The 140,453-nt window shown below is 43.1% G+C and overlaps 11 protein-coding genes across 16 annotated transcripts in view; 4 read left to right on the top strand and 7 right to left on the bottom strand.

Annotated features, from left to right (window-relative positions):
* Window positions 1-25,510: 25,510 nt before the first annotated feature.
* sema3fa (sema domain, immunoglobulin domain (Ig), short basic domain, secreted, (semaphorin) 3Fa) lies at window positions 25,511-75,313 on the top strand. Of its 4 annotated transcripts, none has more exons than XM_030092735.1 (19): window positions 25,511-25,848; window positions 27,337-27,453; window positions 53,685-53,845; window positions 53,934-53,996; window positions 57,384-57,503; window positions 58,863-58,952; window positions 59,701-59,794; window positions 61,261-61,380; window positions 63,197-63,336; window positions 64,564-64,678; window positions 69,714-69,783; window positions 70,529-70,673; window positions 70,785-71,007; window positions 71,279-71,367; window positions 71,507-71,548; window positions 72,155-72,312; window positions 72,432-72,514; window positions 72,611-72,744; window positions 72,909-75,313. In XM_030092735.1, the coding sequence occupies exons 2-19, from the start codon at window positions 27,342-27,344 to the stop codon at window positions 73,341-73,343; spliced, it is 2,394 nt and encodes a 797-aa protein (XP_029948595.1). In that variant the 5' UTR covers window positions 25,511-25,848; window positions 27,337-27,341; the 3' UTR covers window positions 73,344-75,313. The 4 variants fall into 4 exon arrangements, with proteins under 4 accessions (XP_029948595.1, XP_029948594.1, XP_029948596.1 ...); XM_030092734.1 differs by having other exon boundaries at window positions 27,300-27,453; XM_030092733.1 differs by having other exon boundaries at window positions 25,512-25,848; window positions 27,335-27,453; window positions 72,447-72,514; window positions 72,909-73,343.
* Window positions 75,314-76,309: 996 nt separating this feature from the next.
* Window positions 76,310-85,305, top strand: gnat1 (guanine nucleotide binding protein (G protein), alpha transducing activity polypeptide 1). The gene is made up of 9 exons (XM_030092738.1): window positions 76,310-76,573; window positions 77,531-77,573; window positions 77,655-77,796; window positions 77,883-78,040; window positions 78,145-78,273; window positions 78,386-78,515; window positions 78,623-78,776; window positions 78,855-79,058; window positions 85,273-85,305. Exons 1-8 carry the CDS (start codon window positions 76,468-76,470, stop codon window positions 79,043-79,045), a joined length of 1,053 nt encoding a protein of 350 aa, XP_029948598.1. The 5' UTR covers window positions 76,310-76,467; the 3' UTR covers window positions 79,046-79,058; window positions 85,273-85,305.
* Window positions 81,461-88,468, bottom strand: edem1 (ER degradation enhancer, mannosidase alpha-like 1). Its single transcript, XM_030092737.1, has 12 exons — window positions 87,700-88,468; window positions 86,061-86,133; window positions 85,847-85,950; window positions 85,361-85,532; window positions 85,078-85,261; window positions 84,830-85,004; window positions 84,295-84,415; window positions 84,035-84,205; window positions 83,880-83,953; window positions 83,685-83,781; window positions 82,661-82,846; window positions 81,461-82,575 (listed from the first exon to the last, which is right to left on the bottom strand). Exons 1-12 carry the CDS (start codon window positions 88,167-88,169, stop codon window positions 82,486-82,488), a joined length of 1,917 nt encoding a protein of 638 aa, XP_029948597.1. The 5' UTR covers window positions 88,170-88,468; the 3' UTR covers window positions 81,461-82,485.
* Window positions 88,469-89,698: 1,230 nt separating this feature from the next.
* On the bottom strand, window positions 89,699-94,286 carry arl8ba (ADP-ribosylation factor-like 8Ba). The gene is made up of 7 exons (XM_030092739.1): window positions 94,102-94,286; window positions 91,585-91,665; window positions 91,408-91,481; window positions 91,229-91,322; window positions 91,058-91,125; window positions 90,674-90,744; window positions 89,699-90,445 (listed from the first exon to the last, which is right to left on the bottom strand). Exons 1-7 carry the CDS (start codon window positions 94,222-94,224, stop codon window positions 90,396-90,398), a joined length of 561 nt encoding a protein of 186 aa, XP_029948599.1. The 5' UTR covers window positions 94,225-94,286; the 3' UTR covers window positions 89,699-90,395.
* Window positions 94,287-96,386: 2,100 nt separating this feature from the next.
* LOC115388056 (transcription factor HES-5-like) lies at window positions 96,387-97,148 on the bottom strand. Its single transcript, XM_030090992.1, has 2 exons — window positions 97,062-97,148; window positions 96,387-96,954 (listed from the first exon to the last, which is right to left on the bottom strand). Exons 1-2 carry the CDS (start codon window positions 97,122-97,124, stop codon window positions 96,622-96,624), a joined length of 396 nt encoding a protein of 131 aa, XP_029946852.1. The 5' UTR covers window positions 97,125-97,148; the 3' UTR covers window positions 96,387-96,621.
* A 2,701-nt stretch (window positions 97,149-99,849) lies between these two features.
* Window positions 99,850-104,273, bottom strand: tnfrsf18 (tumor necrosis factor receptor superfamily, member 18). Its single transcript, XM_030090978.1, has 7 exons — window positions 104,118-104,273; window positions 103,837-103,962; window positions 103,612-103,743; window positions 103,150-103,258; window positions 102,984-103,054; window positions 102,768-102,893; window positions 99,850-102,414 (listed from the first exon to the last, which is right to left on the bottom strand). Exons 1-7 carry the CDS (start codon window positions 104,251-104,253, stop codon window positions 102,287-102,289), a joined length of 828 nt encoding a protein of 275 aa, XP_029946838.1. The 5' UTR covers window positions 104,254-104,273; the 3' UTR covers window positions 99,850-102,286.
* A 1,753-nt stretch (window positions 104,274-106,026) lies between these two features.
* On the bottom strand, window positions 106,027-109,793 carry LOC115388037 (tumor necrosis factor receptor superfamily member 4). Its single transcript, XM_030090968.1, has 6 exons — window positions 109,367-109,793; window positions 109,097-109,216; window positions 108,794-109,013; window positions 108,442-108,698; window positions 108,243-108,356; window positions 106,027-107,603 (listed from the first exon to the last, which is right to left on the bottom strand). Exons 1-6 carry the CDS (start codon window positions 109,527-109,529, stop codon window positions 107,518-107,520), a joined length of 960 nt encoding a protein of 319 aa, XP_029946828.1. The 5' UTR covers window positions 109,530-109,793; the 3' UTR covers window positions 106,027-107,517.
* Window positions 109,794-117,044: 7,251 nt separating this feature from the next.
* Window positions 117,045-127,952, top strand: ddi2 (DNA-damage inducible protein 2). Of its 2 annotated transcripts, XM_030090923.1 has the most exons (10): window positions 117,274-117,411; window positions 119,847-119,976; window positions 120,079-120,378; window positions 120,469-120,595; window positions 120,747-120,874; window positions 121,834-121,962; window positions 123,399-123,502; window positions 123,619-123,811; window positions 125,111-125,159; window positions 125,467-125,552. In XM_030090923.1, the coding sequence occupies exons 1-9, from the start codon at window positions 117,274-117,276 to the stop codon at window positions 125,119-125,121; spliced, it is 1,260 nt and encodes a 419-aa protein (XP_029946783.1). In that variant the 3' UTR covers window positions 125,122-125,159; window positions 125,467-125,552. The 2 variants fall into 2 exon arrangements, with proteins under 2 accessions (XP_029946782.1, XP_029946783.1); XM_030090922.1 differs by lacking the exon at window positions 125,111-125,159 and having other exon boundaries at window positions 117,045-117,411; window positions 125,467-127,952.
* Window positions 127,953-131,001: 3,049 nt separating this feature from the next.
* LOC115388046 (rho guanine nucleotide exchange factor 19) lies at window positions 131,002-132,740 on the top strand. Its single transcript, XM_030090979.1, has 8 exons — window positions 131,002-131,104; window positions 131,174-131,326; window positions 131,409-131,538; window positions 131,612-131,686; window positions 131,879-131,971; window positions 132,068-132,216; window positions 132,309-132,473; window positions 132,572-132,740. The coding sequence occupies exons 1-8, from the start codon at window positions 131,088-131,090 to the stop codon at window positions 132,615-132,617; spliced, it is 828 nt and encodes a 275-aa protein (XP_029946839.1). The 5' UTR covers window positions 131,002-131,087; the 3' UTR covers window positions 132,618-132,740.
* Window positions 132,741-132,926: 186 nt separating this feature from the next.
* On the bottom strand, window positions 132,927-136,161 carry cplane2 (ciliogenesis and planar polarity effector 2). 2 transcript variants are annotated; one of them, XM_030090980.1, is made up of 5 exons: window positions 135,845-136,161; window positions 134,163-134,315; window positions 133,873-133,997; window positions 133,650-133,786; window positions 132,927-133,495 (listed from the first exon to the last, which is right to left on the bottom strand). In XM_030090980.1, exons 1-5 carry the CDS (start codon window positions 135,954-135,956, stop codon window positions 133,276-133,278), a joined length of 747 nt encoding a protein of 248 aa, XP_029946840.1. In that variant the 5' UTR covers window positions 135,957-136,161; the 3' UTR covers window positions 132,927-133,275. The 2 variants fall into 2 exon arrangements, with proteins under 2 accessions (XP_029946840.1, XP_029946841.1); XM_030090981.1 differs by lacking the exon at window positions 134,163-134,315.
* A 3,742-nt stretch (window positions 136,162-139,903) lies between these two features.
* Window positions 139,904-140,453, bottom strand: part of epha2a (eph receptor A2 a) — a 12,688-nt gene continuing 12,138 nt past the window's right edge. Inside the window, exon 17 of the mRNA XM_030090920.1 lies at window positions 139,904-140,453. This exon is cut by the window's right edge and continues 266 nt beyond it. The gene's annotated coding sequence lies outside the window, so the exon portion shown is untranslated.

Below are 140,453 nucleotides of genomic sequence, written 5' to 3'. Positions count from 1 at the left end.
CCGAGAGCCAACACTGTGATAGTCTCATTCCAGCCCTGATTTAGTGACTCTGACACTACATAATTACCTCGTAAGCGCAGATAATCACAATCTGTATCAATGAGCAATTAGTGTAGACACGGGCTGAAGGCTCTCCTGGGGGAGCCAAGTCGGGAGCCTGGAAGGAGGCTGGAGAGGCTCCGATCTCAACGTCTGAGCAGAACACCACGAGTGGACAACTGTGTTTACGATACATTTGTGACTGTGTCTTGTGTTTATGACACTCGGCCGTATGTTTTATTACAGACATCCATTATTGACCAACAGTAAATGTGAGGTTGTGTCGTCCCGGACGGTCACTCTGGGTGCGAAATGTCATCCATTCCCCCGTGTTTATATTGCATTCAGCCAGCTGTGCAGTCCAAACAAAGGTGCATTTGGCCAGTTTTCTTGAAGGCCAGTGAACTGCTGTTGAATGTGTTTCTGCAAACAAAAAGCCTCTTCGCTGCCTGAGTCGGGTCTGTTTGCTTAAAGGCGGCCGTGTCGATGAGCGGAGCAGGGAAGAGCTGAGAGGAAAACGGTTCGCTCCAAGTACAACATTCAGAATGTCAAACAAAAATTACAACATTTTATTTCTATCATGCATTATCTAGTTTTGTAGACGTCTTTATCAGGATCTTGCTGATGAACATAGAAGATTTAAGCTCATTTTTTTAAAGGAAAAAAACTAATGGATAATTTTTTTTTTAAACTTAATTCTATTTCAACTGGTTATCTTTTGATATAACATATATTAAAAAATTCACGACTTTCATTAAATTATCATTTGACTTTGTGGTGAATCTGTCATCTATTATTTCTCTATATTTTTCTAAAATTCTCAAATAAAATCTCAGGAGGAGGAAAGCAAGCCTTCTTCAACCAGGATGTCTCGCCGCCTTGCCCTCTAATTCCTGACCTTCTTGCTGTCTTGTCAGTAGCATATGCAGACTCCAAGACCCCTTCAGTTGCAAACACAAGCCAATAAGACTGTTTACTGCCGCGGTCAAAGGTCAAGCCTTTTGAAAGACAAGTACACACACATGATCTGCTTCTGCTGTGGAAACTGGAGATGTTATGTGATTTGTACATGTGAGGAAAACACGAACGGAACCAATGAGGCGGTTTCAAATATTAGGATGCGCTGCAAAATACTTTTATCATGTCAAAACAAATTTTCCTGAGAAACATTATTTGTGTTTTATTCACTCAATTAAATTCTTGTTAGGAACTGAGACCGCAGTGATAATTCTCCACATGAAGAGAGTTTTTTAATAACCCAATATAATTGTTTTAATTTTAAAAGGGTCTCTTTTATGAACTGATTTCACAATGGCTTCAACCTGCTAAAATGTTTTAAACATGCATTTAACTGAAGCAACACCCGTCCATTTCTATTAAACTGACATTTAATGTAGATGATCCTGAGGCGAGATTTGATTCCTGCAGCCTTTTAAGGCAGCTTAATTTAATAGTTAAAAGCCTGCACCATGATAACCGTTGGCTTTATTGTTCTAATCTAATTGCCTTAATTCTATTTTCTGAGGGGAAACAGTGTCAGGCTTCCACCGGGGCTTTTCCTCTCACGTCCAGCGCTGTGATCTGACGACGCCCCGCCAGAGTCCTGCTCCGAGCCCAGCTCCGGATTAGGTTCCAGTTTATTGTTACGAGCACTCTCGGTTTGGTCTCATGCCTTCCCAGACCCGAGCCCAAGAGTCAGAGAGGCAGCTCCGAGAGCGGCTCTCTCTCCCGAGGTTTAAGGTTCCCTCACTTCATCCTCGCTCCGCAGCAGGGTGTCCCACAATAAGTGGAGGCCTGTTAAAACCGGGGACCTTATGTAATCATACTCCAAGCAGGGCAAAAACAATCATAACTCAGCACAGCACAGGGTCAAAGTTCAACAAAGACATGTTATTCATTTTGAAAGGATACTCCAGGGTTTTTTGCGAATTCTGTTGGATTGACTTTCAGGTCAGAGGAAAAAAAAAAAAAGGAATGCCTGACCCCATGTCACCGATGCTCTGATCTGTTCGAGCGCCCATGTTTTTCCACCTGACTCTCCCAGAAAGAGGTTACATCTCCGCCCAACACGCTCCACGTCTCAGTGACGGAGCCTCAAAAATATTCATGACAGACTGTTGTTGTTTTAGGGGTTTTTTTAGTTTTATAAATCAAACTAAAAGACAAATCTGACGATGTTCAATATTTTCCCCACAAATCTCAGTGAGATGACTGTGATTTTTGCTGAAGCTGATCTTTCCCAGCAGCTCAGATCTCCACTTCTAAAACATGTTGTTTTGTCTAAATGATTTCGAGTGCACAAATCATATACACGTCTTCAAAAATAACAAAGAGATTAATGTTTGAGTGCCACAAAAAGGGTTGGAAAATCAATATCATTAATTTTGTATGACTTGATAAGCAAAATAACGCTGAGCCTGTCTTTCCACTTCCAGATTTGAAAGTCACTAATGTCACACAACTGAATTATCTTGTCACTGTTGCCACTCTGTTACTTTGTTATAATGGAGCAGGTATATAGAACCACATGTGAGGAAAAACCACTTGCAGAAATATGACATTCCTGTGTAATGACTGAACATCTCTGTCCAAAACCACACGCATTAATAAACTGATTCACGAGCTCCAATTCTTCTGGGAAGGCGGGCGAAATCTGACAAGATTTATCCTGGTTTTAACCACCGTTTGATCGAGTACACACATTCAGAGATAAGACCCGCTGCACCCATTTGTCTTCAAGGTGTAGGATGCTGTTGGGACCAGACATTTGCGGAGAACAATAAGCATTTTAATACTGAAAAAGGAAAGCATTGTACATGCAGTAGTGGAATTCTAGAGAGAGAGATGCATATTTTTGCTCTTCTCAACAAACATTTTATATATGACCTTTACCTTATGTTTGTCAAATAAAGTCTAATTCTTTTATTTTTAATATCTGAATAACATGTATTTGACATTTTCATGTAAGCATGAACTAAGCCGTATTTGACCTTTGACCTCCTGCTGCTGGACGAATCTCTGATGACACTGCAACAGCTGTGGCTGCTATTCTGTCAGGCCGGAGCCTGTGTGAATGGAGCGTGGCGTTTGAAGCGTGAGGGGTGAGCGCGGACAGTATGTGAAGGACTCGGTAACCGGAGCCGCTCGGTGTGTGCGCAGGGGGAGAAGTCAGTAACGCTGTAAACACTTCCGATGAAGATCCCGCTCCTTTAGACTCCTGCCAGTGCATTAAAATTGCTTCAGTAAACATTACAGCTCTCTGGGAGACCTGCGTCTCCAGACGCCTCCAAGAAACTTCTCAGCTGTGTGTCGCAGTCCGAGCAGTTTTCTCCTCTTTTTTTCTGTTTTTTCTGTGTCAGCCTGAAATGAGTCTCATCCGCAAGAAGCCCCATCAGCGCTGAATGAAACGGTATTTGTTTAAATTTCGTCCATGTGCAGATTTATGTCTGTGGTTTTCTCGGCCTGTGTCACAAAGGTTGATTAATTCTGACACAGGTTGACGGTCCTCCTGCAGCGGTGATATATTTCACCACACATGTGCCGGGGGTTGGAAAGCATTTAAACTGCTCACCTTTCCCCCGTGAAAGTATCTTTTTAGCCTGATAGCTGCGGAGCAGCCCTGTCTCTCCTGATCTGTGTGAAGAGGACTGAAGCGGATTGTGTTATTTAGGTGAGTTAGGATCTAGAATAACAAACTAAACAGAGAACAGGCTCGCCGGTCCTCCTATAGCTCCAAAGCATTATTCATTGTACACAGCTATAACCAGCTGATAAAAATGACCCCCCTTTTACACGGAACTGTCAAAGTGTGCAGAGGTGAAGGAGGCAGGGAGTGAATTACTCCCCCGGGCTTTCTCTTTCTTTTCTTTTCTTCTTCTTTACAAACACGACTATGCTCAATTTTTGTTTTTTATCTTGACAGGAGCACGTCTGAGTATAAAAATTGCCTGAAAGTGCACACAGTTATATTTATATGGACTTGCAAAAAGCACACAAACTGTGCAGAGAGAGCAGGGCTGCAGTTTGTTTGAGAGTCATTTTTCAGAGCCAACAGTCTGGCTTGTTTTACCAATACTAAACAAAAAGATGTCCAAGAAAACCGCAGAGAATTATTCCTTTTATTTATTTATTTGTTTGTTTTATTTTGGAGGGAGGCATAACGGTAACCTTTTTTTTTTCTTTCTTTAGCTTAGAAAGATTAAAAATTTGATCGTTTGAATGCGTCACATGTTGTGGGCTTATGAATACTGCATCGAAACAAAAACATTACTCTCTCGTATCATGTGCTTTAGTTTTAACTAATCAAGTTTTGAGTAATTGAACAAAGGCTCCCACACCAGTATTAATGGAGAAGCCCCCAGTAATCATTTAACATCTCTGCTAAATCTGTAATTATCAGAAAAGGTGAGAGAAACTAATCTGAGCAGCTCCCAAAGGCAGCGGCGCGGCCAGAAAAATGTCTCCAATAATCTTTTGCAGCGTGTTATTTGAAACTCGCCCTCAGTGTGGGACATTGCCATAAGCACTGAGTCTGATTGTTCTGCACCGCAGCAGACGTCCACAGCGTGTTTCCTGCCTCTCTGCAAATGTTTACAAGAATCAGACCTCCAGGTGGGGTTGGTGCGTGCGGGCCATTTCGCTGTCAGATACACGGGGGAATACAGACCTCCAGATAATCCCATTAATCCTTTGTTCAGTGACATCTAGACCCAGGAGGGTAAACAGAGAAACAATGTCACAATGATCTCCTTAAACGCATGAGGCAGCTCATCACACTTTGATTTATTATGTTTCTCTCTGTGGGGCAGAGTCAGGAAAAGGGAGCAGATCCACTCTGACAGTTTCCTGAATTAGTCACTAAACTCACATCTCAACATGCGAATGGGAAAAAAAAAATCCCATTAATTCCAGTTTGGATTTCAGACCATGGATATGAGAAACTTCAGTATATTTTGACTGTATGTCCTTTTGCATGCATCCTTTATTCATGTGAATAAGAAAAAAACAAAACAATTTTTTTCTTTAGAAGCACTTTGTTTCATCTGTTTTCTTCAGATTTGTTGTTTTTCCAAAAAGCCTTAAATTTGTTGTTTTTTTTAGCTTTTATGAAAAATTGAATTTAACTCGGGCGCTCCTGACAGCGCTGAAGTTACCGTCACTAAACACAGTTCAGAAAGAAAATAAACAAGAGAAAATCAATGTAATTCTCCGGCGTGTCAGCTGAAGCTTACCGCTACTTTCCTCCTCCGCCCGGCTGTGTGCTGAAGGATCCGCGGGGATTATGAGATGCTACCAACACCAAATAATATGCCATCATGTTGACAGACACGTTGAGCTGTCTACATCTGTAGCTGGAGCTGGGCATAAGTATCACATGAACGAGTGATTGCTCACACTTGTTCCGTGCAGACTGCTGTGAAATAAACAGCAGATATTCAGCATCTGAACACATAAACTGGCGTGAAATGCCGTAATGTATAAAACTATCTTGACCTGTTTAACAGCTGCAGCTGTTAAGAAAAGGTAATCGAAGAAGGAAAAGCGTTTACTGATAATGTTTTAATATTGCCAACAACATGAAACTCAGGGGATGATTTTGTATTATTTTTCAAACAAAATAAAACCCAGAGTAGCAGAGTAATCCAGCAGATGTGGATGAGGTCAATCATTTTTCACAGGTTTAGCTTATTCCCCCCAGAAGTCTCCTGACCTTTATCTGAAGCTTTTTGTTGCAGTGTTTGAGACATCCATTACAGCCAATGCTAAACACGTCGACCAGCCTGAGTGGATCTGGAAAGGAAGAACGTGCCGTTTAGGAAGTGGAAATCTCCACGCAGTCATCAGTGGTGAACCGTCGGCTGGAGCACGCATCCCTCATGCTGCCTGGAGGCGGCTCAACACTCTCCAGAGCAGATGGACTTCCTTCAGGGTGCAAAGGCCACGCGGTTTATTGAGCAAAAAAAATCCTCTGCGTGGCTGTCCGTCTGAACGGGGGGAAGTTCGCACGCTGCACTGAGCCAAAACGACACCGTTTTTCCCAAACAGAGGAGACGTGGCTTTCAGTCGTGTGGCCGCCGCACCTGGAGTCTGATGGTCCAGCCGAGAAGAGGGCTGGAGCGTGGGCTGTGTGCTCTGGGCTTCTGGTTGCTTGAGAAAAGGTGTACAATGTGGAAAACAGATTTCTGACATTGTCCAGAACAAAAAAAAAAAAAAAAAAAAAAGAAGAAGAAGAAAACGCTTGGCTAAAAAACTGCACCTGTGAGCAGGATTGATGGCTGGAGTGGGTAGTTTACAGTAACCCTACCTTTCACTCAAACACTTTCTTCACCAACACACATTTCACTGTGCAGATTCACTTGTATGCATCGTGCTTGTTCATGCTGTGTGGGAAACTGGGTCATTGATCTAACACTTCATCACATGCACTGTTCCCTCCGTGCTCGATGGAGGCCATTATACTAACATGCGTCGCTGTATTCCATTGATCCGTTCTCCTAATCCACTCCCACATGTCATTGTCAGCACCTCCAGGTCACAAACACAGACCCGATGTGAGAGCAGGAACGTATAGGAACAGTTCCCTCTGAGGGACCTGCATGACCAGGCACAGTTTGCTTTCGAGGGATATTCATTTAGTATTACTGCAATCATCACTTATATGATTTCTAAATAAATAATAGCAACATTTTCTCCTTATTGTCTGACATTTGGTATAGAACATTTTACATTTTTATTTATAGCTGTGTCTTGTGACCAGTGAAATGTTTGAAGTGCTTTCTTGCCGACAAGGAAAGCACGCCCTCAAGGTTATGGGACTCAGTGAAAATCCCATTTTAGCAGCCAAATGAGCCATCTGCCTCGTCTCCACTGCTAATTGGCTGCAGGTTCACATGTCTGTTCTGTTTCCACCCCCTTTCTCATCTATTTGGAAATACTGTTGTGTGGTACATCGGCTCTCACTTACACTTACATTTTTTTTTTAAATGAATGTCTGACAAATTCAGCAAAGTAAGCAATATTCATGCCAATGTTTTGTCTTGTTATTTTCAGTGTAAGTGCGGGTTTGGTCAGTCTGCGAGTGATGGGAGCTCTGGCATCCACACCGAAAACAGCCATAATGACCCAAGAAGCTCCATCCTGTCACCTGCCCCTTCCTAATGATACCTGGCCCCAGTACGTAAACACACACACACACACACACACACACACACACACACACACACACACACACACATTCACACACACACAAAAACACCCACTCCAGCTCATTAGTGAGCTTGGTCTCCATGGAAACACCTAACAGGTGACACTGTTCCAGGGGGGAAAGGTTTAAGGAACTGACGAGCTACCATCTATCATCACGCGCGCGTGTGTGTGTGTGTGTGTGTGTGTGTGTCTGTCTGTGTGTGTGTTATTTCCTGGGCTGGCTGTGAAGCACAGTGAAGCATCGGGGCTTAGCCGTGTCTGGAACGGCAGGAGAGTGTCGGGTCTCGGTGACGGGAGACGTCAGCTGTCTCCGTCCAGTGACGTCCTCACATTTCAGACTCATGCCCGCTCAGCCCTTCAGAACAAAACAATATCTCCACACACACCTCTGAATTATTCAACACCTCCAACCACCGAAGTCCAGTGACGAGCACAGCTCAAGCCAAAGAGATTCCTGTGAAGAAGGTGAGATTATTCATGTTCGATCAGGTTTTAGGATTTATTCTTTCTTCTACTTTCTACTTTCTACCATTTTACTTCCTTCACCATTAAAATTGTCAAGTTAACAAAGGAATAATTGCTGACCAAAGCCTCTACAGAACAAAGTGCCTCTTTATATTCTGATACACATTTTTTTTTTTAAATAACACAAAAAACTGTATTTCAGTTGTAATAAAAGTGATGTTGGTTTAACAAATTTTGGTGACTGATGCCGTCCCTGCAACGCGAGGACTCAACCCAGTTCCCCCACGCTAATAGAAGTATGAAACAACTTAACTTAATTGTGAGCCTGATATAATCTGGTGTATATAGTCAAGATCTGACATTAAGAAAAACCTTCTAGAATGTTTTAAAGCTACTATAAGGACAGAAATTGAGAATCTAATCAGCAATACAAACAGTGATAACATAAAGTGTATAATATTTTAAAGTGCATAAATAGTCATGACTGGAATACATGAAGATAAAAACATATAGATCTGAGAGAACTCCTGCTTCTCAGTCCATCATTATTCAGTTTTTAGCAGACAGAGATGCCGGATTATGCAGACTCAAGGCTGTAATTAGATCAAATTACAACAAGAACATCACAAACTAACACCAGACTTGCTTGCACGCATCCCAGCGGCAGGCTGGTGACGCCAGCCACTGCCAGAGGGTGAAAGTCAAAGTGGCCAGAGCTCCGGGTTGGATGAATCAGCCAGGAAGACACTCAGGAGGAGCTGGCTGGATGCGATGGCATGACCAGACAGTGAAAAGGGTCCTGAGGCATTTTCCCTTTATGCCGTAACAGTCTGAATGAATCCGCCGTGGATTAGCCGACCTCTTTGTAAACAGCCTTGTTACTACAACAAACAGGGCTGTTTACGCACCGGAGGAGAACCAACCGGAGGGTGGTCCGGCGGAGTGGGTGCAGGGATAACCTCGATTCAGAGCGTGACCAGTTTAATATGTAGGGCAACCTTTATGTCATGCCCGCGGGTCGATTGTAAAAACGACATGGCGTGCCTTTAGACTTCATGTGGGGGTGCAGGTTCAGAGTTCATCATGCTTGTTAGGCTGAAGAAAAACTTCACTTGTTGCAAAACTCTTCCAAAGACACCAAGTCTCTGCAGAGGGCAAATTCAGACCCATCCGCTGGGAAAAAGAGAGACAATGGATTCAAAATTAACTGCACTTCTTTATGTTACAAAAAAAAAAAAAAAACCCGTAGGTGTTTGGACATTGTGGAACATCAAGATGTGAAAAATAATTGCTGGAGTTGTTAGTCTTCAAAGGAAAAGATGGTTCATTTAACACAAAAGATCTCTATTTTCAATAAAATAATGTTTTCTTAACCTGTTACTACCGCAGTGAAAGGCTTCTTTATTGCTCAGGGATTTCCAAAAGATGTCGTATTTGAATAACTCTGTGACAGTAGGTAAGGTTAGAAATATCTTACTGCTGTTGTTTTGTCACCATTTGTGTTTTTGATCACCTCACTCTGGCGAATTCCAGTATTGTGCAGGCTATCAAAAATGTGAAAAATCACAAGTGAATTCCTTACACGGTCCTGGAGTTACTTTATTAGTTATTAAACAAAAGAAGAAAAAGAAAAAAATACTTGGAAAAGCAACACGCTGCACACACATCTATGAATGGTGAATTAAGGACAACTTATTTTCAAGAGAAAGAGAGAAACATCAACACCTGAGACTAACTGCCAAAATGTGCACAGCAGCGGAAGGAGCCTGTAAATGTGAATTACCAATAAAGTAAATGAAGAATACATCACAGGTCTGTGGAGGACAAGTGAAATCTATCAACTGGCTCCGAACACAAAGGAGTTCCACTGCTGTGTTTATAATGATCAACAAGCTCACAAAAACTTATGCAAATATAACTGTGTGACAATAAAAGCGATGTTTACAGGCAAATTACTGCTGAAAGTAGTGGTGTAAGAAGTTATATCAATGAACTTATGAAAAATATCTTAGAATTGTGTGTGTCACAGGAAACCATTGTCAACCACAAAACATGCAAACTTCACATAGAAGGTTGTCCGATTAGGAATTAGACCTGCAGAGAGCAAACCACTGCTCCACCGTAGGCAGAGGCCAGTCTGACTGTGACTAATTCATTCATTCATTCATTCATTCATTCATTCATTGCGCTACTGTAAATTCAGATGACATTAGATCACGCGGGGCTCGGTCGGTGGTGTGAGTCATCTCTCGACCCTGACGGCAGCGGTTCGATCCCCGTCTCACCCTGTCCATGTGACGGAAAGTTTCCTTGGGTCAGGCGCTGAACACTGGTTTTATATATGAAAAGGGTGAATAGACCGATCATGTAAAGCACGTCGAGAATCCTGAGGCGTAGCATGTGCTTCATGACTCCATTTGCTCTTTTTTCATCATCTGTTATGGAGAAGTCGCTCCCTGCAAACATAAAAGTAATTGTGATACTTCTAGTGCTCCTCCGAGACACATTCTAGCCTACAGTTTTTGCATTTACCCCAGTGCATCCCCTAGCGCTGTATAGAAAAATATTCACAGCGTGCGCTTCGGAGTCAAACAGCTTCCGCAACAAAATGACAAGAATTGCTTAATATGCATGTATGTATGTGCGTCTCCCCCTAAAGCCCATGCATCTGCGCAGCCCTGCTGTGCCTGTAGACATGCTGCAGAAGACGCGTCCCATCGAGTGTTGTACAGTTTATGTCACCATGGTAACCCGACTCAGCTGGGACTGAAAGGAGAAAATAATAATCAGACATGTACACCAGATACAGGTGAGCACACACCCCGCCTCAGCGTGCACGGCTCTCAGCTGACACTCTGAAGCCAGCAGTGTGTGTCAGCGGCTCTGTCAGACATGACTGAGGTCTCCTTCCCTTCCTCCCGCCCAGCGCTGCACCGCAGGTGAGTGTCAGGCTAAAGCTTCATTAATATTAAAAATTGAACCCGCCAGCAGGCAGCCAGCACAGCTGTGCCTCGGAGCTCGTCGTGGGTTTCGGCGGAGAACTCTTCCAGCTGTGCGAACGGTGACGAAGATCTGTCGCAGACTGTGAAAAGAGGGAACGGCAGGAGAGCTGACGGAGAATTATCTTTTCCAGAGCTCAAAGTGAAGAGGAAATCATCCAGTAGCCGAGCAGCCAGAGGCTCCAAATATCAAACATGCACATGCTCCGTAGGCTCATTAAGAAACGCAGTGCCACACTAGCATGTCCATTTCGGAAGTGGAGAAAGTCACTCAGAGGTTTGGTCAGGTCCCTGAACATGTGGCCTCCTCTCCTACCTGAGTCTCAGTGTTAATGAGAAGTGACACTAAAGATGTGACTGATTTCCTACATGGCCCTGGAAGTCGCTTTGAATTAGCAGGGATGACAGATGATTAAACGGGGAGGCAGAGAGTGGTATCTTGCTGAGTGACAGTCAAATGAGAGAAACGCAAGTAAGGCAACAACCTGTGAGAAGCAGGAGCCTGATTACTTGATTGCTCCCTCTCTGTGGCTGCTGTGAACACATGGAGGCTCCCCAGCAATGTTTAATGAGAAAAAGATGCAGATGCAGATAATCAAGCTGAGCATCTATTAGCAGCAGAGAGAAAAAAAAAATGTAGAGGGAATTTCGATACCAACATACTGTTTAATTTATTACTATACCTAAAATGTGCTTTTTTTTTTTTTAATTAAGGCAACACCATTTCAAAGGATGATACAACCAAACCAAAAGAGTGTTGTGGTTTCTTCTGTTACTCTTAAGTATTTGAACTAATCTTTTTCCAGAATTAAGCTGTAAATCTTTATCATTAAAGTTTATGATTTTTATTGTTTTGTTGAGGCTTTAGCTGAACAATATGTGGATAAATACCTTGGCTGCTCTCAACAGCAGTTCTTTTTCATATGTTTAACTTCTTGAGTCTCGACTGGTGGTGGAAAACATGCTGCCATGACCAGCTATGAAGAACAAAATGACCTCAAATAGAAGCCATTCCTTTTCCTCGTCCTCTGAAGGAGACAATACTGAGACCCAGAACTCAACAATAAAACTAAACAATGTCTGTGGTGATGCAGCAATGCGAGTCGCTGGAGAAACAATAGTTTGATTAAAAACAGCGTGATTCAATTTTAGATTGTGAAGAATTTTCACTGGTTCCTCCAAAAAGGATTTTTTAAATAGGAACAAAAATGTACCCCAAATTTGTTGCTGTCAGACTAAAGGAAACACTCTGGGTTGGTGTTATCATCTTTTTACTGCTCCAGCCCTGCTGAGAGTAACGTAAGTTGTTCATAGAGTTCGACGTCCCGTTTCAGCACCGTGACCCTGGACTGAAAACACGGCCTGAATAATGTGAGGTTGGTTAATGTGGTGTCATTCGAATTGCATCCCGCATTCATCCTTCACCCCATCAAACAGCAGCGACGTGACATTTAAATGTCTGGGATTGTTTGAATAATAAAGGTTTTCCACCCCCCCCCCCCCCCCCCCCCCCAGACGTCACTACTGGATGTTAGTCCAGAGGGGACCAAAGAAATATTCCTGCTGAGGGTCTTTATGCCCTGGGGTGAGCTCCATATGGGGGGGAGACTTCCCCCCTACTGATTTCAGGAAGGGATTAGTCAGTTTATTGTGTTTGCTGCTGCATTGTGTGGACCCTCTCCTCATCATCTTCATCACATAGAAAACACCAGTCTTCAGCTCCTGAGGCGTCTTAGCCCCATCTGAACTGAACCCACGTTACACAAATACATTTAAACAAAAATAATTAGCATGTTTGACTCGTACTATCAGTCTCATTTCAAAGAAAAACAACGAAATGTATGAACCACTTAACATTTCCCATACACAGCAGTGACTAGGTCAGTAAGCACCGGCGGGTGAAGGGTCGTGTCAAAGCCCAGTGGCCCGGGTCTTGAATGTCTCAGGAGGAAAGTCTCAGCATGGTGTTCTGGAGTAGCTCATGTTCCAACAACGTCTAAAAGTCAGAATCCCTCAGGAGAAAAAGCTAATATCACATCCACTGCTGAGCTGCTCTGACCCCGCCGTCAATGTGACGAAAACTTCAAGGCTGTTATTTGCCCTCAGAGACCTCCTTATAAATACCAACAGATTTTCAGTTTACTTTGCGCGAAACGTGTTTCCTACAGTTACATTTGTGTTTTAAAATTACGACATAGTATCAGTTCATCCGTGGTACTTTACTTATTTTGAACTCTGTAAATCTTATTTAAATGCTGGTGCCGAGGAGTTTAGCTGTTGTTTTCCCTGCTGAAAGCCACATGTGGGCTTTATACTGAACAAACCTTTTGTGGCTGCGTTGCAAGAGCAGAGCCAAAAATTTAAATGGGAATGTTTGTCATTGACAGAGTGAGCGAGTGACTGTGTGACTAAAATTACACCACGTCAGCCTCAGGCAACAAAGCTCTCTGATGAAGTTACACCGCTGCTCAGGCTAATGCCGTACGTTTCTATATCTGCATTAAACTTCAGGTGTATCAAAGTTCACATTACAGATCAAAACACTGCTTTAAAAGTTATCAATCTGCTGTATTGAGCGACCAAGGACCAGAATTTGGTTATGGATGGTTTGGTAGTGTACAGTTAAACAGAGATAATTGCTTTTTGTTACATTAAAATGAACCTTTAATTTCTACAACAGTTCCTGTTCCCTGACAGATAAAGCAGGACGGCTCATCGACACTTGGCTGTTATACCACCGTATTTCCAGTGTATCCAAAAGTGACCATATAGAATTTCAAGGCTATTGTTGGTTGTTTAACATGCTGTGAAGCAATGGGGGATTCAGAGGGCTGCAATATGTAATCCCATTACCAGATTCCACTCAGTCGTACGAAGTGGCCCCATGAGGTATGAAGAATATAGAGCATGCTAACATGAAGTTCTGGGATCTGATAAAGGACTGACTGGCCTTCTTTCATATTAAACTGCAGGTCGCAAATGGTTTGGTGAAGATGAAAATGTACGGGCAACAGAGTCTTATCGGCACAGAGTAACCGGTGTGTCTCTGGCGAATGAACATTGAGTGTAAACACCTCCAAGCTCTGTGTTCAGAGCAGTCGTGTGACATGAAGAGGAAATGTTGAAGTCAGCATGTCTGCTGGAGAGCTGGCATCAGCACCGGCTGAACGGAGTCCGTACAGGCATCTAAACGCTGAACGATCTCACCAGTGAGCACTCAGAGCCACATGGGAAATACGGAGTGAGCCAGTCGCCACAGGAAATGCTGAACACAAGCAGGTTTTAGTAAATTTGCCATGCTGCTTGAATCTATTGGATTGCTCTCTTGATTTGCTGAAACCTATAGCTTATCTATATAAAAACAAAGGCGACAGGAAAATATTACAAAGAGAAAGGGCACAAGAGAATCAGACAATCACTTTTAGTACATTCAGATTTTCTGTGCTTTGGTTTTACCCTAAAGAGCATGAGGGGTGAAGACGACAACCACTCATATCTACATCGACCACCTTTGACCTTTATCGCTGAGGATGAATGAAGCGTGACACACCCCGCGCTGATCAGACTCCAGCAAGGATTATATGTGGAATACTTCATGCATCTGCACGAGACGTCACAAACCAAAAGCCTGGGGTGGGTCATGAGACACCAGGCCATTCCTCAAGCCCATCCTCACTTCCTGAAATAACCTGAATGATTTTCATCTTTTGCCAATGCTTTTTATTAATTTTACCAGGCTAAGACTTAGACGTAATGCAAATGGCCTTTATATTACGTCAGCCAGCATGTCAGAGATTGCTGGGAATCCGTGGCTGCTTGGAGGGAAGCTAGCACAGCCTTGACTAGCATGCTCATCAAAGTGAGCCATCCGTGCCCCTGTCCTGGGCATCGTGCCACAGGTCTATTGCTGGAGACATGAACTCTTGGGAATGCCGGGATAAACAGTAGGTCACTGTACGATTACAGCATATGTCCCTTCGTTTCTGTCAGATAACAGCTCCAAAAGAAGAATGGACTCCAGGACAAGACCAGCTCATGCTAACAACTTCTAAATGATTGTATTTGGATTGATTTTATTTTGCCAACAAGAATAAATTAGCTATTTTTTTTCCAAGAAAAAAGAAAAAAAATCATTCCAGTTTCAGTTTATGGTGGGAATGCAGTTGTCCTGCTTAAATATTCAATCAATCTACCGGTAATCTCCACAGATGTGCTGCAGGAGGCTTTAGGCCAAAGCTTCACTGCCATGAATCTGCTGAAGCTGTCATGGCTCTGTTACTCACAGCTCCACCATTTCAACAGTTAAACAAATTAGTCTTCTTTATTCTCTTCGATAAAATTCAATGTGAAAATAGATGTCAGATCAGTTTGGTAAATGTACTGCTGCACAACTGGGGATTGAAGAAACAGGAAGGATTTTCCGTTCCAGTGAAACATTGTACCTGGCGCCAGGTCCCACATCAGCTCAATCACTGATTGTTGAATTAACTGATTTGCTTGGTGGGATTATGTCATATTTCCTGGAATATTTTAGAATAATAATGTTATGGGGTGTTGTCAATAGCCTGCTGCCAGGCAGTAAACAGAGTTCAGCAAGTTTCTCTTCCCAGTCAAAAAGTAGCTGTTAATAAAAATGAAAATAGGCTCTTTTTAAGTTTTTCCCTTACAAAATACAACATGACTCAGAGTTTGAACAGCACTAAATGATATGCTGTGAACAAACAACATCCAGGTCTGAACTCTGTTAAAGAGTTCTTTTGAAGCTCTCTGAAGCACATGGACTATAAAGTTCTTGGCCAAAATCAGAAATGGGATCGGGTTTTCTCACTGAACTGATTGGCCGTAGAAGAAAAGACATGTTGCATTGTGTGTGTGTGTGTGTGTGTGTGTGTGTGTGTGTGTGTGTGTGATGATAATGTTAGAGACAAAGTTTCCACCTCGCCCTGTTGTGTCTCCTGGCAGTTACAAAAGCCATGTTCACATCCTCCTTTCCACAGAGTTCATAGAACGACACTTTACACATTTGTGTTGAGTCACGAAAACATTTCAGTATTGAGTTAGGTAATAGAAACCAAGTGTGGAGCTTGTCCTGTGGAAACAAGTCTGTATTTACAATTTCCAATGTGATCTAAAATGTCTCATGACAATGTTTTTTTTTTTTTTTCCAGCAGAATATTTAGCTTGTTCAGTCTCTCTTTTTTTTTTAAAAATAAATGTTATTACAGGGCAGCGGCACATGGATGAGATGAGAAAAGATCCTCACACACAAGGGAAAAAGGTAGGGAAGGAAACGTCCGCTACCACCTGCCTTTTAACTCAGCAGGTGTTTTTCTCCCCTGAATTCGCTCGTTTGTTCCTGTGATTGGCAAGGCGGAGGTGAGGGGTGTGGCGGCGGCGGCGGCGGCGGCGGCGGCGGCGGCGGCGGGCCAGACGTTGGAGTCTGCTCGGACCCACTTGGTATGCTGCGGGCTCTCGGGAGGGGGGGCAGAGAGAAAGGACGGGGGGTTCCAGTCTCAGCTAATCTCGTTGGCAGATGACTGACGTCCTCCCGTCCATCAAAGTGTGACCTGGGGCATACTTTTAATGAGATCCATTCCACATGACAGGCGCCACCTCTCCCTGGGCTGTCTGTCTGATCGCCTCCTCTGTTCCAATCAGATAGCTGTCTACATGTGTTGCTGCTTTATGTACCGTCAGTGTGTCTACGAGTGTGTGTGTGTGTGTGTGTGTGTGTGTGTTGGTGTGTGTTGGCGGTACACTGTTGTCAAAGTATGTCAAAGTAAAGAAAGGGAAGTGGAGACCTACAACAAAAACTGAATTAACTTGTCAAAGTCAACATCAGCCTGTCAGCGGTTTCTGTTCACATTTCAATTCAATGCTGATTTCAGCAGCGGCGTGCTTGTGTTCGGAAATGTTCTCGTCAGCTCTGCAGAGCCGTGCGTGCGCTCGTCATCCCAGACTCTTCCTCCGAGGAGAGATTTGAGCAGTTTACATTGTGCTGCTAAAAACGTGCCCTATGCTTTTGGGGAGACAAGTGCTTATTTTGCAGTTGAATCTGTCAGCTTTGCTTTGGAGACCGTGTGCTAACGTGGAATTTACGTGCGCGGGCCAGCATCCATCATTCGCTCAGAGTGAAACGACCGGAGCGTGCTCATTGGCCGCGCTCTGCCTGTTGGTTTGCATCAGAAACACATCAAGCTGTGAGGTTGTGCAACCTCTGCCACACATCCTGAGAAAAGTTCTCAGCTTCAGAGAGACGGAGTGGGAAAACAATGAGAGAGAACATATCTGCACAAGAGGAGAAACACATGGGGCCTGGGAGTTTGGCTCGTCCAGCGTTGCTCAATCTATTCCCTCGCAATTATGCAGCTCACAAGCTGGTATCCATGTGGTCTGAAATAATGGAATAAATGTGTCTGTTCTGTGTGAAGCTACGAGCAACAAAGGGATGAGACCTCCTCGCCCGCTGACGACACAAACTGCACGCAAATGCAGACTCAGCTCGTTTCTGTACGGCTGACGACGGCAGCTGCTCCGAACACAAAAAAGACGAATTGAGTGGCTGACATCTTAACACACAGAGGGCAGTGAGGTCTGCTTGCTTTGGCTCTCAACTGCTGGAATAACCTGGCTGGCCGCGGGCTCTGCTTACCCAGACGTGCCCGTTACTGGCAACCGTGTGAGGCTGAACACTGTCCCCAGCGACTGACCATAAAGCTGTCAACATGTCCTATCCCAGAGCAACAATCACAAAGATCCTGACAAAATATCCATGTAGCTTAGCTGAAATTAAGTTAAGTCTTATTTTCAGCAGTAAATATAAGAAACACAGTTGACTATTGTGTTTCTGGTTTGTGTCTCAAACCGATGAGAGCATATAAGAAAGATAAAACCAGAGCTTTCGCATCAGCTTTGCAGAACAGAATGTTTGGTGAAACATGTAAGACAGAGGAGTAACTTGAGTGTTTGGGGGAGTGAGCAGCACTGGGACAGCAGACAGCGATAAGACTAAGTGACTTTCTTCTGGGATTGAGTGGGGAGCCACTGACAGTTGTGACATCCTTCCAACAACATTTCCACAGCTAATTTAATTGCGGACTAAGCCACAGAGAAAGACACGGTTTGGAATATGCTCTTGATCTGCCACACTGTCTCCAGACGACATACGACGGGATCCTTTTCATCACAACTGGTGCTAGAAATTCGAGTAACAGATGTCCAGACAGATTTTCTCTTTTTCAGCAGAGCTGGGAAAGCTTGAGTCTGGTTCACTGTTCATTGTTCAAACATATTTTTTTTTATGTTTGCACTTACAAAAAAAAAGCTCTTATCATTACAAAATAGTGTCATTTGAAGGACACAGTTGTGAATGTTTCTCTCCTTCACTGCTTCCAGCTCTTCTTTTTGCATACTTTAGAGCCCGTGATTTGTATCAAGATGGATTTAATTTGGTTTGATTTAATTTAGGCATGTTGTAAACAGGCTGGCTGTCGGGGCGCTGAGCAAAAAGTAGCATTGTGTTTGCTATTGTGTTTATTTGGCCTCTCACTTTCCTCGTCTGTCTTTCATGAACGTAGACATGCATGCAGAAAAAAAAAAAAGCGCTCTCTGTCTCGCTCTGGCTCCCTCACACACAACTGTTTGGTCTCCATCTCTCCTATGTCATTTTGAATTCTTGTGCCACCTGTTTCACGGCCTCATCAGGGCGAGTGATGACAGGAGGATGAGAAGGGGAGGGCCGGGCGAGGGAAGGGGTGAAGGACGGGGGACTCGCCGCGGTCCAGCCAGATAAAATAAAGACAGGCATCGTAAATATATATTTAAAACGCGACGTGCGACCCTGCCTGGGCGCTCGCTCTGCTGTTAGCCCACCATTTAAACGAGCAAAGGAGTCAACAGCCCTGCTAACTGCTGGATATACTAGCTGTAGGACAAATATTGTTTTTGACATGTTCACACACACAAAGCAATAAAACTTGATGAAGATTTTCACCTTGATCTTTTTTAGTTTATGATTCTAAAACTGTCGATTAGATACTTGAAAAGCGTTTTCTGTGCTTATATCCTTTAGAGTCGCAGAGTCAAAGACGGTTTGTGGATCTATGACTGCATTTTTACAAAACATTACAGTGAAACTGTAAGAATTAAGGCCGTATCCAGTAGGAAAATAAGTGCCTTCCTCATCATATGACAGATAACTTCCAACATGACCACCATTTGACCATTTTTCCTGGTTTTGTAAACACTGATTATGAAATCTGGAAAAAAAAAGTTTTGGATCTGAATCCTTTTTCTTCTTTACCTCAGACAGTCATATACTGACCGACCAGATGCCTTCTGGAAAAATGGTCGTTGGGTTTAGAATGCACGATTTTGGTCTCTCTGTGACGAAACATTCATGATTATATCTTTTGTCACGGCTTGAAAACAGTGCTCCATATCATATACTGAGAGGGGGTGTTCAGATGGTCATTGTCTTTTTCCTTCAACCAAAGGAAGCTTTAAATCTTCCTCTGATGGTTTTAGACATTTGACAAATCCCATCTTGGTAAATCTGACTGCTGCACACTGGATTGAAATATCGTCACTATGAGGTGAGAATTCTAACCACGACACCGTCACACAGCGCCCCGAGGCATCTCAGTAACAGAGATTTTCATTACCTATCAACAGGAACTCTGCTGATGCTGTAGTTACTCGCCATTTTAAAGGGGGAAAACCGGCACTGTGTGATGCCTGAATGTTTTTTTTTTAATCCCTGGTAGAGTTGTAGCCAATAAGCATAAAGCTGAGCAGCCTATTCAGTTTTTTAATACTGTAAATGCGAACCACGGGTTCAGTCACCACTGCGTTAGATTATTCAGTAAAACATTTAATCACATTAATTGAAGCTGAAGTTTTCAAGTTTATCAGTTTAAGTAATTAAAAGACGGTTAAGGGGAAAAAAAGTTTCGTATGCTCCCCTTCAAGACCGCAGTCTATAGTAGACTGACTTTAACTATCAAGTTCAGCCACTGTGACCACAGCGGAGTGTAAAACAAAAAGCACAGTCATTTCCTCTGCCCAGAAACCTGTGGCTGGGTGCCAATGAAGAATGACACTGACAGAGCAGACCCTCAGGACGCCGACCCCAACGGCGCTACATGGGAAAACCATTACGCTGCGCCCCGGCGACTAACCGCAGGTGGAACGACTGGGGCACCTCCATACATAAAGTCATGCTAAATATAAAACTGCTGTTATTGTTTGCAGTAGATTTTTTTTTTTGAAAAGCGGAAAAGAGCAAAAAGGAAAAGCCATCCGCGCTCTGGTAAGGTTGATAGCGGTGAAGAGACTCCATCAGGGGTCCCTGTGGACCCCGTGGAGCCTGTTAGGAAACAGCTTCAATTCATAGCAAATCATCCCACCACAGCTGCCCTCCTCCCTCTGTTCTGCAGCACAAGACATGTGAGCCGGATACAATGAGACAAACTTGCGTCGTTTAAAAAAAAGGCAGCTGTCCCATTTTTAGCCCGACAAAGCTCCAGCTGAGTCATAGTCAGCTTCACTGACAAAAGACTGAGGAACGAATAAGAGCAGGAAAATGACAATCAGCCAAACACAGCGAGATGTGCATGGGAACGATGTGCAGGGAGAAAAAAGGGCCATCAATTTTGAGTACAGCTCAAAAAGCATGTCATATCTGAGTTATCGAAGGGAGAAAAGTTGCATTTTAGACAGAACTTACATTACAACACAAGCATCTAATTACAGATTCACCAGCAAACCACAACATTATTCTCTATTTTTACCAGATCTACACCAAGACCATTGTTTCAACATTCCTGACTCTTTAAACGCTTAGGTCAACATTTCAGGCGTCATGCCACACCAACTAAAATAGCTCAAATTGAAGTTATTTTTCTAGTTTCAGGTTCCGGTTTCTAGTTTAAGATTCACAAACACGATGTGGTTTGAATGGGAGTCTCGAAAAAGAGGCTGTCTCACCAGTAGGCATCGTTGTACAATAAGGATAACAAACAGTTACAGTTGTCTTCATCAGGAGAGAGAAAGAGAGAGAGAAAGAGAGAGAGAGAGCTCAAAACGTCTGAGGCTGCTCCAGAAAAGCCATTTTTAATTTGGTTAAGTACATAAATAGAAAAAAAATGAGCTCTAATTGCCAGAAAATTGCTTTTCCACTGAAGTGAAACTGAGACTTTTTACACACCCCTGTTAGTGGCTCATTCACACATTACTGTCACATTATATAAATGTAGTTTTCTTAAGAAGGGTTGGGCTTTAATAATAACAAAATAATCCAGAGTGTTTCTGCAAATAATATGTACATGATTCACTGCTGAGAAATAATGGGGGAAAATGTGCTGCTAATTCCAAAAATATGCAGATCTGTTAAAGTGTCGCAGTTTGATGCATCCATATGAAAACAAAACAGTCCAGCTCTCTTATTGATTTAGTAGAAAGACCATTTCTATTCAAACCACAGCTGAATTTATCCTTCGTAATGCAGAAGTGCAGAAATAACAAAATGCAAATACTCTATTTCAAACTTGGCTAAAGTGATTATTTTGTTGAAGACTTTTCTTCTTTATGTCCATATCTGTACTTTTTACTTGTACATTCTCAAAACCGCCTCGCTACAACCTCTAACAGAACAACATGAAGTCAGTGAACAACACAAAACAGGAAAGTCAGCAGCCGACAGAAGGCATCAAGCGTCTGACACAGAAATAACACTGAACTTCAGCTGTATGACTTTAAAAACATAACATTGTGATTTAAACTGGACAGTCTCGATGCATTCATGGCAGCTGTTTGTTTTCACTTTGGAAGTATCAGCAGTTCTACATTGTTTCCCCTTGGTGTCGTCTTACTTGCTACACTTTTTTAATCCCACGGCTTCAACTATTCTTTAATTCATCTATCATATTGTGTTTTACTCAACACTCTCATTTATAATGTTAAAAGTTCATCCATTCTGTTATCACTCAACTCCACAGACAGTTTTACAAACATTATGTGTATTCTGTATTACATTACAAAACACACACTTATTACAGTAAAGAAAATAAAGAAACATTTTATTTTTTATTAGTTCATTCCAGAACCAGTTCTTTCTTATTTTTATTTAAGTAAAATAAGTCCAAACAGTAATTATCATAGAGTGTTTTTTACACTATAGGATCAGTACTTGATGCTTAAGTAAAACAATGTGTGGACATTGTCTGTAATCTCTGTACACATCTAACAAAACATGAACAACAGTTTACGGCTGTTTTCCTCTAAAGGCTGGCATATTGTTTTTGTTTCCACCAAAATCAGGTCAAAATTCACACTAATATTTCTTAACATATGCAATAAAAACTGAAGAAAAAAAAACCCATCAGTCAATGTTGCTCCGTCCTGGATGTTTATGAACAGACCAAGTTTTCCGGGTCTCACTGAAGTTGTTCTTCTGTCTGCCAACTTCGTGATGGAGGGTTAACTCCACACACTCTGTCTCAGTGTTACCGTTTTCCCATTTAAATGCTAATGAGCGTGCTGCCATCGCAGTCATAGTGCTGCAGAAACACTGTGAATTTTTAATATCTTATCACACCAAAAGGTAACAGCTCTCCCGGTGAGCTGGAGGGATGAGTACATGTTCCCTCATTAAATTCTACACAATCGGCGTGTCCCTCGGAGAGCGCCGAGGGCCACGCTGTGTGTCGCCGCGTTCCCGGCTGCAGGTGTGTGTTTGCGTGAGGAGCGCGCGCGGTCAGTCGTGTGACGTTGTGCGCACCTTCACATCTGTCCGTGGCATTCGGATGTGTGCACGCATGCAGATGTGCTCTGCAGTGTGTTTCCTCACCTCATCAGTAATGAACAGCTGTTAATTGCCTCCCCGTCATGTGGCGAAGCCAAGGAGGGACAGAGGTTAAGGTTGTCGCCGCCTGTTAATAATTACTTTGCATCTATAATCGGGTCGTTGGTGGCAAAAGGTTGGTGGGAAAAAAAATGGCTGAATGTAATAAAAGTCATATTAGAGAATGACCTTTGCCCTCGTACTGTCTGGATTTGAATTCCCTACTGGCACCTGTTTCCATTAAAGCCATGGGGATACATGTTAATGTACTTGCAAGTGATTTTCTCTTTCTTAATGTAGAACTGTAGCGATGAAACAACACTAATTTATTCTTTGAACGATCCTCAGAGACCCTCAGTAAAAGTGATGAGACTAATCTAAACTAAGCTGTGTTGCCTTCATGTCCAAGAAAACATTTTTGAATAGAAATGTTTCAACGGGAGTCAGACTCGCGTTTCAAATGCAGGATGACTGCGCCGATGAAATCATGCAAAGTGAAATGATTTAATAACAGTCTCAAAGCTTCTCAGGGACAGAGAGAACAAAGATTCCCACCAACAGTGTTCAAATCCAGATTCATAAACCTGGTTCCCCTTCCACAGAACAAAAGGCCTTAAGATCAGGTCTTCACAGAATCTCTCCAACAGTTTTCCCTCTGTGGTCTGGCACCCAGCGGTGATCTTTGGTTTCAACATTATCTTCCACGCTCTCTTCCTCCGATGGCTGCTGCAGCGAGCGAGTGGAAAAACTGGAAAGCGTGAGGGACTTTTATGAAGGCGTGCGCTCCTCAAAGCCAGGATTCAATAATTGCTTTCCTCTTGTCTCACGCAAGTGACAGATGGTGAGGCCACCGGAGGCCCGAAGATGGGAATAATATTGTTGATTAAAAAGAAATATAGGAAACAACATGCAGCTGTTGGCTACGAGGCAGAGCAGGGAGAGAGAGAAAGAGAAAATAAGAATAGATGTAGCTGGGAAACAGAGAGAGAAGCAGTAATGACACAATTAAAGTTGGCAGGTTCAAACAACTGCTGATGGGTGAAGATCTGGGAAAGAAATGATTTCACTGATTTATTACTCGTAAGTCCAGTGGGATTTAGAGTTGTGTTCCAGATATTTATGAGAGATGTTATTTGTTTGGATGAGGACCGTCTGCTGCACAGACGTGAAAGCCCACCTACATGTGCCACACCGGGTTTCCTCCTGGTTTCGGCACCATCAGAGACGCAGGAAACAGTTGATCTGTCCTGTATGTGTGGGCCGGCTCAGTTTCTCAAAGCCCATTCACCTCGAAGAAGGAAAACTGACCGTGGAACGTAAAGCTTTTTAGTAATGAATTTGACTTCTTCCTTTCACCATAAATGAGATACGACACCCTCATGGGAATTTTTCAGAGTTCGGTGAAATTATCACCAGCTTTACGATCCGCCACTGTGCCAGTGTTTTAACATCGAGTATCACCTTCAAAACAGCAAATCAACATACTATCCAGGATTAAATGGCAATCCTTCTGTCTTTCAATTTGTTGTCTAATTTTATACAACTGTAAGGCAATTGTAAACCTCACAAAGTCCACATGAAACCTGAGCTACTGTATTTATCATTTATGGAATAATAAGCATGCACATGGGGCGTCAGCTGCGTTGTGCGTTGACTGGGTAAGAAGCAAAATAAGCCAGTGTGATTGGGGAGGGGATCAAGTGAGATTAAAAGATTTAAGGCTCCATTTGCCCATGAATATCTGATGCCTATCTGTGGCGAAAGCCAGTGATCCTCTATCAGGTCACTGAGGTGTCGGAGGAAATCTAGCTCATCTCAATATGGCCATTTCTCTACTGTTTCCTGTGTGAATGTACATATTCATCCTCTGTCTTCATTGTCTGTGTCAAAATATAGAGAATGATTCATGTGCCACTCAAAACGTTCGCAAGGTGAGATTTGCCAAGATAAGCAAAAACTGAACAATTGTCTGGCTCCAAATGGACAAACGAAACCTTCTCAGCATCATTTTATACTGACTCAACTAACTGGGTGTCGTATGGGAATTAAGTTGCCAAGTTTTCTCAGTCTAGATTCTTGCGAAACCATCTAGTAAAAAAATGAAGGAAATAAAAAAAGAGAAAATCATCCTTTTGGAAAATGACAAGAATCACATCAACCATGGATAATATGTTGAGCCTTGTGTCTGTTAATGAATTTCCATCATTCATCTTCCATTTTTATCCAGTGGGATGTAGAGCTCCCAATCCCACCAGTCAACACCAAACAGAGAGACACATGTACGTCCATCCAGCACACAGTCAAACACAAATATGTGTTTTATAACTGTGTGAGGAAAGAGTACCCTGAGAAAAATGCTTGCACGGACAGAACTTGCAAACCCTGCACAGAAAGGTAGAGAATCGAACCAGAGACACCCAAACTCTGAGGAAAGCGAGCACTCCACTTCAACACTGTGCCATAGTGCAAAATGCTATCCAGCTCTGGATCCAGTTGGATAACAGTGACAGCAGCTGTGTTTTGATAGGACTGTAAACAGTGAAGCACATATCTCCACAGTATGAAATATGTCAGGTGTGATATGATGATCAGTGTAAATACAAACAAAACCACCAGCCCAGCTGCTCGAACAGCGTCCACTTTTAAAACTGTTGAAGTTGGAACAGGTTTCATGAATTTTCTGTGTGAATGAGAAGAAGACATCCCGACATCCCCTCCTGCTGCTCGCATGTCGCGTGCAGTCCCCCCCCCCCCCCCCCCCCCCCCCCCCCCCCCCCCCCTCTTGTTATACAAGTTTTAACTTCTGAAGCCCCCCGGAGAGAATGAAGATGCACATCAGAACGGCATTGTGTTGAAATCTCGGGGAGGGACCGCACGCACACAGATGCAAAGGTAGGTTCCCTCCCCCATGGGTGTGTCCAGCGCCGGAGACCTCAGCCTATCCACCTGCAGGAGCGCAGCCGCTTCCCCGCACTCCTCACTTGAGCGCCGCCGCGCACGGCGCACACAGCCTCCGCTCCGCTCCGCCGCTCGCCTCCAGGAACAACTCTTTTGTTTGTCGCCTCCTTTCTGTGGGAAATACAGAATCCGTTGGTGCGTGTTTAGAGATCACTCCAAGTTAAAGCGGCTGCGTTCAAGTTGATGTAAATCCGAGCGTGGTTTGGTTCTGGGATAACCGTGCGGGATCTGCGGCGGATACACTGACACTCCAGCCCGCGGACAGAGTCTCAGCAATCAGTGGATGGTTTTTTTTAATGTTCACCTGCTAAATCTGTGTTTGCTGGACCCAACTGGAAGGTAGGCCACAATGCAGATGATTTATTACTGTTGTTTTATATTTGTTGCTGTGACAGATGCGCTCATAAATCCATAGAAAGCCACATTTAGAGGCGAGCAATAATATTATCTGCGCTGCGCGTGCACGATTGAAACTGTAAGAAATAAGGAAAATGGAATAAAGTTAAATGTTTTTGCCTCAGATGGTGGATTTTGTTGATTTCCAGTAAGTTTGCTGATGATTTTTTAAGGAGATTTTCAGTGCGTCTTTTACGCGCGCAAGATGTTCGGGTTTTCTTCACTCTCTCACACCGGAGGAACCAGGATTAATATGTGTTTTTGAGACACGGAAAGTTCTTCCATGTGATGCTGCATCTTCTCATCAGACGTCTGTCAAGTCCTCCGCTGAGACTTTAAACAGTTTTAAATCCTACACGCTCTTATAAATGACACGTGGTTCATGTTCGCGTCCTCATAACTCAAAGCCCGGTCCGGCTTTATTTTGGTTTACAGGCTCCTTTGGAGTTCTGCCTTCGGGGCTCAATGTGGAACTTGATCTTAAACCCCGACTGACAGTTTGACCTCAAACTCCGATCCACGTTTACAAGCGAGCTAGATCAGTGACATGCATGGATAATCGCAGCAATGCGCCCTGGCTAAAACTGTTTTATTGTTTCCAAACCTGGTTACTTCAAACGCCATTTATCATAGTCTTTTTTTTTTTCTTTTTCCCTGTAAAGCTGGCATTACTTGCGGTTATGCCACCTATTCTCCACGCTGATAACTTGGAGCGTGTTCAGATCCCTTTTTTATGAGGATATTATCTCCAGCCCTCTTTGTGGCGGATAACCGCATGCTGATGCGCCCTGTGATTTCAGTCTGAGAGCTGCAAGTGTGACCAGGTTTATAAGAAGCAACTCCTCCTATTGCCGATGAAATCCGGCTCAGACTGTAAGATATTAGTAAGATTTCTTAAACTTATCATGCTTTTCCATCCTGAATGATTGATCTTATTGTGAGTGTCTGAGCTGGAAGGAGACTGTCCATCCACACTGTTCCCTTTATAACAGGCAGCAGCAGCAAACAGCAGCAAGAACAATTGTGGGCGTTCACAACAAGCACTTCAAATGGGGGGGAAAAAAATCATTTGAATATCCAAGATGAAAACACTTTTCTGCATCATCAGACTTTATTTTCTTGGTCCTTGTTGTTACATCCATTAGATCCTTTGGATTTTGTGAGCCGGCTGAACAGATTTGATTCCTCTGCAGATGTCAGAACTGTGTGCACACCGGATCGGCTTTCTGTGTTTTCAGCTTCCACAAACAAAAAGGCAAATATTGCACAACGTGTGTGAAGAAACACACCAATCTATTGTAGTGTTTTGGTAGCAGAGTGCTGGTTGCTGCAGTTGGTTTGTGAACTGAAAGGGCTTGGTTACTGTTTCATGCTGGTCCCTGTGTGTCTCGCAGCTCCTGGATTCTCTTTCTTCTCTATTAACAAACAGAGGGACAATGTTGAGGGACAAGCTGTGCTGGCTCCTGGCCCTGCTGGCCTTATCGTCTGGGGGGCTGCCCCCGTCTAACGAGCCCCTGTCTGCTCCCAGGATCTTCTTGTCCTTTAAGGGTAAGTTACTGAACGTAATCCTGTTTCTTTTATCCGTGTTGTGTGGTTTTGTGTTTCTCTTCAGACATGCAGATTTGCTTACAGGTGCAGGACTCACTCCTGTTCTCACTCACAGCGTCTTGGTCTTGTATGATAACGGGTTGACTATTAGTACCAGCTGAATACAGGTCCTGGCAGGCCTGGCGTTTGTCCCCTTGCTGCTCGACAGGGACGTTAATTGTGTGATTGTGTTTGTGAGGCCTGATGAGAGGGACGACGAGATGTGTCACCGATTGTCCCGAGTATGCGGCGCTTGGAAATGTGTCTTCATGTAAAGGCCTGCCTGCTATTAGTTTTCCAAACAGGCCTTTGTGTGACCTCGGCTCCCTTCTGAAATCAAGTCAGATTTAACACTTGGCTGGGCGCGCACTCAGGGTGCACATCCAGCATGTTATGAATGTTAGCCGGTGCCACATGAGACCCTGTGTGTGTGTTGAAGAGTCCTGTTAAAATAGGTCTCAGTGGTGCAGGCTCGAGTGTTTTGTCACTTCACTGTTGGCACGGCCATTGTGCCCACGACTGTTGGTGACGCTTTCCCCTACCTGTAACTGAAAAAAGCATGTTGGTAAGACTCTTGTGCTTTTTGGATTCATGGTTTTTAATGAGATCGCCTCATGTCAGATCAAGTTAAGTCCAGTGTTAACATGCCTGAATGCTAAATGGGTTTTTGTTTTTTTTGTTATTTGAAGGATCTTATTGAGAAATAATCTTTCTACAACTGTGGAAAAGTTGACTTTTTTTGATGTCTGTCTTCATGGTCTTTTTAAACGCAAAACATGATTTATAAACAAAATGCTGAAAGACAGGAAATGCAATGTTTGCTTGAGTTTAACTCATGTTGCACCCTTCATGCCCCACTTGAAACTGAAAATTGTTGCTGAAGACAGTTTTATCTTCTTCCTTCTTGGATCTTTAGTGTTTTGCTTATCTGTTTGTTTTCTGCCGTCCTCCCTCCAATCCCATCTCCTCTCCTTTCTCCCTAATGGAGCTGGATTTCACACACTAATGATCTCACATTTACTTGGTAGAAACCAGTTCATTTATTTTTCTACTTATTTCTAATTGAATTCCTTTTTGTTTTTAATTAGTTTTGGGGGTTACTCTATGCCTCACAGAGCAACTTCAGATAGGTTCAGACTGCAAATGCGCATAAGCTGTGCATTCCCTAATTGTATTGGTTTTGCAGCGTACCACTGGGAACATTATTGTAATGTGCATTTAGTTATTTATTTAAATTACCAAAGAACATGGACACAGGTGCCGTGTCTGTACAGCGCTGCATACAAATATCTTTTGCTGTAAGAAAACGTCATATATATATATATATATATATATATATATATATATATATATATATATATATATATATATAAAAAACCAATATTTATTAAGTATTTCATTACGGATAACACCAAAAGTGGAGGAGGAACGACAAATAAAGCTTCTCAACTGTAGGAGCTTCTGCATTCAGCTGGTTTTGCACTTTGCTGTTGAGTGTGCCGTCTTTGACCCAGCCCCATGTTTATCCATAAAGGTCTCACCACATCAGTTCCCACAGATTATTAGCATTTTGTAGCTGGTAGAGAAGAGTTTGCTACATCTGGCTGGGATCCAGGTTTTTGCTATGAGAGAACCCCCCAGTTTGTCTTTGCCCTCCAAACATTTGCTCGGTATCGAAACAGCAGACTATGGGTCATATGCTCATGTCTCTGCAAAGAAAAATAAACCTGATATCGTACATATACTGCGCTGTAGATGTATACAGTGATAGGATCGCATTATTGGTTTATTCTATATCAGTACTTGCCTTCATAAAAACCAACATTTCTTCAACTCTTGCTCCCTTCAGTAAAACAGGAGCTCTCCGGTGACTCCTTCAGCAGCACATGACCAGTGCTTGTGTTGTAATGTCCTCTGGTCTTTAAACTTTACTCTTAAACGACCGAACACATATTTGGTCTCCTGAGTTGTTTTTTTTAAGTAACTCTAGTAAGATTAATATTGCCAAACCGTTACAGGAGAGCTCATGTTTTATGTTGGAGTAATCATGTTACCTCTGCAGATTACACATGCATCATAAACTCCCATTTCATGTCGTGAACTTGTGTTCAGTTTTCTTCCCTTTGTTTTCTTGTGTAACATTAGCAGCAGCATTATGGGTGAAGGTGGCGTGTTTGATCCGTTCACCCACATCGGACTGTATTTAGTCACTTTTTATGCTCACCAGGCTTCCTCATTTGCTCCTGCCATGATGACTGTGGCCACTAGAGGTCACGACTACAGGCAAATGTTTAGTTGTAATAAAGTACGCATTCAAGCTCTCAGTGCCAGATTTTATAGAGAAGAGTGTAAAGTGTTTACATCTCCAGCAACCTGAGCTCATCATTTCACCTGAAGCGGCTACCGAGCACGTTGTGCAGGCTGATTTATGAACTGTGATAAAGACGATAAGGACCAAGTGAGCAAACAGAGGCTAAGACCAAAGGAATGTCTTCTCAAAGCACATCCATCGTCTCCAGTTTTTCAGTTTCAAAGAAGCTTAAAAACTGCACACACACACATAGTTAAAAACCACCGCACAGCAATGCGTCCTTTTTCTAAAAAAGTAGAACTGAGGCTCATGCATTGTCCAATATTCTGCGCTGTAGCCGTTTTTGTTATTAGTGTCTTTGATTTAGAAGTGCAGTCAAAGTCATGAAAAATAAAGTCGGCAGAAGATTTAAACAATGATCTGATGCAGTTCTGTGGCTGTTTTTTTTCCCATGAAGACTGAACAGCACAGACTTGGATCAGCTGCTCACAGCTCCTATATTTACTTTCAAACAAGGTCTATAATCACATGCTATTTTAGTGCGCAGGGCTCTGTAAGGTTGTGACCCTTCAAACAGAAGCTAGTTACACCCGAGGTTAACTGCCCTCAAACTGTGGGAGAATGGCCCCATATTAACAAGTAATAGCTTGTTAAGCTAATCCTCGGGCACATTTGAAAGTGGTTAACTTTGTTTTTCTCCAGGATCTGTCGTACACGGCGTAACACCTGGGTACAAGGTTAATGCTGGGAAGAAAGCCCGGAGAGGAAAGACAAAGTCTGGCCGTCCTGTAATTGGACCGTTTCTCAGGGACAATCTTCTGGGTGCTCGGGCCTTTGCTCCCTCCCTCTTTTCGTCCCGTTTCGTGGGTCGACGCTCGTCACAGCTGAACAAAGACTTTGTTGTCTGCCGATCTCACCTGGCAGTTTTCAGGGTTCAGATCGGAAATGGCGACACGCACTTCCTCTCTATATTCTTTGCATAATTAGGAGCTGCTACTGAGTTTGAACTTTTCTGCTTGTTCTATTTCTGAATCTACAACAATAGACACCCTCCGCAGATTATGTTCTATAGACAGATTTATAGTACATGAGAGGAGGCTTTTGTATTCTACACATTATATGAGTGTGACGTCCCTCTGTGTAGGTGGTCCTGTGCTCTTGGCAGTCTTTTGACTTCTAATGTGAAAGAGAAAGCTTCGTAGTAATAACCACCAATGATATATCACACCTTTTCCCTGGATTATTAAACACTCCTCGCCCAACCTGCTCACTTCTTATGTAATTTTGACACTATAGAAAGAGCTAGGAGCCTCAGCCAAGCCTTGCTTGCAAGCTTGCGCGAGATCCTCGGACACTCGGGGTGGATCTTCAGTCTGTCCAGGCAAGTCCTGACAAAACAGACAAACAGGGTTCTTCAGCACATCCTAAAAGCCACGCAGACTTCCACCACTCGCAGCCGGCTCCTTCAATTATCCAGATGCGTCTCCTTCAGCCCAAGCGAAGAGGCAGCATGAGACTAACGTGTTCGATTGGTTAATCCCCAGGGCGACCGCAAATGAATTCAGTCAGCAAGTGTGTAATTTTCATAACCCAGAAACCTTCTTGCTGTTCAGCTGCAAAGCTAATGCCACTAATTAGTGTCTTCATCAGATCATATTACACATCACAGTGGATATTATTTTGTTACATGCATCATTAGATATGTTCAATATGAAGCAACATGCAGAGAGAAACACATTCTGGAAATTGCGCTTTTGTTTTTTTGTTTTTTTATAACTGCTAATAGATTTCATTTCACTTTCAGCTGTTACACACAAACACACACACACACAAACACACACACACTCAACCTCCATTGGGAATAATTTAGGGGTCAGTGTCATGCTCAGGATCACATTGACATATGGTACGGGTTGGGTGGGATTTGAACCGGCACCCCTGTGATTGAAAGACTTTGTCACCTCATTTAAATTGACTTCTAGTATTCTTTTGAGTGATTAATGTTTTACTTTGACATCTTTTATTTTTGATTCATTGGAAGAATAAATACTTTGCTAATTCACCTTCACAATCCTCTCCTTTTGCATGGTTTTTTTCAGCCCCGTTTTCTTTAAAATAATCTAAAGCATGCGCCCTTTATGTTGTAAATCATCATTTTAAACAAGCAGATCTCTGAAAAGCTGTCAGAAATCTTTCTAGATTGTTGTTGATAACAGCAGCAGTACCAGCACTGTGGGAAAAAAATGAATGCTTTTGGAACTGAATGGCATGCAGCAAAGAGAGATTTTCTTCTGCGAAATAGAAAAAAAAAAAAAAAAAAACTCAACGTGTTTATTTTGAGAGACAAGCAGACGCTCAATTCTGCTAGTTTTTCCAAAGAGGCAAATAATCATTTTTTTTCTGGGTCTAAAGTTTGCCGTTGCTCATATACAAGCTTATCTACTGTATATCCTCCTGCTTGCACATCTGTTTACTTCTTTCCCAGCAGGTAAATATCATCGGGACATGAGGTTAACAAGTTTGTCGCAGCCCTTGACTGCCCTGACCGACGTGAAAATCAAATCAAAAGAGATCTTTCAGGGTGCAGTGCTTTGAAAATGTCCTTTGGTGGAGTTCAGGCAGTTTGTCTCTCCATTCGCACCACTTGCGTGCATAAAGCTACATGTGTGCATCGACCATGCAACATTGTACCTGGTGGCAGTTTGTAATCCCAAAATATCTCATTTTGCAATCACCCCCCTTCAGAGGATGCCACGGCTCTGAAAATGTTTCCACAAACTAATGAGCGCGTGGTGACAGTCGCATGCAAGCCCCCAGCAGTTTGCACAACAGTTTGTTGCTTTCTCTGCCGACGACGTGCCGATGGAGGAGGGGCGGGGTGGCGCGCAGCGGCAACCTATGCTCTGCAGGATGCATTCTGTCAAACCAGGATTATTCAGGAGAGAGAAACAGAAGGCGACAGCTCCTGTGCTAAATATAGTGTCCTTCCTGGCTGTTTCTCTTTTTATCTTCGTCTTCCCCCTGCCTCATCATCCTCCTCCTCCTCCTCCTCTGCCTCTCTGTGCTCACACCCTCTCTGTTTAGGGGTGCACTCTTCCAGCACATGCAGGATACAAGAGGAATGATTGCTTTAAAAGTGTTTAAACTTCAATCTAGAAGAAGGAAAACCAGTGACAAGAGAGTGTGAGAGGCACATTTCTGATGTGCTGAACAAAAACATAAAACCAAGACTTTTGTTTTTGGTTTTTCATGAGCTGATCTTAAGATTTTTTGTAAGTAAAATAGATATGTAGATACTGTATTAATCCAGAGGGAAATTCTCTCAAATATTGTTCACAGATATATCTGAATCTGTGTTAATTATCTCTTCTCCTGGGCCAACATGGTCCATCCACCCCACAGGTGTGACGGATCAGGATGCTGATTAGACAGCAGCATAGTCACCAGACATGTTACCCACTGAATGTTTGGGTGTTTTGGAAATGACTACATGTTTCAGTTCTTGCAAAATATCCAGCAACCATTGAAGAGAAGTGGATCATCATTCCACAATCAACAACCTGATCAGTTCAATGTGAAGGAGATGCGTTGCACTATTCAGTTTTCACACCAAATACTGACGTGCTTTCTGACAAACTTTACTCATTTCCAGTCCTTATATTACTTGGTCTCCACTCTTAAATGTCGTCACTGTGAGAAAAGCACATGTACATTTCTGCTACTAATAACAGGAACAAGATTGGAAATGCATTTATTTAATTTCAGTCCTTCCTCTGAGCTGGAATGCAGAGCATATAGGAACTTATTAACGCTGGAATCACCCCCCATGGTGATAAAAATGCACAACATCCAAATGAAAATGTAATCACTCGGCTATTTATTATTCCTGCTATTAGGCATTTTAATCAAAGATTTAATTATTTGCGTGGGGGAGGATCACATTTTCTCATCATGTTTCATCAGAATGAGACCATCTTCTCGAATAAGTTCAGATGCAGCAAACCCCAGACGAGCAAACCACGACGAAGCAACCGACCTGCATATTTATGGGCTGAGAATTTACCAAGGTAGTTCTGAACAAGCAGCAACGTCTGATTACAGCATTTTGAGTCCAATCTGCCTCAGTTTTACTGCGTTCTCGCTCTACTTCTTCCCAAGTGACTGCTCACGCTTAAGCCTCAGTCTAAGTCAGTTTTTGTGGTAATCTTTTTCACACTGAGATTTTGTTTGGGGGCCGTTGTGCCTTTATTACTCCCCGTCGGCCGTGTGAAAGGCAGCGGAGCAGAATGGCAGAACAATTCGTTCCACCGCTGATACACCTCTGTGTCAGCCTCAGTCGCAGTATCGGAAGCGAGAAGGTGCCTGTGTGAGCGGGCGGGCGGCGCTGCGGGGGTACACACACACACACACACACACAAACACGTGCACACCAATGTGTTACACACTCTTTTGCGGGAAGCGTCAGGCTGTTAAAAACCACACTGGTCAATCTTTGCTTCACTTTGTGTGAATCTGCAGAACTCAGTGACATTAAGGAAACTCTACGTAGCAGTTACAGCATCTTTAAGTGAAGGAGGCAAGTGACACCTTTAATATATGACAAAACAACTAATTCCTGCTTTTATGTGCAGACCACCCCTCAGAATTTTTTCAAAGCAGAAAAATCTTCTAATTTAGGATGTTTAATCACAGTTTCTGTGATCAGTTCGCTGTAACAATGCTGTCACTGTTTCTCAATCCATTTTGTGAATCGATGTAAAACAGAACAAAACAAAAAAAAAACTGTAAATGGTCACAGTGATTGATGTGTCCCTGTTTGAGCCCAGTTTGGGCCTGGGGGGACATTCTACATGGAGTATTCCATGGTTAATGGGTAACTGAATTTCCTGTAGGTGCTGATGTGAATATGTGTTTTTCTGTCTCTCTGTGTTTATCCTGACCACCTGTTCACTGCCGATTCTCAGTGTTTGACACTGGTTTCAAGATACATACTGTATAAATTAGCTGAGTTTGCATGTTCTCCCTGAGCGTGAGTGAGTTTCTTCCAGTTAGTCGGATTTCCCCACAGACCAAAAACAGGCCCGCGAGGTTGATGGTGACCCTCGATTCTCTCTAAGTGTGAATGTGAGTGTGTGTGGAGCAGCGGCCTGTCAGGGTGTATCCTGCCCTCATCTATGGTCACCCTGGATCGGCTCCAGCACCTCGTGGCCCTGTGTGCATTTTTATTTCGCTCTCTCAGGACTTTCAGCAGATTGCACATGGGCTGAATTTTTTTCACACTGATCAAGAGACCCAAAGTTAACCAATCTGAAGTTTTCAACACTACCTTTTACTCACCGTGTCTTTTGCATACCATCAAAACTTTGCAATTTAAGCTAAAGCGCTCTCTTTGAGTCGTCCTTGTTCTCTGTAGGGGCTGCTTTGACAGGTTCAATAAGCAGTCCTGTCAGCTCTCTGTCTGCTTTGTAAAGGGGGGCAACACTCAGCAGGGGCTGTGATGGATGTGGGTGCGTGAGTGCCGTTAAGTGAGAGACCGTGTGTGTGTGTGCGTGTGTGCTCGTCCTGGTGTGTGTTTGCGTCTCTTGGTCCCCGCTGTAGCCAATTTTTTTAGATCGAAGTGTGGCAGACAGGATAAAAATAGATGTGAGCCACGGCGGCGTGTCAGACCCACATCTCTTTATTCCCTCATGTTTGAGAAACATTGTTTGAGAAAAGTAGTTAGTGTGTCCTTTGTAATTGTTTTCCGGTGTGCCTCTGAGCACTAATAGAGTTCATAATTCTTGAGGTGTGATTTGAATTATTACCGGGGGCAGATTACTATCTGGGCTTTGCTGAACCACTTGCAGAACAGGGGCGGAGGAGCTGAAGAGTCGTTGAGGTTGGAGATGAGAGTAATGGCTTCACAAGCAGTGGTTTTATTAAGATCCACAGTGACACGGAGGGATGGGAGGGAGAGTCTTTTAATATTTATTTCAAGTCCATGTGGTTCTGTCTGCATTGTTTGTTTGTTTGTGTGTGTGTGTGTGTGTGTGCGTGCATGTGTGTGTGGGTGCTTGCAGAGCTTCCTTGTGAAGAGCCGCTATCTCTGACACCGCTTTGGTTCGGTTGCCATGGCAGCGTCTACCTGTCACTCCTCACAAACTGAATCGGGTTCAAATGACTCTCTCCGCAGAGAAGAGGTGCTGGATGCAATCACAGCTCTGTGATTATTTCCCCAGATGTCTGCTGCCTCGTCTTCTCCGAGGAAATCCTGGAGTGAAGCGGCATCGAGTCCTCTCGGCTCTGTTGACACAAATTTGAAAAGGAAGTGGCTAAAACAATAGAGTTTGATTAGGGTGCAGTGTGATCTGCTGAAGGTGGTGCAGAGGAATGGAGAGTATTTGTACTGATTTGTGTGCCGAGCCCTCAGAACGGTGGATGTGTGCTCCAGATGTGACTGAGGTGTGGGAGTCCGCCGGGATTTGAAGCTAGAACTAAAATTAAGGAGGCACCGGGTCAAGGGCACATCTCCCCTTGTTTACCTTAGACAGCTATCATTCATTTTCATTCGTCTGTCAGTGTGGGGATCTTGTTACTGCAGCACCGTTGACCTCATTCGTGTGTTTTGAACAGTTGTTGCGGTACATCGCAGGATGAAGGCTGTCAAAGATGAGTGTTTTTGGATGATGCTGTATTTACATCAATGAGTCTTCAATTTGTACGAAAACCTAAAATCCATACCTGATCTTAAACAGGAAGGAAATATATATATATATATATATATATATATATATATATATATATATATATATATATATATATATATATATATATATATATATATATATGTATAATGATATAAGGATTGTGAGATTTTATTTCACACTCAAACTGAATGATCTTGATATAACACAATGGTATTTTCATATCCAGAAACATTAGATTTGTCGGTGATGTTTTCGGAAGGCACTGTGAACTGTAACTCTACATAATGTATTCTGGCACACACATTTAGGAGCCAGTATGAGCTCTTTCAGGATCACCTCGGGAGGTCAGTCAGCTCACCGTGGGACAAAGGTCACTGGTTTACGTCTCGTCTCCAGAGTCACGAGAACTGAGACAGCTTTTAATCAATCTACTGATTTCAGCTCTCAAAATATATGGTCACTGATTAAAATGACAAAACTTGAATGATCTTAAAGTGATTTAATTCTCTTTTGCAATATTACAATTGATAAATATACTAAATAAACCATTTATTTTCAATTATTAAAAAATAGTCATAAAATATTAGTGGTATTCCTCCATTTGTGTCTGGAAGTATTGAAAAAATGTGATATTTTCCATCTGTTGAAAACAGTTTTCTGGTCGCACGTTGCATTGCCTGACTGTGAAGGTTGCTGTCTTACAAGTTTATTTTTCTATCGATAAGCCTAAAATTAAAGGGTGTTGCTTGATGAGAGGAACATGCTGCCTGGACAGTACACAATAAACCAGTGTTTAAAAGATAAGAATGCTATTAAGTAGAAAATGATAGGACATATTCGTGCTCTGGTTGACACACCAAGGAGAGAGGGAAAAAAAAGGAGGGAAGGCAAAGATACAGAAAGACAGACGGTGTCTGATAAAGGAGTGAGAGAGAAACGAGGGTTGTCTGTAAGTCGCACTGAGAGGAGGAAAATGTGAAGGGAGCAATAGAGCACGGTCTGACGAGGCTCTGAGAGGACTAATGGACTGCAGGGCATCAGTGTCAGGTTTGCTATCTTAGCCAGAATGTGGATAAATGGAGGGATTTGAGAATGAAAAGAAGGAGAGGAGCGTGGGTGCACAAAGGCATACTTGGGAAAAAGTCATGTGTCTGCTCCCCATTAGTTCTGTGTAAGTGTTGGATAAGATGGTTTACTTCAGCCGCTGACTGCCGGGATGGCCTCCGCAGGTCAGCGCTGCGCCTCTGCCCCGGCAGTGACCTCCCGCTACACGGCCCGATGCTGCACACAATGAAAAGTGCCGCCTTTATTCACACTTACAGATTGTCATACAAATTGTCCTCGAAGCAGTGTTGAGGTTTGGCACAGGGGAACGTCTGGACTGAGGCCAAAACAATTTTTGAGCTATACGTCTATTCACTGACAACACGGGACGACGTGAGGCCGAAATGCAAACGAGCACAAATATTTCTTTCTGCTGAGTGTTTACGTGATCATTGAAGTTGATTTACGGCAAGAATGGGCAACCACAGCAAACTTTTTCATGTGTCTCAGATATTTTTTTGAAGCCCTGAGAATTAATGTGAACTAACTAATTTATGTGATTCTTGCTCAAAGGAACCTTACAGTCGAGTTTCACCATGAACCGAACAGAGGTCGTAAAAGCGGTGTCCTGCTATAGGTTTATGAACGCTTTAAAATTCCTTCTGCTCCTCCTATCGGAGCTGTTTATCATTCTATTCTCCCACATATGCTACACATACATTCCCCGTACATGAAGCACAGAGGGTGAAAACCGAACCTCTGTCAGATACTAACATTGTTACTGAAACCACTTTTAAAGTTTGAGCTGTGAATGCCTGGTAAAATAGCAAAGGCTTTCTTGTCAGATTGATTTTGCTGCAATCAGATTTGTATTCCCTGTGTTCCATTAGCCGCTGTGGCTTCAGGCAAGTGATGCCTGAGTTTGAAGGTCAGCCCTTTGAGTGAAATCATGCATGTGTGGGCGAGAACCCCCTGAACCCATCTCGTCCTGGAAGAACAACAGAGACCAGCGGGATGGAGCAGGAAGAGCCGAATGTGACGGAACATGAGGGTTCCAGGCCCTGTTTTCTAGGGTTCATACACTGATGGGCTTCCTGATAATGTGATGATTGTGGAGGGGAGGAGATGGCCTCTCATCCCTAATCATTGTGGTGGTTGCATTGACGAGGTGCCAAGATTTTCTCCATGCCTGCCCAGTTCACGCCCCTTTGCCTCCGAGCTTTGTCCGTTGGTCCTGTTCTCAGGAGCCTTTGTAGGTGTCCCTAATGGCATGTTGGCAGTGCTGCCCACAGTATCTGTGCCATATGTGTGTGTCTGTGTCCGTGCATACATATGTATGAATGAAAAATGGGAGTAAGGGCCTCCTGTGTTGCTGTTTTTATTGTTGTTGTTGGTGTCGACGCCTCACTCATCCCGGTGAATGGCCTGCTCGGGCTCAATAGGAGAGGGGCGTTTGTGTGGGCTGGGTCCATCATTCATTTACTTCATTCACGTCCCCGGGGAGGCGAAGGAGGAGTGGCATACAACATTGGCACGGCATTAATGCTCAAAGCATCTCTCGCTGTCCTCTACCTCCCTCTGCTCGCTCCCTCTCTGCCTCTCATCATTCTTGTCTCTCACTTTTTCTCCTCTTGGCACAAACGGAGCAACAGTCATCACTCAAAGCTTGGCTATGATCCTGGGCTTTCATGTTCTGTTAGATTTCATGTTGGATGAATTGATGCTCCTCTGGACCTCATACTTCACCACGCTACAATGATGGAAGACCGCAGACGGCCTTTCAGGGCGCATTTACCAAGCAGCACCTCTTGGCACAAACAGAGGCACAAACTTCTTCTTCATGCCTGACAGATCTGGTTTTAATGTGGTCGACTCAGCTGAGGATCGGGCAGAGGCAACAAAAAATGTCTTTTGACACTGGGAAGATCTCCAACCCGACCGAGTTGCTTTTCAAGTGTAATCGCATTAGTAACATTTAAGATGCTTCAAATTCATCAGGCTGTGGTTTCAATGACGCTGCAGTCAATTAACATGCAGGATTGAGAGATACTGAAACGTACCTTTTCAATACCAAGGAGGGATTAAACTCTGTCCTACTTATCCAACTATTTATCATTATATAGACACAAATGGCTTGTGCACAAATGTGTGTCATTTGTAGCTCCTTTTGTTATTGTGACTGGAAAACAAAGAAAATATGGATTTTTGCAGAATGTCTTATTGAAATAACTAAAAACACCAGTTCATCATTTCGACCTCATTGTTTTAAAGATCTGACTCACACTGTTGGTACTTGCATACTTGTACCTGTGCAGGTCGGATTAAGGTGATGCGTCATTCTTTTGCATGTTAAAGTTTGACTTGATCAATAAACCAGCAGAACCAACCTGCAGATTCAATTTGAATAAGTTTGTCATGTCTTTTCCACACATAGACCTGTTTTTGTGACGATCCAAAGATCATCTCTTTGCACTCCTGACTATTTTTCATGTTATGTTGTCAATGATTCACTAGTTATTCAGATGATCAAAACCAGACAACTGGAAAAGCTTCAAGAAAAAAAAATATGGCAAGCTGCAAGCAAACAAGCCCCAAGCAGGAAAAAAAAAAAAAAAAAAAAACCTTGTCTCCTGTTCAGATCTGATGAATGAAGAACAGATAATGCAGATAGGAAAGGGGAGTGTGAGCGAGAGAGGCCACTCATAAAAGAGAGAAGGCTCCCTCCATTCCTGGTGTTGAGCAGGGTGTGTTTGGGTGCCTTATCAGCGCAGAGCGGATGGCTAAGCCCTGATTTATGACAAGGTATGACAGCGGAAGATAAGAGGGTTTTTAGCCTCCGTGCGTCTGTGCAATCGCTGGCCTCCTTCAGCACCTCGTGTGCGAACGGATGGAGGGTGACTGTGACCAACATTTCCCTCTGTCACGCACGCTTCCCACTTCCACCTGATAAGACTCCTCTTATTTGGCTCCTTCTCTTTATGTGTCGCTATCTCCTTGGCGCTCGCCAATCGAAACATGCATTTCCAGCTGATGCTTCCTGACGGAAAACTTTTCAGTGTTTCAGTGCAGCCGTGCGCCGTGACGTGTGCGCTAAACCAAAATAACTGCAGAGTGGCGTGCTGGCCGAGGTGTAAATGTGCTACAACAAGACAGTTAAACTGTTGGAAAGGTCACTTCAACATTTCTTATCTCTCCCCGCTGCATGCTAAAGCTCGCGGAGCGCGGCTGCCAACAATAACATACCAGACAAATCAGAATCATTTTCTGATTTGTTGCATCTGGAGTTTTTATTTCGCTCTGTGCACGTACTTGATAAATCCAGCCGTGTGAACAAGTGGCTGTCTCATTTGCCCCGTTTCATGCCGGGAGTGCAGTAATTGTCTGCCAGTTTTGACTTGATGGGTTTTTCTGTGAACCACAGGCTCTGGTGTGGTTTGTGGAGGACAGATTATATTGTGTAATGTTTTTATTGCTCAATCCATCTGTTCCCGATTCCTTAACCCAAGGAAGCCTTTCAGCTGTTACGTCCGTCCGCCTTTTTTTTGTTCTTTTCCTGGTTAAAGCTCACGTTTCAAAGTCGCCATATCGTTTGGGGAATCACATCAAAATGAATTTGACACTAACTATAACTTCTCACTCATCCTCTCCTTGCTGGCCCTGAACAGACATCCTCTGCGTGCCGACCCGTATGGTCATGGGTGAGAAAAAGGCCGCGGGGTCACGGAGTAGGATGTCCCAGCTGTCTATCAAACATGAAAGCCACCAAATTAACAGGCGCTGGGGTTTTAAAAGTTAAGGGTGAGTGCGTCAGTCAGCTACAGAAGTTTAAAAAGGGCCGTGGATTACACAGACAGACAGTAATCTATAGGTCTGTCAGCCTGTCACTCAGCTTGACCTTGGGTAGCTTTGCTTTAATTGCAGGGTGGGATAAGAGAGCGGGGCCCACCTTCAGCAGACAATTCACATTATCCATTAAAGATGTAATGGCTGCCAACATGTTTCATCTTGAATGACATTTTTTTTTTTGCTTTCAAAGCACATATTTAACCTATTGGAATGTAAATGCTTGTTTTCAGCCTGTAATTATTTGCTGTGAAGCCCCTTCATTTTTAAATAATTCAGTCCATTCATGTCGAGAGCGATTGTAACATGCAGCATTCTGCGGTTTCATACCAGAGTCTGAACCAGTTTGTCTGAGGATACTTGAATAAATCTAAAGCTGTAGCTGATGGTAATGCTCTATTTTAACGTTACTGCAAATCTTTATTAGGTTTCACTAGAATTCTGAACTGTCGTCTCCAATTGTGTTGTATTGTGATTAAATTACCAAGCGTCCAGTGAAATTATCGTCTCCTGACTGACCTTTGCATCTTTAAATGTAAGACGAAAATGGCATCCTCTGACCACAAAAAGATGGATCTCCAGACAATGTTGTATAGCACTTCCTGTCTGCATTCCTTTCTGCCGCCCCCTCCCCCATTTCTGCCCCTTATCCCTTTGCCACGACCCCCCTGTTCCCACTACCACCATGTCCATCATGCAACACCAAGGAAAAAAGAAAAAAGAATGGCCTTGACTGATGGTCATCACCCCCTACTTTGTTTTCTCCCCCTCGTCTCCTCCCATTTATGCCAAGCAGACAGTCAAACAGCAAATAGACGAGTTAGCGCGGATGTTCTTTCACTCGCAGCAGCCAGTCAGCTAATTCTCACCAGTTGGCCTCCGTAGTTTCTTTTCTTCCCACCGCTCTCACCAAACTTTCCTGCTGATTCTCATTGAAAGTTGGTATCGAATCCCCCTGTGCTTGCATGTATTCGTGTGGATCCGAGGCTGCGTTAAACCCTTCTCATGATTGGAAATGCACTGAAATTCAGAGAGAGATAACTGCTCAAAGGGAGGCAAACAAAAGATGATTGATTAAAAGCAGCAGTGGGATGCTGGGCCTGCTGATAACTTCTGTAGTCGACTGGCAAAATATCAGTTTGTCTGTCGTGTGCGCTCACACACACAGTGAGCTGCAAAACCCATCTCGCCATCAAGGAATCACTAAAGAAACAGCTGCTGGAATTCATAAGCACACAGAAAATGGATTTGAGGACTCGCCGATGTACTTTGAGCCTCTGCCTTGCCTGATCTGACGAAGGGCTGAGCGACAGAGGATACCTGCTGGAAGAAGCTGGAACCCCTGAAATAAAACACCAATATTATTTCACTTGCGAGTAGCTCCATGAAACAATATAATGTTGTTTCTGGATTACTCCCAAATCACAAGAGCTCAGGTGTTACCTGTACAAACTTTTCATGGAATATCTGTGTGATTATTTGAGAATTTAGCCCTGAAATGTGCGAATATCCTGCTGGTTAATTTGTTGTTCTTAGCACGGCTTGCAAGCTGAATTTGTTTCTCTAAGAGTAATTACCTTCTGATTCCACTGCGGAGGTCAATGCAATATTGATTTTGTCAGATGGCCAGTGCACAGGCAGGCCATTCATGATTGTAGTTTATTACTGAAGGAATGTAGGGTTTTATCTATTTACACAAAGAGAAACATTTCCATGGAAAAGCGTGGAAAGGTTAAATAGGATTCATTAGATATTTCTGAATATTTATTTTCCTATCACTGTGAATGATTTGCAGTTGAAAGGTTTTGCAGATGAGAGATTCATTGTCAGAATCATTATGCCAGTCTGATGGAAACAACATTGACAATGTGGGGAAAATATACTGAAACATTTTCAAATCAACATAAGATAAAAAACAAAAACGAACAAAAAAAAAAAGATACCTCTTGTTTTTGTAGACATGTGACTTTGAATGAATGCCACACGTCTTTCAAGATCTTTTCATTTTAAAATATCCAAACTAGTTTTTATGAATGTGCACCAAATGATACAATGATTTGTTTCAAAAAGACACAAAAAACAATGAGAATTCCACTCAGAATTTGTTCAGGTTTTTCAGTTTGGACTGAGCAGCGGCCCACAGATGCTTTCTTCATGACTAATGTGCTACTTTACCAAACACTTGTCAAGATAAACTAACTCCTCGATCAATAATGTGTTGCAGGGAGACTGTGCTGAGCTAATCATTAATATGGCAACGTCTAATGCTCTCTGGGCTGAAGCACATTTTGAGTCCCTTGTCTCTGAGCACAAAGGCTACTAGACAAATGAGGAAGTGCTTAAACACAACCATGCCACACTGCTCAACAACCAGCTGCCTGAATGAGGAGCATTCTCTGGTTGTCCTTTGCCTGTCATGTGGCATCAGTGCACAAGGCTTGACTGGGATCTGCGCTGACACGTACCTGGTTGGGGGGTGACCCCGGTATTTTCTGGTATTGACACGGGGTCAAGTGGGTGTGTGCTGCAGAAGGGTGTGCAGTATTATGTAGACAGAACACAGGCAGATGGGCTTCTGGCGCTCACCCCATTAGTGGATTTTAGTACGGTGAATTCACAGATGTTTGTGACCCCGGAGCTCAACTGGCTGCCGCCTCCGTCCAACAGGAGTGAGGACAGTCTCATGTTCACATTACGAACCACTAACTGGTATACCTTAAATGAGTGAACAATATCCTACGAGATGCTTTAAAGTGGATGCTTCATTTTTAAGGAACAATTTTAGTGCTTAGAATTGAATCAGATAATGGACGGAAAAGTGCTGCTCCGCGGGGGGCGATGTGGGGCACATGGCGCACTCCAGCCACAGCCCTCTGTTGCTTTGCATCCATTATTATCCTGATCTGCAGCAGAGCTGAACGTGTGTGGGGATGTTGTAGCCAAAGTCGTTAATTGAGAAATAATCAATGCCTTTTTGGTCAAAAGCAGCAACAGCAAGCTGGAGTCTGTCAAACAGTGGTGCACAAGAACATCCTGATGGACCCACATTTCTCTTCTGGCACTTGCAACGAGGTCCTCAAATCTTTCTCAGTATTTGAATAGAGATACAATCTAATTAGACATGGCTTTGACAGTCCTCTTAATATATCCGACAGTTTAAATACTTTAATGGGTGAAGAGCAATCCTGCCATTCATGGCACTATTCATTCTCACTGCTCGCGTTTCCCGTATGGCCCTGCTCCTTCCACCTGTGGCATGCTGGGTGCCAAAGAAAGGAGTGAAGGAATCAGCAGAAAAAGGCCCCTGTTATCTCAGCGGGCTGGTATGCAGACAGAACCGTGGATGCTGGCAGGACCAGACAAGCCAAGGAAAAGGAAAGGTGTCGGAGGAAGCTTGGCGATGAATGAAAATAGCATTAAACAGCCATGATTTAAGATAGGCCCGGATGTTCGGATTTTTTTGGACGAGCTGCGAGCATGACCACATCTTGAAAAGAGCCAGCCAAGTTGATGCAGGACGGGAAAATAATAAATCGTCTGGAGATATTTGTTTCCTCATCACTCCTCACTGAGAGATAATTCAGTTTTATTTTGTGGAATCGAGGAAACGTGGTTTTGCTTATCTCACTGTAGCCATCACTGAAATATTTTCTTAAGGAATTGGCTGTTTTTAAAAGAAGGAAACTGTTTTGGCCTGGTGGGAGCTTTGGTCCTCCTCACGCTTTATCTGCTGGGGGATTGAACTGTTTCACACATAAATGGAACTCCTTCTAGAAAAAAAGCATGCATGGATATAGACAGAACTAACTTTGCTTAATGCACACAAATAATGTATTGATAGATAACTACAACTTTGTGAGTAGAGAACAGCCAAAGTGCAGCGGTCTCCTGTGACCCCTGACCTCCATACTGTGTGGCCTTTGTGGCTTTTGAACACTGTCACTCTATTTTACTCTTCATTCCCCAAAGACGAGAGTCACAAACCCTTTCGCCGCGAACCGACAAACATTTTTGTCACTTCAATGTAAACTTCAGGGCGACTACCAAAACAACAGATGCTTTTGTTTTCCTCGGGAGACAGTCTGTCCACTGCGTCGGTCATAAACGCTGCATCAGCAGTCCTAATGCTTGGCCTCCTTCCACTCAGGGAAATATGCCTCCAGAGCATCTGATCGAGCACCATTAGGTTACTGTTTATTCCCGCTGACCATTAGTTTTCCAAGCCCCGTTAATAATTATTTGAGCTGCATCTACCAGACTGTCTGTTTATAGTATTTCATTAGAATGAAAAACCACTAAAAGTTCCTGAAATTCTCCAGTGAATCTTTTATATGTGTCATTTAGAAAAGTGAAAAGTATTGCATTTTTTGCATGTGTCATAAGGAGGTCATTAGAATAGAGTCTCTTTTCCTGTCTGCGTTGTTTTCCAGGACATTCCTTAGTCTTTGATCTTATTCACTTGTGTCTTCTCTGAGGCCCTTTTACACAACGTTTTCAAGTGGAAACGGTCGACCTTTGTTGTGTTTTGACCGTTCTTTTCCATCAAAATGATGGTAGGAGTCATTGAAAATGCCACTTTTTTGAAAACCTTAGGATCAGTCTCTGCACATGCACACAACTGTTGTAGCCAGTAGTTTATGTGCTTGTGTGCAGATAGATTAACAACATTAGCAATGGTCGATTCTACAGTATGTGTGATGCTCACAATGTTGAACTGAAAAGCACTTCTTTGCTACACCGTCATCTGGATCGCGTGCGGACTCATGTTCAGTAGAATATGAGTCGTAACTTACAACTCAGCCGCTTGTTCCTGATGTTGTTCTCAAAACGGAGCTGGCAGCAAAGATGGTAATCAGTATTTCTGCGTGTATTTGGCACAGCGTTAGTTCAACCTCAGGATTTGACTTGAGGAGCCCCGAAGTGCCATTGGGAGCTTTGTTTTCTGCCCCTCCAGCAGCGGTAAACGCGATCCGGGCCTCTGTGGTGGCGATACTGAGGAGCTCTCTTGGAGCTCCAATGAAAGTTTCCATGGCTCTCTCATGCCTGCCTTGATGAATGGAAGTTCTTAGGTTATCTGTCAGGCTGCTCTACCCTCGGGACTCCGGCCTCCGTTCTCACTCCTCTACCACATCGTTTTCTGCTGTGGGTGAAAAATGACCAGGGGGAATAGAGCTGATTCCCAGTGCAGGACTGCAGAGTGGAACACCCAGGGAGGGCAGAGGTGGCTGTTGTCCCCTGTAGACCCTGAGTCAACACACGCTGTTAATGGTCTCTCCAAATTTACCTTCTAATTACCCCCCTCTTATTGCCCCCAGCCAGCGGCACACTGGCCATGACCTTGAGATTCAAGCAATCATGAAAATAGAATTAAATAGAAAAACACTGCAGAGCGGGAAATGTGCATAAAAACTCATCTCTGCTAACTTAGAGAAAGTTTGAGTGCTCCAGTTAAATCACGAATTAGGTGAGATCTATAAATAGAAGCTGAGAGATTCCTTTGAGACAACAATGTACATCTGGCTCCGAGTTAGCGCAGCTGACAGAGAGTGAGAGTATTTGCATTAAGTGTCAGGTCAGAGGTCGGCCGGGGAGAGGAGGATTTTTCACTCTTTCACACTGGCTCTGTCTCATTATTCAGCTCTTCCATAATCCACCCCCCCGCCCACCCCCGCCCCAGACTGCGTTGTCACCACTGACCGCCGCCGCCACCCTGACCAGCCTGCTGCTGTGAGCGACGGCACAGCTACAACAACAAACACAACCTCATCGTCATCATTACAGCGGATTGCAGCATCAGCAGAGACCTCGCCCCTCCCACACACACACACACAAACAGTTGTGAATACAATGGCCAGGCAGAGTCTCAGGATCAAACCAAAGTGAAGAACCAAGCAGTTGTGTTTTTATGTTCCTCAAACTCCAGACGTGAGTGTAGCGGAGGGAAAGAGTGAAGCAGGCCTGCACGCTGGTCTCCAGGCAGACAGACAGGCCTTTAAAGCGTGAAGATGAATTTCTCATGTTTCTTGGCAGGAAGCAAGCAGCTTTGTTCCTGTGAAACCTGAAGGTATGCCTGAGAAATGGATTATATGTATTGTGTTCGTGTTGTGAGCATTGAGAATTTAATCACCTTAAATGATTTTGGGTTGCAACTAATCATTGTTTTTGATAATATTACTGAGCATTCATCCCACAGTTCAGGCCTTCAAATCAAAAAGCAGCAAGAATTGCTCCTCTAAGTTTTCAGAAGGTCATCACAGTGAATACAGATGCCACATCTGTAGCAACTTTCCCTCAATGCTGTTTAAAGCACTAAGAACATTTTTAAATGGAATTAATTCCATAAACATAGCATCCCCAGCAACTGCTCTTTTAATGACCTGTTCTTGTATCAACTATATCTTAATTCCCTTTGTCCTTTTTGATTAATGTCTTCACAGTTGAAATTTCTTCATCTCTCTGTGTTCCTTTTCTGTTTAAACACCCCAAGATAATATCATTGTGGCCACCCAGCCGCGATAAGCTTTCACCTCAGACCTCTCCTGTCCTTTGACCTTTCACCCCTGGCCCTGCAAGGCTGTGAAGGGCAGCTGTCCAAAGCCGCATGCACACAGGAAAACTCGTATTCTGGCCTGAGAAATACCTCCAGCCCTGGAAATGTTGCATTAAACACTTCTGTCTTCAGCCAAAACTGTGCAGAAATGCAGTTTTTCAAAATCTGTTTTTTTCTTTTTCTAATTGTGGTGTTTGCAGAAGCTTATACTTAATGTTTCCATTTTGTATTTGTGCAGTAGAATTATCATTGAAAGGCATAGCAGAGTTTCCTCAGTGCAGATAATCCTCCTGTTGCCTCTGCTGATTGCTGCGTTTCGCTGTGGTGTAACATGAATATAATGAAGGTCAGTTTGCAGTCCTGAGACGGAGAATATAGGAACTGAATGACCTTTGCTGTTATTTGAGCCAAATATCTTCTCCTTGTCTCGTGTGCTTTAATTAACCTTTTCTGTCGTCTGAAACTGCAGAAATAGATCCACTCAGGAAGTGAACTCACTACTTAAATCAATCTTTCCCTGCTTTTCGATCTGTGCGGTGGGAAGCAGGTGTCCCTGATTTGATGTGAGGATCAGAGAGCTTCTACTTCTCTTTCCAACAACACACACACACACACACACACACACACACACACACACACACACACACACACACAAGCAGAGACACACACACACACACACAGTGTATCAATGGCAGACAAGCGTGAAGAGCATCTGAGTGACAGCATCCGGAAGCTGGGAGATAAGACATAATCTGGTGCCAATTATTTCCCCCTGACAGGCGCAGGTAAGCAGCAATCAGCTCCTCTGACATGTGTTCTGAGTCAATAGTCCAAACCCCAGTGGATGGTGTGGGGCTGATTACGGGGTGCTCAACAGAGGCAAATATGAAAGACAAACACTGTGACAGGTTAAGCCGATAAGGTGTCCGACCGCTGTTCAGCCCCTCTGATATCCGCACTGACCTCTCCGTCCTGCTGCCTCAGATGTCTGATATTCACTCGGGAGTTGCGCTAAATAGCTCAGTGACACCTGGAGTCCGTGGTTCACATCGCCGTACCAAGTGTATTAATACATCACCTTCATGAACTTTCCTTTTTAATCATCAGCGACTAGAGGTGACGCCCCACGAATGCAGTTGAACACGGAGCAGGAATCTGGTCACCCGACAATTTCAGTTGGCCTCAAACCAAAAAAACATTCAGAAACTGTGCAATTAGAGAAACTTTTTAGCTTTCAGTCCTGCAAAAAGCATGCAAGTGTGTCCTCACCACATTGCTTTCCAGTCTCATGCAATAATTATGCATCATAGACTCGAGGGTTTGGTGGTTAGGGTGTCCGACGTGGTCTGGATGATCGGCCCTGGAGACGCAACACTTCACCTCCAACGCTACAGAAACCTGAGTGAAGATGTCAGAGAAATTTATCTAGAACAAAAAGTTTAAACTTTTTTATATATAAGAGAAAGAAAAGGTAGTTTAGATGGAGTCATCAGATGGCTGTACTTTTTTACCACTTAAACAAAAAAGTGCATGTGGAGAACAAAACATGACTGAAGTAATACTGAAGTTTTATACAAAGTGAGGGAATAGCATGCTCATCCCCACACCAGTTCAATCTGTACACAAACATCACTTATTTAAAAAATCAAGCCGTGGTTTTATCACTCATGCACTGTCCCGTCGGCACTTGTGCAAAATCATGACTTTTTCTATTTGTGCACAGCAACGTGGAGCAATGAGATAATTGCATTTAATTCGACGGTTGTTTAGGAGTGAGTTGTTTGGTCTGCTGTCAGTCATCATTTCCTTTAACTATGATTGGAGAAATCTTTAGTCATCTGCAGAAAAACACGTCGGAAAAGATGAAGTCGTGTCCTGTCTCTGACACGAACACTGGAAACACTAGACGCTGATGCTGCCTTCAGTCAGCACGGTGGTAACTTTACTGTTAATATGTGAGAAAGTTAATAGACTTGTTTTCAAGAATACATTTTTGAGGTTTTAGTGGTGCTGAAGACTTGAGGAAGAAAATTGCCGTGATTGTCTTGCTAAATAAAATGATTTTCATGGACACTTCATCGCACGGTGCCGACAAGCTGCAGCAAGGTGGGACCACACCTCTGCTTTATGAGAATGCGAACGTGAGTAAATTGGGGAATTCAGACAACATGCCAGGGATGCCTGGGCGGGCATGTGGGATTTTCTGTTGCCTGCTCCATCAAACCCCCTTTTCTTTCACCCGAAACACACACACACAGATTTTAACTAAGAAGCTAAGCTGACAGAAGCATGAATAGAAGTGGTAGTGACATCTTGGAGGCACATCTTTCTTCGTCTTTTTATAGATACAAAACAGGGGTCACTTAACGTTCCTTTGAGGGTGACCCGGGAAAACCACACCATGGTACAAAGCCTGGCCAAAGGGGCTACATACCTTGGCTCCAGAACAGAGCTGCCACAGTGCAGAGGGATCACATCATGGACTCCTCTGCCTGGGACTCACTTTACCAGCAGATGTCATTCACATTCTTGGAGAGTAGATTGGATTTTGTCCAACAATAAAAAAAAAAAAAAAAAAGACCTTCAACTAACTGAAACCACTTTCACATGGTCACATGAGAAATTAAAAAAACAACAAGGAAAGATGGTTTTGCTCTGTTGACCTGTGTCTGGTAATGATTAGACAGGCCTTGCTGGAGAATTGGGTGACAGACACCAGATCCTCGGCCCGTAAAGACAGACTGCGGTGCCCTATTCTTGCAGAATTTACCGGCTGGTTGTAAAATTAGCCGATCATCATGGGATCAAGGTCGTGTTTTGTTTTGTGACATGAGAGGGGAGTTCAGGCTATACAGCAACACCCAGGAATGCCTTCCAGACGACGCATTTATGTGTATGCATGCTTCGGGGTGGACTGTTATCATACTTGGCTCCTTATCTCAAAGTGTTGCAGGTATTATTTCAAAGAAAGGACTTTTTTAGCATGTCTCATCTTGCCAGATTAAAATGGTAGCTTACAGTATATGTAGTTCAACGCGTAGCTATCGCTCTGATTCGTAATTTCATTTCGGCTGACTGCGCATGGGAAAATAAATCACATGAACTAAAAGTGTGATGTGTCATGTGTTATCTGTTAGGAATTCCATGGAAGTGATGTGTAAGTGTAAGGCAGTCATATGTAATCCTGGTTTCTTTCTGAATTCTATCCCATGAGTCATGTTTCCCTCATTACAGTCCCTACAGACCTTCTAATGCTGAGTAGTTAAAGCACCACTGAGTCCATGTGTAAACATGCATCGCTCTCTGACGGGCAACACGCTTATGAAATGCTTCGTAATTCTTCAATTCTTAAAATGCGTCCTATAAAAATCTGAATAAATGAATGAAAAAAAAAATTACATTGATTCATTTTCATATTGAATGGAGCACCAGACTGTTGCTCGTTTCTGGTAACTCATATAAGATTACTCGTGAAGCCGCCGGTTGTCTGTCGGCCTGTGCGGGTCGCAGTCTGGTTCGCAGTGACCTCGCTGCGGGACATGAGACAGGAGGTCAGCACTTACACACTCTCACTCTGAAGACGCCGTGTGTGAATCTGAGTGCGGAGTTGATAAATGTGGGATAGAAGCCGGTGACATCCGATGTCCCGGCGGCTCCGGTGTCGCTCTGCCGCCGGGCCCGCCAGAGCAGCTCGCCGGCTGAGCAGCTGGCTGAGCGTGTCGGCGGCGAGCAGACAGGAACTGAAGACGAGACGGGACGGTCATAGAGAGCACGTTTGTACTGCATGAGGATGTCCTTTATTTATCTGGTTGGGCTTATCGCCTACCTGAGTAGAGACGCCTAACGAGATGTTCAGCAGACGACTCTCAGGTTGCACTCGGCTGTGAGCAGGCAGGCTGAATCCAGTAACATTCAGTTACACACACTAAGATTAGGCTGCAATTTAATAAAGCACAGCAAAGAACAATGAATTCAAACAAGTCTCATTATTTACCATTTTAATGTAGTTTTCTACACATAGCATTTCCAATGTCACGTTTTCTCCCTGAAACATTTATGGTCTCGTCTTTAAATAACACAAAAAATACCTGTACTCTTATTTTGTAAGCTCATTTTGATGAGTAAATGTTAGAATCAGCGTGACAAAGTTTAGCCAGTGGGAAGCTGTGTTTAGTGAAACATGTGCACAGTGAGGCCGGTATAGATGAGATAACAGCAGTGATTCTGGGAACTTCCTGAGCAAACATGCAGGAAATCTAAATTTCAGTCCTTTTTTTTGGTTCTTCTTATGGCCTCCAAATGGAACTGGGTTTCTGAGAATAAAACTGATCGCACCATTTCACCAGAAACGGTACGCTTCTGCTGAAGGCTTATAATCTCTGTCCATCAGAGCAGCAGCAGAGTATTAAAGCGTTTGTGCTACGAGGCAACTTATGAGAATTACACGGTTGGCAGCCATGTCTCTTTCTGTTTACTACCTGCATGCCATGATGCTGCACCGTGACAGCAGCGTTTCACAGCTTCTGAGGGAGCTCAGCACTGCCGCGGCTGAGAGGCTTTCGAGCCCAGGATTCACGTCAGTATTTCAACATGTCCTGTGCAGGTGGAGAACTTCATGCTGTCGTTTACGCTCCGAAAGGAAACTAGACTTTTCGCTTCTTCCTGGTGAAGGAAAGTTATTGTAGGGAGTCTTTCTCACCACCAGTGACTCTCAGATTCAGCTACACAGAACAGAGGGGGTATTTGTCTGGTCCCATTGAAGTGGAACATGAACAGGTCCTCCATGGGGTCCTCAAGGTTTTCCCCACAAACAGCAACGGCACAAGTGCATGCTCAACTTTCTCAGTTTCCACTTTCCCAAGCACGGTTTGAAAGAAAGCAGGAGAAAGGGAGAAACCTTCTGTCAGATTCTCTAAGAGCTCAGGAGGTAATAGGAGGTCTGGGAGAAAAGCAGATCTCCACTTATCTTCCCTCATGCCCCAAATGTAACTGAAACTCTCACTCACACATTATCGATGTGCACCGAGCAGAAAGAGAGACGTTTTAGATTAGTTTAGCTCCAGAATAGTTCACATAGTGCTGCATGAGAAATGCAGAGGAAGGTATGGGGCAATGTTTTGTATTTGTGAACTAAGCTGGGGATTACATAGCATCGTTTCTCCTGTTGACACAGAGAATTCGTGTGATTATAGTGAAAGCTTCCAGCAGTCTCCTTCACAGCTTGATGGAATTGAACAAAAGGGGAGTGAGACCAAGGGTCAGGCTCCCGAACCCTTAATATTATCGGCTATATGGCTTTGTGTAATAGAAAACATGTTACGGGACTTCTTTTTGCTGCCATAACCAGCGCTTATGTCTGCCGCCGTTCAGTTTGGACTCCTGTGAGATTTTCTTCGGGACTCCTTGTTTTTGTCAAGCCTGTCATAATCAGATTTAGCCTGTCCAACCTTGTAGCGGTGGGGCATAATTATTGTGCAGTGAAGGGGGGGTCGGGGGCAAACAGCCCTCTGTAAATTAATTTGGAGAAGTCTGGTAGTGTGTTTGGCATCATTAGCATACGACCATGCTATTAACATTAGCATACTCTGTGTGCTTCTGTGTGTGTGCCAAAAGCAAGCAGCCTACACACATTTCCTGTGACTCTGTCTGTGGTTTGGGTTTTCCACTTCTATTGTTTTCTTTTCTACTACAGTAATTACAGGCACAGTTTCAACAAACCCATTTATTTTCCTTTTTTTTTCTCCTCTCCTCTGCATAGAGCTAAAGTCTACTGGCACCGCTCACCACTTCTCCTTTTTGCTGAATTCGACCGACTATCGGATCCTCCGCATGGACGAGGACCACGACCGCATGTATGTGGGCAGCAAAGATTACATCCTCTCCCTGGATCTCCACGACATCAACAAGGAGCCACTCATAGTAAGAAAGGTTCCACACAAACATTCAGCTGAATGAGCGCCGCCAGGGCTTCAGCTAACCACAGTTTTTATTTACCCCCCCCTGTCAGATCCACTGGCCTGTTGCCCCCCAGAGGAAGACTGAATGTGTTCTGTCAGGAAAAGACACCAATGTAAGTATTCATAAAACAAACAAAACAAGTCTGATTATACTATAATGGTCTCGACCTTTGCAAGAACTTTTGGTTGTAGTTTCTCAAACAGAGCAGATTCACAGCAAGTGTAGTATCACATTAAGTTGTAAAAGGTTTTTGGCAAATTTTATTGTCATAATCCACCTGTTGAGGACAGCATGATTATTCATGTTGCTGCTCACTGGAAGGCCTCAGTCTGTTGTTTCCAGCAATCCATCGATCATGAAGAAAAACGACTACAGAGCGCCGTGGATACGACCAGGTTTCATTATTCAGCTCAAAGACCGCCAAGTCACGTATTTAATCCCTCAAGAGCCCAAGTTTTTCATTCGGATGACAAATTAGCTTTCTTCAAACACAAACTTAATTGTAATCTGTGTGTTAATGAACACATAATGTGTGTGTGTAGATAAATGTATGCATGAGGAAAAACCCTCGTATCAAGCTGTGTTCAAATTTGGCAGCCGTGTCTTATCTCAGGGTTAGTGCTACCCCGGCTCCCTTTGATACAAAGGTCATGTGTTTTTGGCACATCCAACATAATGAAAAGAGTTTATGCTGCTGACTGGTTTTTGAACGCTGTCTGCAAAAAAACAAACAAAAAAAAAACAGAAGTGCCAAAAGCCAAGTTAAAAACAATGCATGGAAGAAAAAATACAATACTGTACAATATAGATGCATGATGCTGCCAGCACATTTAAGTTTCCATGTGTCAATATGCATTAAAAAAAACAAATAAATGATGTATAGTTGAAATTGAGATAGTCTGCAGGAACATGTCCATGAAGGTGGAGAGCTTGACTAGTTTGTGTACAACATTAATGGTTTCATTTAGACACTAGTTAGCAACAACTTACCTTAATTATGAGATAATCTTCAGAATTCAAGAATTCATGTTCCAGATGTTGATTTTATCATTTAACAAGATATGAAAGTGTTTGTGTGAGCGATAAGCCACTTTCATACATTTAACCAAAAATTTATAAAAATAAAGAAAAAGGAAAATATGAATTAGAATGAAGGATTTCACTCCAAGTGCAAAAATGCCAAATCCTTTTTTTAATTATAATTGTTCATTCCTTTGGTTCAGCATTGAAGTAACAGATGTCCACTCGACAACAAGGCTTTTGGACCCTAATCGGTTTTGGCGTTTTTTTGGTGGTACCCCCGTGTGAAATTAACAGCACTCTTTCGGTGGGTGTTTTTCGTGACACTCGCCATCCAAATGTCACACCGGGTTCAGTGAAAGACTTTGTAAATCTGCTCCCAACGTGAAGCTCTTACTGACTGTCCCAGCAGCCCTGATTACTGATTGCGTACAGCTGCCACCAATTAAGCCCGGCGTAAACTTGAATCACGCGACGTTTAGTCGGGCTGACGACATCGTACAGTATATTCCTCACGCATGAAAATGGATATGGAATTTATTTATTAGGGGAATCTAATTTCCTTTCCACACAATAATTATTTTACCCTTTGTTGTCCAGACGGGCAGACGAAATGAGCCAGCCACCGGGAGCTGTGTGAAGTGCTAATAAGATTCAGACATTCAAACGCTGCCTTCGCCCGTGCAGCCTCCTCCCACCATGAAGAGATGGAAGCTCTTCATTGAAATTCATATAAAAAAAACTGATCTCTGTCTTTTGATTTTGTTCACACATTGTGCACTCCCCTAAAACGCACACACACACACACTCACACACACACACTTGCGTCGTCTATGGCAGAGGTGAGAACCGGCAGTGATGAGGCTGTAGCTAATAAGCCGGCTCTCCCCTGCTGGTAGAGAGCGAAGGCTGCTGTTTATCCAACTGGAATGTTCATTTATGCGTGTATTTGGTGACCCACGCCTCTCACCGCCTCCAGCTACACGGCATTGGCCCACGTATGTTCATTTCTGCATGTATGAGACTCTGTCTATGCGCGTGAGGGGCGGGTTTGAAATTTCATCACCGGAGTCAGAAATAAAATTTTCGAGTGCGAGATGTCTTGGCAGTCCGGGCCGCTCTTTACTGAATGGCAGATGATGACAATTCAGCCGCAATTCAGAGGGGATGTCAGTTCAGGCGGGAGGTCAAAGGCAATCATCCCCACTGTGCTCTCAGTGGGGGAGCACAACTGTGCGCTGAATAATACACACACACACACACACACACACACACACGCCCAGTCTCGTATTTCTATCCTTGTGAGGACCGTCCATTGACTCCCATTCATGTCTAGCCCCTAACCCTGACCCTAACCCTAACCCTAACCCACACCACAACAAAGCCTAACCCTAAAGAAATGTTTTTGCACTTTTACTTTTTTCAGTAACAACAACATGGTCAAGAAAACACTGTTTCTCCTACTTAGGACCGGAAAAAGGTCCCCACAAGGCACGTCGTTCCACGTTTTGCTATCCTTGTGGGGACATTTGGCCCCGACAAGGATAGAAATACGAGAACACACACACACACACACACACACACACACACACACACACACACATGCACTCACGTCCTCTGAAACCTCTGACTTGTGCATCTGTCGCGTTGCTTAGATCTGCCAAAATGGCTCATCCCCCCCCCATCCTGCATACATGTTGTTTTTTTCTTCTTCTTTTTTTAAATACGTGGTATATCCTTTCCGTTTCACCAGCTGTCACCAGCACAAAACATGACAAATCCGAACAGATATCATCGGCCGGTACATTCTGTAGCTGGAGTTTTGATTTGGGTGGATTGAGACCAGGAAGGCAGACAGCTGGTCCGGCAAACAGAGATTAAAAAGCCCTGGAAAGCATCGAGCTGCTTTCACTGGGATCATGTCCTCCGTCTCAGGAATAAGGAAAAAGAAATGTTTTAGTTTAAAAATTCAGAGTAGAAGGTAATATTAATAAGATTATCTCATGAATCTGGTAAACAGCCAGTAAAATAATAATAATAATAATAATAATTGGATTCTGAAGGGTTTTTTTTTCTTCTTTTTATTAAGGATCTAATCAAAACTTGTTTCATTTGTGAGGAAATATATTGAATTTGACCCCAATCCCTGCAGGAAACACCCATGTGAACTGGGAGACATGGCGTTTCTTGGTTTCTGCCCCACAGTTAAAATGGTGTTTGGAAACATTTTCCCTCCGACAGTGTGGTCTGATGTGAAGCCTGGGCCAGGCCGCTGCGCCGAGCCAGGCAACATGGCTGCCAAGTGCAGGCCAGCCAAAAGAGGAAGTGATAGATGGAAAGGTTTAAAGCCAGGCAGAGGAGTTATTAACCACCAGTGGGGCATTATTTATTACGTAACCCCCCCTCTCCTGCAATTCTCGTGAGCAGTTTTTGAACAAAAGTGCGATCTTGTTACATTTTGTTTTTGCTGGTCTCTCAGGGGGAATGTGGAAACTTCATCCGTCTGATTGAGCCCTGGAACCGGACCCACCTGTATGTGTGTGGAACGGGCGCGTACAACCCCATCTGCACCTACGTGGACCGAGGACGCAGGTCGCAGGTAACCAAAGCCCCAGCTGGGCATTTTGAGACACTTCCACCTTCACTCTGCCTTCCCAAAGCACCGTACCACTCAATCCATCTCCAAGGTCCAAAAAAACTCCTTTTTCCTGCTGTTCCTCAGTTTCATGGACCTCTGCTTCGCTTCCGTCATTTTCTGCCTCTTAGTTCTGATCGATTTGTGCTGTTTCACGCTTCAAGAGGCTCAGAGAGGGGAAAAAAAAGGAAAACTCATGGTTTCTACTTCCAAGATCTTCATTGTTATTATGAAATGGCAGTTAACTGAACACCCTGCCACTGCCTGGAGATCATGATCGCTCCAATCTTCTCGCAGCGCCGGGAGCGGCGCGGCGTCTCGTTATCTGTAGGAAATCCCTCCCTCCGTCACCTGTTTATGCGCAGCAGAGCCCGCGTCTGTGTCTGGCCGAGAGCCTCTGAAAGGCCATCATTACTGATGGAGCCTCTCATCCATCATCGGCCTTGTAGCTCGGCCCTCCCTTCATCCCTTCCTCCATCCCCGCCTCGCTCCGCGGCCACACAGAGCCGCGGCAGCTGCCCGCCCGCTTATAGCCGACACAGTTCCATTCAGCGCTCGGCCTGTTTAGTCTCACCGTTCAAATGGAGGGTTCAGATTTCGCTGTAAAGGTCAGTCTGCCTCTTGTCATTCAGCTTCTCCCTCCAGGCCCAAATGTTGTGTTACTTCACACTGTAAAGATTTTTCCCACTAAGTGTTGATGTAAACAAAAACCAGTTGTTGAGAAATCCCTCGTTCGTTTCTGCCTCCGTGCTTTCAATATTCATCCAGCGCAGCGTTTCTCTACCTGCCTCAGTCTCTGTCCCGTTTCCATCCCCTCTGCAGGGTTTGTTAATTCATCTTGAAAAATAAAGATTGACAAAAAACTAAACTATTAAATTTAATCTTCTCTGCATAATCACAGGAAAATGTTGTTTATTTCACCTGTCTGTGACACTTGTGTATCTTTCTGGCCAGATCTAGACTGTCTTCTGTCATCAGTTTTTCTGTGTTGTTTGTTGCGCTGCATGGTTCATGCATGGTGTTTGCGGCTGTGTTTGCATGACACACATTCTAATCCAACATGGTTACCGGATGAAGAACGTCACCCACCAGGCTCTCTTCTTTTTTGGTTTTCAATTTATCTCCACTTTGACAACCTTTCTTTTTTCAAACGTCTCCATCTTTTTTCAAGTGAACTTCTTATTTTCCTTCTTTTTTTTTTCTCGCTCCTGCTTTCTTCTTCCTCTACTCGTTTCATGGTTATCGCCAGTTGAATTTCACTTTGATCTGGGCTGTCGAATGTCGGTAACGAGATGGCCCACTGTGCCATGTCTCTTCTTGTAGGGGTCCCACTTCCTACAGGCACCCCAGTCAGGAGGAAGAACGAGTCGAGCTGCAGACTACAGCGCCACATCAGAGCCTTTGGAGGCGAAGGTGGGCTGAAGCGAGTTTTGTAAAGTTTGGCGCCCACCTGGAGTACTTTTCTTTGCGAACATCTTTAGCAGTGTTGACGGGACTCTCCTGAACGGACAGAACCAGGAGTTCTTCTCACGCCATCGGATGTTTTAATGTCTACAACAGAGTGATGCCATTTCCCTTTCACATGCAAGCTGAAAGAAGAAGAAGAAAAGAAATCAGTGTATCATCATTACCTTGCACCCAAAAAAGCGTCTTACACACACACTTTGAATTTTTTTTAAACAATCTAATATAGAAACCTAATATTTCTCTGTTTAGCTTCCTATATTTCTTTCCTCTCAGATGTCACTGATCAACTTTTTTGGTATCCAGCCCACCTCTAGTCACATGTATGTACAGACCAGTGTTGACACAGATGCTCAACGTGTCTCTTTACTTTGTGTAATAATGAAGCCTTGTGAGAGCCACTAACAGCAGCACTGTGGTGGATGACTTTTGGATTGCTCTCCACATCTTTTTGCCTTTGTGTGCTTTTTGCAGACATGCAGAGCATGTAGTGTTGGGAGACGGTCTGTTATTTCAGAGTCGATTTGATCACCCTCACCTCTTTACCATCGGCGTATCAGTCAGCTGCTCACATTGTTAGTTACAGGACAGATTTTAACTTGCAATGATTGTGTTCAAACAACAGGCCCAGTGTTCTTTGAAACCAGTGATTGTGCTTCAAATTAATTGATGTTTTTCCAACTCTTTGCTGTTGCAGGAATACATTTTCCGTCTTGAACCTGGTAAAGTGGATTCTGGGAAAGGAAAATGTCCGTATGACCCCAAACTCAACAGCGTCTCAGCTCTGATTAGTAGGTTCCTTCTTTTTTTTCACCCTTTCATACAGCATGTGTAGTTTCAATATATTTTCCAGTCTGTTAATCGATACCTGTTGGAGTAGGTGGACATGGCGCTATTATAGCACTGCTAAACTTTATACTTTACTTAATTTCTGGACTAAAAGTTAAGGTTTTTTCAGTTGTCTGGCCGATCATCCGACTTGTATATCTATATATATCATTACTTATCCACTGACACCACTGTATTTGACAGTTTAGCATTGAGCCATCCTTCAGGGCTGTAAAGGTTCTTTAGTCATAATTAAAAGATATTCACCAGGAACTTCAGCATAGTGACAAACTCTTCTGTTAGCTGTTTTGAATTATAAATTTAAAGACTTAAGTTGCTCTTTCATTTCTTAATATCCAAACACAATGAAAACTCAGACGTTCAGTTTACATTTACTCAAGACAAGAAATTCAACACAGGAATGGATTTGTTGACTCACAGTTTATATTTGGCAATTTTTGCTTGTGAAATGACAAAAGCAGTCGGCCAGCAAACGAGCTGACGTTCTCCAGAGCGTCATCTTATCAACAAATAAACATTTCAGCATTTAGACTCAAGTAGGATCATTTGTTTAGTCGTGAATTCGCGTGTTTGATCAGGTGGATGTCTGCACCCATGACAGTGGGTGGGTTTTTTTAGTTGGCAGCAGTTCACAGGTGGTCTGACGTGGTACGCACACACACATTAGATGTGTGTGGGTGTGTGTGTGTGGGTGTGTGTTAGTGTTAGGAGAGACGAGAAGAGGCAGCCCCTGGTTTGTAGGTCCGTCAGCTCAGTTCCAGCTGACTGAGCAAAACTGTATCATTAAGAAAATCCACTTATATTGTCTGATATTATTGACTAGCTGGTGAAATTCCACACAGAGGGAAGTGGAATTTCCCTGGTTTTCGACATTTGGTTTTACATTATTCCCCTTTTTCTTGAACCATCTCTCTCTTTCCACCGCAAAACATTTCTGTCCTGAATAAAAAAAAACCTCTGAGATGCAGCTTGTCTTCCATGTATATATTCTGTAACCATGCGTCATGATACAACAGTGTTTAACATTTACTGGAGTAATGATGGATTTCGTTGACCTCTGACCTCTCCAGCATGTTCCCAGCTGACATAATATTGCCTTTGTTGATCCAGCTGTGTTTTATATCTGCACTGATTATATTAATAAGTCTGAGTGTGATTACAAAATGTGACGCGGACACCTGTCAGCGGCGTTTTGGCCTCGTTCTGCAGAGCCGAGCAGTTCTTTTCCATTTCACATCTGCTTTCTGTGTGATCGGTTCGGATTTTGGGTGAACCTACAGTTAAGTGAAGTAACGTTTTCACGGCGGTTCAATCAGCCCTGCTTGACAGCTTGTTTCTGCTCCGACCTGAACACGTTTTCGCCTGCCGCGGCCTAACCTCGTCCATCTTTTCCCTGTGTGACTGACAGATGGAGAGCTGTATGCGGGAGTCTACATTGATTTCATGGGAACAGACTCTGCTATCTTCCGTACGCTGGGGAAGCAGACCGCCATGAGGACCGATCAGTACAACTCCAGATGGTTAAATGGTAATGTCTCCGCTCACAGCTTGTTCCACATCCAGCGTTGTTTCTTGTCACGCCTCTCTCTCTCCGGAATATTTTTAATTTATTCCTCTGTGCCATATGAATGTTGCTGTAATGTTTCACGCCGCCTCCCCTGTGCAGCTTCAGCAGCGTCCTGCACATCGTCGATCCTTCCAGCCCGCTCCGTTTGAACCAGTGGCCATTTCACTCAGAGCTCAAAACCCACCTCACTAATGGTGAACGTCATGCCTGCGGAGTGTGAGAGCGGGGTCAGTGCTGTAGTAGCAGAGGGGAAATGACCGAATGTCAATAATGACTCCGCTCGCTAATGAACCATGATTGTTATAGTGGTATAAATGCTGGTCGGATGCCAAATCAATCATGGCATCAACCCCCCCCAAACCCCACCCTCCGAGATTTTCCTATGACCCTGTTGCCCTGACAACAGTCCCTTGGCAGTGGTGCAGCGAATCGGGACACCTGAGTCCTGCTAATCAGCCATGTGAAGTCTGTCAGATTGGCCCCCTCCCCCACCACATCGCTTCTGGTTATCCCCGACCCCTCCTCTCGGTTTGGGTCTGTCCCCGTTTGGGACCCTGGTCTGTCGCGGTGGGGAGGGGCTCCCTGCCTGCGTGGCGAGCCCGGCGGTGACCCAGTGAATCAGCCAGTGGGAGCGCGCTGTGATTCCATATTAAGCATTGTCTCCAGGAAGAAATAAAGAGTTGAGTTTAGTGCGGTTCTGCGCCTCAGGCTGCTCGCTTAACGCGACTGAACGCTATTCAGTGCTTTTTTTGGTGCTTCCTGTCAGCGCATCACGTTTTTTTGAAGGGTTTTGTGCTTGAATGGTGAGGTTTGCTTTGAAACCCACGACAGAAAGAGCTCTTCGGTGTTTCGCTTCACGTCTGCTGCTTTCAGGGAAAATTAACTTAATTACATTTGTGTTGAAATACCCACGTTAACAGAAACGTGTTATTCCTTCCTTTGATATTTGCCAAAAAAAGATCCAATTCTGATTGTGTTAATTTAAAAAAAAAAAAAAAAAAAAAATCAGAGCACTTGTTCTGCGCACATCTGTTTATATTTAATGGATATAATGTAGTGTTTCAGTTAAAGGCACCTCACCACCACTGCCCAGTGCTCACAGTACACAAAGAAAGCCGGAACAGAGACATTCCAGCTGTAACTTCATCAGCCGTCCATTTGATAGAGCGCTCATGAAACGCTCTATTGATTCAGCACTGCTCTACACTCCAAATGTCACTTTTAGCGTTTTGTCACACATTATTTAGTACATGTCAGAGAGAAGTCTCCTAATGGCTAAAGTGAAGAGAAGGGGTAATTATTCCTGCCAAAATGTGCTTTAATATGCAAAATATGGACGTGTGCTGTTATTGTTTGGACTGTGTAAACCTATAATTTATTAAAAAAAAAAAAACAGAGGGGGTTGGACGTGGTGAAGCTGGGCTTATAATGCCTCTATTCTCAGCAACAATTTAGAATCAATTTTGTTTGTTTGTTGGTATAATTACATTTGCAGGGGCAGAGTTAGAAGAACCCGGGGGTCGACAGAAAAAAAACGATTCAAGTCTCTGTGTTCATATTAAGCTGTGTTCAGACCAGAGATCCTCAGTGAGGCGTCTGTATTCATGCGGGAGCTTTAACCAGGACTTTTGTGAGGAGCAGGCAGCTCTATAAAATACAGGTCATTGCAAACAGCATGATTTACAACTGCAATTATTCAAAAAGAAAACAGAAAAGGTGGCTTTTCATTACTCAGAACCCGTCTTAACAAGCTGTTGGCTTCTGCTCCTCTCTGCAGATCCCACATTCGTCCACGCACACCTCATCCCAGACAGCGCCGAGAAGAACGATGACAAACTCTACTTCTTCTTCCGCGAGAAAGCCTCTGAGATGGGCCAGAGTCCCATGACCCAGTCCAGGATCGGCCGGATCTGCCTGGTGAGTTACCGCACCAGGGAAAGGTTTACACGTCTCCACGGTGGTGCCTGCTTTTGAGTCTCTTTGAGGTTTTAAAAAGGAAGTCTCCCATGATCATCACCGTAAACTGTCAAGCACAAAACTACAACACATCAATTTCAAGTGAGAAAACAAAATATTTGCTGTTTGAGTCTCCAGCTCGGTTTGGACGGCTTTCTGTTATTTCTGTTGCTCTGGGTGAAATGTTTGAGTGGCACGGTTTACTTTATTCTACGTCTGTATACACAGTGGCACTGACATCCACGCAGAGCCAGAACTGTGTTTGATCAGTGCTGTAATAATAATGCAATGATCAAAACTTTCAAAGCATCTTTAAAAGGACTTCCAAAAAAAAGTCTTGTGATCCAAACAAATATAATACAGGCCTTATTTAACCCTCAGTCGTTCTGGAAGCATTGGAGCTAAATGCCAGCATGCATGTTTTGTGGCTGATTGTCATTTCAGTTGTTGCATCTTTACCTCTGGAACTGAAGAGGAGGAAATGAAAAAGAAGATGAAATTAGGAGTATTTTAACACTCACATTTAGAGAAAAGAGGTGTTGTTTTTTCTCGTCTTAATGTTTTGGTGGATGACAACATAACTGGACCAGCTTTTCGCCTCCAGGTGTTAAAAGTGTTGTGTGTTTTGGAGTTTGTGTTTGCACAGAAAATGTGATTCACTGTCCACCCGGGAGCCGGAGCGTGCACAGAGTGCTGCTTTCAGCAGAATGTCCTCCTGCAAGTGGAAATAACATTTCACCATTTTTTTGCAAGTCCTGGAAAACATTGAAACAATTCGCCAATATTCCCAGCGAAGTTCTCTAACTGAGCCTTTTTATAGGGTGTTTGGAAACGTTTTTTAAAAAAAAGGCACAAGCTTTATTTCTTCTAGTCCCACAAACCCTTTGGAATTGAAAATGTGTTGCTGTCCAGCCCATGATTCATTGTCTTGGAGGCTTGATTCTCCTCTTCAGTAGTTGGAAGTTGGCTGACCTCTGCTGCAGATGAGACGAGATGAGACACAGAGCTCATCTGTATTCACACACATCCAGCGCAGTTGCTCCAGCCAGTTGTTTCACACAGCTGTTAGTCAGAGCCTTGGTCCTGTTCATCCCGCTGAAGGGTTTTTGGAGTGGCGTGAGGATGACTACTGTGTGTGTGTGTGTGTGTGTGTGTGTGTGTGTGTGTGTGTGTGTGTCTGCCTTGCAGAACGATGACGGCGGACACTGCTGTCTGGTCAACAAGTGGAGCACGTTTCTGAAAGCTCGGCTCATCTGCTCCGTGCCTGGAGCAGACGGCATCGAGACGCACTTTGATGAACTGAGTGAGTTGAATTATTGTTTCCTCTGAGATTCGCCCTCCATCCCCGAGCCTTTAAAAGCATCTTTCATTGTTTCCTTTGATCTTTAGATCTTCTACACCTCGTGCTAGTTACATCCTGTTTATAATAGCCCACGATGCCCCTTTACAGTGCAAAAATTAAAATATCTATTTTCTTTTTCTTATACTGAGAAAAAGACATTTAGATGGTGACTTTTTCCATTTCTCTTTCTTTTCTACACCTCATTTATTTTAAAGTTTTAAAGCTCACTAGGTCTGTATTCACATTTACTCTGCATACTTTACAGTGATGTTAATCCACAGAAACTCAGATGTCTGAGCATATAGTGTGGAGACCTGTGTGTGTTTTCACAGACTGGTATCATGGGAAGTTGTCACTCTATTAGGGACGTATATCAGTTTAAGTATAACAGCTTTAGGTGAAGACGGTTTTAGTAGTTCACACTCGTGTTTTCACAGCAATAGTTCATGGTTCATATCCGTTCCTTAGGGCCTTTTCTCTCTATACTCTGAGTTTATTTCCCAGAGGGGTGAATCTCCCGCTCACTCTCTGATCCTTGGTTGGATAAAGCGGCAGAGACAGTGGATGGATGTTTACGCACAAGTTCGGCGAGCTGCAGTTACGGATGAGTCTGAAATGAATGTCTCTTTTAGGTATGAAAATATAGGTGTGTGTGTGTGTGTGTGTGTGTGTCAGAGAGGCAGCAGCTTAGCACACAGGGGAAACACAGAGCGGCGTTCAGCACGTCTCGTCTTATGTACGGCGAAGATTCCCAGGAAAGCTGCGGCTTTAGATTAGTGCACGACTTGCTCACACATGTTAATCTTGACATGTGTATGCCTTTGAACGTTAACATGACTGGTGTGAAGTAGGTACCGTCCTGGAAAAGGGACCATCCTCCCTCTGCTGGCAGGAGCTTTCGAGCGCCATCAACAGTTTTATAGAAAACAGCAAATATAATAGCAGAAATGTACACACTCATGTACAGCAATCAAAGTGATGAGCAGCTGGGATCCGTCCAACCCCCTGTGGATCATCTTCTCTGACTTTCACTTATGTGGCAGGATTAGGCCCACATTTCTGCTTTATTTAAAATTATAGCGACAGGTGTTGTCAACAGAAAATATATATATTTCACTGCAAACAAGTAGTTTTTGCTGAATCCATCAAGTGAAACATAATGACTGGAGATAAAGCTTGGTTGATGGCTTTTATGCACATGTTCCCGCCTCGAGTACAGATGCTCCAGTAAATGAAACAACTGGGGATAAATCCTTAATGCTTTAAAGTTGTGCACTGAAGAGCAAATACATATTCTGAAATGTATTTAAAGTAAACAGTGGTCCCTTAAGGGACATTTCTAATGGTTCTTTTCAGTCTTAAAGCTGACAGCTTCAAACATTTGCCTAAAAGATGATGATTGGAAAAGAGCATTCGGCACTTTGCTTCGTAATCGCTGCTGTCTCGCTCTCTTAAAGCCAAACAAGCTATGAGAGTTGTCATACTCAGCGAGACCGTCTTTTGTGGCGTGTGTCTCATACTGTGGATTTCTGACTGAGGCGAGCGCGCCGACCACTACACCACCCTGCAACCTCGTCTTCGCTGAAGAGATGTCTGTTTTATGTGTTATTGTCTCATAGATTTACTGTGGATTAGAAACGCCATGTTGGCATGATGTGAGTCATTTAAAAAATTAAGCTTTCTTTTTAAACCTGTGAGGAGAAAAGTACAGATGTTTATGTTCAGCAATATGAAGATCATAGTTCATTTTGAGTCATTTTAATTCATCACATATTGCAGAGTATTGCAACATGCCGGTGATCTTCTGGAGAAAGGCCCTGTTCAGGCTGTCAGTCCATCATAGGGCAACCAGAGAGAGAGAGAGAGAGAGAGAGAGAGAGGTCTCAGGGTTTTGGACTGGCCGAAGAAACTGGATTGCCCAGCGAAAACCCAGCCATGCATGCATGCACATATGCACAGAGGAGAAAACGCAAACACACAAAAGAACGGCCTGTAAATCCAACTTGGATTCAAACCAGGAACATTCTTGTTGTGAGCTTACAGTGCTGCCCACTACTCAAACTGCGAGGCCCGGTTTAAATTAATCTGCATTCAGAAAACACATGAAGTGATTTCTCACTCTTTTATATTTCACTAATGAAATATCACTATGAAAATAACACCTAAATATTAAGAAGAAGCAGGTCATTTAAAGTGATAAAAAATTAACATCATTATAGCATCATCATTTAGACACATTTACATAATGAAATGCAGTATGGAAATCCAGTCCGAGACGCTTTGTCTCCTTTTGTTCCCTGTTAAAAGTTGTTCTGCACGCGGACTCGCATCTGAGTTCTGCACATGAAAGTTGTTATATCACTAGTATTTAATAATCCACCCGGCGACCGGGCATCAAACGCAGCTGTGATCTGAATCTATAGCAACATCTCTTCTCTGTGCTGAGGAGAGGCTTAGCCCGTGTTTGTCGTGCATTAACAGCCCTCTATGTGTGTGTGTGGATGTGTGTGTGTGTGGCAGCAGAGTACTCTTGTGTCAGCACTGCTGTACTCTGAGCCGTGCGCCCGCAGAGCGGCAGGTCAGCTGCAGCCTCCGTGCGGATGAGCGCCGGCGGTGAAGCCACTGAGAGTGAAACATCCCACTGCGGTCGTCCTTCCCACAACCACAGACGGTCTGCTGGAAATGCTCTCTGTCTCCAGCGCCGCCGCTCCTGATGGAGCCCGGCGGAGGCTTCGGAGTGGCTGCTTGGGGGCTCGGGGGAGAGAGTGGAGGGGGTTCAGATGGCGAGGCTAACAGAAGAGAAAGCATTCGGCGATTCAGCCGGGAGAGACGAGGAGAACAGAGGCAGAGAAAACGAGACGAGCGAGAGATCAAAATGTCTGCAAGACAGAAATTATTTTTACCTTTTCTGAAATGTCTTTGTTATTTTTGTACATGTGTGTCGAGTCACCGGTTCTTGTTTTACTGATTTTTGACTTCAGTTGATTCAACTTAACATATTTCAGCTGCTCATCTCTTGGAGTCCATATCAAGGAGACATTAGGATACAGCATCCACTCATCTGACAGCCTTCTCTCCCTCTCTGTTTACCAAATGCATAATTCATCCTCTGTTTTGTCTTTTTTTATAAAAAAAAAAGAAAAAAAAGAAGAGGCTTTTTTATCCCGACTCTGCGTTTTTCTCTGCGCTCACAGCAGCAGAGATGTTTCTTTGCTCACGTGCGGCTGAGCCCTCCACAAAGACTCCGTATGATCTGACACATCACAGACAAAAGTTAGAGTGATGCAACTCGTTCCAGTTCTCTGCTGATTTATTTCTTTTCTTTCTCACTGCGCTCCCTCTATAGCCAGGAGGTCTGTCAAACTGGCGTCAGATGGGTTATGAATTCCTACTTTGTTTGCCAGAAGTTAATTTTTGCTTTTGTGAGCTGCCATTACCTGTCATTTTCATACCTTGGCATGCAAGTTTTTCTTTCTTTCTTTTTCTTTTTTTTTTTCTTTTAACACTGAAAAGATTTCAAACTCCTGATCAAAGGACACTTGTTTACTTTGCAGCCCTGCAGAGTCAGGAAAGACATTTTCATGCAACCCACGTGAAGTTAAGCTTCCTCGTGTTTGTCTAGTGCATGTTGGGTAAAGCCCGAGACGCATGGATCAGAATTGTGTGTTATTACATTCACCTTCAGGTCCTCTTGTGTAAATGTGCTCCAGCATTTGTGCAGACGGGTCCACATTCCTATTATGTCTGGGATAAATGTCGTGCTTTCAGCCTCAGAGACGGATTTCTTTTATAAAGAAAAGGATTGGATTTCTTGTTCATAAACTGATACTGCGGAAATCTGTGTTTTCTGAGGACTTTTGACTATCTGGTGTTCATTGTCTTAACTTTTCATGGTCATTTTGAACGGCTGACCTGAGTTTCTCTTTTTTCTCAAAAATTTCCCTTCGGTCCAGGAGATTAAACGAAACTTTATTGTAGGTGAAGTGTTATTCCGCCCTGCTTGTCTACCGAGAGCTCGTTTCAGTTTGGTTCTTTATTGTTTTTCTTTTCATTTTTGTCTCATTAAACTATCAGAGGATACGCAGGCCTCACGATTGCCTCAGCTCCATGGTCACTGGATGCATATGGCTCCTATTAAAGTCATGTTTTGACCATGATCTCTGTTTCACTGATATTCCCTGCTGAGACTCAGGAACTGTAGTTTCAGCTCTGGAAGCGTTTGGGTTTAGGATCTCACTGAGGCTCCAGTGACCACGGTTCATGGGGAACTCACCCTTAAATCCCTCCTCAAGGGAAGCAAAAAGTCTCCATTTGTTACAATTACTCTGCTTTGGACCCAGGTGGGATTAAAGTGTCTGGCCGTTAGATAATTAAAAACTTTTTCTCAATAAAACAAGACTTTCCCACATAAACTACCAAATTAAAGTGAAGTTGAATATTCATAATCTTTTGTTGCCGTAATGGGTCAAATTTAATGTCATACAAAAATTATAAAAACACAAAAGCATTTGAGTCGACAAATGAGAATTAAAACAACATCAAAGTCAAAGGGTTGGAAATAACTTGGAAATGTTGAACATAGTTTACTATTTCCAATATTCAGATAACTTAATTGTTGGAAATTAAACAAGCTTGAAGCCTCAAAATTGTAACTCTTTGTAATTTTTTTTCTGAAAGAGGCTGAAAAAAGTCCATTTGTCACAGGTTAACTGTTAACCATTCAGTTTTATTATATTTTACCAACTGTCTTTATTTTGAAGCCTTCCTCTTCTGACTGCTTCATCCTGTTCGGCCAATCCCAAAAGACGATGAGCGAAGGACGGATGCAGCTATGAAATATTATTATGAATCCTGTGTGTGTTTTTCGGAAGGAAACTCGGTTTTGGAGTAACTGCTACTTTGAGCTGAAGTAATTAGTGACTGTGATCAGTGCAGAGCACTGGTTGTCACTTTTAATGGTTCATGCTTGTGACTAATGACTATAAATATCTTTTAGGGGATGTTTACATCCAGCCGACTCAAGACACCAAGAATCCTGTCATCTACGGAGTCTTCTCCGTCTCGGGGTGAGTGATGGCTCCAACGAGCTTCCTAACGTTGTTGCGGGATGTGTTTCGGTTTCCTTGTCATTTTCACTGAGCCCGAAGGTGTGTGATGTTGAAATGCCGCGTTGGCTTTCCGGTGACGCAGACGAAAGCACAAAGCGAACGCGGAGCCCAGAGGGAGTCTCACTTCTCTCACAGTCTGACTGGGAATACGTCGCTGCACGTAGGTCAGCTTTGATAGCGGGTTGTCATTCACTGCACGCCATTAAAATTCAAGACAACTGAGCAGGGGCGTAAACCGAGATCCTGACGGCACACGGGCACGCCGAGGTTCCCACACAGCCATAATAAACATGCCTTGATTAATGTATTTGAGGAGACAAACGCCGGTATTGTTTCGGCGGCGTCTTCAGGCCTCAGCTGATAAAAACACATGGCGTGCTAATGATAGGGGCCCGTGACACGAGCTGCAAACACAGCACACCCACCACACGGCGGCGAGGGCCTGCACGCCGGCCACTCTGTGCAGTACGTGGGTGTTTGTATGTCAGTGTGTCAGACAGCTTGACTCTGCTCGAGTCAGTTTGAGAGGCGGCGCGTCGCAGCGCTTCCGCGCTTCGCTGCAAAATGAGTCGACGTGGATGAAGATCCCGGCGGTGTCAGAGGGCGCTCGCAGTAATTATCTCTGCGAGTGAGTCACTCTGAATCCTCCAGCTGCCGCCGCCTGTGTGGGTTCACCTGCCGTCTCTCCCCTGCTCTCCTCCAGATCCGTCTTTAAAGGCTCGGCCGTGTGCGTCTACTCCATGGCCGACATCCGGATGGTGTTCAACGGCCCGTTCGCCCACAAGGAAGGGCCCAACTACCAGTGGGTCGCATACACTGGGAAGATCCCCTACCCTCGACCTGGCACTGTGAGCACATTTTAAAAAAAAAAAACATCTGAAACTGCTGACACTGCTTCCGCCTCGCAGTATCGCTGCACAGAAACAGGCTTTGACTCGCAGGCTTCCGTTTCTCCACAGTGTCCCGGAGGCACGTTCACCCCAAACATGAAATCCACCAAAGATTACCCCGATGAGGTGATCAACTTCATGAGAAACCACCCCACCATGTACAACGCCGTCTACCCGGTGCACAAGCGCCCCCTGGTGGTCAGAACCAACGTGGACTATGAATTCACCACCATCGCTGTGGACCAAGTGACGGCTGCTGACGGGAGCTACGAGGTGCTTTTCTTGGGAACAGGTCAGTGTTATGATGCCAAAAAGTGTCATTTCCCAACAACCCCAGACTAATCTAATACTCTGAAAGCTGTTGTTTGAAGTCTTTTGTCAAATTGAAGTCAAACAAACCAACTTTCACACAGGAATTCATCAGATTGTTGAATATTTTGAGTTTGTTGATACTTTGAGTAACAATAAACTGAAAATCTACAGATTAGGGAGCCAAAGTTAGATTTCCATGGCTCTGTGGCTCAGCAGCTTGATCAAAGCCAAGTATCTCTTGGATCTTTCAGATCGGGGAACAGTCCAGAAAGTGATTGTCCTGCCAAGGGATGACTTGCAGACGGAGGAGCTGGTGTTGGAGGAGGTGGAGGTTTTCAAGGCCAGTCTTGCATTTTTAGTTATTTTTTCTGTCACTTTAGCCTTCTATTTTTACGTTGTTTATCCTCTAAGATGAAAAAAAGGCTTTTGGTGGGGTTTATGATGCTCACTTAACATTGGCATTATCTGTATTACTGCAGGTCCCCACTCCGATCACAACAATGAAGATTTCATCAAAACGGGTAAGAAAGCAATTAAACACAATTTCTAAATTATGTGACATGATGAAGTATGTATCAGTTTTTAAATTTCCCCAAAGGACCATATATAGCTGGAAAATGAATTTAAAAGGACAACATAGTTTGTTTATTTGTATTTTCAGATTTTCAGTTGTTTCGATTATTTATTTATTTATTTATTTATTTATTTATTTATTTATTTATTTATTTATTTATTTGTGTTCCAGAATGCTCTGTCCACAGTAGTGAAGATGAAGGTGTTAGAGAAACTCTTTGAAAACTAATGAATCAAATGAAAGTTACTTTGCGCAATGCGCTCATCACAGCTGCTTTGTTTTACCTTTACTTGTCTTTGGTGTGTTGAAAGTTCACAAATTGAATCATTATTATGTAGAACTTTCCTGATGCAGAGCAAGAATATTAGTTTATTAAAAGCCATGTAAAATATCGCTTTTAATAGGGGATGTAACCAAGTTGAGTAGAATGCAATTGAGTTTGGTGCTTCATCCTTCATACTTGATCTTGTTAAACTGGTTAAATGTAATTTTACCCAATGTGTTTGATGGAGTGAATTAAGTTTCTGATCATTGTTTCTTTCTCCTCTAACAGCAACAGCTGTATGTGGGATCCGTCCTGGGTGTGACCCACTTGGCCCTGCACCGCTGCGATGTGTACGGCGAGGTGTGCGCTGACTGCTGCCTGGCCCGGGACCCGTACTGCGCCTGGGATGGCAAGTCCTGCTCCAGATACTCCGCCTCCCAGAAGAGGTGAGGCTCATTATAGTACAAGCAGGCCTGCATGCCACGGATTTATCTGGATACCCTACTCATTTATAAACATATATTTCAGATTTTGTTGAAGTTAATCTCTGTATTTGTGTCTGTTGATCCGACCCTTTTAGACGGAGTCGTCGGCAGGATGTGAAGTATGGAAACCCGATCCGCCAGTGCAGAGGTTATAACTCCAACAGTAAGTGCACTTGACTGTCAGTCCACACGGTCTGTGGTGTCAATATGTTTATTTCCCCAGAGAAATTTTAAATATATGTCATGTAATGTTTCACAGCCAACAAGAACACTCTGGAGACCGTCCAGTACGGCGTGGAGGGAAGCACCACGTTCTTGGAGTGTCAAGCCAGGTCTCCTCACGTCTCTCTGAAGTGGCACCTGCAGAAGGAAAACAGCGACCGGAGGAAAGAGGTGAGCTGAGATCGAACTTCCTGCTCGGTTTCTCTCCACCAGGAATCTTCACGACAAGTTTAGTTCATTGTGATCACTTTCTCATTTGCGTAGAAGAAGCAAAAACTTCCAGTAGTTTAATTTATCTCGTGTTTTTTTTATTCTCACTGTCCTGTCCACTCCAGATTCGATCAGAGGGACGCATCCTGAAAACGGATCAGGGTCTTCTGATCCGCTCTCTTCAGTCTTCGGACGGCGGCATCTACCAGTGCACGTCGACAGAGAAGAACTTCAAGCACACTCTAGTAAAACTGCAGCTTGTGGTTCTCTCCAGTCGCACAGTCAACAACGTGCTGGTGGAGACCGGCAGCCCGGCGCTCCCGCCGCTCCAGTCCAGCGCCTGGACTCCCAGCGCCGGTCAGTACAAGGACCTGCTGACCATCCTCAGCCAGCCGGAGATGGGGCTGATCAACCAGTACTGCCAGGATTACTGGCAGCTCGGAGACGGCGGCGGCGGCGTGGGAGACGCCAAGGCCAAGAGCCTGAAGGAGCTGAAGGAGCAGAAGAAGCCGCGCAACCGCCGGCATCACGACGAGCAGACGACTCCCGCCGAGACATGAGGAGCCGGGCGTGCGCGTCCCGTCCCGTCGGATTCGGATTCGGATTCCCTCCTGTCTACCTTTTCACTCGACCTCTGAAACACTGCAACCCTCATTTTCGGGGAGTGACTCTTCTCAGATTATATAAATAGAAAATTATCACAAAGAACAATACAGACGGTGCGAACAGCGTCAAACAGTTTCTACTGTTGGGGGGAAAAATACACAATATTTATTGTAGGTTGTAAAAAGTAATTTCTTTGTACCTATCTAGAAAACATGTTTTTTTGTGAATAGATAAAAACTGTGCAAATATTGTTGTTATTATATTAATATTGTTAGTGTTATTGTTTATTACAATGTGTTATTACGTTGAGAATATCTTTATGTTTGTTGTTAATGAGACACAGCAACAAAAACCAATGACATTGGGAGCATCCGTGCATGGAGAGAGACGCTCGGACGCGTATCGATGAACTGTTGGAGGCGACCATGTGGGATCCATTGACTGCTGGCAGTATTCAGTGTTTCAGCTGAAAAATCAGGTCAAAAGCTCCCCGACTTTCTCAAGCTTCCCTGAACTTCTTCATCAGAACTATCTACTGTATGTCTGTTTTTCTGTTCTCCTTTTTATTTTCCTTTTTTTTTTTTTTTTTTTTTTTTTTAAACCACAAACTTCAAGTTGTTGACGGAAACATGACTAAAAGGGCATTTCACCGGAGCGGACGGGAGAAATGCCCTCAGACTGGAGCTGTGAGGCCAGTGAGGCGTCTCCTCTTTCACCACGTGGTCCAGCCAGGCCTCGAGTTCAGATGCGACTTCGCTCACCCAACTTCTTCCGAACGTCAGTTGCTGCCAAGTGTTTTGTTCTGTTTATATGTGAATATCACATCTCAGTGTCGTATTCTTAACCAACGTGATCTTTGTGATAAGCTGTGTTTTGGGAAGAAAAGGAGTCTTGGAATGACTCCAAAACTGAAAACATGACATTGCCTTCTCTTTTCTCTTTTCTGAGATAAGATATTCCAGCAGGCAGCTATATGTGAGTTTGTGACCGTTTGTGATTTGAAAAATATTAGACAGCACCTTTTGTTGCCAAATCGGTGATTTTGACGCATAGTACATATTTCACCTGCGTTTGTGGTACACATGTTCAAGTACAATCCACATCAAGGCGATGCATGAAGTTTATATGCTAAAATTAGTTTCTCAATTAGTCCAAAGTTTGCATTCCTAACACAAGTTTCACAAAAATGAAAACGACTGGTGTGGTCAGTCGTGTCAAATGTCCTCATTTGCAGTGTTTGGGACTATTAGGCCTGTTTGAACCAACCGTTGGTGCTAGTGCAGCATCACCCTGCGTCACGCGTGCCATAGCTTTCACACTCAACTATGGCAGCGAGCGATCTCTGCACAGTTTTAAAGAAAGGAGTCACGTGTACAGCAACAAGCTGATCCCCATGAAAACCTGAAGAGAAAACATTACCAAAATCTTCAGAGGGGTGGATTTTTATTGTGCATGGCATGTACAGTGTATGTTTATGGTATTTGTCTAAAATGGTACGTTTCTGTGGATGTCAGTGAATGTCTTTCTTGTTGTGGGAAATGGAAATAACTGCCAATGCGAGATAGATGGTGTTCACACCTTTTAATGGTGGGAAATGCTGAAAGGTTAGATTGTGAACTCTCTCTCTCTCTCTCTCTCTCGCTCTCTCTCTCTCTCTCTCTCTCATGCGCTCTCTCTTTCTCTCGGTCTCTCCCTCTCTCTCTCTCTCACTTAAAAAAAAAAAATCACAAAACTAATTTGCATATATTTTACACGTGCATCTATTTCCTTTTCTCTGTTTGGCAGACTACTCCGGGTCATTGAGGTCAAGTAATGTATGATATGCACAGTTGGTGGTATTGTAATGACTTGTAAAAAAATTACTATCTTTTCTTCCTCATCAATGTTGCTAACTAATAAATTAAAGCTCTATATTTTATAATAACACGTGTTCTCTTCTGTTTGCCGTTGGCTGGCAAGGATGTACTGCACTTTACTGAGAACAACACAAGGGTCCTTCGTTAGTGGTTTTCTGTAGATGTACCGACTTGCTTGTTTATTTTTGTGATAACTTATCCTGCATTTCAGTGGACCTGCATGTTCTTTAATGTACCTGCTGATTTCAGCCTGAATTCACAGACATAGAAGAGACGCATAACATGCATCAGTGCAACAAACTTAACAAATGAATAAGTAACAGATATAGACTTAACTGGGCTGAATACTGAAAGAAAAGGGAGTCCTAATCATTAGATTATGCGTAGAGAAATGTAGTTCAGTGGACTGGACACACACATGTAAACTTAATTGAAAGTGAGTAGATTAGGATCCTTAACCAGCTTCAGATTGAGGTTAATAAGATCTGTCAGGTGAAACTGTAAATCTCTTTAAGCACTTCGGTGCTCACTCAGTCTGCAGTATTCACAAAGACATCTCAGTTTGTCTTTCTTCATGTTCAGAACGAAAGCTTGAGGTCTGATTTTTACATCCCACTGGCAGAATTAGCTGACTGTTGTCTTGGCTGCACCGTTTGGAGCTTTTATTTTTTGTATAACTGTTGGCAAAGCTTAATCTCATCGTCTCCCTTCAAAGCACCAAAACACTGGTCGTAACGCAGATCTGATGAGTGTCTCGTCCCTGGTGAGGAGTAGATTTGGGGAACCATGCTCTCAGCCGTGTAAAGCACCAACAACCAAACTATTTCATGCATCTGTTTTAAACACACCCTGAGAGCAGCGTGGAGAGATAAGCACTTGAGCCGATGTTCATCTTCCGCTGAGCGCAGCAAAGTCCCCCTAAAGGTTAGAGCACTCCTCCACTGATGTATGTCTGCTTCTCCTCACACCTCTGCCCTGAAACACCCCTGTCCTTGTTCCCCATTGGCCGCCGGCGGTCAGGTGGGGAGACGGCGCCCAAAATCCTTTCCTAAGACAGGAAAACACTCCAGCATCCTCCAGTGTGAGCTGCAGGCGGTTGACTCATCCGCTGCGTGGTTGAAGGCGACAGTTGGACGGCGTGGGCAAGCAGCTCGGACCTGCTTCCATCTAGTTCCTGACACTTGGCTTTAGAAGCAGAGGGGTCCAAGCCGGGCAGAGCAGGATGGGAGCTGGAGCCAGTGCTGAGGAGAAACGCTCCAGAGAGCTGGAGAAGAAGCTGAAGGAGGATGCCGACAAGGATGCCAGAACTGTGAAGCTGCTGCTGCTAGGTAAAGATAGATGAGCTGGGTCAATGGAGAGCAGAGGGCCACAGTGGCGAAGATGCTGTAAGACTAAACTTCACCCTTAAACCTGTCAAGACTTAAAAACAGAAAATGCATAATTTATCAACCTATCTTATTAATATTATTATGAAGAATTGAGAATGAAATGATGATTCGTACAATCAGTGGTCATTTGTGTCTCTAAATATTTCATATACTCAAATTTATTCTGAGGTAAGTTATACCAACAGATGCTGCTGACTGAACTGTTGCTATGTGTGGACTGCATTCATTAGAAAAAAAAAACTCTGAAAATTATAGCTAATTGCATTATTTCATGAGGCTTATCTAATGGCAAAAAAACTAATTGTTTGAATACAGTGAAGGCTTAATAATCTGCATCTCTTAATTGCTGGGACATTTTGATAATCACTCAGGGCAATCCTCTGCTAATCCTGAGACAGCAGTTTGTCCGGCACAATGAGCTTAACCATGAAGGTCACAACAAAAAAACCCAAACAGATCCAGTGGCGGTGGCTCCAGCAACCACCAAATAAACGCTGCTCTCAGTGGATTGTTTTGGGTTTTTTCAGGATTCAATGCCATTGTTTATGTTTAAGGATGAAATAATACACTAATTACTGTATTTACAGCAAGCTGAATTGAAAGGTTTTAATTAAATGAATATGTTTGAAACCTAAAAGATTCTACCTGCATTGAAGAGTTTGAAAATCTGCCATGTTGTTGCAGATTTTATTCCATACTCAGATTCATCATTTCACCTCGAATGTAGGTCATGGACAACAGAACAGAGAAGATTAGGCTTGAAGACATGATGAGCTAGTGGGGCTGCAAAACATGAATAAAAGCAGAAAACAAAGGTCATAATGTAGAAATTAAAGCTTTGGAGTCTGAATATAAACATGGCTCTATCATATATTTGATTTGATGTGTTTTTTTTAGGTGCTGGAGAATCAGGCAAGAGCACTATCGTCAAACAGATGAAGTAAGATAACTGCACTCGATTGGCATATCTCCTCTTGAACTCAGAAACGCTGCTGTAACACGACTTCTTTTCACTCATCAGGATTATCCACAAAGATGGTTACTCGCTTGAAGAGTGCTTGGAGTTCATCACCATCATCTACAGCAACACCCTGCAGTCCATCATGGCCATCGTCAAGGCTATGAACACACTCAACATTAACTACGGCCATTCCGATCAGCAGGTAGCAACCACAGACGCTCAGCAGGTTATGGTGCTTTTTTCCCGGCAAATAAATTAAAACATTTTCTCCCGAATCGCCCCTGAAAGGACGATGCCAGGAAACTCATGCATCTTGCAGACACCATCGAGGAAGGCACCATGCCCAAAGAGCTGTCAGACATCATTCTGCGCCTGTGGAAGGATTCAGGCATCCAGGCCTGCTTCGACAGAGCCTCAGAGTACCAGCTCAACGACTCCGCTGGATAGTAAGAAAAAAAACAAAAAAAGAAAAAGCTTTGGGTTTCAAATGACCTCAATATTTGAAAAATGAAAACTTCTGTCACTGATTTCATTCTTATTTCACCTACAGCTACCTGAATGACTTGGAGCGACTGATCCAGCCGGGCTACGTGCCCACCGAGCAGGATGTGCTGCGATCAAGAGTGAAGACCACTGGTATTATTGAGACCCAGTTTTCCTTCAAAGATCTCAACTTCAGGTGAGCCAGAGTGACGTTTCTATTGTGGATAAAACCAATAAATCAGAAAGTGGGTCTGCACTGCTCAAGAGAAATAAACACACAATGAAAACACGTTTCTGTTTCCATGCAGAATGTTTGATGTGGGAGGTCAGAGGTCAGAGAGGAAGAAGTGGATCCATTGTTTCGAAGGCGTCACCTGTATCATCTTCATCGCTGCTCTGAGCGCCTACGACATGGTGCTGGTGGAGGACGACGAAGTGGTACGATAACTTCAAACATTAGGTTCTTCGTCTCCAGCGGCGGCGGCGGCGGCGGCGGCTGTGCCTGGAAGTGTCCTCACTGGAATTTCAATGGACTTCTCTTTCAGAATCGAATGCACGAGAGTCTGCACTTGTTCAACAGTATCTGCAACCACCGTTACTTCGCCACCACCTCCATCGTACTCTTCCTGAACAAGAAGGACGTCTTCATCGAGAAGATCAAGAAGGCTCATCTCAGCATGTGCTTCCCCGAATATGACGGTCAGCTCACACAGTCTGAAGCCGAAGTGACTCAAGCCCACCAGGTTACTCAGACTTGTGGGTGTTTTCTTTGCTCAGGTCCCAACACCTATGAAGACGCTGGTAACTACATCAAGGTCCAGTTCCTGGACCTGAACATGCGCCGAGACATCAAGGAAATCTACTCCCACATGACCTGCGCCACAGACACAGAGAACGTCAAGTTTGTGTTCGACGCCGTAACCGACATCATCATCAAAGAAAACCTGAAGGATTGTGGTCTCTTCTAAGGGCCAAATAGAGGTGGGAATCGTGAGCATTACGTGGCAGCGGGGGGATAAACTGATGGACTATTTAACCAGTTTCTTGTCATTCGCAGGGAGCCGTTGACGCCCCGACACGTTCCTACAGCTGAACTGAGGACGGAAGATGAAGCGCGTCCCTTTGAACAGCCATCTTCAAACCAGCAAACGCATGAAATATCAATTTGTTGTGTTCAGAACTAAATTTTACCGAAGACTTCTTGTCAGTTGACACTAGAAGACACACTCTTTGTCAGAAAATGCAGTTTTCAGATGGAATTTAGTCACGCTAACCTTTCCCCTCTCGAGCCTTTTTCATCTTTGGAGGGCCAGCCAATGAGTAGTTAAGACATCCGAAGCTTCTGTCAGCATTGAGTGATTTCTTCTCACATATGTCAATGTGAATAGATCTCAGGCTAATGCGTCGCCTCTATGCTCCAGTAAACGGCCAGTATTCAGGCAAAGAGCCGACAAGACGGCCTCATCACCTGCATATGCACTTCAACCTCCACCTATTAGAAAACACATCTTTATGCAATAGTTAAAAAGGAGCCGATGTATATAATGAAACGGACTTGTGTTGATTGTTGGAGTGTGGCGATATCGTGTTGAACTGGAACACTGTTAAGTTTTAGATGTATTTAACAACAATTTGAACTTCCTTCTCTCAAACGTAAGGCCTCTGAGCCGACATGACTGTACAGAAACACCTTGATTAAAGTTATTAAAGCTTCAGTAGAAAACTCAGTTCTCCTCCATTTTTCACATATTAAAAGCAACACTGCAACGTCTTGTTCATCTTCTGTCATTTATTATCTTCACTGAATTTTACAGGTTCCCTTGAATCGTCACAAACCTGTTTAGAAAGTTTAGTCTTGCACAGATTAATTGAATGGTCGTCATTATGGTTTCGCTCCCTGTTCTTTTTTTTTTACACAGTTAGACAATGAATAAATAGGAAGCTACCATCAGCAGCTGGGTAGTTTCACTTTGGAGAAAAACAGCAAGTATGGCTGAGTTCAAATTACAACAAAATGGTCTGTTTTATCTTATTTCATCTGCCTTAAACCCCAGCTTGGTTTGTGTTATAATTTGTAGTTTGTGTTCTCAAATGATTTTCTTTCTTTTTTAACTGTTTTTCGTCAAAGCCATGCTTGCTGCTCCGCTGTGGTGCTGCACGGCTGCTGACAGTGAATTTGCATACAGTGTAGTGGCCCCTTTAAAACAAGCTGCAGCATAAGGTCAATTCTGCGCCGATATCTTTAGACATAATATAAAAAAAAAACATCATACTTTAAAGTCCAGGAATAAAAGTGAAGTCCCGTAAGACTTCTGGTGCTTCCATTTATGTTCTATGTGCAAGAAATGCACTGAAAGTCCAGGGTGTTCATTTCTTTGCATCTGACTCCAAACAAGACAGTGAATATGAACACATACTAAAATGTCAAATTAGCGGTACTCCATTACAGAAAAAAAAAACACCAAATGATTGGGGTACGGTGGCTCAGAAACTTCAGATATGTCCTGAAACAATTACAACAGCACATGAGAAAATAACCAACAGTCTCCTCGCAGACCAGGAAAGGTCTTTGCTTAGACGTAACTGAATGATGCAGACAGAAATTACATTTATATTCAGGATGTTTTGCAAGAGACAAACTGTACCTCAGTGGAGGTGAGCCCATTTTTCTGTCTGTGAGGAGCAAGAGTTATTATTCACAGCAGCAGTGTGCATCAGCGTCGCTATTCTCTGACCCCAGACGACCAAGTTGTAACATTTACAACATAAATACCTAATTCTATCCTAACACATGAAAGGCAACAACATTGTAAGACAGATTTATTTTGATTCTGGTGTTTGTTATTAACCCCTGAGTTCTCTCCACATGACAGTTAATAGTTAAGATGTGCACTTAAGAGAAGCAACAACCAACTATTTCTGTCTAAATAAAAACAAAATACTAGGCTAGATATGTCTGGCAGATGCAAGATGGTGAAAAAAAAAACACATTTTGACCAAAAAAAAATAAAAGTATGGCTTGGTTTCATAAGGTCAGAAAAAAAAAGTTTGCTGTCATAATCAGTGTAAAACTGTTCATAAATATGGAATGACGCTTTTTTTTTTTTTTTGCAATATCAACAGTGGCAACAGTGTCCATATTGTTCACACTAAAAAGTACTGCACAGCATCCAGAGAGGCCGGAAGGATCCAAAGGCACTTTATACAAATCATCCTGAAACTCTCTCTCTCTCTCTCTCTCTCTCTCTCTCTCTCTCTCTCTCTCTCTCTCTCTCTCTCTCTCTCTCTCTCTCTCTCTCTCTCTCTCTCTCTCTCTCTCTCTCTCTCTCTCTCTCTCTCTCTCTCTCTCTCTCTCTCTCTCTCTCTCTCTCTCTCTCTCTCTCTCTCTCTCTCTCTCTCTCTCTCTCTCTCTCTCTCTCTCTCTCTCTCTCTCTCTCTCTCTCTCTCTCTCTCTCTCTCTCTCTTACAGTCACTCACATCCATTTGAACATGAGAATACGTTGTGTAAGTCGAAGCCTGAGAGGTTAACACACGTTTCTGCAGCCTGATCAAACAGGTGTCAGCAGGCAGGAAGCAGTTGGAATTATTTCTCGGTTACAAAACAACCTTTGCTGAGGTTTCACTTGATGAAATGTGCAAAACAAAACCAAGACAGGTGCTGAGCTGCTGTTGCTGCAATAAAGGCTAATATTGCTATTCAGCCAAATTAAAATATTCAGAGTGAAAGAGATTCAACAACTCTGAAAAGCAAAAGATGAGGATTGATCTACAGGCACAAAGTAATACATGTTGGGGGGGAACGTTCTGCAAATGTGTGCAAAAGTGTGTTTACCTGCAGCCCTTGCATGAATGTACGGATTAATACATGTGAATCAACTGCAAAGAGGCACTAATCACGTTCAGAGAGATTCTTAGAGGCGAGTATTTTTGTGAGTTACGACATTTTCCATGTGTGACTAGATGGCACTGTTTCCAGAAACATGACGATGATGTACAGCTCAGCTGTAGCTTTAATTATGCATCCACACAATCCCACACATGCAATGCTTATAAACTAACACACAAACATACTTTCTTTGTTCCACGCGAACTCAGTAATTGTAAAAACCACCGAAAACAATCTCACTTTGTTACAAAAAAAAAAAAAAAAAAAAAAATGAATGCAGGATGTCAGCTGCTGCAAAAGGTTGTTGACCACATTGACATACCCACACCAGGTCTCAGTTTAACACAGTACGCCATCAAACGGTCTTCAGAATTTACTTAGCACCTGTTTCCTGTCTGGATCTCGAACAGCAAAGCAAGTTGCAGAAGGGTTTCCACCACGAGCGGCTCCACAGCCGCCGCCGCATCTGCAGACGTGGAGGAGCGCTGAAGGCCCGTTGAGGCAGGAACCCCAGACTGCTCCTCAAAACAGTCCCACCATGTGGTCGATCTGCCTCATGTAGACGCTCTTCAGTGGGAGAGTGTAGCGCCGCTCCTCTGGAATCCTGTCGCACTGCAGGGATAACGCAAAGGAAGGTTCGGCGTTAAGATCAGCCTCGTGCAGTAGTGGGAGGAGCGGGCCGAGGCGCAGGCCTTACGTTGCTGATGTTAGTCGGGGCGGGCGGGCTGTGCGGCTCCCTCTCAGCCAGCGCTCCCTCCTCGCACGGGAAGAAGTCGTTCCACTGTTTCTCCCTGAAGCGCTTGTCTATAGGCACGACGTGGCCCTCGGTAGTGAAGATGTACTTGTTATCAGATTTATGGAGTGGGTTGTCCTCATCGAACAGCTGCAATGCATTAAAGGCTGGTTTTTACACACAACAGCAGTGCAGACGGAAACCCTGGCAGCATCTGGCTAACAAAACATAATAAAATAACTGTTGACAGGTTATATTTAAAGAGCACTTACTACTCCACTGATAATGTTGCCAACTTCCAAAGTTTTGAACTCTCGGCCTCTTAACTTGTGATATAATCTTTAACAGAGTCAATGAGCTTTTGATCAACTTTTGATTTATTCTCTGGGTCTAAAGGCAAATATTTCAACCGCAATTCAGATGTCTGTTTAAAAAAAGTTGTGCTCCATTTACCATTGGTTTTTAATTTCACGTTACATGATTATGTCAGTTTTCTACCATGAAGAATAAACTGTGAGCCATTACAGATAAGTAAAGAAAATTATTAATACAATGTACAGCAAGTGGGTTCTGAGATTATACATAAACAAAAGCATTCTGAAAGTCAAGTGTTGCAAACAAAAACAATGTTAAAATGTGACTTCCCAAAAGTTCCCAAGTCGATAAATAAAAACTTTAAATGCTGACACAAATTCTGCTTTCATGTACAGTAAGTTTCTATAAATAATAATAAATTAATTCAATTTATAGATGATTTTTCAAGGTCTGTGAAATTACAAATTCATTTTCACCATTCCTAAAATGATTCTACAATAAAATGCTAGCAACAACTGAAACTATATAAAACCGTCTTGTGTTATCTTGACTGCTGGAGCTGAAAAATCCACCTCAACAGCTTGTTTTGCACAGCATACCTAATCTCAAGTCATTCCTACTTCCAGAACATAACTTATCTTTACAGCGGGTTTTCAGACCGGCTTTAACTCACCAAGTACAGGTATTTGCAGGTTTCGCTGAGGAAGAAGCTCTCCATGCGATCCTCTTTGGATTTGTCCACCACGTGGTGGAGAGTGGCATACCCACATCTGCAATAAACACAGCCCAGCAACAAGGATTTATAAAAGCATTTGAAAAATTCTCATGAGTGATGTTATTTGAAGTGTAAAATGTAAAAGATCAGCACCTGACTTTGGCATTTTTCTCAAGGCTTTGAAGGATATCCATTCCAACATGCAGGTAGAAAGGATTTTTGGTTGCCTGTTGACAGTAGCAGAAAAATCGACTTGTGTACTTTCACAAATATAACAGTTCTGTCTAAAACCAGGACAGTGCGGTTACCTGGTACAGCAGGTACGTGGACTCCACCAGCTCTGGCCGCAAGGGGTAGAAAAGCACATCGGGAGCCTGAAGCTGCCAGTTGTATCTCTCCGGCAGAGCCCCGAAGCGCTTCCAGATGGCATAGTAGAAGGCGTGCAGGCAAATGGCGTTATCTACATCGCCATTCAGCACCTTTCAGACAGAAAAATGTGAAAAATGTGAGGTTGAGGCCGTTGCTGTTCTAACATACAGCACTCATAGCTGAGAGCGCATCATCCAACCTGCAGCCCAGGGAAAAAGGCCTGAAGTGAGTCGATCCACGTGTTGACGATCTCCCCACTGAACATGTTCACATTGACATAGAGGGGCGGGTCACCCTCGCCTTCATTGCACGACTCTCTCCTGGAAACACACAGAAGAAAACCGGGCTGAGCAAAGTGTCGGCTGGCAGCACTCTCATCATGAAGCCAGTCGCCACAGAACTCCAAACACATCAGTGTGTCTGTTTAGTTCCTCGCTTAGTGTTTACTTATGAGGAAGAAAGTGTTGCATTCCTTTGTGGTTGAGCTCTACAGATATCACATGGCCGTGTCAAGAACGATAAGTTGGCCATTTGCATACGTGACTACGAAAAACAATATCACAAACAGTTTCACTTCCTCTTCATCTCATCAATCCCAGCCCAGCCTAGCTTTGCAAAAATACTGATATTAGTACACGTGTTGCATTTAGCTCTGCAGTCGAGTAATCCCTCTGGTCTTAAAGGGTTATGAACACAAAATCTACTGCAACCATGTCTTTCAGTGTGCAGCTCACCCTCTTCTCAGGTGGTTCTGTATGCTCTCATAAGCAGCTTGAAACATCCTGTAGTCCTCTTTTTCCCCAAAAAGGATGTATGATTTCAGCAAATACTCATAAAATGAGTCCATCCCAGCTCCGAGGCCGCTCTGTTTGCCGACCCACTGGCCTGTTTGGATGTTAACTACATTCCCTGAAGAAAAGGAAACAAAACGACTCAGTAAAAGACTGAAAGTTTGAGATATAACCACACAGCTTGTACTCACCCAACAAACCGGTCTGATTGCTCCTCAGGCTCCACAGAGCTCTGACTGCCCGGCGAGCCACCCACTCGAACGTAGAGTCTCCGATCAAGCGGCTCAAAATCCCGAACTCCACCAGCAGCGAGCCGGCGCCTGCAGTACAGGTCTCATTGACGCTGTCAGCGGGAACGCCGGTCTTCAGGTTCACCTGCGGTCGAGACACCGAGTAAAGCTGTCAAGTGGAAATTTTACTTGACTAAATAGGTAAAATGTACTCGGGACGTGTCTCCAGCACAGACTGACGCACCCTGGGGTAGGGGATGCCCGTGCTGGTGTTCTCGAAGGCCGGCAGCAAGCGGACGGCCAAATCATGAGCCAGGTGCAGCAGCTCGTTGTCGTAGCCTTCAAAGCCCACCTTTCCAAACGGATGCTTTGGGTCTGTCAGCAGGATGTGGGCCGAGATGAGGCTGCCTAAGATCCTTCAAAACAGAGATTACACACAAACTGTACAATCAAAGGGTTATATAAATTATGGCCACAGCTGTGACATTTTCATCTCATGTCTCATGATTTTGACTTTCACAGTTAACATGAATATGCAAAAATGGGTATATATTTTTTTTCATTTGAACTTTAATTTGAAACTAAATGGTTAAATCTTTTTGTAATTGTAGAAAAATAATGAAAGCACTGCTGGGTAGTTCATGCTGGCACAGTTATGATTTCAGTGCTTAGCCAGACAGGTTGTCACATCTACTGTGAGATTAAAAGCTTGATATTAATTGATGAGTACCTGATATTTGCCTCAAAAACTTGCACTGTGGAGTCCTTGTCAAACGATACAGTATCTATAACCAGCTTCACAGCTCTCTGGAACTCTGTCACATTCCCAAGTACCTGGTGGAGTTAAAAGAAGAAAATCAGTCTGATTGTATGACACTTATCACTGTATGATAAAATACACATCAAAAATGTTTTATCCTTTTTTTTAATTTTTAAATACTTACCAGTAGCGTGTCTAAGGTGTCAATGAGTGTCAGAGAGTAGTTGCCCAAGACATCGTTTATGTTGATGTTTGACCTGCGTCACACACAGACAGACAACAACACAATCAAAACATTAAAAAGAGTAAAGAGATTAAAAATCCAGCAACAAGCTGAAGTGATAATGTGTGATCTGAACTTCTTATCCATGCAGAGGAGACAGAGAGAACAACAGACTCTTTACTTCCACTATCTGTAAGAAGTTCCTCTTGAAATGTCAGATTTGAAACCAGGAACACTGAGAGAGCAAACTGAAACAAACTTATCGGTCTCTCCCCATTAATGTGTCATTATCGGCACACACTATTTTCAGTGTTGGAAAATCTTGATGCTATTTACTTTCTAACGAATCAATTTGTTCCTTGATGTCTAATTTAAATGACTGAAGGGTCTCCTTACATTTGGAAAGGAGAACTGCAGATCGTCACATTTCCTGACAGGTTGTTTCAGTTCTGGCTGCAGCAGCATTGTTATTCTGTGGTAGATCTGTTAGTCCGGTCTGTAGAGCCGAGCTTTCAGATGTGAAATCTGACTTTACTTATCTGAATAAAAGAAGACATTTCAAAGTGATGTCTCTGTGAAGACTAGTGGGAATGCTGAATAACACAGTTTCAGTGAGAGCAGATTAAAAAGAAGATTTTTAGCAGCAGACATACAATTCTCTAATTTTGTTCTCCTGAAAGCTGTTGTGTTTCCTCATTTTCTGTCAGAGAGCGACAGCGCAGCTGAATGAGATACCACTTCTTTTTCCATCTCACCAACAAAAGAGTCTGAACAACTGACCTCAGAAGCAGCATTCCTCATTTTATGCAGCACGAGTAGACAGATTATCTCAGACAGATAATTTCACACGGTCACTTTTCAAAGTTTTAAAAATCACATGAGAAAGGAAGAAAAGTTCTTTCACACTGAATGTGTTGGATGGAGGCGTACCAGAGATGTTATTCTGTATTTGTTCATTTAACAAGCTTGTAACTTTTTAATTTAAGACAGAAATAAGTGAAAGCAAGAGCTGCATCACAAATTCATCAACAAGGAAATGCAGAATGAAACATTTCATCAAATTCTGCATAAGAAAATTAGAGAAGTGGCGAGAAGTGCACTTAGGATCAGAAGTTTGTCAATTCAAATCCAACAGCTCCTTGAGGAAGAACTGGGGCGCCTTGAAGTCCTGCTGCAGCCTAGAACTTTGATGCCTTCCTGTGCAGAGTTTGCATGTTCTCCCTGTGCACAGTCCAGAAACATTCTCTTGATGTTCATCAGTAATAGTAAAACTGTCTGTGATTGTTCTATGATGAAGTGTGACCTGTCCAGGGTGTACCGGGCCCTGGCCCACAGTCCACTGGGAATGGCTCCATCTCCTGCAGCCCAACTGGACATGGTGAAAATGATAACGGGTTTTTTAAAACCACTTTCAAATATCAAATAACTGCTGGAGAAACACGCTGTTCTGTTTTGAATCACATGCCCGGTGCAGCCCTGACCAAAGCACTTACCGGCTCATTTGTTTACAAACTGTATGTAAATTGTGCGTGTGCGCGTGCAGAGGACAGTTGGAAAGCGCGTGTCGCGGCAGCAGGTGCGGCTGTTGTCAGTGACTCACGGGTTCAGCACGTCTGGTCCCCTCCCTTCACAGTCTATAGGATTCAGCTCGTCCTCCGGGAACGCATACTTCATGTAATTGTCGTATCCGAAATAAAACATGTCTCTGGCCATGTCTTTCATCTTCACTCTCAGCGTGTCCGGGAACGAGCTGTATCTGCGGACGTACTCGTCCTTGTTGCCGTCAAAGAAGCTCAGGTAGGATCCCGCGCGGGACCCCCGACCCACCGTGGGGCAGGTGGTCGCCGTCTCCTCATGCTTGGGGCTCTGGATGCGCTGAGACCACGAGCTCCCCCTTGGGTCGGCGTCCTTCTCCTCCCTGAAAAGAAGGTCTAATTTGTGCAGGTTGAATCCGAGATGGAAGTTGAAGCCCCAGCTGACGTTAGGTCCCAGTCCGAAGGCGAGCCACAGCACACAGCTGACAGACAGTCTCAGGACCACCAGACCAACTACGATCGACCTCCATTGCATCTTTGCCTCGGGTCGATCTGAACAAGCATACTTCACGTCCACATACCTCCGGGACGAGGCACAAAAGTGACAGGTACCGTTTGTCAGGATTAAACTACGAGACAAGCTGTGGTAGCGAGTCCGCTTCACGCACTTCCTGTCAACAAAGCCAGCCCCTCCCCGGTCCTGCGCTGTGATTGGTCCTTATACGTGTGTCGTCACACTTAGGAGAGGCCGGCTCGTCCGGTGATTGGACGAGCGCCTGTCAATCAACCGGTTACGTTTCGTGGCATTTCGGACGTGTCTTAATTTATTTGAGTTGTTGCCCAATAGAAAAGAGCCACAAGACTGAAACAGAGGCGCAGGCAAAAAATGCAAACGGTTTAAAAATGTAAAATAATCTGCATTACAGAAATCGTTTTTGAAGCAGCTTACTGGTACCAAATTTGTTGTTAAAATCTGTAAAGAGTTAATGTTCTTGGTTATGTTCTTTTTGATCTAGAAGAAGGGGACATCCAGGCTGATATGAATTGGCTAATTACAGAAGTTGATGTACATGTGTCACTGCATGTAAATAAAATACTAAATAACAAAAGTACAGAAACCAATTAAATATCTGTACCAAAAGAAAATCAATGACAAAAAATCAAACAGGATGTCAGAAAATAGTTTTATATGTTTGCTATTAAACTCATTTTCAACAATGCCAGTGTATATGTTTGATGTCTTTCTCTAAATCGCTAAAAGGGCAAATGTGAAGGCACCTGTGCATAAATAGAAATCTCTGTGATGAAATAGATCAGCCACTGCTTCACACAGCAAAAATACCAACACCCAATCGTTTATGTCGAGAGCTAACATGAGGTCGTGTGTAAATAACAGACCACAAAAATAACGGCAGAAATTTAACTCCTAAAATAGTGCAGTCTGATCAGGCCAAGTGAATCGACTGTTCTTAAAATTGCTTCAAAAGAAGTTTTTTTTCAAGGTAGAATATATTCCATATGTCAGATCGCCTGCATTACCCTCAGAAACTTTAGGAACATGTTCAGCACCTTCATGACAGGAATATTTAAAGACGTGCACAGGTGCGTTCACTCCGTCTGATAAGGGCTCTTATCAGGACTGTGTGGGTGTATACAGCTTGCACCTGACTTCACTTCCTACTGTGATCCTCAATATTGCTCAGCAGAGGTAAAAACATCCAGGTCACTGAGGGCACCTGCTTTTAATCTGCAGTAGTATGAAAAACGAAAAAGCCTCAATGTTTAATACACTGTTGAATGGTACAGGATGATGCTGTGTGAATGTGCAGGAATACAAATACCCAAAACATTTTTAAATTAAAAAGCATGCCTTTTTATTATCATTTTTTTCTATATTTACTTGGTGTTTTGTTTTCTCTACCCAGGTAGGCACACCTTGCATACTGCCTTGCTTCAGAGGTGAGAGCCACTGCACAAGGCACTTTAAATTCTGCCACTCTCTCAGCTTTGAGGCAGCACGAAAGACATCATTTCTCGGAGGCTACTTACAAACAGAGGCCAATATGATCTGCACATCCCCAAACAGTTTTACTTTTTGTACATTCAGACTTTTAAATAGAATCATATATTCATATACACACATCCCACAATGGTAAAAATTATACTAGCTTGATATTTTTACAGACCTGCTTAAATTGACTTTGTCAAATCCACAATTTTCTAAAACGACGGACACGTCTTTGAAAGAAGGAAACGAAACCTGATCGAGCAAAGACTGACAGTCAAAGACAAGATCAAGAGCTTGACAGAACTTGGAAAACCTGCATGTCCACATCAGCGAGTTTCCTCTTTGGGGAACATTTGTCACCATCAGGCCTGTTTGACACTAACCCCCCCACAAGGGGGCGCTATTATATGCCTAATAAATGTTACAAAGAAGTGGGTAGTATAAAACCAGACAATGCCTGAATATTAAAAGGGAGAACAGAAAGTAGCTTCTTCCTCCGTGTTAATGCAAAGCTTCACAAAGAAGTATAATGCCGATCACAGTTTGAATTTGGTACCAGAATTCAATTCAGTAGTGCATCGTCTGGACTTGAGACTAAGTCACAAAGTGAAAAGAAGGGACAACAACATCTGAGTGACACAAGTAGAAGAGTGCAGCAGGTGAGGTGCGCCACAGATGAGTGAAGAGGGTGTAGCGTCGCAGTAACATGGCAAATACAGCTGAAAAAAATAAAATAAAAACGCTCCTGTATTTTCAGCTCCTGCGGGATTTTGAATGCTGGATGAGCCACTGAAGTGTGATATCTGAAATGAAAGAGACATGGAAGGATGTGTCAGTTAGAGAATTACGTACAAGTTATTTCTGATACAGCTGGAGGAAGTCAAGCTATTTTCATTATTAAAAACCATTTGTCTTTCTTACACATACTGGCAGAACAGCTTGACTTGAGAAAAGCAAACAAAGTTAAATATATTTTATCTAGCCACAAACTAGATGGAAATGTGATTCCAATTTAAAAAAATGCAACTTGCCAATATTGTCTTTCTCTTTGCAGGAAATGGAGTAGCAGCATATCTCTCTGTCCTGAATAGCAGCCAGATTCCTTCAAAAAAGAGAGAGAGAGAAGTTCAGAAACCAATCACTGAGTAATATATTCCTATCACCATTTACTCTATATCGACAATGGAGGGAGTCTTTGAAGTGAAATGCTCAAAAAGAAATAACCCGGAATCAAATCACACCTATGATAAAACAAAAACAAAAAAAGCAGTGATGACTAAAAAAAAAAAAAAAAAAAAAAAAAACTTCAATTCAATCCGAAACTATTTCCCCACAAAAAAGCAAGTAATCTTTTTTCCTGTCAAAGAATCTACAGAACATTTATATAAGAGTTGATTCAGCCGTTTCATACTTACATTTTCTCAATGAGCTGCTTTTCATCTAGAGCGGTGGGGAGATCCCTTTTGTTACCAAGAACCAAAACCTACAAAACACGGTTACTTCAGAAACTTCGAGTCAGGAGGGAAACCCCACGCTTAGATTCACATAACTGCAGAAAATCTCAGCTCTTCAGCGTAAACACTTACTGGAATTCCTTGTAACTGAGGTTTGTCTAATAAATTATGAAGCTCATTTCTCGATGCCTCCACCTTTTCTCGATCTGCTGCGTCAACCATGTACCTGCAGCGTCATGGAAAACAGCCATCAGTCACCAGTCAGCGGCGTTATTTCTCTGTAACGGTGGATTCTTCAGTCACATACTCACACGATCGCATTTACGCCCCGACAGTATCGCTCCCACATGCTCCGGAATCTTGGCTGCCCTCCTATATCCCAGATCTGGAAGAAAAAAAGCGAAAAAACACCATCAATAACATTCCTGCTGGAAAAGGTAATGCATGTAGCTAATAATCCTCCAGGGATGGATGTATTCAAGCCAAACCTTGATGGTGACGTTTCCTTTAGTGACTTTCCTCATGTTGAAGCCGACTGTAGGGATCATGTCTTCACTGAAATGCCCCGACTGAAAAGACAGAGGCACCTTCTAAGAAAACTGTTTCCTTTAATTTGCCAAAACACAACTTTCAGCTGCATTTTATCATCCAGTCAGAGTAGAGTGCAACTTCACATAATCACTGATGAAGGAAAACTGCAAAGTGATGAATGAGGATTCTTTTACTTTTATAGTTGAGACAATGCTAAATTATCCAATACTTAATGTAAATGGTCTGGAACTGAAAGTAAAGAGAAAAAGGTGCATGAAAAATAAAAGTGAAAAATACACAGAGTTTAAAGTTTTGTTTTTGAGTCATTCACAAGCAATGTTTTAAGGGAAACTTTATTGCTGGAGAAGAGAAGAAAGGCTCACTTTAAACTAAATTCATCCAACGCAGACAGGAATTCACTGACAGATGAGTAGAAATAACACTTCACGAGCCGAGTATCCTCGTGCTGCACTTCCTTCTGCGTAGCCCTGTTGTGTGTGGTTTACACACATTTCACAGCACATGACCGGGCACAGTCACCTGATAGAGTTAAGTGGAAGTGAGTGCAGCGGTCTCATGACTGCGGGAGGAGGAACCGCCCCCTGCACAACCATTCATGCTGTCAGAGCTCTGCTGAAGATGATTTCTTCTCTTCAGTGAGCAGGAAGGACTCGTGTCTCAACCCCAAAACCAACTTCTCTAACTGATGCCTCCACTGCAGGAAAATCTGATTTCACAAACCGGATATTTCTTTCTTTTCTTTTTTTAACATCAGCATTGAAACTCCTCACGAACGATGTGCACTCTGCTGTGTTTGAGGAGGAGGAGTGATCGCCTGACATAAACACATCCACATTACACCAAACTACTTTACCTGCATAAATCAGAGCTGCTGCGACCAACATGGACTTCCATTAACAACTAACTCATATCTTCCTTGTTCGCTATTTCCTCTATTTACTGGTAACACTTGGGATCTTTTTTTTTTCTCTAAAAGTGAACTGAGGTCATATTTGTAGCTGGGCTGATGCTGCAGCTCTATTGCAAATGTTTTGGTATGATTCATAAGTTTTGGTTCTCACCTTTTTCATCTGAGTTTTATAGTTTTATCATATGAATTAACTGTGGGCGATTGTAAAAAATATAACTCTCACATCGTCTCAAAAAGGGTCCAGGATGCCAAATTTCCAGTACAGCTCTGAAATACATCTTTAGCTGGAAAATATACCAAATCAAAAGAAGTGTACTTCTCGGAAAGTTTGACAAATGAAAAGAAACTATGTGTAAAATGAGAGATGGAACCAAAACCAGGAAGGTTTGTCGCAATATTCTGCTGTAAAGTCCAGTTGAACAATACAAATTGCTCCACCAAAAAGCAGCAGTTAATTGAGAAATACATCCCTGACAAGTAAAGCCGAGGTGAAATCTGTCTCTTCCCCTTTAATCATGACTGACATCTAAAGCAGCTTCGGTAATATCTTTGACTCATTATTGCAAATAACCAAAACAAAACAAAGACATTATTGTTGTCAATTATTTTTTGAGCCGAGGCAGTTAGTGTCACAGTTTTTATATTGTTTCTCTGCTTAACTTTTTCCCGGTCTTTTTGTTATAATCGCTTTTCATTTTTTCCCTCAATTTTGTGCTCTGTAAACAAGTGAATAAAAACTCTTTTTCTCCACTGAGGACCACCAAATTTGCAAGGTAGCCGTTTGTTCTACTAGTTGAGATGTGAGACATCATGTGGAGCGTAATAATGCATCAGTGACATGAAAAAATGGACCGTAAATGGATGAAGTACTGCATGCATCACGCACACTAACTTCCATTTACTGTACACTTTGAAGCACATCCAAAGGGTCATGTGTGATCTGATGATCTCCAACTGACGAGTCGACCTGCATTCATTTAGCAATGTAAAGACACTTATCAGCGAGTCAGTGGCTGTGAGGGGAGATGCCAGCTCTGTTGCAAGCGACACTGTGGCCATCCACCTTCTATATTTTATCCAATTAGCAAGTGGCTAAAGAGCCAATCCCAGCTGAAAGTGGGTGAAGACAATTTAGTTAGAGTAAACAGTCATCCTCAAATGCATGTCTTTGGACTGTGAGAGGAAACAAAAGAACGAGATCAAAGCGCATGAAAGCAAAGGGATAACATGTAAACTTCACACATTATGACCCGCTGTCTGGAAACGTGTGACCCATCTGGCCCGGCAGTCAGCTGTCAGATTAGATTCTAGTCTGGATTACTTGGCTGTTTGCGACTCGAGCTAAACAATCACAACCGAGACGCGGGTCGCTGAGCTGACAGCCCGTCTGAGCTTCAGGTGTGTTTTCTGGACGCTGCGACGTGAAGCAGACGGTGAGTCAGCCCTCACCCCCCTCACTACCGACCTCCACCATTATTAGCTCCACGGCTAACAGCTCGGCGTTTAGCTAGGCGGCTAGCAGCAGCAGCAGCTCAACACTTACAGCGATCACGTTTACAAATGTCGTTTTCCCCGAATACTGCAGGCCAACCAGCGTCAGCTCCATCTCCTCCTTCCAGAACAGGGACTTGAACCAGTCCAAAAGCCGGTTTATTAGCGCCAGCATCTCGGGTTTGTGTATGTTTCTCCCTCCCTGTCAGATGTGGCGTTTCCAAGCGAGGAAGAGAGGAAGTGAGATGCCAGCCGGTCATATGACCCGTAGACATATATAAAGAGTAGACGCCTCATAGGCTGCAGCAGCGGCACGGTCCAAACCACGCCCCCTGAGACGTACGGCCGCCATCTTGGACCGGGCATCACATAGATACTCACTGAAGCAGCAGATGCTGGATTGTCTGGAGAGAAGACACCAGAGAGAGCAGGCTGGATATGGCTCGGAAAAACAACGGTGGTCTGGTCTTCGCCAGGCTCAATGAAAAATCAGAGCGCTGCATGGGGGCTGATTCAAAAAGATTCATGAAGGAAAGCTCCAAAGGCGTCCACAGTCACTTCCGGGAGGAGACTAAACACAGGCTGCTCTTCTGCTTGAGGAACATCGAGGAGACACAGTTTGGCATCAACAATCATTGTTGTCATTGATTGTTTCTGTAAAACACAGTAATGGATGAAAAACAGATTCTTTAAGGTCCTCCACTACCACTAAATAAGAAGCCCTCTGGGTTTTTACTGAAGTTGTCGCCAAAATTCACTATTCATGTTTTCTGGCTAATGTATTCCTCATCCTTTAATTGAAGAAAAAATACTTTGTTTAGTCTTTGAACTAGAGGTTCTTGGTAATCAGGTGCTGCTTTAGCTTGGTGACTTCATGGCATCATTTTCTAACACCTGAAGACTCTCCTCACAGCTTGGTCTCCTGTCGTTGTTCTCAATGAAACCAAACTCAAGAAAACTGCCATGATATCTCCTGAGCTTTTGCTGGTTTAGACTTGTTGCTTCCAATAAGCTTTAGCAGATCTCCCAGTCAGCTCACCAGATTGATGAGTCAGGTTTGTCTTAGTAAGGCTGCAATCCCCATGCCTTTCTATGCATATATCAAAGAGTTCTTGGGCAAAACCCTGAAGCACATGTTGTTTCTGACGGCGGATGAGCGCTTTGGAAGATAGCAGTCACTGCTGATATGCAAATTCACGTTCAGAAACGTCTGGCATTCTGTTTTTCCTTTTCAGTGTTTGTCTGAGTCTTTTTTACTCATGCTGCAGGGACACAAATTAAAACCTGACGTTTTAAATCATTATTGCAAAGAGTTAAGGCTCAGTTTATGGTTTGAGGGGATGGTGAGGGAAGCAGCGGTTAGAGCATGTTATCTGGAGGGACAGAAGCTCTCTGTAGCTCTGAAGATACAATCAACAACCGCTTCAAGAGGGGAGATGATTTAGTTCACACACACACACACACAAACACACACACACACACAAACACACACACACACACACACACACACACACACACACACACACACACACACAAACTGAACATACATCAGTTTCATGATCATTATGTTTAAGAAGCGTCACGATAGGTGTTCCATTTGAAGATGTAGGAGCAAAAAGATTTGTTTTGTGATCATAAAAGTACATTATCAATCTCAGTCAAACATGAGAGGCAAGAAAAATATATTCAGCAGATAATATTTATTTAATTGAACAAACTACAATGAGCGACATTAAAAAAAAGCTCAACAGCAGGTGATGATACATCACAACAACAACTTAGACTGTTACCAGACACTCTTTACTCAGAGAGAGTAAAGGAACAACCGTCTCTCTAAAGGCAAATTAACGGTATTTGACCACATTAAACACAGTTATTTAACTTTTTCTCCTAATGGAGTTAAATTCATAATTTAAAGTTGATGAGACAGTGTGACATTACAGAAACATTTCAATAAAAAGAGAAACATAAATCTTAGAACAGATCTGCTTCATTGATCAATGACAAAAAAACAAAGTTCACTTTCACTAAATGCCCCTAAAATGGACATCGAAAGATTGTTAATCAATATGATCAATAATGATCGAAGAGTCACAAATAGGACTGTAATACTGTGTTTAATACACAGTGGAGCTTCAAGGTAATAAAACTTGTTACTATGAAGCAAGTTTTTCACAAGGAAGAATGAACATTTGGATCCTACAACAGATCAGGTTTTAGTCACACGAGTCTTAAAAAGGACACAGAGTTCAATCTAAGAGTTTGATCAAAAAAAGACATTTAAATATTTGACCACAGTGATCAATAACAGACGATACAATAGTATCTTTTCAGGCAGATTGCTCATGCAATCAAATTGGATTCACACAACATGCATGACAAAATTCCTTCTTTCTTGATCCGAAAGATATTTTTGCAATAATTTCCTCAGGAAATATTATATTGCAAATTGAATGTAATCTTCTGAAAAAACAGAAGAACAAGTCCATAAAATGTGACTTAATTCAGTCCAGAGATCTTTGACCAATATGTTCTGGTGAGTTTGTCTGCAGCATCTTCAGTGTGTAGGTGTCTACCAGGGCCTCCAGAGGGCGCTGCAGGCTGGACTCTTGTCTTTGGTGCTGCTGGTCTGGACTGTGGAGCTCAGAGGAGAGAAGTCAGCCTCTCCCAGGTTGAGATCAGAGGACGACTGCAGCTTGTTGAAGTGGTTGATCAGTTTCCTGTGCTGCTGGTTCTGCTGCTGCAGCTGTGTCAGGAAGCAAACTGTCATCTCCAGGATGTCTGCTTTCTCCAGGTTGGAGTCTGGCTGCTGTTTGAGGAAGTCTGGACCCAGGAGAGACTTGAGCTGCTCGATGCTGCTGTTGATTCTCTCTCTGCGCAGCTTCTCCACCAGAGGTTTTCTGATCTGCAGAAACAAGGACAGAGTCAGTTATTAACTTGTTGAGCAGCAAAACGCCAAGAAAGAAGCACATGTGTGATACTTGATTGAAAGTTACTGAATCTTCAGTTTACCTTGTGGTTGAGAGAGAGAAGGTCCTGAGAGTTGGTGATCGCTGCAGTGATTGTAGGAGCCATGTTTGGATCTCTGTGCTGTTGAGGTCTCTGAAGAGAGAATCTGAAGTGTGCTGGCTGCATCCCTCCTATTTATACTCCTGCATCTCCATATGAATGTGTGGGTCTGACTCTGGTGGATGTTTCCCACAGTCTGGACCAATCAGAGAGCTCGTTGAGACAGTGAGCCATGTGGAGCAGCAACATGCTGCCTTTAATGCTCTGGGGACAATAGATCTCAGGGGAACAGGTGGAGGACTGGATAGAGACTGAGTGCTCTGTATGAATCTGAGAAAGTGGTGACCCTGTAGAGAGAACAGATCTGCTGTTTGATGCTCAGATCAATGATTTTGACTGAACACACTTTAGTCATCCTGTCAGACACATGGGAGAGCGACATTTATATTATACAGCAAATTATGATATTCAAGTTAAAGTTTAACTGTGACGAGGAAGAAACCATTTTTCATCCATCGTACATGAAATTCATTGAAATTTCAATGGAAATTCAATTTTATTTTCAGAAACATCTTTATTTCGTCATCATGTTGTGTCAAAGTTTGCTTTTTAGTTAATAACATTGTAAGAATTCAGACTCTGGAGCTTTAGAGCAGACAGACAATCTTCATGCTGCCGTCCAGATGCTCTCATGTCATCTGACACGTGCCTCCCAGTTGCTGTGAGTAGCTGGTTGATGTCCGTTTCCCACACTTCCTCGCTGTGCTGTGGTCAATGATCCACAAAAGGACTTCGGTGACAGATGCTGGCTGTGTGTGGTTGTAGTAAAAGAGCATTACATCACCAACCATCTGGAGGGAAACGATCCTATTGGCTGATTCTGACAATGTTCAAATGTTCAATCTGTCATTCAAAAAACTCAAAATATACAGTTACGTTTCTTTGATGTGTTCATTTTTTAATTTATTTACAGAAATAATGATTCTCTTGTCGTGGCCACAACGTATTCCAAACCTTGAAATGAATCCAGACTGTGGGGCTGGGAGTATTTTGGAGGCAGCCGTCTTCTGAAGTGTGCCAAATCCCTCTGGGGAGGAGCTGCTGCTGGTGGACTGCTTCTCATTAACTATTGTAACTTCTCTCCAGGGTTTCCCCACACTTTGTCCATTTGGAACAGACAATGAGTAAGTTATTTCAACTTATTGGTCTGTTAACAAGAAATGCTACAACTGTCATGTAATCAATATAGATCTATTCCAGTGCTCAAATCATCAAAAAGTGGATTTTTAAAGTAATCTATGGCCTCCTCTTGATGGAGTCATCTGGGATCCTGAACATCACACACAGTCAATGACTGTAAATTACACTTTACAGTATTGTCATGTGTTTGGAGTTGGAGTTTTTAAGAGAAAAATGTGACTTTGTTCAGGCTTCAGATCTCCTCTGCAGATTTCAAGTCTTTTCTCAATAGTTCTCAATCAGTTAGGAATGTAAGAGGAATATTGATCTGCTATATAAGAGTACCAGTATCCCACAAAAACAGATTTTTGGTTAAATGGAATTAAAAATGTTGTTTGGCAATACTACTTTATTTATTAAATTCATATTAAAATTATGAATTTTATAGTTTTTTTTATAATTATGTATCAATATAATTAGTGTTTATAATTATGTATTTATGCCAACAATTTTGGATGAGAAAAGTACAGTGGCCCACAAGGGTCCTCTGAAGCTTATCAGAGCACGAAACATTTAAAACATTCAATACTTTATGTTTGTTTCCTTGAAGACAGAATCTTGCGCGGCAGTTTGAAAGACGTCCCGCTGCTGGGAGCCTCGCTTCCTCATAACCAGCATCCCTCCAGGGCAGAGGTCTGGATCTGGATCTATTGTCCCTCTGCGGCTCTGTGAGTGACTTCTCTCTGCTTTCCCACACTCTGTCCTTCCACCGCTTTCATTGGAGGAACAATAGAAGTGTGTCTGATTATGCATCACAGTAGTCACAATGAGAAACCTCTTCACAGAGGAACATGATTAATCTTACACACTTTGCAAACACAAACATCTCAATTGGACAATTCTAAACAAAGTTCTGGATCAAAAAAAGAAACTTCAAATTCGGATTTGCTTTTTGTGTGTGAAGTATATACATTCTGATACTATATTTCACAGAATGACATAAAACCCTTAACTCTCTTCCTCAAAAGTCTTGGAGCTGTGCTTTTGTTGTTTTGGGTGTGTTTGAGTGTATCATGGAGATGTTTGAACACTCTTCGAACAGATATCCAGCAGATAAAAACATTCTGCTAGGGGCTGAAGACTGCTGACTACACAGCCAAACATCAGAACCTGGAAAACTGGAGAGAGGCCTGTCAGGTGGGGTCCGTGTATTTTGAATGAGGCTTGAACGTGTATGGCTTGATGTGGCGTCCATGTATACAGGTGCTTTAATCCGATTGCTTTCAGTCAGATTGAAAAAATGCACCCATGTAAACTGGGTCACTGCCCCCTCCTCTTGTTTCACCTCCTTATCCTCCTCCTCCTCCTCCACCTCCTCCTCCTCCTCCTCCTCCTCCTCCTCCTCCTCCTCATTTTCATGATGCCTGTTGCTGGTCAGCAGTGTGATGCGCCGCAGCGCCCCGACTGGACAGTCACGGAACTGCATCAAAAGACTGAATGACAAAGAAATGACAAAACCAAGAATTATCTAAACCAGGAAAAAAAAAAATCATAATACTGAGCAAGATACAGATACACAAAATCTTACATTTGTTTTCTTCAATTTATTTTCAATTCATACCAGACATGTCAAAACATGCACAAAATACAGATTCAAACAAAAGAAGAATATCTGATGTTGGAAATGATCTATATTTACACCCATGCATGCATCCAAGCGCGCGCGCGCACACACACACACACACACACACACACACACACACACACACACACACACACACACACACACACACACACACACACACACACACACACACACACACACACATTCAATAATCATATGATATAATTAACCTGCTTCCTGAAACCTGTGTATTGTGTATGATTTTTTTTTTATATCTATAATATGATATTCACTCCAGCCCCCTCACACATGCTTTACAGTGGTTGGATTCATTTTACCACTTGACTAATAATAAATTGCATGGTGGAGCAGTGGTTTGTGCTTTCACCTCACAGAGAAGTTCATGGTTTGAAATGTCCACAGGGTCTTTCTATGCAGAGTTTTCATGTTCTCCCCAAATGAGCATGGGTTTCCTCTGGGTACTCTGGTTTCCTCCCACAGTCCACAAACATGCAGGTGAGTTTAATGAGGGACCCAAAATTTCTACTAGGTGTACGTGTGTGCGTGTGTGTGTGTGTGTGTGTGTGTGTGTGTGTGTGTGTGTGTGTGTGTGTGTGTGGTTTTCTGCCTGTGATGACTAGATGATGGATGGATGGAGGGGTGGGCTGCTGCTATGATGCACAACACCATATTTGGGAAGTTCCCAATTAAGATGCATTTTTCCCTGTTTCATCCTTTCCCACCACCCTGTTACACGTTAAAACAAACTGAGAGGAAAAATTGGTGGATGTATGTTCCCAGTAAGTAATAAATTTACAAGGTTTCGTAAGAATGCAGATTCATTCAACTGAAAATAAGTTTTTATGCATAGAGAGGCAGGCCTCACTTCTCGTGATAGAAGCTTGGTCATCCAAGAGAGACTAGAAAGGAATCACATCTAATTCCTACTGCAAACAAAATCTACAACAAAACAAAGTTTAAAAAACAGAGAGCCACAATGTATCCCACACAAACACACGTTCCACACATTCATCCATGTAAAATAAATATTCTGTTCATGAAATATGCACATTTACAAATATTCAAACATCAATGCACAAACTTGTCAGTAATGAAATATCTTGAAATTGGTATAATACTTGGATCCCTGATACCTGAGATTTATACCTGAAATAACCCACAGCATTCACTCTTTTTTTTCATCATATCAACTCACCCACAGAATAGATAGTAAGAAAGTTCTGGAGAAACATCACAATTTATTCAAAAGAACTAGTAACACTTTGTGATTAGGTCGATTTTTTTTCTCAAAGGAATAAGTCAACTCATACATATATCTGTAAAGCACCTGTGATTTAGCACGCAGTAACAGAAACATACATGATTTCGTGAACTAATGTCAACCTACATTTTAATTTGAACTTAGAGCAAAACAAAAACTGACATTAACATTTGATTTAAATTCCCCTATTGTAAAATCTGTTTTTTTAAACAAACTTACTGTGTGATTAATGGGATGCATTTAAACTGTACCCTACTCATTTCAGCATCTTTACATTAACAGGCTTATAGCTTTTACTTTTCTGCAACTTCTTACTGAAATATGAGCAACAATCTTTGTTGCCTATTTTGTTGTCTATTTCTGATGAGAAGCGGTCAGAGTGTGGTACAGTTACAATGATTAAAATAAATTTTACAACTGCTAATAAATAACTATTGAAAATAGAGGTAGAGTCTTCAGAAATTCAAAAGGACTTTAATCAAAAAAATTGAAGAATAGTTGTGTGAATAATGTTTACCTTGTTTTACTGTAACAGAGCTTCCGGTTTCAGTGGTTTCATATTTCTCTGAGCTATTTCCATGCATTTGTTACATGAAACCTGTTTACAGCCTTTCCAAACAGAGAACTCTCAGTGGATCAGTAGTCCCACTAACAGATTCACATGATCAGTGGCACTTAAAGGCATGAGCGTCTGTGCTTGTGTTACGTCCATCTGACCGAGCGGTCAACTTTTCTGTGTCGCCCGTCTATAGCATTCACAACATGTAAATTAAAAGAAATAAACACAAATAAACATAGACAGTCTACACGCCGTTGACAGATGGACTGAGGTCTTTGAATCTCACCCGGCCAACACTGGGAATCGAGTCGAGTAGAGCCTGTACCGATTCATCATGAGGCTAACACTAACAGAAACAACGAGCCGCCTATAGAACCAAATACTCACACCTACAGCCAATGTAGTTCCCAATGCAACAAATCCATGTTGTGGGACTGTGTAAGAAAACTAAAGTGTCTGTTGAGAACCCACACAGACACAGGGGGACCCCGGTCAGACCCCAGAGAGACAACAGTGATAACCACCACAGCAGAGTCTGTAGAATCTTTTACAGTCATTTCAGCTGGAACGCAGACCATGTCATCCTAAATGGGGCAGTTCATACTTTTACTGTCTTCAGACTCATTTTGGATGATGAACAGGTGTCCGCTCTCCTCCTTCGACAGCTGAAAGTCGTCGGTTTTAGCAGCAGCTTCCAGCATAATGACTTTATCTACAGCAGACAGAGTAAAGACCGTCAGTTTAAGCAGCAGTGCAACACAATTTAACCTCATGACAATCAACCTACACACACACACACACACACTTCTACGGTCGCATTTTTTTTCTCTCATGTGAGATACAGAGAGGATTTCCTTATTTTCTGACCTTTGGGTGACCACAGTGATATAAATAAAGCTGAATGAGCTGAAATGAATTGAATTCTAAGGTGTGCTGATGGTAGAACAGCTTTTTGAAGTGTTTGAATAGACATGATTTGATTTTGAAAGAATTGCAGTTTATTTGAAGACAGTGTGAAAACCGAGCCAAAGTGACAACAATAAAAGACTTTTTTTTCTGACTTACTTGCTCTGTGTTTTCTCAGTTTCTTAATGCCGCGGTAAGACAGAAACAGCAAGATGGCGACCGACAGGAAAATACACCCGAGGCCAAGAAGCAAGTGAGTGGAGTCTCCATCGCCTCTCTGTGACTCTGTTAAGAAGGTCAATCACAGGTAAAGTTCAGTTGGTGAACAGCTGCACGTGACATCTGGCCATAAATGTGGTTGTGACCTGTACGTACTGAGCTTTTCACACACTGAATCATGAGTTTCGTTCCCTGGGAAGCGTTCAGCGAGTCCAAGTGTCCCGCAGCTGTTGAACAGAAATCATTCCGGCTGTTGTGATTTGGAGCTTTCGGTGTTTCGTTCTGCTCTCGTCATGACTGCGCCCGTTCGAATGGAGCTTACTGTGTCCGAGGCTTGCAGCTCCCCGCGTCGAAGAAAGTATTTTGAGGACATAAAGGCAAAGGCTCACACTCATATGAATATTCTTCCAACCCTCCGTTTGAGGACTTTACTATGAAGATGGACAGAAGAATGGATGGGTGAACAGACAGACAGACAGAGAACAAGTTGCCACTCAGCTATTCTGTCTTTTCAAAACACTCTTGACATCGTTTTGACCTTCTCCAATTAGAAAATATACTTTTCCTCCATTTGAATTGAACCCTGTTATGTATTGTGTGTGTTTGTGTGTCTTTGGTGAACTTTTTTTAACGTGTCGCTTCAGAATGAAATGAAAAAAAAAACATGTATTCGATGCGGGCGATTGGATCTGACTAGCATTCATTTCCACTGGTAAAGTTCTGTAGCACGTTCCAATACTGAAAACTTTACAAAGCAACGGCACAAGTTAGTCTTCAGACTCACCCTTCCTCTTGGGTTCGAATCCCGTGACGCATTTGTTTTCCTCGCAGTCTGAGCAGTCGCTGTTGGAGCACAGGAAACCGGGGCTACAGGCACATTTTGCGTTTGTGGTTGCTGTGCAATTCTCAGCATAAGCTGTCGACAGACAAAAAAAGTGTAAACCACAGGACTTGTGACTTGAACGCTGTCTCATCTTTTTCCACTGTCAGCATCACAGATGTTTGTTACCTTTTGGGCACGACCGGCATTTCTCGCATCTGTCAAAATTGCTGTACTGATCTGAGAAAAATCCCTTCTCACAGGGTTTACAGTCAGTTTGCTTGCTCAAAGAGCAGAATTCTTCCAAATAAGTACCTTAATGAAGAGAAACAAAGTAAATCAATTTCTTTGCAGATCATTTACACAATTCGTTAAGTGCGAACTATCATCAATTCCATGAATACATAAAGCAATTCCGAAACCAATAGCAGGCAAGAGACACCGATATGACATTTTTGGATTTGTTTTACCAGGCGGACACATGTTGCAGCATATTCCATCCTCTTTTGTCTGCTGATCTCCACAGCCACTGGCGAGTCCTACAATCCAGAAGGTCAGGACATACACGGGCATATTTGCCACAGAAAGGTTTGGGAAAGACATCATGGTCAGTGTTTTGCTTTAGGGCTCCCGCTCACGGGGTTTTATGTAACCTGTTTGCTGACGTCAGCGCTCGTGGGGGTGTGCGTGTGTAAGCAGATGCACTCAGGAAGTGAAAGACCACTACTGGCATTGAACAGCTCATAGAGGGGAGGAATATTTTCACAACAGATTTCGTTTCAGTTTTATTCACAATATGGCTTTGGTTACATTTTCATCTCCTGTTCTTATCAAAGATGATCAGGATACATGGAAGAAGTCACTTCACCTAAGTTTGACCAATCAGTGTAATATAGACACAGGCTCCAGAATGCTTTGGTCTGTTTGTTTTTGCGTTTGTGAGCAGAGCAGCGTACGGGAGACACACACTCAGCTGATGAGCAAGGCTCCTGATCTTTCCCACTACACTCCGTGTGCATAGATTTAGAAAACACACGCAGAGAAAAGGACATTTATATTCACCCCTATGAGCAACTTGGAGTCACCGAGCCTTTTGGACCATTTTTCTAAACTCCCACAAACTCCACACAGAAAAGCCCCAAGACATTTTCACGAAGCTGCTGCAAACACACGGCCTTTACACACGAGTGTTTGTTATGCATGTTTGAAACATGCCCTGCACGCCAAAGTCGACCCAACAGAGAAAAAGTGTAAAAAAAATGACATAAAAGATGTTCAAACTTTCAGTCAAAATAACTTTTCCTCTTCATCCAGTGTGGGAAGAACAGTTCCGGAAATAGCAGTATTTCTCTTATTGTTCTTAGAGTTGCATTAACGTACTGTATGTATCGATCTGTAAGACAAAAATAATCATGCACGCTGAAGGCTTTGAAAGTTATATGTCTTCAGAAACATCAGCTTTTGCAATTTTCCGCATTTTTAGTTGCAGCAAAGTATATTAGGCTTGTTTTATTTTTGCACTCGGAAGCATTGTTAAAAAATGACAGTGTTAACATTGGGCTTTTTTTTTTTTGTAAATTTAAACTTTCACAAGTTTTGTGAAAAGATATTGAGATCAATGTTCATGTACTCATGAGTCTTTTCACTAAAATAAAGAGAACTCGTTTGACCTTGTGGGTTTTTAAAGAAGATCATACTGTTGTTTTACTGGTTCGGCCCTCGCAAGATCACTTGGATGGAGTGAATTATCATCAACTCACTTGACTTAATGTGGTCATTGCTTTTAGAGGGTCTGATATTTGGTTTGTTTCACATTTTGCGTGGTTTAAATTGCCCTGCGTGACTTCGACCTCAATTCTCACTTGTTACTCATTGTCAGAAGTGCCTCTTCGAAGCCTCTTTCAGGATGTGACGTCGTCACAGACGCGTTAGCACGAAGCTCCAAACCACAGCTGAGGTGAATCGTCATCGTAAAGCCACAAATGGTGGGGGATTGATTATAATTCATATGCCACCCGAAGACGCCTCACTACTGTACGGTAGTAGCTTACTGACAGCTACTGTGTGGCTTTTGACAGTATAAATAAACCACAACAATATGCTATTAATACACACATACAAATCCGTACATTACTTACATTGTGCAAAATGACATTTTCCTGTGTGGGAGAACACAGAGGATAATAGAAATATGTATATTGTAAGAAAAACAGGTATAAAGCTGAATCTGTGGCAGCTTCTTATTTCTGAGCCTTGTGGCTCAAAACCTGACTTGTTGCCATGCTGTGGGTGATTTAGGTGAATGTGTGGGACATGTTGCAAGATGAGTGCGTCCAACTGAAAGTTTAGTAAATGTCTGGATTCTCCTACACAGTTTGATCATTTGTTCCTGATATTTTATTCCCCTCTTTTAACATGTTCATGCACACTAAGCTGACTGCGGGTTTCCTACAGCGACCAAAAAACAAAAATGTATTTAAAAGAAATTATAGTGGATTTTAAACTTGCTGTGCATACAAAAATCAGTCCACCGAAATAACACATACATACACACATCAAAGAATAATTTTAAAATGAGGGTAAACATAGTTGTAACCTAAAGTGAAGAAATACCCAGAAAGAATTTCAGTAACTTTAAGTTTATGAGATAAACAGAAACAAGCACAAACATATGACAAAAAAACAAAGGAAATTTCCGATCATTTGCTTTTGGCGCAGCCTTTCATAGAAACAGTTTGGTACACATACCATGTGATTCTCTGAACCACAAACCACCTCCCTGGGTGACTGACATTTACGTCTGCAGGAACTGTTTCCGCTCTTCAAACTCATCATTTTCGTCACACAGAAGGCTTCACCTTGACCTGCCAGTCTTTTTGATACGCCCCATTTATTAACAATTCCATATATAGTCTTTTAACTTTCTTGAAGCACTTACAGTTCTGTATTCTTTTTTTTAATAGAAAAGTATGCTGAAATTATATTGATATGAAAACAGTTGAAAATATTTCAAATTTCCATTATGTAATTTTGGTTCGCTAGTGAAACAGAAATGGAGAGGAGTGCTGGGGATGAAACGCCGACTGCTCTCAGAACTCCTCCGGTGAAGCTTGAGCAGCATGAAAGTCCTCACATTTACAAAATCCCTCTCTCTAAAGGGCTCAGTCAAAAACACGAGAGACAGTATTTCTTCTGTGGGCAGAAGAGGCGGCACATTTCAGTCCGTGTGGGAACTCCCCCACCACCACTTACCACCGAAAGCATGTTGACGGTCGCACAGACCTTTTACCAGTGGAACAAAGTCTGCGAGCAAAACAGGCAAATACAGACCAGCACAAAAATAGAAGTATTTTTAGGGTCGATGGCAATTCTCTAAACCTATTCTAAATTTGTAAACAACAGCATCATTTTTTTCATAATACAGTAAGTACGTATATTTCTCAGATTTTTCACAGGCTCCAAAAATACATAAAACTAGAAGAATATCAAAAAATGTTGACAATAAAATGTGCAAAGATAAGTTCATGTTCTAAGCCACGAGGTAATATCAGTTCACAGGTGTTTAACAGGTGAAATAGGAAAAAAAAACATTTTACTACACAAATTTCTCAGTTTGATCAGCGAGGTATGATATCAGCTTCTCCAGGTGGTTCAGCCATGATTCTTTTACAACAGAATAAATGAAAGTCAGATATTAATCACATCCAGTGCAGATGAGACACCTGTCTGTAAACGCAAATACAATATTACTCATATGACACCAAGAAGAAATGTGAATTCAGGAAAACTTTGTCAGATCATTTCAACAAGACTTGTATCTTGCATATATGAAAAATTCCCCACACTGCATGGGCTTGTGAAGTTCTCGTCTCAGGGCTCTTCTGCATTTTGTTTGAGAGACAACTCGCTGTCGTCCCCACTTTCCTCCACAGGCCTCCGGCATGTTGAATCTTTTGCTGCAAACAGAAATGAAAGCTTAATCAGCGAAATGAATATAATAGTACTGCTGCCCCGCTGCCTGAAGGCTCCTGACGAGGAACGGGATCTTTCAGGTTCTCCATGTACTCAAAGTTCTCCGACGCCTTCCAACATCCAAAAAACTTGCTTGGTAAGATCACTGTGAACTAAATCGAATGATTTTCTCCATCAAGACTTAAAATGTCTGATTCCGCCCAAATTTACAGACCTGACCAGTTGATTGCCAAAAGCGGCAAAGACTGTTGAATACCTCTGAAACATACTCTATTGGAATCACACAGCTTTATCAATACATCAATTATAAGTTACAATTTGGATGCGAGAATGTAAATTCATATTATTCTTCCAGTTTATTCTATAGTTTTCTATTGAAAAAAGCCGAGCAAATTCAATGATTAGCTGTAATCAGATAAAACAAGTGTTTAGCGTTCATATGCTGCAACAAAGGCTCCATACATGAAATATCTTGTCAATTTGATCTGCTGTTTGAAGGCATCTAGATTGATATAGCAGATCTCAGTATAACGCTTCACATCTCGAGCAATTCAGTGGTGAATTCTGAGTCTTGCCAAGAAACCAGACATGTCCAAACGAGCGGATCAGCTGTACACTCTTACTCTGTAAGGTCCCTGTTTTTGTCCTCTTGCAGCAGGGAATGAGGTGCAACACGCAGGTGACCGCAGTCAGGACAACCAGAAGTCCGGCAATTCCCAAGATTAGAAAGGTCCAGCCTGCAGATACAACACGAGCAGGACGCTGTGGTTGAGCTTACGGTGGTTTTCATTTCATTTCAACAGACAGGAGCGATTGCTTTACCACTGTGGTTTCCTGTGCTTGGGGGCCGGGTTGGCTGCTCGCCGGTTTTCTTAGTGCGCCGCTGTGGAGAATCGGTGGTGGTGTGGGCAGTGAGCTTATTCGGAGTTTGGGCCCCCTCAGGTGGACGATGGTTTGTCACATTTGTACTTTGATTTGTTGTGCCGGGTGTAGTGATGCTGGAGTCGCTCTTCGGCTCATCACTGCACGTGACATCCGAGGTGGCCGTTCCATTCTTTATCACCTCGCCTGAATCACAGCTAGAAAGAACAGCGAAAGACAGGTGGCAACTATTAACTTTTGAAAATGTGAACATGCATGCAATATTAAAATAGTAAAATGGGAGTGTACTTACGTTTTCCATTTCTTACATTGTTGGTCGATCCCTGTAGTGAAATATCCTTCTTTACATTTTGAACATTGTTGTTGTGGAGATGGGTCTTTTGGACTCAGTCCTGACCCGATGTCACATTTACAAAAGTCATTATAGCTGTCATATCCGACAAACCCTTCACGACACTGGCATATTGTGTCTGTCTCGCTGGTGCAACTCTGTTTGGTTTCGCTCCCAGCATCTAAGTTGGGAAAATTTATTGAGACTCTGAAACACAGAAAAGCTTGTGGTCTATGAAATCTAAATCAAAGTTTAAGAACTTACTCTCGTCACACGGTCTACATGGTTCGCAATAATTCAAGTCACTTTCCTCTGGCTGGAAAGTTCCTTCAGAGCAGGGCTCGCAAGATGTACCTCCACGTTTGCTTTTGACGGTTTTGTGACCTTGATGTAGTTCAGTGTCAGAGTAAAACACACACACACACAGTAAATCACAAGGATGAATGTTTAGGAATAAGAGAATAAAATCAGCCAGAACAACAAAAAAGAATGTGATAAGGAGCGAGAGAGAGGTACAAGTAGGACATACTTTACCTTTTGGGCACGCATCCAAACTAAAAACACAAAACATGAAAATCAGAACCAGCTGTTTGGGAAGAGTCATGTTTGCTTCTTCAGAGTGAACGAACGTCTCAGTTTCCTCTACAAAGCAGCACTGAGCGTCACACGGAAACACCTCCGACTGAGTATCATTCATCTACCTTTATCAGAGGAACTGAGAAAAACCCACGTTCCCTCCATCAGCACAACCCTCATGTGACGCACAGGCCGTTCGTCACGTGGGAAAAGCATTGCTCTTTGCACTGAGACACTTTCTCTCATTCGCATTGCACTAATGCACACAGCACTTTAAAGAAGCTAATTTGCACATAAAGGAATTTGCACAACGATTGTCTTTAAATTATTTATTTATTCATTGGAACCTGTTTGTCTGTGGGTGTGGTCGGGTGTGGCGGCGGACCTGCAGGACAAACAAATGACAAATCAAGATTGGTTAACGTGCAATATATGTGCCTGTTTTAATTGGCTTTCTTTAGGTGTTGGCATGCATGCAGTGAGTATGGAGAAGGTGTTGGGTGTGTGAGTGTGGTGAAGTGTGTGTGTGATTTTAACTCACCTTTCTGCTCTTGTGTCCAGGAGTGGTGCCCGGCCAGAAGATTCCCTGGGGGAGGGACACCACTAAAGAAAGTTCTGGGCTGGGCCAAGAGTGGAAATGGGTGGGGGGTGGTTTCACGGATTTTAGATGTGGTTTAGGATTTCATGTATTTATTTGGGTCGTTAGTTTGGTTTATTCTTAAGTATGGGTTTTGTTTTCTTTAGGTTATTATCATGAGTTTATAGTGGAGGATTTTAACAGAATTTTAGAGATCCAATATTATGTTTTACACCTCCTGGAGTTTTTATGGTTTTGCCCTATTAAGCTGAGAGTATTTAAGGGCCTGAAGACCTTCAGTCAGGAGATTGTGATCGTGGTGAAGCCAAGCTCCACAAAATCCTCCAATGCACTTTTTGGCACATTGCACTTTATTTTTGTTTTTGCACAAGAAAATAAAAAAAAGAAGCGGACCACTCACCTTCGACTCATCTCTCCGTGCTCACTGTTCCTCCACCGCTCACGCCATCCTGCTTACACCTCATTTCTACAAAGTTATCAAGTTACCAAAAACACTTCAAAATAAGAGCACGAAAAAAGGAAATTTAACATTAAACAAAGATGTATTTTATTCTATTTCAGGATCTGGAGAGTCATTTATTTATTTATAAATCGTTTGGAAATCAGACCCACCTGAAAGTTAGGTAAATGTGTCCTCAGCTCATCACAGATATATAAATTTGCAATACATTTCAGTCACAATACCAGAGATCAATAAGTAAAGGGTGTGTAGATTTTACCATAAATACAATAATCATTAAGTGAAACAAACTGCATAAACATTCACAGCATTTTAACTCAGCTTGTAAGTCTTTTTTTTTTTTTAAAGATATATTGATTTGTTAGAGGAATAAAAATGTAATTTCTCCATATTGTGTTTTTATGGAAACAGGCTGTCCTGCATGACAAACAACTTAAAGGTTGTTTTCATCTGATTAGCCTTTGTCTTGGCTTTTTCTTCATGGTTAAACAACAGGTAAGAACAGCTAGAACTCTGCGGTTTAGTTATTGGAAACTATGCAAATCCGCTTTGTTTTGCCAGTAAGAACATGACAGCGTAGTTTGCGCTTGAAGCCAGTCAGCAGATGGAGACAACCACACTTTCTTGATTATAGTGCAAGATACAACCACACAAAATCATGCTTCTTGAAAGCGGATGCTGAAAATGCACCCCTACTCAGCTTTCCGTTGGTTTCCAGTTAAATCCAGAAAATATTCTGACGTAAAGCGTGAAGCTTTTCTATTCATCGAGAAGGAGCTCATTATTATCATAGATGTATGAAGAAGAGGAAAGTAATCTCCAGTAACTGGTAGATGACTCAGTGTGAGGGATCATTGCATTTGTGAAAGAAGATGGCAAACACCTCCGTAGAGCAGGAGCCCTTTTTTTTTAGACGCAACTTCGAACACGATGTGACATAATGAAATCACTTTATGTCTGAATAAAGTTTGCTGCTGCTTGTTATACCACAACATGCACCGTACACCGATTTCCCTTATTTCTCATCCACTTTCATAGATGTAATGTAGCACTCTCACTTCAACGCCTCGAGACTCATCAGGCCGTCACAAATAAACCGTCAAGTACTACTTTAAAATATTTGCCAATACTTTTGAGACTGTACTGTGCAATCCTGATCTTAGATATGGTTAATAAGCATAGTGTTCTGTGCCAAGCCTTTTTTTTTTTAATGAGCAACCGAGACTGGTGTTTATCATTGATGTGGCTACATTCAGTTTAATTCCACTTTTTTTAAAATAGCTCAAAATACAATACAGTTATTTTAATGGGGGCAGGAGGCTCAGACCACGAACTCCAGAGATCCTGCAGGTCGACAGAGAGAAAATCAGATCAATTCAAATCAAATTTGAAAAGCAGTTTCTGTCGTTCACCTCTTTATGTGCTAAATGCTTAAATAAACTCAACAGTTAATAGCTTCTGAAGTTTTAAGTTGATTTTTTTTTAAGTACCTGCTGGACTGAAAGACTGTGAAGCAGGGTGTTGTGGCAAAAACAAAAATACACTGTAGCTTTGAAGAAGATGAAAATAGATGAAACATAATTTCCTTATTTACAACACAAAGGATGTGCAGAGGGAGGCGAGGGCAGCAGGGTGCATGAGAGACTCATCGCTGTCTGCGCTCGCAGAATGGAAAAGAACACCAGCCAGGGTAATTTCTCAGGACAGCTTACACCCTGGTTATTTCCCCTTCTCACTCTTTCCCTCAGGAAAAAGTGAGAGGACAATAAAGACAAAAACAGAGTGAAGCACAGCTTAACCACTGCAATAACTACGGAAGAGGATTAGGACCACTGGAAAAAAAAAAAAAAAAAAACGAAATTCTGTCGGAAGTATATATGGGTACCGGTACGGGGCCCATTCGGTGGGCTGCTGAGGTTTAGGAGAGGCAGTGGGATCAATACCTGCACCCTCCAAGTATTCTCTTGTTTTTCTATCATTTTTTTATGTTCCGTGAATTGCATCCTAAATCCATCAAACAGTCCAACTGGGTCAGAAATAGACCTGAATGATCTACTGCTACGGTTCAGTACGGAGGCTCAGGAGCAGAGAGCACGAGGAGACGGGATGGAAGTGATCTGAGCTGGTTTATTCAAAGAACCAGAGGTTGAAGAGTCCAGGCGGCAGGTCGAGAGGTTAACATAGCCGAGGTGGTCCGGGGCAAGGTTCAGGGGCAGTCCAGGGCCTAAACCAGGTGTCAGTGGGGAACAGGCGGGCGGCTGGAGAGGCAGGAAGTGGTGAGGTGAGGCAGCAAGCCGAGTGGGTCTCCAGACTGAGGACAAGGAAAACAAATGTTGGGGTTCACACCATTAATGTTCCTCTGGCTCGCATGGGCCGCACCAGTAATGTTGTGATTTCAACTTAATGAGTGTGGCTATCAGTAATAATTAATGATTATCAAAGATAACTATCAATTAAAGCATTTTGGATCTGATTTTCATCAGATAACCTCGGGGCACCACCTACATTTAGTAGGAAATGATAGCCAATTCGTTGTAATCAGGCTCATAAACATGGTTAGACTATGAGTTTGGAATTGATTTAGACGTTCTGTCTGGCCATCAGACTGGGGATGATACCCAGATGAAAGGCTGACCTTAGCCCCCAGAGCAGAACAAAATGCCCTCCAAACCTCAGAGGTAAACTGAGGTCCCTGGCCAGACACAATATCCGCAGAAATGCCAACGCCGACGGAACACCTCACTGACGAGCAGGTCTACTGTCTCCTTGGCAGACGGAAGCTTGCAGAGGGCAACGAAGTGAGCAGTCTTGGAAAACCTGTCCACAAATAGAAAGGACTGTGGTCTTACCATCAGATAGGGGCAGACCTGTGACAAATATGGGATCACGGCCAGTTGGGTACCAGCAAAGGCTGAAGAAGGTCAGAACTGGGCTGATTGGATGTCTTATTACGGGCGCAGACAATGCAGGTGGCCACGAATTCCCATGTGTCCTTGTCCATGGAGTGCCACCAGCACCTTTGTCGCAGCACCTCCAACGTTTGAGTGACTCCGGGGTGGCGGAAAAGCTGAGGAGAATGTCCCCACTGCAAGACCTGAGAGCAGACAAAACTGGGAACAAACAGTTAGCAGGTCCATTACCTGGCTCGTGGCATTGGGCGTGTTGCACCAGAGACTCTGCCTCCCAAGTGAGAGAACCAATGGTTCAGGACTGGGGAAGGATGGAAGCCGGCTCGCTAGGTGAATCCTCAGTGGCGAACTGGCGTGACAGGGTGTCAGGCTTGGCGTTACGTGACCCCGGGTGGTAGGTCAAGGCGAAATTGAAACATCCAAAAAACACAGTCCAACGAGCTTGGCGGGAGTTCAGACATTTAGCAGAAGGCACATACTCAAGGTTCTTATGATCAGTCCACATAATGATTGGCTGCTCAGCTCCCTTCATCCAGTGCCTCCACTCCTGCAACACCAGCTTAACTGCCAGGAGCTCTCGGTTGCCAATGTCGTAATTGCGTTCTGCTAGTGAGAGACGGCAAGAAAAAAAAGCACATGGGTGAAGCTTGTTGTCAGAGGAGGGGCGTTGAGACTGAACAGCTACCACTCGAGTCCGATGCATCTACCTCAACCACAAACTGGAGACTGGGGTCAGGTTGAATAAGAACGGGAGCCCAAGTGAAATGAACCTTGAGCTCCTGGAAAGCCTTAGAAGCCTCAGGTGACCAAACAAATGGATGAGTAGTGGATGTGAGAGCAGTAAGGGGTGCAGCGACCTTACTGTAGTTCCTGATGAACCGGCAGAAAAAGTTGGCAAAACCAAGAAACCTTTGAAGCTATTTCCGATTCTCCAGCTGAGGCCATTCCTGTACTGCAGGTAACTTACCTGGGTCCATGCGAGTCTCTCCCTGTGAAATGATAAAGCCCAAGAAGGACACGGTGGACTGATGAAACTCACACTTCTCCGCTTTAACGTACAGGTGGTTCTTCATGAGTCTTTCCAGGACCACACAGACTTGCTGGATGTGTTCCTTGGTGCTGCGTGAGTAGATCAGGACATTGTGAAGGTGCACAAAAGCAAAGCGGTCAATGAAGTCTCGGAGCACATCGTTCATGAGGTTTTGAAAAACTGCAGGAGCATTAGTGAGCCCAAATGACATGGGTCAAAATGACCCAGCGGAGTGTTAAATGCAGTCTTCCATTTATCTCCCTCACAAATGCGGACCAGGTGATAAGCATTGCGGAGATCCAGCTTGGAGAACACCATGGCGCCGTGCAGAGGAAGGAAAGCAGAGCTAAGCAGGGGTAAGGGATAACGGTTCTTAATAGTGATGTTATTGAGTCCTCGGAAATTGATGCAAGGTCTCAGAGAACTGTCCTTCTTAGTAATGAAGAAAAACCCCGCTCCTGCCGGAGATGAGGATGGACGAGTGGTACCAGCAGCCAGAGGCTCACGAATGTAGGTCTCCATGGCGGCACACTCGGGTCGAGACAGGTTGTACAGCCGGCTACGGGGCAAGGTAGCTCCTGGAAGCAGATCGATAGGACAGTCATAAGGACGGTGAGGCGGCAGTGAGAGGGCCTTACTCTTACTGAAAACCTGAGCCAGGTCGTGGTAAGCCTCGGGAATAGGTCGACCAGTTCAGGAGGAGGAGACTGCGGAGAAACATCAGGAGTGAGCGCAGAACGTAAACAGTTAGTCAAGCAGAACGGGCTCCAGGAATTAATCTCCTCCCTAATCCATCGATGCAGGGATTGTGTTTACGCAGCCAAGGAAAACCCAGCAGCGGAGGCTGCGAGTGATCTATGAGGTGGACAGTTATGGTCTCCTGATGGTTACCAGTGAGAACCAAATCCTCCGGACAGTTCTTAAGATTGACCTGAGCTAAATGGAGACCGTTTAGCAGTCTCACAGCTAGCTTAGACTCCAGCTGAACAAAGGGAATGCTTAGCTGATGAGCTCGCTGGATATCCATAAAACGCTCCTCAGCGCCTGATTCCACTAACAGCAACAGGAACAGATTGAGTGTGAAAACAGAGAGTGCCGGTTACCTGAAAGTATTGAAGGGATTTGAAGGATCCCCCGCCCCCCCCGAAAATGATCAAATGATAAACTACCATAATTGAAAAATTTTTGGTTATCATTTCTGTTTCAGACTGATGATATTGGAGAGTTTCAAAGAACTAGGTAATTTCTTTCCTACATTATAAGGGGGGATACAAATTATTTCAGGCCATTTTGCCTGAAAAAAATCTGTAGCCACCCCCCCCCCCCCCCCCCCCCCCCCCACTACCCTCATGAAAATTTTTTTGGAATCATTTCTGTGTGAGACTGATGGTATTGGAGAGTTTCATAAGACTGGCTCACTTCTTTTACAAGACCTGACAACTGTGAGTCCTTCTTAACACACAGGTTGATTGAGTTTTTTTTATCCTTGGCTTACAGCAACTGAACAAATATTAGACCTGTTCCACCAGTGACATCCTTGGTGAAGTATTCCCACCTTCTTTTGCCATCTGAGAAAAAAAAGAGATAATATGTATTACTCAAAATTAACGTTACCAAACTGTCCTGATATGTGGGCCATTTGAAAACTTTTTGTGACATTAAACATTTTTCTTCGCTGTGTTATCATGAATATGCCTTGTGAAACCTAGACCACTTTGTTTGAATAAATCTAATATAATCAAAATGATGCCGACGGTAAAAAAGATGATCATTCTTTATGGTGTTTACTGAGGTGGGAGGAAGTGTTGGTGTGAGCCTCATATTGAGGTTTCACTGATATATTGTTAACACCTCTTGCTCTCCACACCAACAACACCCACTATTATCTAGCTCCCCCAGTAAAAAGCATTATTCAACAACTGAACAACCAACATTTCACTGACACACTGATTTTTTTCATGTTTTTTATTTGAAAACAAATCTGACAGACTTAGTTCATACTGCCGTCACCAAAAACAAAAGGCTCTATTCTGTCAGTCTTTATTATTTTTATTGGAATGAATGTCTGTGGTTTCATTTAAGTATTTTTTTATTATTTGGGATAGTCACGCTTTTATACTTTGATAAACTAAAGTGGGCCAATTTAGTCCCAAGAAGTATGAAAATAGTATACTCACAAATACAACACCAGAATACTGATATGAGTCTAATTGTACAAAAAGGTACACGTCATAAAATGAACTGGAGTACACTTGTTTTTGGTACGGGAAGTCTTTTCACATATGAAACCTGTCTACCAGAATGGATTTGAACTTTTAACTTCAGCCTTTCAAAGAGTTCACAAAGAACTTTCCACATATCCAGCTAAGATTTTCCTTTCAAAGCAAAACATGTGTGTGTATTTTAAATGGAAAAAAATTTAAATAAAATAACTTTCTAAATAAGAGAATAAATTCCAAAATATTTTTCTTTTCCCTAAAGTGAAATAATATTCATGACTTTGATCATTATGAATAAAGCTTTTGCTGTTTTTGTTGTTGTCGTGACTAATTTGACCTATTTCGGAATGTCTGCAGTTTTTGGAGTCTCCACCAGAGGGCGCAGACGTCACTCTTTCACTCTTCACGACAGCACGTCCTGGAATACGGCACGTCGTGCAGAGGGCTGAATGAGATGTGATACTTGTTTTGTTGTTGTTAAAAGAGAAACTATCCCATCAGACTCCTTCACGCTAACTCCACAGCAGGCACGCGTCTTTGGTGTGCTGTCGCTTTCGCTTTCTGTTCTAATAGCTCCTTAAGTTGAGAGTAAAGCTGCAGATAGTGGTCGGATTTTGCTCTCTCCGGTGATCTTGTCCCAGGAAAAGCGATGCTGGTCACCGTTTTCTGCGCGCCGAGGGATCGCCCAGAAACCACCTTCGCCCTCGACGTGTCGCCCGAGCTGGAGCTGAGAGACTTTGTAGCACTTTGTGAGCTGGAATCAGGAATCCCAGCCGGGGAGATTCAGGTAATACCCACCGCTAACGTGCAGCCGTAAAGCTAGCGGAGCGAACTGCTAACTGCGCTAGCTGGCTGCTAGCATGAATCAGACTTCTGATGTTTCGAAACTTCTCTTATCAACAACACACACATTGTCCTTACTTACTCTACGGTTAAGAGCGATTGCACACTCCGTTTCTGTTCTTTGACGAGATTAACTGTACCCAGGGTCGAACTAACCGAGCTAACGAAAGTGAGACTAGAGCATGTCAGTCCATTTGAACTAAAGCCATTTCAGGCTTTAGGAGAACTGAATTTTATCTGTCTAGAAGCTGAGGATTGAAAACGTAATGTCAGTCAATTTAACTAAACTGTTAAAATCCAGACTGTAGATTCTGGTGGGATGTACGGATTACTTTCTCCATTACAAATATGCTTTTGAGTTGCATTGAATGCTCAGATGGCATATTTTGTCCAAACGAAATATAGGCTGTCGTCATATAGATGTATGGCTCTTTGAAAAGTTGTTTACTTCCCAATTTTTATTTTTTTTAATGAAATAGCTCGTGTAACTACGAGAGAATAGAAATACTTAAAGCTGTTTTTGTTGCGCTGCTCCACTCGGAATACAGAGAAAATCCTGTTTAAATATCAAGTAAGACCTGATTTTAAAACGTTTGAAACAATCTTGTACTGAAGATACATACTTTATTAGTGTCGAGGAAAATCCAAGAAGATAAATTATCAATATGCATGCAATTTACTGTGATTCATATAAATATAGGAAGGATGGAATTAACGATAAACAGCGAACACTATCAACAAAGATGAGTTCTAGAGTCTGTTAGTCACAGGAAGGAAGGATCTCCTTTGACTCTGTTCTACGTTTGGCTGGTATGAGTCTGTGAAGCTGCTCTTGCTGTTGACCAGGACATCATGGGGGCGGGCGGGGGTTGAGGGTCATTGCTCAGGAGAGACCTGAGTTTGCTCTGGCTCCCCCTCTCTGGCACAGACTCCATGTCCACCACCACCACAGCGCTGGCCTTTCTGATGAGTTTGCTGACCCTGTTGTTGTCGGCCTCTCAGCATGCAACAGAAATGACAATCGCGCATAGAACACCTTCAGTTTGGTGCATCAGATGTTGAACAGCCTCAAGAGCCTCAAAAAATGGAAACAGGTTTGGCCCTTTCTGTAAAGGACTTCAGTGTTCCTCACCCAGTCCAGTTTATTGTTTGTGTACTCCCCAAGAAATCATATATTGTACTATAATGGCTTTGCTGAAAATAAGTAGGGTTAAAATGTATTTGAGATGATAGACAACCACATTAAGTATGCTCATGTAACTTTTAAACCTTCAGTTAAGGTGTCATTGGATCCTTTCAGGTGGGTTTATATATTCCTCAAGTGTGCTTCCTAATGACAACAGTAGTTACTGTTGGAATAAAGCAGTATAAATCATTACAACCATGAGCAGAGCTCTGGGCTGGCACCCTCAGAGGTATCCTGTGTATCTTGTGGGTGGGACAGCAGCCAAGCGCTGGAAGTCATCATGACCATGCTCTTTGGCTGAAATGCTTTCAACTTTCATTTTGCCCACAATAAACTGGAGATAATTGATAAGTGCCTCGGCTCTGTCTGCTTTGATGCTTGCCCGTGCTTTGTGGAGCTGTCTGTGAGCTTTTTTTTTTTTTTTTTTACTACTGACCATGTTGGAAAATTCAGAACATATCAACAAGTCATTAATTTTCGCATGAGCGACAGTGAGGGGGAAATATTCCATTTCTCACAGGAACAGTGAGGCAATAATGGCAAGACAGACGGAAATGATTAGACATAATCAAACACTGAACTGTGCTTCCGATAAGTCATGTACATCACTAATAAATGGCCGTGTTGCAGTGGAAAGTGGTTCGCCTCGTTTATTACTTTGTGTGGTAGCAATATTCTTTGACCCCTGACTGAACAAAAAAAAGACATTCGATGGTGTTGAAACCGTTGTGTCGTTCTTACTTTCCTTTCTTTGTACACATCCTGTAATTTAAAAAAACCTGTCAGAGTGTGACTAATGTGTGGATTTCTTGTCTTGTAATGTATTTTTGATATCACGTACAGACTTGCAGGGTCTACAGATGTAGCTTACTATAATGTTTGATGGATGCAGGTCAGTAAAGATAGATTCTGGAAACTGTAAGTAAAAACTCCAGCAGCGTTTTTCCAGCATGACATAAGCTGAGTTAATACCAGAAATTTAATCATGCCTCTCATGTTTCAACTTCACTGCTGTTTTTCTCACAGGATAGAGTCAGTAAAACTGTTGTTACATTTTTGTAATTTGATTTACTGAAACTTGGCTGCTGACAGTTGATATGGTGTTGCGGTCATTTTAACATCAAATACTGCATAAAGGGCGACATGGAAATACACCATGTATTTATTTGTTCGTTGTGACTTTCTGTGTCCAGATAACTTATGTAGAACAGCCCCTCAAAGACCCGACTCGTGCCTTGGGGACCTATGGTGTTAAGGATGGAGACGTGGTGGTTCTCCGGCAAGCTGACAGAAGACCACCTCCAACCCAGCCTGCCTTCCCAGGTTCCAACAGTATCATTTATCATAAGGATGAGCTTGTGTTCAGTGCCAAATAAGGTTGTTTTCTTTTGCAACATCGTAACCTTTCGGTCCTCTGCTTTCCAGGACTCCCCCATATTGACTTTCGTTCAATCACAGTCCCGGGCACGTCTTCTGCAAGCAATCAGCGCGGTGCGATAAGACCGCAGGTGCAGCCGGCTCCTCCGCAGGCGCAGCCGGCGCAGCAGCCACCGCCACAGCGCGCTGCACAGCCTTCCACACCAATGGCCTTCCGTGGCACTTCTCCTCAGGGGCTGGATGACCCCGCCTTACTTCAGCAGATGCTGCTATCCAATCCGCACGAGCTGTCACTCCTCAAAGAGAGGAACCCCCCGCTCGCCGAGGCCCTGCTGAGTGGAGACTTAGGTGGTCATCAACAGAGTCGGCGATCTGATGTGTCTTTATCGTCTTTTTTTTGAGATACTGATCAGTCGTGACCTGACCGTGTGATTCCAGAGCGTTTCACCAAAGTGCTGCTGGAACAACAGCAGGATCGTGCCAAAAGGGAGCAAGAGAGGATCCGACTCCTGACTGCTGATCCCTTTGATCTGGAAGCTCAGGCTAAGATTGAAGAGGACATCAGGTGAGTCATTCATTGCAGCGGGAAATTTCTACGTTTGACTGAACTTTGGTTGTTAAACCAGAATTTCTAAATGGGGAGCGCCTCGGTTGCTACCTTTGATCTCCATGCAGTGATCCTTGTCTTCGATTTTGTTTTCTTTTAACCAACTCAGGCAGCACAATGTGGAAGAAAACATGACCATTGCGATGGAGGAGGCCCCAGAAAGCTTTGGACAGGTGGTTATGCTGTACATTAACTGCAAAGTCAATGGCCATCCTGTGAAAGCTTTTGTTGACTCAGGTAATGAACATTAAATCCTGATACATGTAGTAGCTACAGGCTTTTGGGGCAAGGACCAGAATGATACCAAAATGTTTGGATACTCGGTACAACAATTCAGTTTTTCTCTGTTGCAGTTCAGCCTATATTAGCTTCGTTTCAGCATCAAGGATTATGCAGCTCATAGTTAATTTCTTCTGTCACTTTTAGTGGGAGGTCTGCACGTCAGATATGATGTGATGATTCACTTCATTTCTTCAGTAGCACTATTTGTCCATTTAAACACTAAAATATGTTTTTGAGGTTTCTTATTTTGCTCATATCTACTCATTATTACGAACTGTGGCTCCAGCATGTAAGTCATGTTTTCATATTTGTGGTCATTTTCCAAATGTCTTATTTACAGCGATTAAGTATTTTTTCGGGATACATTTTTATGCACTTCACTCAGAAACTGTACATCAATTCCTGCCTGCTGCCTGTTAAATGATTGTAAGGTGGAGTGCAGTGCACAAAGACGGATGAGAACTAAACTTGCCTCATTCAAACTTTCATATCCCACAGCAGTGACGTATGAGCAACGTATAAACTAGTTAAACTCATTTCTATTCTCTTATCTTGTCCTGATCACATCTACGGAGCAACAGTGAGTCACAAGGTAAACATGCAGCTCAGTGATTAGATCAGTGTGAGTCAGACAAGAAACTTTGGGTCTTAGTCAAGGCTGCTCTGTTAACATCTAAAATCCTGTTAGGATCGGAGATCTCCTCCCAGACTGAGTGAACCTGTTGCCCCAGCCAAAAAAATACATCTCAGCCTCTTACATGTGAGGTTTTTTTTCCTCATTATCTTTTAAAAGAATGTTCTTAGACGGCTAAGATCTGAACGTGAAGGGTTTGTGATATATCATGCGTGTTTGATGGATGTACACGGCAGCATGGCACCGCCGAGGTGAAACGTCTGGGTGTGTTTGCTTCCAGGGGCGCAGATGACCATCATGAGCCAAGCGTGCGCAGAACGCTGTAACATCATGCGACTGGTGGACCGACGCTGGGCCGGGATCGCCAAAGGAGTGGGAACCCAGAAGATCATCGGCAGAGTCCATTTGGGTTGGTGTCGGAATGTTTCTAGTAGGGCTGGACGATATGGCCAAAAATTTTATCTCGATATAGTTCATAATTTCGGTCGATACGATATAATTCCGATATCGATATAAATAATACAGAAGCCTCAGAAAAACTGTTAAGAATCATGCATATAATGTACTACCTGTAAAACTACAAATTATCTATCCAGGAAGCTCCTCCAGTATAAAATTTTAGAAATAAAAACTACAATAAATTAAATGTTTACCTTTTATTTAAGAAATATGAAATCACTGTCAAATAAACGTAAGTTTCACCTTTTTCAATATAAATAGCTTTAACTTTACACTTAAATACAGTTATGTTATTGTTATAGATTCAAACAAAGGTGCTTCAACCAGAAAGAAAAATAAAAGTGCCCAGAATTACTGCAATAAACAGAAAAAAGAATGAGCAACAGCAAACATAAATATTACTGGGACAGGGAATTGAAATAACTGCCATTCACTCACCTTTTCAATATTAATAGCTTTAACTTTTAAACTACAACACAGTTTTTCTTATAGACTTAAAGGTGCTTCAACCAGGAAGAAAAATAAAAGTGTATACTGTAAAAGTGTGAATTACTAAGGTTAAGTACAGAATTAAGGTTGTGGTGATTACAGTGACACTGCAGTGAATCCCTCTACTATTTTTTATTTTATTTATTTAATTTTTTTTTTGTGTTGTTTGTCTTCACTGTTGCAGCATCTTGTAAATTGTAGACGGTCCCTTAACCCTGCAGCACTATGGCTGCTCATATAAATCAATATTGTTTCTGCTGCTTGATAGACAGATACTTTTAATAAAAATGAGCTTGTAGCATGTCGTCCACCTCACAACGATGGGATGGAGGCGCCCTTTGTATGTTACTGACGTTTTGTTAAAGAGTTATTGAGACCGAAAGTCCGCATCTGTCAACATGCTGCTGACTTCACTGGACTGTTCAGTGAATGGTATACCTAATTCGTGGCCACGAATTAGTATTTCGCGCGCACGATTTATTATTTCGCGGACCACAAATTAGCTCGTGGAAGCTTGTTCAGTCACGTTTACATCACAAGTTCTAATTTTGGAGCTCAAACTTACCGCGGTGGAGCTTAGCTTGTAGATGAGCTGAGGACGGCCAGCTGTGGTGTGGCTGCAGAGCACTGATCGCTCTCTCGCGGCGCTTTCTGCTCGGCTTGAATCGGCACCGTGAACAGCAATTAAAGATTGTGACACACATACTGTAATGCAGTATATCGAAAATTTGTTTAAAATTCATATCACCATTATTGAATAAAAATATACCGCGGTATATATTGCTATCGAAATTTTGTCCAGCCCTAGTTTCTAGTAGAAGCAGCTCTGTCCCTGTCCTGACTTGGGCATCCATGCGTCCACATTGAAGTTCCACATTGTGCCTTCTGCTTCTCCAGCTCAGGTTCAGATAGAGGGAGACTTCCTGCCTTGTTCTTTCTCCATCTTGGAGGACCAGCCAATGGACATGCTGCTTGGTCTGGATATGCTGAAGCGACATCAGGTGTGAGAGAATTCACAGCACTTCCGTGACTTCTTAAAAACAGACTTCCTGAAGACTCGATGCACAGAGACGCTTCGGATGAACTGACGGCGTCATTTGTACCGAATTTCTTGCAGTGTTCAATCGACCTGAAGAAGAGCGTGCTGCTAATAGGCACCACGGGTACAGAGACCCGCTTCCTGTCTGAGGCGGAGCTGCCGGAGTGCGCCAGGCTGGCGTACGGAGCAGAAGGCCGCGAAGACGCCCGTCCAGACGAGATCGCCGACAGAGAACTGGCAGAGGCTCTTCAGAGGTCCATACAAGAAAGCGGTGAGAAGCTGCACCCAGTCTCTACACTCCAGTCTGGGTTTTTTTTTTTTTTTTTTTTTCTTTCCATTGAGCCTTTTTTCCAGCTCATTTGAAACTACATTTGCATGTGCCACTTAAAGCTTCTTACTCTCAACCCCCATTATATGCAGTCATGTGAATTTTCAGTCTCATGATCACTTCATGTCATCACCTTGGCTAATTAGAAGTGTTTAAGGCGGAGGAGAGGCCAACAAATAGAGAAGAAAAAAACATCTGTGAGGCAAAGGAAATCATGAGCACGATAAGAGATCTCAGAAAACATTTCAGCCTTGAAGGGAAACAGTCATGAGGCATCAACACTTCAGCAGCTCGAGCCTTTTTTCCTTCCCAGTGATTTTATTCATTCTGTCACATTCTGATGTGGACAACAGTGCAGATGGATCCCCGAGAAGTGTGTGAGCGGCTCTCTAAACCTCCTACATGCTCAGCAGAACAGAACACGTCGTGCTAACAGAAGCGTGGGTGGCTACTTATATGAACCAGAATATCTTACACAAGCCACGAGGAGCTGAATGTCCTGTGGCAGAGTAAGATTACAACTTTTATCGCTTGATATTGTTCAGGAAAATGATGAAATATCCAGCTCCTGTCCAGCTTTCATTTTGCATCCATAAGCAAAGCACAGGTCGTGTTAACATAGTATTTCCAGTTTCATCCAAACATCTCCAACATGCTGGTGAAGTAAAGATGTTTGTGACGTAGTTTTCTAATGACACAGTGTGCTGTATCGTTTTAACAAGCTGGCCTGTCATTTCAGTCCCGCAGCTGCAGTCAGGATGTAAACTTCTCAGAATTGGAAGCTTTTCCTTCATAACAGCATGAGCAGCTGAACACCAGAACATGAACAGTTCATAAACACATTTCTCACTCTTGCTGTGGTGTAAAACTACATTCGGGTCATCTGAAACTAGACACTTGTTTCGTTTTGTGCCGCCACTTCGAGGCGTGGAGGATTCAGCACTGTCTAAACATACTCATCACATAACCAAGGCTCACGATTTTATTTGTTCAGGAAGATTCAGCCCGTAGATTCTTGTCTGGTAACAAGAGCAGACGTCCGACGTCTTCATGTTATCCCTCGGCTTTAGTCCGATCACACTGTGACTGTCGGGATTTAAGGCTCAAATTGTTTTTGGATGTCCCTTTTCACATCGGCGCGTGTGAAAAGGCGGATGCGTTGGTGCATGCCCTGTGTGCGACTGCTAACTTTCTCCGTCCCTCTGCATGATGTGTGTGGTGTGTGCCCTAACCCCTGAGCAGGACAGCACTGATGCATTTGGAGACAGCTGGAGAGGGCCCTACCAACCAGGTACTGCAACTTCACCAGTCCATTGCCAGTGCTAAGTCCATTGCTGTTTATTTCTTTTATTTTGCTGCCGGGTCAGTTATTATGGCTGTTATTTTATTTATTTATTTTTTTCATACATTTTCTTTGACAACATAATTGTTAAAAGAAATGATAAATTCTACGTGCAGGTGATTTTCTAGATGAGGGAGTTTGTGCTTTGTGGTGTTACGGAAGCAGTTAAATGTACATTACTCGACGTGACGCTCCCTCCAGACGTTCAGACACTTACCAGCTGGCTAATTCTCAGTCGTATTTTCTCTCACAATAGACACTGCAGATGGACAAACTACCTCACCGCAGCCCCAACCATTCACATTACCCAGATCCTTAGACCAAACGTCCTCTCCCGCCTGCCCGCCATCCGGTCAACCCCAGAACCCCACCCTGGATCGCTCTCAGTCCGCCCCGGCCGCCATGGAGCGTCAGGCCCGTCCTGGCGTACAAGAACTCCCCGCTCCTCTGTCCCTGGCAAAGGATGAAGCTCCCGCACCCCGTCCTCTGCCCCTCCATGGCAGCTCCAAAGCTCCCCCGGTAGCCAGCTCCTCAACAGATGTCCTCCATACGTGTCCTCCTCCTGCAGACGTGGCTGCGATGTCCCAGGATCCTTCGGGTGAGGTGCAGCCTGGAGCCGCAGAGGAGGCTGCCGGGCCGGGCGAGGTGCCGAACAGCTCAGAGGAAGCGTCGCTCATTCAGCCCATGGAGCAGGAGGAAGCCGACTCCACGGCGGTCTGTGCGAGCGCTCCGGGTGAGCCGGGCTCGGTGGAGATGGGGTCTCCCGGCGCCGGGTCCTCGGAGAGGGAGCAGCCCGACGGAGACCGCTGCTCCAGCTCCGACAGCATCCCCTCGCTGGCCGCCGCTCTGATGGAGCTGCACGAGCTGCTGGTGTCCAACAGCCGCGCTCAGTCCCAGAACCGCAGCAGCTCCTGCTCGCCCTCGCAGCCCTGCAGTCAGGACGCCGACCGGGCTTCCCCCGAGCCGTGCCCCCCCGCTCCCGACGGCGCCCAGCCCGCCCCCTCCACTGCCATCACGGCTGCTGCGGAAGACAACGATGCCAAAGCAAACCATGCTGCTGCTGCGTGCGACGAGGAACCATCCCAGTGCCCCGTCCCCGACGTCTCCGGCCAGGACGAGCTGCTGGGCGGGGAGAGCATCGGACCCCCACGGTGTCCGGATAGCTCCATGGACACCCGGCCAGACGGCTGCGGGCACAGCGAGGCGGGAGACGTCGGCACGTCTCGGTCCGAGCCGGAGGCGGCGACCGGTCCTGCTGTGGATCCGGAGTCCAGAGAGCCTCCCGAGGGCCAGCACAGCAGGGGGGTCGCAGACGGACAGGCGTCCGGCGGCAACACCGGGGACTCTCTCCAGACTGAGCGCACGTTCCTCGCCCCCCCGTCAGCGGCGGCGGGCTCGCGGGAAGACGTCTCAAGCACCTTGTCCTCCTCTCTTTCTCAGGCCCCCCAGCCCTCACCTCCGGCCGCCCCCCTCCCTCCTCCTCCTCCTCCTCCTCCGCGTCCCTTTATCGAACAGTTTCCAGCCGAGCACATCCAGAGGATCCAGGCGGCGGGCTTCTCCGCCCGGGAGGCCGTGGAGGCGCTGGAACGGGCCCACGGGGTCGTGGAGCTGGCTCTGCTGGCTCTGCTAGCCCGCAGCATCACTGTGCCGACTTAGACTCTCAACCAATCAGCGGAGTCCTCCCAGCCTCCCCGACTCAGCATCTGTCTTATTTATACCTTGTTACTGATCCAGAGGTTTCAGCCCCTTTTCAGCAGGGAGCCTGTGAGAAGCCACAGGCCAACGCTGTCTCTTGGTTTTGTCGTACAGTATATCCAAAAACACACGGGACAACTGGCGATACTTTTATGGCTAGAACAGATACGTGAGGTTGTGTTTGCATGCAGATGTTTTGGGTGCCCACCTGTTTCATTGGTTTTTAACCAGCATAGATTGATTTTATTATTGTTTTGTTGTCAAAAATTGACATGTTATTGAATGACCATTATATGATTGACTCTTAAACCAACAAATACTATATTGTCCCCATTGGATGAGTCATAATACTATTGTATAATAGTTTATTTGTCCATCACCCATAAAACAATCACAGCAGAGTAGCGTGACGCCTACTCACCATCCAGAGAACTGGCAGGTCTGTGATTAATCAGCACAAATATGGACATTTGAAGCAATTCAAATTGAGTATTACGCAGAGTTTTCTGATTATAGTCCCTAGTGTTTTGAAATCCGAGGCCAATAATGATGAGTCTGTCGTGTGGGAACTGCTGCAGTCGAGAGGATTTGATCGAGTTTACATATAATCTCCACTATAGAGTGGAAACCCCCAAATTCAGTCTGTCTTACTCTGGAAACATGAAGCCTGTCAGCTGAAGTATGATTATTGACTTGGTTGGTCTGGAACAGGAGCTATCTCGTACTGTACGTCCCTTTCTTCTCAGTTTTCAAGCTTTGTCATGTGTTGATTACAAATCTGTTTGTAGCTCATGTCGGAGGAAAAAGTTCATTTATTTTGTGTCAAATCATCCTGGTGTGGTTCGTACTCAAACGTTTTTCATTTCGTAATCTGTTGGGATGTGGCCGCTCACGGACACGTTCAGATGTTTTGTCAGTACATCAGATTTCAAGGATTTTAATGGCTTTATTTGAGTCATATATCAACAATGTTAAGGCAGAATGAATTATTTACTTTTATCTTGTATTGAATTTTAAATTGCAAATAAAAAGAAACTAGTATTTGTACAGGTTGTGAGTTGTGGGTCCTTCTTATGATGGGTTAAATCGACATGAGATTCCAACTTCTAAAACCTGATGGTTGATTTTTCCTTTGCTGAAAGTGTTTAATTACAAGTTGTAGACAATAGATGAGCTGATGACCTGGAGAAGTCTGTGAACCGCTCTTTCTTTAGCCGATACATAACATGGCCTTCATTTCTTGAACCAATTAAGCAAAACAGACACATTCACATGAATTATTTTCACATTCCGGGGGGGTTGTGGACACTCAAGCGATCACCAAGAAAAAAACGGTACATATGTATTAAATATATGTTAAAATTAATGTAAGGCAAAGTTGTCAGTTTTCATACATCTTCGGTGAAATTTTACTTCGAAGCGGACTCACACTGCAGCCTCAACACTAATGGTAAGTTTTGATTTGATGCTGAACTGCTTTTATTTTAACCAACAACACGTAGTTGTCATCTCCTCCCATAGACAAATTAAATTCATTGATTGATGCCGTTTTTACTTTAGAAGTGAAATCTGAAATGTGAATATGTAATACAGTCTGTAAATTATATTATCCTACCTTTTACTTTGCAGCATGGAAGCAACTAATCAAGCATTAGCTTATAATCTGTCCTTTAAAAAAAAAACTTATTTATTCATTTATTGCTTTTGTCTGACTTTGTTCATCTTCTACATCCAAATTAGGCTTCAGAGGTGCTATACCCAGCCCTAGCCATTAAAGAGCAAAGGACAAACACACATTCCCACAGCTGCAGTCAGTTTAAAGCCACTATTTCTTTTCAAATGCACGTTTACAGACCGTAGAAAGAAATCACACCTGAAGAAAATACAAAGTTCAGCCTGTAAATGTCATGCGAGTTGAAAGTGTGAACCACTACTCCACCGCATCTCCTTTTATTTTCACCTGACTCCACCCCCTTTCTCATTTCAGCACAAATTGCACTCTGGGAATAATCTTGTGCCATCAAGCTCTGCAGAGAGAAGAATCCCACTGCTGTAAAAAGAAAGGGAGGAAGAAAAACAGATTGAAATGTGGCCTGCCGTCCTAATAGGCTAAGAGATGAACTGCCGGATGAATAATTAATGGACATTATGAAGGCTGTAATCTCTCCTCTGTGCTGTGTGTTCGCTGAGGACGAACCACACCTGCTCCTTGTTTTTATAATTGCTGCTCGAAGCGCAGACTGCTTGGAGCTTCTGCCATTTAGTCTGAGTGGTTTTCAAGCTGATGCCTTCACAGTCACACTGATAGTCTGTGCCCACTTTGAGAGAAGTCTTGGCTGCAGCTTTGTGTGGGAGAAAAAAGTTCCAGATTTAAGTGTTATGGATCAGTTTGACGGCAGAGAACAGAACAGCCAGTGTTTGACGCCCGGCTTTGCCACTGATCTACAATCCTACTGTGGAAATGATCGAGTTGAAGATTTGGTATCAAAAATTCCTGCCATGAAGGCGTCAGAGATTTGTTCAGTGTTTCGTCCTGTGGAGAGCCAAAGTTCACCGCGGACTGATGGGAACAGCGACTCGCTGAATCTTGGGGATTCCAGGTAAGGCCTGCAGCTGCTGAAAGGTGGAATTGAAATAAAAACAGTGGGTATTGAGGGTGACACGTGTTTCCTTTCGCAGTCCCCCCTCAGACGTTTCTTCAGCCCTCAGGTCGGTGGCTTTAATGCGCACGTGGGATCTGAGCAGGTTTCAGGGTCCACTGCCCAAACTGACCTGTGCGCCCGACGTGGGCCCGGCTCCGTCCCCGCCGAGCGACCGAGCTGCGTGTTCCGACTGGTAAGGCCGGACGTCTGTCGTCACTTCAGCAAATATTTCACAAATCAACACTGATTTACTGAAATCCAGTGAAGTGGATCCAGCTGAGGAGGAAGTGCCAGACGTTTCATTCCACTCAAAGTATTTTCACATTTGTGAGTTATTCTTCACAATTCTGACATTCATTAAAAACTGTATGATTTAGTTCAAAGTAAAGCTTTCCTTTTTATTGTAGTTCCGCTTTATCAGGACTACTGTTTGCTGGACGCTCGAGACGATGTGCAGAGGCTGAAGGGGAGCTCAGTGTCTGGACTGATCAGGCCTGAGTACCTGCAGAGCCTGCAGTCCCGCCTCGATCCCTCCTGCCCGTCCAGCACCAGCTCCAGCAGCTCTGCTCCGGCAGCTCTGTCCTCGCCGCCGCCGCTCAGGGTCACCGCTCACACTCTCTGGCAAGACCTCGAGGAGGTGAAGGCCTCTGGCCTGCTCAGCAGCCTGACTCCCCGGGAGATCCGTCTCCAGGAGGTGTGTTCAGAACATGTTTAATCCTCTAATGCAGAACAAATGAGGACTTGGAGAGAAATGTGATTATTCTGACAGTTAGTTTAAAGAAGGTGTTGGTTGCATGAATGTGAAGTAGTTCCTAGAAGTAATATTGTCATATTTAAGTGTTAAAGTTCACCCATGAAAACATGTTTGGGATGTCTTGAGTATTGTGACATATCACAATCCATTAAAAAGATGGATGCCTGTCAGAATGGTGACTTTATCCTGTTACTGGTGGGAACAGATGAAGTTGGTGCGTCTATCGATCCTTCAGAAAGCTTCATTACTGCCGTTGAATCTCTGGGCAGAACAGCTTTTACGCAGCACACCACACTACTGGAGGCAAAGGAAAGATTTCAGAGCGGATCCACCAACTCGGTACAGCCCGAACAAGGAGCAGATGGTTCAATCCCCACAAAGCTCTGATCTCCAGTCATTCCAGGATTATGTTGAGGCAAAAGACCCTGAGAGCCTTCAAGTAAATCCAAAGTCCCCGCTACAAGTTCCCAAGAAAAACCACACATGTATCTGGACAGGTGGTGCTTTCACTGCTTTTCATGTCTGCAGTGTAAAGCATGTAAAGCTTGCTCCTTGGACAGTCGTTTGATCATTTCACACATAAGATTTTATTTGAGAACTTTGAAACGGTGAACATTTCCTGTGCTCTGTCTTCCCCTGAAGTCCATGTTTGAGCTGATCGGCTCTGAGGCGTCTTACCTGCGGAGTCTCACGGTGGCCGTCAGTCACTTCTTTGCATCAGAGACGCTGAAACAGACCCTGTCTAAGACGGAACATCACATTCTGTTCTCCAACATCCGTCATGTGATGGCAGCCAGCGAGAAGTGAGTAGCTGTAGTACCGAGCACGTCTTTGTGGAGTTTTAGCTCAGGTGGATTTGATTGTTTCTGCAGGTTTCTCACCGATCTGGAGAACAGACTGGGAGAGTGTGTGTTAATATCTGAGGTTGGAGACATTGTGCTCCAGCACTGCAGACGATTTCATGGCCTCTACGTGCCTTACGTGACCAACATGATGTATCAAGAGACTCTTATCAAACAACAGCTGTGAGTGTTTTTAATACGACGGATTTTACTCTGATTTTACTCTTCACAATGCTCTTTCAATCATTTGTTTCCTTTTCTCAAGGCAGCAGAACAGACACTTTATGTACGCACTCAAGAAGCTTGAGAGTGACCCGGTGTGTCAGAGACAGACCCTCAAGTCCTTCCTTGTCCTTCCCTTCCAGAGAATAACGCGCCTTAAACTACTGATGGAGGTCAACATATTTTTCGTTTATCATGAAAATGCTACATTTGTGGAGTCGTTGATCCTCTCTGCTTTCATTTCAGACCATCCTGAAGCTCACTGAGCCAAACTCTGACTCATTTTCAAACCTTGAGAAAGCAATCGCAGCTATTCATGAGGTAAATGATTTACTTTCAAGTGCTCCAGCAACGCATTCATGAGATGTCAGTGAACTAAGCCGCTTCGCCTGAATTATTCCAGAAGTTAATGAATGTCACTTGAAAAAGTTTCACTGAAAGTTTTGTGTGAAATTTTAACTCGTAGATGTGCCAGCTAAGAGAAACTCATCCTTCATCTTTTATTAAGAGCAGATTGTGTCGGAGTGTGACAAAGGGGTCCGAAAAATGAAGCAAATTGAGGAGCTTGTCTGTCTGGAGATGCTGTTGGATTTCAGCAGAGTGAAGGTGGAAACTCTTATTAATCAAATAAAGTCCTTGATTTTCTTATTCAGCCCCGAAGAAAGCAGTAAATTCAAATGGAGAGCCTTTTCCTTCTCCCAGGCCGTTCCTGTCATCAAAAGCAGCCGTTTTCTGGTGCACGAAGGGCCCCTGGAGCAGCTGGTGGTGGAGAGCTCTTACAGCTGCAGGCCGTCTCTCATCAGCGTCCACCTCCATCTCTTCAATGACCTTCTGATTGTCTCCTCAAAAAAGTATTGAACTCAGCACTGCAGTACTTCTCCATCCTCAAACACACAATTCAGTCTGTTTTCTGTCCGTTTGTGAAACGCTGCCTCGCATTCAGGGACCAGCGGTTTGTGGTGGAGGATCACGCTGAATTCATCACACACGTGACCGTTAAGACTCTCAACACTGAAATCCTGGGTCTTCCCCCAAACTCGTTCCTGTTGCACCTCGCCGAAAGTCACAGCGGACAGCCGACCGCTCTGATACTCGTGGCGCAGACAAAGTAAGAGCGGACGTCATGAAAGATTTTACACATCCAAAAAAACAAAGACATTCACATAATAGATCCTGTGGATGCTGCGGTGCTTTGTTTTTTTGCAGGGCAGATAAAGAGACGTGGATGAAGATGCTGTCTGCTGAAGTCTAAAATGTGCACAATTCTTGATTTGGCTGATTTTAAAGATCCAGCGTAGCTCTTTTAAGCTTGTACAGTTTGAATACTTCTATTTTTAATTACTTTACTCATTGTGCACTTTACACGGTTCTTCTTGAAAGCACTCACACTATTGCACTCAGTGTTTCCAAACTCACACTAAAACTGTAAAAATTAACTAAGTCACTAAGTGGATAAAGTGTGGAAATGATTTTTATTTGTTTCTTCTTTAATGTGCTATAAATATATATTTTTTTAATCAAAATAAAGGCCTTTCTTTCTAATCAGGTCAGTATGTTTTGATTCTAATCCCAAAAACTTAACAGAATTTTTTTTTATCATGAAATATGGACAATATTCAGCACAACCAGCAAAAGATATTGTGAATGTAACAAAAACATGTATTTCTTCACAAGCACAGATTCTACTACTTTTGTAAATACACAAGACCGAACATTTGACTTATAGCCACAGATTTCACTGGAAATGATATGGCAGCTTTTAAATCCTCCGTTGCAAGGAAAGCAGTGGTGCCACAAAACTGACATCAGTCATGCTAACTTAGAAATGAAAAAAAATCTGAATCATTCAAAGCATTAATGCAGCCACTGGCAGTAGAGAGAGCCGCCCGGAGCTCAGCTCTCTCCAGGAGTTACAGCGCCGTCGTCTCCGGCTGAGATGGGCGGCTCAGAGATCCAGCCGTAACGCAGTCTTGATGCCACAGGTTCTCTGAGAGGCAGTTGAGGATCGGCGCTACGTCGCCTAAAACGTCGGTGACCTCTCCACCCGTTCGCAGCACCGGTAAGCTCCATTTCTCCTGGAAGTCCCTGACCTCTCTGCCGGACACATCACAGTGCATGAAAAGGTCAAATCTGAAGGGAATGTTAAGGTTTTTTTTTCCTGAAAATCAGCAAAAGGCAGTATACTTTTTACTTACAGGCCATTAATAAAATGAATGGGCTTTTATCACATGCAGGATTTTAATGTAAATATATGATTGACTGTTAAAGTACTGCAAAAGGATATTTGGTGCCAACCACCACCTTCACACAGCCAGCAGACGATTCGGTCCATTTGGTGATCTGATTTGACAGATCGTCAAATGACGTCCTGTCAGTGAAGGAGAACAGGAACAGGACGGCGTCCACCTGGTCCTTACAGGACTGGAAAGATCGAAAGATTTTTTTAATTCATTTCACATTAATTCCGAAGTCTCTGCAATGAATTGTGTGAAATATTTCATCCGTACTGGAAGCAAATGGTCAAATCTGCGTAACGCGTTCTCTCCACAGTCCCACAGCTGCAGGCGGAAGAAGAGCACCCGGCCACTTTCTCTGAGCTTCACTGGCCAGTACACCACTGTAGTCTCAATGCCTTCAAGAGAAAGAGCAAAAGAAGACTGACGAGTAAATATAAAATGTCAGTTACGTACTCTTATTCTCTACAGAAAATGAGCAAATTTACATGTTGAACTTGCTGCAGTTGGTAGAAAATCAATAGTTTTGAAGTTTTGACCTCAGTATAAAATGAGGAAGCTACCTGTAGTTTCATGATGTACTGTGGGAATATTCAAGCCAGCGAGACGTGCAGCCAGAGCCGTTTTCCCAACACCACTTTTGCCAGAGAGGAAGATCTTATAATGGACTGTATCCACAGGTACATGAGGCGGCATCACCGGTGACTCCAGCAGGCCTGGAAAACATGTTTTAAAAGAGCCATTAAAATGATCTGTGCACAGGTTTGAACCTTAATGTGATATAGTTTCCAACAGCAGAGGAGACGAGCATTTCAGCACAGAGCTGGTCTTAACCTAGAAGCTGAATTAGAACATGCATGTCAGGTTAATTGGTGGCTCTAAATTGCCCCCAGGTGCGAGTGTAAGTAGCTGTTGTCTATATGTGTCGTCCCTGCAACAGAATGGTGAATATCCAGGGTGGACTCTGCCCTCAGCCATATGAAGCTGGGTTTGGCTCCAACCATCATAAGACAGGCTGGTTTCACCCCACTGATGATGGGCTCTTGCAAAAGTAATAATGATAATATCTATATTAAATACTTAATAATTAAATATGATACAGTGTGTTTTGATTTTTAAAAAATGTTGCTTTAAAACCGATACATTGTTGCCATCTCCGCAGTGAGGAACGTTCTAAATGACGTCATCTAATTTGCATAGCTAATTATTTGCATATTTCTGTCAAATTAGATGACGTCACTTAAAACGATACATTGTTGCAACTCCTCCATCAGGGAGGCCTGACCTGAGAGACATACAGCTCCGATCATTCAAAGGGAGCTTTTAGTACAGACATCTGTTATGTTTTATTATTTTACAAATATAGAAATGCAATCTACAGCTACAAATCAAATGTGATTGGTGTCTCATATTATTACATAGCAACACTTGAATAATTTAGATTAATGTAGTATTTCCTATTTGTAGTTTATTCTGTTAATTGCCAATTTATTTCATTAATCATATATTCAGTTTTAAAATAAATTTAAACATGTATCTTAAAGTTTAATTAGGAGGGGATCCAAATTCTTTGACAAACACATTTTTTTAGGTAATGCAATGTTTACTTTGCCAAGTAATTCATTACTGTTAAAATATTATAGCCCAGTTACTTTTTTGAAAAAGTAACTAGCAAGTTACTTATTAAAAGTAACTTGCCCTAGTGTATAGTGATCAGCAGTCTTGCCCCATAGCAGGAATGTTGTGAGTTTGACTCCCAGACTTTCATGTTCGTGTGTGTGTGGGGGGGTTTCCTCCCATCGTCCAAAAAATGTGCATGTTCAGTGAACCTGTGTCTATAGGTGGAAATATGCGTGAGTGAATATGATGATCTATGTCTGTAACCTGGTGACCTGTCCAGGATGTACTCTGCCTTCACCTAAGGTCAGATGGGATCATGTCAAGCTTACCATGACACAAAAAAACCCAATAAGGACGTTTGTTGTATCCTGATTTATTACATTGGTTATGGAGCCTAGGGATGGACACACATAAAACAATAAGTAAACACGGTACAAATATGATGACGAGAACAAAGTATCAGCTTGTGAGAAAAATTGTGAAGATATGTGTTAATTTCCCTTTCTTTCAACCTCAGGACACACCAAAATTATCCCCTGGAGCTTTTCCGTGCTTTATTTATTTCAAATGGAGCCCTGATGGCACAGAACTGTTTCATCCGTTCGGCTGGTGAATCTGTAGTTACCAAAGCGCTTGCGTCTCTTCTTGTGGAGGATTTTGCTGAAATATTCTTTGCTGTCCGGACATCGGTGCCAGTCAGAGACCACCAGGGATCCAGCATGAGGGACCCCGGTCATGGTGATGGGGATCCAGTTATGAAGCCGGCAACACAAACTCGGTCCACTTTTATCCAAAAACAGAGCAACAACAGATGGCTCTTTGTATCAACACGGGATACGTATTTTCAAACCTGTAAAATTAGTTACCATAACAAAAAAACTTAATTGGAAGATATTTATGGGTCCAACCTTTGAACGAATCGTTCATAAATCGAGCAATAAAGACTTCCGTCAACAGTAACGTCACATGGCAACCGCTGCCGTCACTTCCGCTGTGTTTAGCAGCGTTGCATTCAAGGACTTCATAAAAGTCGTAATTGAGCAATCCATGCGCTCACCCACTGTAGGCAAATCAAATAAAATCAAACACAATATCTGAATCTTTTAACACACTGTAGACTTTTCAAATGACATTTGTCTCACTGTTATTTAGTTCATCTAATTTTTTTCATGTCTTTTTGTGGTAGTGTCAAATAACAGTAATAGTTTGAATTTTATTATTATTATTATTATTATTGTTATTATTAGCATAAGTATTATACATTTTAAATTGCATATTTGTGGTGTCTCAAGTACAATGAAGCGGCGCCAGCCCTCTTTCCGACAGTTCTTGAATGTTACAGCAGTGCCGTCAGTGACCACTAGATGTCGCCAAACTCCGTCAGTCAGCTGCAGTTACATCTGGAGAAATACAACAAACCATATCATCCTCTCTCTCTCTCTCTCTCTCTCTCACACTCACACACACACACACACACACACACACACACACACACACACACACACACACACACACACACTTGTAAATAGTTTATCATTTAGATGCAAACCAAATGAGAAGTGAGGTACCCTGTGAGCTGTGACAGTCAGGACTCCGTCGCCCCCCACATGCATGGCCACAGATAAAGGGTCCACATCTGCAGGCAGTTTGCATCGGTGGAAAAAAGTATTTGTGACAGTTCCGTCTCCACCCAGCTGCATGGCAAGAGCAAAAAGTATGAAGAGAATAAATCATCACAACGATGCATCTGATTAAATTCTTTGCTAACAACCTAAACTACAGTTTATCTAACATACACGTGTCCTCAGGAAGCCCACAATCCTGTCATTCAAGGACAACCTTTTTTCAATTAAAAGGAAAGGCTTTGTCGTCAATCTAGCAAGTGCATTGTTTTGTAATCAGGATTCTTTCTGTCTTACCTTCTCAGCGTGGACCTCTAGCAGGTTGTTGGAGGAGGTAACGATAACTTCCTCTGGAGAAAACTCACTGACATCCACAGTGAACTGAAACATGTCTCCAATGACCTGGATCTTTCCTGTTGGAAATGAGTGACCTAAAACAATCATTTATTAAAGATGACAAAACTGCATTAAGTCCACACATTATGAGCTCTCGCTGATTAGATTTTTTTTTCTTTCCTTGATTCTTTGGAGTGTCCGGCCCTGTCAACATTCATAAGAAGGCTGTCAACGTCAATCTTATTCAGCTGACCTTTGAATTTGTGTTCTTTGGGGCCTCGCTGAGGTGGTGATCCTGATTCTTCACAGGAATTACTTTTCTCCATAGAGGCTGAGGAAGTGGTTTGTCTATGCCTGACTGACTGGATCTAATGCACTGGTGTCCGCTGTCCAAGAGAGGTTGGTCTCATCTTGCTAATTCTCTCCCGTCCGCACCCTATATGAGTCTTTTATAGGCTACTGGGAAACTGTGGTTGCCACTGGGTGTGGGTGTGAAGGTGGTTTGGTCCCTGAGTGATCCAGCTGAGCTGGAACATGACACGGACTGTAGATATTTAATGTGTCAGAACTGTTGTTGGACCGTTGTCAAGGGGTCCAGCGTTAGTCGCCACACCCCAGCCCCGGAGCATGTGGATCCTTTGTGTTTGTGTGTGAGAACGTGGTGCACAGATATTTTGGTGTAACAGAATATGCTATAATTACCAGGTGCTGCATATTGTGAGTCGTCAGTCTCAGATTCCAGCCAAGACGTCGCCATGTCACGCATGAAGCCTATACAACTTCAAATGTAATCACACTGATTTATAGACCTGCGAGGATAATTTGTCAGACAAATGACGCCATACCAATGAATCTGTAGTGAAACGCGCTCACGGGAGCGATGTGACCGGGCGGGGCGTCGGAGGCCTAATGGAGCAGAGTTGTGTGTAGGTGTGAGATTCTGCTTCGCCTTGACAAAATCGCGGAGGCTGATCAGACCTTGTGGATGACAGGGGTCACACAGCGAGCTCTGGGAGGCCACTCTGCTGCAGCATAAACAACCAAGGAGAGTTCCTGAGTTTCCTTTAGATTTTAAAACTCCAGATTTGGATTTTAATCCTTTGTGTCTCATCTCTCATGTATGTTAGTGTAAAATAACCATTGGAGACATACGGGATACATTCAATCTTATATCTTCATAACACTCCGGTGTGAAGCCTCCGGTGGGTGATATTTAGAGGCGTGTTTCTAATTGGAGCAGAACGCAGCCCCTCTAATCCTATAATTTGATGAGAGAACCTTTGCTGGGCACAAATCTCACTCAAACAAAAAAGGACAAAAGGCCTTTGTTGAACTCCAATTTGTTCTTTACAAACATGGAGGAACGTAATGACGAGGTTTGGAGAAGAGAACTCTTCATGAATCTGAAGGGGCTGCTCCAGTGGTGGCCTGGGCTTTGTTCAGCCAGTCGGCCACATTTAGTTGTTACTGACTGGACCAGGGAGAAATAATTACTTCTTTGCTTTTATCTTGAAGCTGAATGTTCTGGGTTTTTTTTTTGTTTGTTTGTTTGTTTTTTTCAGTGTTGAAAATCTTGTTTGCACCATAAAGTTCATATTTGTCTCCAGGAAAACTTGTAGACTTGTATTTAAAACAGAAGGTTGCTAAAGAATGAAGAGTTTTTGCTGGAGGTGTGGCCACTCAATGAAGTTAAAGGTGAAGCAGCGTTTTTATTTTGTCAAGAACAGATTTATGTGTTCAAGGATTAAAATGTAACACGCTATTACCAGTAAAAAAAAAAAAAAAAAAAAAAAACGCTCTGGGATCAGAGGCTGATGTCGAACAGGTAAGGTGGCTTATTAATCATTTAATAACTGCTTTCTGTTGAGACATAGACTCATGTTGAGGCAGCCTGAAGTCAACATATGACTCAGGCCTTCACTGCAGTCCCACAGCATTATTTGACCCATGAAGATTACTGGCTCTTCATTTCTGCAAAGTAACACTAATGCAAAAATGCAAAGATTTTTTCTCTTGCACTTCATGGAAAAATAACCTTTGAGGTTTGTCAACAATGTAACTATACACGGCAGGCTTGCACAGCCTAGCATCTTTTGTGGAAAAGTTGCTGGATTTAATCATGTATTTCCACCTATCGACAGTCTTAATGGTGTGAACGTTCAATCTGCAGCCCACTGAACTATAAATGAACTCTCAGGTCAATATCTGCTCTGCTCGCATTTACGTTTTAGTGCACGGAGGTTCACTGCGTGACAGTGTGCCCATGCACGGTAACTGTCACTTATGGATTAAATATAATCCGTGTTTTCATCGTCTATTAGTGTGCTCACATTTGTCTTGTAACACCAAATCCCACCGAGGATGACGACAGTGGTGTAATCAATGTGGTCCGACAGCAGTTCAGTTCAGGAGCTTTTTTGGTTGGTGATGGTACCTGGCGAAAAATACACAATGACTGCATGTCTGCATGGGAAAAACACTGAGACTTTTCCAACGAGACCACAGATGTTGGCCTATTGGTAACTTTCAAAACTAACAACTAGGAAAACTGGTGAGGTGTGTTGTCACACATAGAGACCATCAACAGACTCAGACCCGAGACATTCTCTGTGTGAGGCGAGGGAACTAAATCTATGAATTTATGTCACATATGTTACTGCACACCCATTCGCTCTTAATCCAGCTGTCTACAGTCAGTTAGAGGAAATATTCAAACATGGTTTACATAGTCCTGCACAGGTTTTTATTCAAAAACAAAAAAATGTGCTGCCTGGCAAACATGCGCCAGCTCACAATTATTCGTCATGTAACAAAAGGACATAAATATAAAATAAATATTAAATAAAAAATGGACAGCTGTAGTAAGACATGATGTAAACAAAGAAAAGTTGTGATAAAGAGACTAACTAGAATGTGATTCTTCACCCTGAGTGGAAAAAAAAACTCTTCCCAATGTAAAAGTAAGTCTCACAGATCACAAAGGAGAAAGAAAACAACGTTTAGATTTCAGAATCCAGAAACACGGGCAGGATGAAGCGAGTGCTCGGAGGAAGTAGGCCTCAATCATGAAGAGCCTTTCAGTCTTTCAGTGAATATAAAGCCAAGCACTCTCATATGCTCTCACATTCTTCATTTTTTTCAAATAATTTCATTTTCTACATCACACAAGTTGTTTATGTTCACCATATAAACATTTTTTTTTTCATATAAAGATAAATAGTTTTCTTTTTTTTCCTGTAATGTTCTTAAAAGTATTGGATCTCCGTCCTGTCTGAG

The sequence above is a fragment of the Salarias fasciatus genome, chromosome 5 (assembly GCF_902148845.1).
Source record: "Salarias fasciatus chromosome 5, fSalaFa1.1, whole genome shotgun sequence".
In the NCBI taxonomy this organism is placed as follows: Eukaryota; Metazoa; Chordata; class Actinopteri; order Blenniiformes; family Blenniidae; genus Salarias; species Salarias fasciatus.
This window is presented reverse-complemented; position numbering and strand designations above follow the sequence as displayed.

Excerpts from the sequence above, each read along its gene's own strand:
- sema3fa (XM_030092733.1), top strand. The coding sequence starts at position 25,793 with ATGGTTTTTTTTAATGTTCACCTGCTAAATCTGTGTTTGCTGGACCCA. Across the intron at positions 58,953-59,700 it reads CAGAGCCTTTGGAGGCGAAG|GAATACATTTTCCGTCTTGA; the intron begins GTGGGCTGAAGC and ends TTGCTGTTGCAG. Across the intron at positions 61,381-63,196 it reads CAACTCCAGATGGTTAAATG|ATCCCACATTCGTCCACGCA; the intron begins GTAATGTCTCCG and ends TCCTCTCTGCAG.
- gnat1 (XM_030092738.1), top strand. The coding sequence starts at position 76,468 with ATGGGAGCTGGAGCCAGTGCTGAGGAGAAACGCTCCAGAGAGCTGGAG. Across the intron at positions 77,797-77,882 it reads ACGGCCATTCCGATCAGCAG|GACGATGCCAGGAAACTCAT; the intron begins GTAGCAACCACA and ends CGCCCCTGAAAG. Across the intron at positions 78,777-78,854 it reads GTGCTTCCCCGAATATGACG|GTCCCAACACCTATGAAGAC; the intron begins GTCAGCTCACAC and ends TTCTTTGCTCAG.
- edem1 (XM_030092737.1), bottom strand. The coding sequence starts at position 88,169 with ATGCAATGGAGGTCGATCGTAGTTGGTCTGGTGGTCCTGAGACTGTCT. Across the intron at positions 83,954-84,034 it reads CCACGTACCTGCTGTACCAG|GCAACCAAAAATCCTTTCTA; the intron begins GTAACCGCACTG and ends TACTGTCAACAG. Across the intron at positions 83,782-83,879 it reads GAGAAAAATGCCAAAGTCAG|ATGTGGGTATGCCACTCTCC; the intron begins GTGCTGATCTTT and ends TGTTTATTGCAG.
- arl8ba (XM_030092739.1), bottom strand. The coding sequence starts at position 94,224 with ATGCTGGCGCTAATAAACCGGCTTTTGGACTGGTTCAAGTCCCTGTTC. Across the intron at positions 91,482-91,584 it reads AAGGAAACGTCACCATCAAG|ATCTGGGATATAGGAGGGCA; the intron begins GTTTGGCTTGAA and ends TTTTTCTTCCAG. Across the intron at positions 91,323-91,407 it reads CGGGGCGTAAATGCGATCGT|GTACATGGTTGACGCAGCAG; the intron begins GTGAGTATGTGA and ends ATGACGCTGCAG.
- LOC115388056 (XM_030090992.1), bottom strand. The coding sequence starts at position 97,124 with ATGGCTCCTACAATCACTGCAGCGATCACCAACTCTCAGGACCTTCTC. Across the intron at positions 96,955-97,061 it reads TTCTCTCTCTCAACCACAAG|ATCAGAAAACCTCTGGTGGA; the intron begins GTAAACTGAAGA and ends TTGTTTCTGCAG.
- tnfrsf18 (XM_030090978.1), bottom strand. The coding sequence starts at position 104,253 with ATGATGTCTTTCCCAAACCTTTCTGTGGCAAATATGCCCGTGTATGTC. Across the intron at positions 103,744-103,836 it reads ATGCCGGTCGTGCCCAAAAG|CTTATGCTGAGAATTGCACA; the intron begins GTAACAAACATC and ends GTCTGTCGACAG. Across the intron at positions 103,259-103,611 it reads ATTCGAACCCAAGAGGAAGG|TAAAGTCCTCAAACGGAGGG; the intron begins GTGAGTCTGAAG and ends CCATCTTCATAG.
- LOC115388037 (XM_030090968.1), bottom strand. The coding sequence starts at position 109,529 with ATGAATGATACTCAGTCGGAGGTGTTTCCGTGTGACGCTCAGTGCTGC. Across the intron at positions 109,014-109,096 it reads ATGTAGACCGTGTGACGAGA|ATGCTGGGAGCGAAACCAAA; the intron begins GTAAGTTCTTAA and ends TTCCCAACTTAG. Across the intron at positions 108,357-108,441 it reads AAGCACAGGAAACCACAGTG|GCTGGACCTTTCTAATCTTG; the intron begins GTAAAGCAATCG and ends TTGTATCTGCAG.
- ddi2 (XM_030090922.1), top strand. The coding sequence starts at position 117,274 with ATGCTGGTCACCGTTTTCTGCGCGCCGAGGGATCGCCCAGAAACCACC. Across the intron at positions 120,596-120,746 it reads AAGATTGAAGAGGACATCAG|GCAGCACAATGTGGAAGAAA; the intron begins GTGAGTCATTCA and ends TAACCAACTCAG. Across the intron at positions 123,812-125,466 it reads GAGGTCCATACAAGAAAGCG|ACACTGCAGATGGACAAACT; the intron begins GTGAGAAGCTGC and ends CTCTCACAATAG.
- LOC115388046 (XM_030090979.1), top strand. Across the intron at positions 131,539-131,611 it reads GCCTTAAACTACTGATGGAG|ACCATCCTGAAGCTCACTGA; the intron begins GTCAACATATTT and ends CTTTCATTTCAG. Across the intron at positions 132,217-132,308 it reads CTGATTGTCTCCTCAAAAAA|GGACCAGCGGTTTGTGGTGG; the intron begins GTATTGAACTCA and ends CCTCGCATTCAG.
- cplane2 (XM_030090980.1), bottom strand. The coding sequence starts at position 135,956 with ATGACCGGGGTCCCTCATGCTGGATCCCTGGTGGTCTCTGACTGGCAC. Across the intron at positions 133,998-134,162 it reads AGTACATCATGAAACTACAG|GCATTGAGACTACAGTGGTG; the intron begins GTAGCTTCCTCA and ends TTTCTCTTGAAG. Across the intron at positions 133,787-133,872 it reads GATTTGACCATTTGCTTCCA|TCCTGTAAGGACCAGGTGGA; the intron begins GTACGGATGAAA and ends CGATCTTTCCAG.